The 144,179-nt window shown below is 47.2% G+C and overlaps 1 protein-coding gene across 1 annotated transcript; it reads left to right on the top strand.

Annotated features, from left to right (window-relative positions):
• Positions 1-28,330: 28,330 nt before the first annotated feature.
• Positions 28,331-130,105, top strand: LOC144178669 (uncharacterized). Its single transcript, XM_077706676.1, has 2 exons — positions 28,331-32,298; positions 126,468-130,105. Exons 1-2 carry the CDS (start codon positions 31,647-31,649, stop codon positions 126,593-126,595), a joined length of 780 nt encoding a protein of 259 aa, XP_077562802.1. The 5' UTR covers positions 28,331-31,646; the 3' UTR covers positions 126,596-130,105.
• The last annotated feature ends 14,074 nt before the right edge of the window (positions 130,106-144,179 follow it).

The raw sequence follows: 144,179 nt of genomic DNA, 5'->3' as shown, positions 1-144,179 counted from the left end.
CAAAAACGCCCGTGTGTGCGAGATTTCGGCGCACGTTAAAGATCCCCAGGTGGTCAAAATTGATCCGGAGTCCTCCACTACGACGCCCCTCATCGTCTGCGTTGCGTCGGCGCGTTAAACCCTACAATCAATCAATCAATCAATCAATCAAATTTTGTGATCAAGGAAAGATTTCATTTGTGGGCACTTTGTTTCCTTGTCAATCACTGTTATGTTACTTCATTGATTTAGAGTAACTTGATTTTTTTCGAGGTGATGAACGCGTGTCTCTATTTGATACTTCACTTTTTTCCTTGATCTATTACTTTCGCGATTTCATATCTTTACGGTGCCACGATCTCACTTAAGGGAAAAGACCAGAGCGCGCTATTTAACACGGATAGTATTTTTTGTTGTACATGGTCTACGTTGCCTTTGCAAAAAATATAAACTCTTTGTTGACGTCATGCCATCTGTGGCTGCCTCTTACTGAGATGCCCAGGTCACATCCTTCCGGCGCAAATGTGGACTACGCCGGAAAGTTTAGGCCAGCCTGTTTTGTAAGGTGGCATTGGCGACTCCTGGAAATAAACGAAAAATGCGAGCACTTTACCCGCTGGCGCTAAGGCGTGACTAATTAACGGTTCCAGTTTACGTTTATTTCTTGGAATGAATTGGTTCTAGTAAAACCGTTTTTCTTTCATGCAAAAATGCACCCGCAGAGTGTTGATTTTAACCAAACAGGACGTAATGTTAAGACGGCAATAAAAGCGGGATAGAACAAGCTGAACCGAGTTCCACCCATTCTAAAATCTGCTGAAACCGCGGAGCTGTGGATTTTCTTTACAAAGATTCCGTTTACCTTCGGCTTCTTTCTGGTGCGTAGTGGTAGAGTCGTCTTAGCGGCTAACTGTCATAGAAATTGTTTAAGAATACTTTCGATAACACAAGGGTTAGGGCCCTCTTCTGTTCCCACACCCCCTCCGTAGATGGCCATGCTTCACTGTGCAAAACAAACTGTGGGAAAACCAGCTTATAATTAAAAACAAAACATACACCGATCGTTTTTAAATGCAGAGCATGTGTATAACTCACGATGTCGCCCGTGCGTCGGCGTCCGCAGCAGCCAGCCTCCCCCTACACTATAAAAAGAAATAACAGTTACCGGCGCCTGGTTTCGATCCCACGACTCTGCGGGCGGAACGCAAGGTACATGGTGCTCTACCCACTGCGCCACAAAGCCGACACAGAATGAAAGGCTACGAACGCGCCTTATATCATTGACTCATTCAAACTACGTCAAGAAGCTGCTGATACAGCGCATTCACTACCTGTGGGCGGAACGCGAGGTATACATGGTGCTCTTCCCAGTGCGCCACAAAACCGACACAGAATCAAAGGCTACGAACGCGCCTTATATCCTTGACTCATTCAAACTACGTCGTCAGCGGCGTGCGTTGGCGACTCAGCGGCGTGCTAGCGGCGTGATAGCTGCGTGGTGTACACGTGATAGCACCAACCCCCCAAACACTAAACTTTAACGCAATACACCCACCCCCTATGCGACGCATTTACTCGAGTCCCCCTCGCGGGGAGATGGGCCCATTTTTTTTAAGTGGCTTCACCTCAAAATACAGGTGCATCGTTGCGAAGACACTTTTTGGGGGCAAGGTAGGCCTTCTATTTAAATATAGAGGCCGGAAGACTTTTTTTTATTAACAGCGGAGCTGTTGTTACTGGCCGTAGGTGCGGGGTACGTGCGCCCCGAAAGCTTCCCGCGAGGAACGTTATCGCGCAGGCATCGTGCAGCTGTCTCATTACCCACTCTGCAACGGAAAGACACGCAATAGCGGCCGCCGCAACACTCGAGAGGAGCGTGCGCATGCGCTCAGTATCGTACAGGAGAACCTCGCGCGCAACGTCTTCGCAATTCTCGGCATGGCCCGGCCGCGGGTAGTTCGCATGGCTGAGGAAGAGGCCGCGAACCGAAAGGCAGGGTGTGCTACTGAGACCAACTATGTGTCCGTCAATGCTCACCTGCACAGCTTCGCGATTCAAGTCTCGCGCATGAGTGCAAGCTTCCCTTGATTTTTTTAATGATTTTTTTTTATTTACTGGGCAGTGGTTTTTGCTTGGCGGCGAAACCTGCTCTAGAAGAAGCGTGACACGATTCCAGCACAGACTGTGGTCAGGGCCAGCGCTCGAACAGCTCCGCTGTTGAAACCTGATTTCTCACTGGTTTGTACCATCAATAACCGTTAAGGCGCAGTAAGGAAAACCGCTATGTCTGTGTAACTTAAAATTCATAAGTACTTTTTTGTGACTACTTTGACTGATCTGTAAGTCTGTCTTTAAAAAGGCCGTGAAGATAAAATACAAGCTTGGTTCATTCGAAAGATTGCCTCGTTAGAATAGCACCTACACAACTTTCAAAACCAATTCCACTAAAATAGCACTATAATGAAGAAAATAGGGAATGGGCATGTGACATTGCAGCTACATTTACGCACTGAACTCATGACATATTATGGGCAGCTCATTGCGATTGGCTCAGGCCGGCAAAATCCAGCGCGAATTAAACTCGGATTATAAGCTTGTAGAAGGAGGTAGTAGCGCTTAAATTTAGTACAAATTATTTCTATAGCAGTCAGAACGGTGGAGTAAACAATGAAGGTTATGAACGAACACGTAAACAAAGAAGCAATAGTGCGTACAGAGCGCACTATGCCGTCCGAATATGCGCAGCCTTCGAGCGCTAGAAGCTTGTCTGACACGACAGTGGACAACTGGCACTGGCATAAGCGACATCGTCAATCACGTTACCCTGCTTGTCGAGCACACCCGATCTTTCACGAACCATTAACATCAACCGTAACAAAATTAAGCCAGGCGTAAATCAGCTCTGAAGCACAGAAAGTGCGCAGAGTGGTCGTTGAGCAGTATCGTCCCGCCATTTATGGAGGCAGACAGTAAACAAGGCACGTTTCCCCGTACGCAGCAGCCTTAGTCAACATACTATAAAGGTTTTTTGGTAAATTTTCGTGAATACGTCATAGCTGATGTAACAAAGCACACTATGTAGCGACAGAAGCAAAATTTTGGCTTATAATGTTTAATTTCTCAGTGAATAAAGCATCGTCTTCTGCCGGGCAAGTCTCCTACCACCGCTATAGAACACCAAATCTTTCGAATAAAAAAACCTGTATTCCGTATTAAGAATTACATGGCGGATAATTTACTACTATAACGTTTAAAAAGTGGGGCTGGAGGACGTTGTCAGGCATTCAAATGTTGAGTTTTCTTAGTTTTGCGCTATCTTGAAAACTAAAAGTTTAATTAAAAATCTATCATCCCTATAGAAGAAATGTGGCTGAATCGCGAAGCTTTCTATGATATAAATGCAAAGTTCACATTCAAATCAGCCAGAGGTGAAATCTACAGCAACGCTGAGCTAACCGAATGTGATGTTATAATTTTGTATCTATCAGTTTGTGATTGGGTCATCTGAATGTCCTTATTTGGTTAGCTCAGCGTTGTCGTTGTTTTGGGCTTCCCGTTGGTTAAGAGCCTGCCATTCGTTCTCCTCGAGCAGCTCTATACGTCACTTCCGGTGGCTCCAGTCATCTTCGATTTTTTCTGGTCAAGCAATCTGGCTCCCCGCGGGCTGTCATACCCGCCAGAACGTTTGTGGCCTGGCGGCGGACTGGCTCCAGTCTGGACGCTAGCAGACGACACTCTAGCAGACGACAAAATGAGATTGACTAGTGCCGTGCGGCCAGTTCCAGCAATAAATTGGAGAGTTATTTCGTTTTTCCGGGTTTTAAACTTTTCAGTTGCTTTAACTGGTGCAGAACTTCCTTGCAAACGCACCATTTCACTCACTTGATGAAAACGTTTTTTCATGCAGTATGTTTTCGTTGCAACACGCAGCCCTCTTTTTTCTTCGTCCGGAAAGTTTGATAAAAGACGACAGCTTCCCCTTTCAGCTGACGCCTATTTTCGATTGAGTTCGTGTTAAACACGAAAAGTATTTTTATCTCGTAGACGAGAGCAGCGCTCAGCATGCCGGTCGGGGTCCATGTTCTTTGGCAGGGGAGCGATGGTGATGCTTGCTCGGTGTTCAAGGGAGAGGCATCTTTTTTCCTGCGATGCGTATGATGGTGGGTCCGCAGAGTAGCCAAGATCCTGCAGGATGGCCCTGCCTTGGTCGGTGCTATGGAGTCGGTGGAACTGTCCTAGGCGCTGCGCACTAAGGAGCTCCTCCAGTGTGTTGGTGACTCCGGTGGCCTCCCCTCAACTACGAACTAGTCACGCTTGAACCAGATGTACATGATATAGACGACCTAGAAACTCGATCTATTGCACGAGCCATATACGCCGCTACCACCCATGTAGTTCGTCCGCAAACACCCATCATCATCGTCACCGATTCGCAAGCCGCCTGCAGACAATTGATCAGAAATGATCTGCACCACCGCACAGCCCGCATTATCAAAGACGCGCTCGACTACAAACCGTACAAGTTCCACATTATTTGGACTCCTGGGCACGAGGGTTTGGCAGGAAATGAGCGGGCACATACGCTCGCCCGAGCAACTATTTACCGGGCACCTGACCAGCTCTCATCAACCTCAAGCGGTACACAGCCGTCCTTAAGTGATGCACAGCCGTCTTTTAGCCCGCGCGAATACCTCGAGTCTTTTCGAGCGCAGCGCAAGGTACATCCCTCCCCCCATCGTACACTCACAAGGCGGCAGTCTGTCCTCCTCCGACAGATTCAGACAAACACATTACCCACTGAACATCTCACACATCGCTTTCGAAATTTACCCGGCACCCCTACTTGCTCGTTCTGCGGAGGTTACCCAAACATATTCCACACAATATGGACCTGTGATCGACATCCAAAGTTGACCCCCATCCCGAATCCAACTCTAGCATCCTGGGAGGCAAGTCTGGCTGACCCCAGCGCTGCGACACAGCTCCTGCTGACGTCCAGAGCGGAGGAAGCCATGGCCACGGCTTCCCAAGACGGCGCCCTGGACTAAGGGTGCTCAGGAAAATAAAGTTTACTTCCTTCCTTCCTTCCTCCGAAGTTAGACAGAAACGTATGTTAAGGTGAGGTGAGTGTTTTTGCACGAACGTAGGCTGATCGCACGTGAAGTATTTGAATAAATGTTTTTGTTTGTGCGTCCGCAAACGGTGACGGCTGCTTCTAAAAAAAAAACGGCATCAGGAAAGGCATCATAACGGCTGTTTATTTGGTTAGAGGCGTACATCTGTTCAATTGGGACGTATATTTACCCAAGGAACAGCCCAGGAAAAGAACCTCAGGAATGCAACCTCAGGAAAAGATTCAAACAAAGCGGAATGGGCGGATTGTTTCAGAAAAAACAAATAATGAAGTTTTCTGAAGGACCGTGATGATTTCGCAAGTCGAAAATGAATGAATTTTCATTGACTGCAAAGGGCTGTCGAAATGAGTCTGTGTCGCTGCTTCATGTTAGCGTTCAGCTTCGGGAAGAGATCCGTTCGTATCGGGCGTACCGATGAAACCTAAACGACGAAAGCAGCGATACTTGAAGTGGGCCTTTGCAGACGACAGAAAAAAAAAAAAAAAGGTAGCTACCTTCAATGCGCGTTGCGGCTGGCCTGCCCCTGGAGTTTTTGCTTTCCGGTGTATACGAGGCGCTTGAGCTGCGTAATCATGACGCAACTTCTTCCCCGAGAGCAAGCTCCTGACAGCCAACGTCTGTAAACCGAACATGCCCATTGCCATCCCTCAACCGTATGGCGATCAACTGCATCCATCAACCACAATGGAACCAGTTATGCCTGTGAAGCCATCCAATTGTTCATGCGATTTGTGATTGATGTGCCCCTTGTGGAAACCCATTGTGTACAGTTGGCGTTCTCTGCGGTACAGTTTTTTCGATACCACCACAAGTGCGACATAGAAAGCTTTGCATTAATAAAAAGTGTTCGATTCCCGGCCGCGGTGGCCGCTTTTCTTATGGAGGCGAAAAGCAAAAACGCCCGTGTGTTCGAGATTTCGGCGCACTTTAAAGATCCCCAGGTGGTCAAAATATAATCCGGAGCCCTCCACTACGGCGCGCCTCATCGCCTTCGTTGCGTCGGCGTGTTAAACCCTACAATCAATCAATGCACTAATAAAAAACTCCCACCTCCCCTCGCGGGAACCCCTGTGTAGATGTGACGCATAGGCGGAGCGGCGAAGGGACCGCGTTTTATAGCGCGCATAACGTTGAGGGGACTGCGTAATCCGGTACCAGTCGATGCCGACGTTGGCGTACTTGTAAAGCGGCGTGGACTCTAGGTATTTGAGCCAAGCGTGGATGTTGCTTCGCCGGAGAACGGCACACCGGTTGTATGCGCAGCGCGCCCGAAGGAGAGGAAACCGCGGAAGAGAGAGTACTGCACATGCGCCGGCCCCAGCGCGTCTGCCGCGGCTATGACGCAACACAATCCAACACAATCCACTTTAATCCAATCCAATCCAATCCAATTCAAATCCAATCCAATTTAAGCCAAGCCAAGCCAAGCCAAGTCAATCCAATCCAATCGAGTCCAATCCAATGCCGCTCGCGAGAGAGTGTTCGCTATCGGAGAGCAGATGGATGAGCGGCGGAGAGCGCAGCTGGCGCGGCGAGGAGAATGGGGGAGGGGTGGAAACGCCGCCGCCGACGACGACGACAACGACGACGACGCCGGAGGGACAAGGCGAGTGAATCAGATGCTCTGCATCTAAAAAGTGTATGAGCGCTTTCAGTTCGTCGGGGAAAAAGTCGCACGCCCCGGAATCCCGGACTGAGCAACACGATTCTGGGCTAGAAGCGTGCGATTGTAGCAGACGCCACCGATGCAGCGTCATCAAATATGCGCGGTCATGGTTCGGCCGCTACTTGGCTTTGCCCGCTGCTTCGTTGATTGCGTGGTCGCACCTGCCGACCTTATCACTCTATTTATTGCTGAAGTTGTGAAGCAGATGACGTGACGAAGGAGTAAAAGCAGTCGCGCCGGGCACCCAATAGCTGCGCGCCGTTGGTGGCACTAGGGGATGCGCGGCGAAGCATAAAACATGTGGCGTTGCCGCTGCGCCGCTATTTTGAGCTTTTAGTGCGTTGTCACTGGTGGGCAACTTTGGCTAGTTTCGGTTTCCGAAATTGGGGCGATACTAGCGGTAGGGTGCTGCGGCGTGGCCCTCCTTTCTCTTTCCCTCGGCGTTTCTTTCTTTCCACAGCGTCCATGCTTCTGCGCATGCGCAACAACTCACCGGTGCCCATTTTTTTTTTTTTTTTTTGTGCTCTCGACGTGTACGGTGGCCAACATGGTGGCCAAGTTCGGGGCGTGCGCGAGCGATCCGGCGTGCGAAGGGTTGCGTGGGTTGCCTTAACGTGGCCGCGGGCTGAAAGTTTTGCTGCCTTATAAAATATATTCGAATGTATTCTAAACGTGGGGCCGTGGAGGAAAGAGAGTCACCAGTCCTGCTCAGCTCTGTGGTGCACCAACACAGGGCGAAACAGTTCGTCCAAGTTTTTCGTCTTTGACAGGCAAGCAAATTTTTGTCTTTGACAGCACATGACAGGCAAGCAAATTAACTTTGGTACAAGTTATAGTGAATTCAAGAAAAGCTGATCGACGGCACACTTCTGTTTTCAAAATACTTTACGCATGCAACGGGAAGTTAAGGGACATGTCAGTTGTCTTGGAGTGGAAACTAATTTACAGCTATATGACAGCTATTGCAGGTGGGCGAAGTTTTAATAAAAGTGAACGCGCCTTCGGGGCGCACACTCTTGCTCGTAAGGTGAATTTGTAGCGGCATTGTCGTTTTATAATAGCCTTATTCACGTTTCTTATCAATGTATTTTTTCTTTGTTTCGTACAGTATGTTTGAGGGTAGGTTAGGGTCCCAAGTCGAGGACGGTTGTAGACTTCATTGAACGTTTCGTTCGGTGACTCTCCTTAACCCCTCCAAAGTCATCACGCTGCACCTGCTAACAAAGAAGGCAAGCTCAACTGTACGCGTTTCTTGCCATTCACTGCGTACCTACTACCACGGCGATTTTGGGCGTGGAGGTGCTGTGCCCTAAACGTATATATGCGGCGAAACTGCTGCCAAGCGATGCTTCAGTGCTTCGAAAAGTGTGACTCTATACCGCGGTGTTCAATGCCAGTCGATTTGCACAAGGAGCAGTGGAAAGACAACCCGAAATGCATGCGTTGTCTGCAGCCGCAATTGCAATCGTTTCCCTGATTTTTTTTTAAAGTAGCCTTGCCGGCTTTGCTGTTCAATCTAACCTGCGGGCCCGCGCCTTGTCATCTTATCACGAGTGGGTTTACTGTTCCATAGTTTTCAAGTTATAACCATCGTGCCGCATCGGACAGGATGAGATAAAGAGGCGCTGCCCAGACACGAGCTAGAGGGTTGCTTGTGACAACCTACCCCATATCTGCAAGTAATGCGCTCGGCAGATGCGGTTTGCAATACAGGAACACTTTTTTTTCTGCGCGTCTTCTCCCCTCCTCCCAGGTAAGCAGACTGTTCACGCGCCATTTAAAAAGAGACGTGCGCGTTCGATTTGTGTTCTGCGAAAATACGACGTTGTTGCTCATTATTTTTGAACGTAGATGAAATCCAGCAATGAGTGGTCAATAGTGCCGGTATTGTGTTGCAAAAATTTTTTCTCCGGCATTTTGTTGGTGTGAACATGGTTTATCGGATGTGTATACAGGTTAATGGTCGAATCAACGCTTTCTTTCAGAGTTTTCGTAAACTGGCCAATTGTAGGCCCTGAAGCATGCCTGTGCATGCTTTTTTTTTTTGAAAATTATAGGTTCCTGATTATTGTGTCTATGAACTGATATGAATTTTTTGAACGTGTAAGGGACATTCCTGTCTCGAGGCGTGCCCAAAAAATAAGTATACATTGAGCCGAACTTTCAAGTTCTTTTCTTCTACCGGCGAGGAGTGCGCGAGCAAAAATCTGTGTAGTGACTAGTACGTTCGAAGTTCTTCTTTCGTAATCAATTATTGGGTACCTACATGTGTATGTAGCACGTTTTTTTTCTCTATTGTGCAATATGGTATGCTTAAGTTTGCATATGTTATGTTTTTGCTTAGAATACGATAGTGTGTACATGCCTTGGAATCAAAAACGTTCTCATATGAATTGTGAATAAAAGAAAAGCAAAAAAATTGGATCGTTTTAATCCACGCTGTAAAGGTGGTTGCGAAGGTGTGGGCGGCACAGAGACATTTCGTCTTCCTTGGATGGTTTCAGGTATGGCGAGAGGAATGTGCGGTGTTGTTGTGTGTGATGGTGTAAGATGCAGGTGTATTGTAGTGCGAGGCCGGAGAGGGGGTGAATCACGTACCTTGTGCATGAGCGCGCGGGCAGCGGCATGGGTTGTTCCCTTCCCTTTTCAACGAATTAAGCAGAAGAATTATGGTGAAAATGAGCGCAGCCATAACTGACTCACCAAAAAGGCTATCTGAATTTTAGTTATTTTTTGTGCAATAAGCTTTTATCGACCGAAAGTGTGTCACGCTTCTTGATTAGGGCGAACTTCATAACGACCGTACATGTGAAGTCCAAGACATGAAACCTTCTTCTAAAGGTGTCTAATACACGGCTGGAACAATTCGTTGCTTCTTCTTGGTGGCTCATAGAACGTGACCTTTATGCGACCACAAAAGGAAGGGCCCCGTGAAAATTTTACGCAGACAGCATTGTTATCACGCCATATTCGGGTCCAGCTTACCCGAGTATACTGTTGCACATACGAAAGCATGCTACATTCTTCTTAGGCTCCAGCTACGCTCATCATAAACATCACATAGGGATTACATCTTTACGCCTCTAAGAAAACGTCGTTAGCGAATGTCACATTACACAAAAAACAGCTTTATACCAGTAAAAGATTATCTCTACCTCAAGCAAGCCGACCCTTTCAACTCACGCTGGGGATAAATCTGACCGCCAGAGTGCATTGTAAAAGGGAAAAAAAAAAGAATACACTCCGTAGTGAATGGGAGGGTAATTACGCGCGAAATAAGAGCGATTAGGGGCATTAGAGCGTTTAGACGTGCACGCCGAAAGGGTAGCGAGGAGAGCCGCACTCCGTGCAGGCAGCAAAGCGTGCGGTCACATCGACTGAGAGCGTCCCGCGATGACCCGTCTCTTCTCTAATGCGCGCCTAACTTGGTTTACACGCAGCGTGCTCGTGGGGCGAAGCTTCGGGTCAACGAGTCGTTAGCGGAGCGTGGCGGAACCCAGGGTTCGTGTAGCCGGAGCCCCAAAGAAAAAACAAGGGCAAAATGGAACCCAGCAGCTCGGAAGCTGAGTGTATCTCGGTGTGCGAGGGAGAGGCTGTGAATAACGAGTTCTGTGCGGTCTCCGTCGAAAAGAGGGCGCGGTGCGACGGCTTCGCTGCTACGGCCTCGCGATCAGCACGTGCTGCCGCGGGCTTGGGGGTATTGCTTCGCGGCGCCGAGAGCGCGGAGGCCCGGTGGCATGGTTGGGCCCTGCCGCCTTGTATGTGTCGTGTGCCTTCCTAGGTGGTGCTCGTGCAGCTGAATGGAAGTGCAGGGGAGAGATAGAGAACGATCTTTAAAGGGCTCCTGCAACACTTGGCGATAAACGCTTTCAGTCTTTCCTTCGCGTCTGGAAGCACTGCGAAAGCTACAGTAATCGCCAGCACGGAGCGGCACTGCGTGATTTGCTCGTCGCACCAGATACGCTATCCGTTTCTGCTTTGTTTTTGTGGCTTAATTTTTAAAGTTGCTATCTAAAAGCGTTCATTGCTGCAACTGAAGGAAAACCGGCCAACAGCCGCTACATGGCCTTAGTGACGTAATTCGGGCTGTCAAAGGGTGCACCCCTGCACACAGGTCGAAGCAACCTTTAGTACTAAAGAGTACGTTATATTTAGGGCGTTCGTTTTCGGGTTTTACATTTTAACACGAAAGAGTTTTATGCCGGTATACACCAAGATTTCGCTGACGTCATATCCGTCACGGAAATGCCGCCAGTACACCTTTGCCGAAGCGACCCTCCAGCAGGACGTCCCTCGCTAAGCACACCCACAAGACAGCCGCCGACCCGCAAATCATGCTCAGCTTCAGATTTCGCGGCACATTTCACTTTCGTGTTTTACCGATTCCTATGACAGAGAAATCAACCAAGGTTTTTGTGGAGCGCGCAGGCTCAGCATAACGGTCTATCATTTAAGAAAACAAAAAGCGAGGGGGTAACACACTCGGCCCCTACACAGGAGATGTTGGTTCAATCCCCATGCTAACTCAAAAGCATTTTTTACCCTTTACAGCGGCGGCCGATGCCTATACCGGAGAACAACAACGCTGGCTTTCTCACAATGGGGCACTTAAGGCTTTCGCCTCAACAATGCTGGCTTTTGGATCCATGGGGACCATTGTGGCCAGCAAAGTGCACTCGCTGTAAATTATCGTAAATGTTTCCGCCATTTTCTCTTTTGTATTTCCCGCCAACGTTTCTGGAAAAAAGGAAAGAAAGAGCACATTAAGAGGCCATTGTGCGACTTCCTTATTTCTGCTGGCCACACAGATCAATCACGCCTGATTACCCCTTTCGACAATACCGCAGACACCCCAAATGTGAATGTTTGCTATAATAACCTTCTGCCTGATGGGAACAAGGCGGCGCCGGAAAAGACACACGCATGCTTTCCGATGTGCCTGGTTTAAGCTGATGAACGAAAACAAAAGAAGTTAACGATGTGGAACCACTTATATATAGAGTGTACGAAGTCCATTAAAAGGGTTACGTTAACAATTGTGTTCTTGGAACCTTTACAGCTCCCTATTACACTCATTCTTTTCTGTCGCCACAGTTACGGGAATACAATCTCTGCGGAGTGGCGCCTAATTCCTGTTTTCGGCTGCGAAAAAAGATAAAAAAATTACCCCACATTGTGAACGGCGTTGGACAATGAAGCCAAACTAGTTAGTGACACAAAACAGGACTGAGCGAGGAGCAGTCCGAACGAGTGCAAGACACAAAAGATCGTCGCTTGTAATTAGCTATTTAGCTCACTACTCAGTTAATCGCTGTAATAAAACTTGGAAGGATTATAGTTTCATTCAGGCGCAGCAGACAGGAATTCGTAACTTTTTACAATTGTACAGTTAGAGAGGACTTTATCTGAAGCAGCCCATGTCCGCGCAGCCGAATGCACAGTGAACTAAATCAACACACGTAAATGAAACTAGGCTTAATCATACCAGTTATTGTATGATTTGTTTTGAGATAAAACATGGGCTACAGCTGTTTTTTAAGGCGAAGCTCTCTATACCTCACTTATGGCGACGTTGACCCAAAACGCCCTGCAGAAAAGCCGACTTTTTCTGACGATGATGATGATGATGATAGTGGGTGAAGGGAAATATGGTTGAAGCTCGAATCTTTCTCTGGTCGAAAGACAATGCCTTCAACGTCCCAAGTCAAAGTTCGAAATCTACATCCTGACGCGCAAAAAACGCCCTGCAGGAAAGCCAACTTACACAATGGGTTTCCACAAAGACACATCAAGCGCATCAAGAAAAAAAAAGGGGGGGGGGGGTGATTCCCGTGGTCGGTCCTGGAGTAGGAAGCCGACGTCTATCCGATTGCGCCATTGAGGCATAGTCAAAGCACTTTAAATTTTGGTCTTTGAGCTCTGATCCAGGTTGCATTTAAGGAAGCTTCACGTTTTAGCCATCTTTCTTTTAAGAAAGGGGCTTTGGTACACCCTACTTTTCCCGCAGAAGCCAGTTTATTGACGGACCACGAATGTTTACGACCCCACGGTGAACTAACTAAGCACAACCAGTAAATGAATCTCGGAGTGATGATGGAGTCGCCCCTTCACCTGACTGCAGTTAATTTTTCCGCAATATCTACGTTTGTTTGAAACTACATAGCATTCGCGAGAAAGTTTTTTTGCGGCAGAACGTGCTCTTTCTACTTTTTGTATGCATAGTATACGGACACGGTTGAGCCATTTGGAGATATCGATATACAACTTCGTTCGAAAAATTTAGCTCATATTAACTATAGGGGTTTGATAAAAAAAAGAGCCGTTAGCGGCCGAAGTTCGACAGAGCAGGAGTGTTTAATATTTACTCTGTGCTAATTGCTTGTACATTTTTGCGGAACCTAGCTCTGTTAAATCAATTGAAGCAGCGGAAGCAATTTTCAATCCACTACGAAATTCAAAGATCGACCTCTTAACGTAGACATCATCTATAGGTCAGATGTAAGAAAAAAAAAAGAATTATCTCAGCCTAAATCAGTCTTCGGTGCTGGGGTAATTACTGTGGAGCCTTAACTGTTCAGAACTGGGAGAAAATTTCCTCCTGGTAGGATAATTACCTCCGTCTGGGATGCTGAACTCTTTTTGGCATTAGCACTGCTACAGCAAAAGAGAGCGTCATTCATACACGTTTAGCAGTCGGCGAGTTGAAGTTTTTACTAAAACATTTTATTCTCTGTTATACCAGATAATTTTGTTGGGTCAAATAATGCAGGACGCTCTGAGTTGTTAGTGAGTGCAGTAATTTGTTTTGATGGAACGTTGAGTCCTTTAGTTCAGGCTCTCCTTAACGAGGGCACTCATTTTCAGCGCACGCTGAATGGGAGCGACCAGAATAAGCTGTTCTTGGTGGGAAAAAAATTAGCAGTGGCTTAGCTCGGCTATGCCAGGATACAACTAGCGTGAGTTAAGGTTCAGCTGGTTATTTTAAGCTTTCCTGGTTGTCTAGGATTAGCTTGATTATCATGCTTACTGCTGCTTCAACGACACACACACGGGATACGCATTATGTGACATGTATATTTATCAAGCGGCTCCGGCGCAGCGTCACCAATCGCCCCAGAGCTAAGCTGGTTCCACAGTCGCACGCCGGTGTTGCTGCGACGCACGAGCCATCGGTTCCACACCCGGCCACCCCTTGCATGATCATCAAGTGGACCGGGCCGCCACGTGCTCCGCTTGCGCAGCACGGCTTTCCAGGAGCCACGCGAAACTGCTCAACCTCGGCCAGTGTAACTCACGCTACAAAAACCCTGTGCCAACTCAAGTGGGGCGCGCAGGTAAGTTGAGAGGGGGGGGAGGAGGAGAGGATGTGTGGCTGGACGTTGGCATAGAACATGCTGTCCATTGGGATGTCCGCCGCAGTGTGCACAAATGGGAGGATGATCGGAGGCATGTGAACATAAGAGGTGTGTGCGTGCTGGAGTCCGGAGTGTGTCGATCTGTGCTCGACGAAACAGCATTGCCTGCTCTCTCCATAAAGACGTATGAATAGGTGTATGGTCTTGTATGATATTGCTTAAGTTCGGTTTCTGGAGTTCCAGCTTCCTGGGCGAGATTGTTGAGCGAAAGCTCGCCGTAATTGCTTGCTCATATATTACTTTTATGGGAGTGATTCAAACTCAGTGAAGGTAAAGGGCGTGATGTTTAAAAGCAACCCGATCGTTTAACATGATGCGGTAGTTCAAAGGAAAAGTTCAGCGTCTGGGAGTTGTAAAAGGAGCCATGAAGACAAAGTACAAGTTTTTTTATTCGAAAGAATTGGTGTTTTATATTGCCCCCAGCGCTAGTCCGGCAGCAAACGATAGTTTATTCACTAAGAAATTAATCAATTTATGTTAAAATTTTGATTCTCCCGCCAAATCCTGTGTTTGGTGAGGTCGTTCGCGATGGCGTCAGAAAAGCAGGCATTGAAGTGAACGTGAATGCGGCACTACGCATCCAGCGAAATACAGAGCCTTGTTTACCGTCAGTCCTCCCAGATGGCGCTACCATACCGTGGATAGTATATTATCTCTATGGCGGGGATGACCTTTGCCCGCCGTTGCTCTGTTTTTGACCATATTTGCGCCTGGCTTGTTTTTATTACGGTAGAAAGTACTCGTGTTGTGAAACGTAAGGAATACTCGACAAACAGGGTCCCGCAAGACAATGTCGCTTGCCCTAATCGGCCTGTGTCGTGTCGGACAACCCGGAAGCGGCATACTGCTGTGGACCTATGACAAGCCAAGCGTGCGCAGTACCAACAGCACGCTCTGGTACCTCAATGCTTACGTGTACTTTCGTAGCTTCAATGCTTACTTCATCATTATTACTTCATTAATGTGAATATACGCATTACATTTAAGCGAAAATATCTCGCGAAGGAAGATTATAAGCCCTGCATAATTTGCATTCACTTTTGCCGGCCTCCGCCAATGGCAGAGCTGTCTGGTATGACATCATAGGTTCTGTTGCGGGAAAAGTGGTAGTGAGTCGCATGGCTATTGCCGTTTTTCTTAATTATTAAACTTATTTGAGCGAGAGAGAGAGAGAGAAAAGACCTTTATTCGGCCGAAGTTACAGGCCGAGCATGTCCACCGCCTGGGCGACCAGTCTGCGCTGTTCTTCTTCTCCTTCAGAGCCGAGCCAGTCGGTCCAGGTGGTGATGGAAAGGGATGGAGAGGGATAGGAGTCAGATAGCTGAGCCACCGGCAGTAGAATAAGCAATGAGGTAGATCAGCGTAGGCAGTGGGGCAGTTGGGACAAGAGGGGTCAGACCTATAGCGACAGAGGAAAAGGCGGGAGGGAGTGATCAGGGCATTCATTTGGATGTGCCGGATGAGTCGAGCCTCCGTTACGGTGAGTGATGGGTGAGGAGGCGGGTAGAGGCGTTTGTAAGACGGAGCTGAAGGTAGACCTCCTTGATGGTACGGCGAAGGGAGAGCCTCGCACCGTCCTCCGAGGGCCCGGGCCAGGGGATCAACGGTGCCCGGTGAAGAGTTTCGCGGGCGAGTTGATGCGCCAACTCATTGCCGTCAATCCCGGAATGTCCAGGGACCCAACGGAGGAAAACGATGGATGGCTGTAGAGCGGAGACCGCTCGTTCGACCTCCTGTTGAAGGATAGAAGATAGTGAGCGATTTTGTATCTGTATAATAGCGGCGTGAGAGTCAGAAAAGACTGTGTATTCGGGGACGGGGGGAAGAGAAGCAAAGGACTGAAGGGCATGGGCGATGGCGAGAACCTCAAGAGACATTGCTTCCGGAGGGTGAAGGTACGGTTTAAGTTAAAAATTGGCTTTTCTTTAGAGCGTCTTGCGGCACTTGTTTGTTTGCTTTCTTGTTTCTTCCACCAAATATTGCAACTTGTTGCCGCATGCCGGAAGTCACGTGTTGCAGGAGCTTTCGAGTGGAAGCTAGTGTCCCCACTTCCTGCGGGAAGTTCGGATTGACGTGCTTGTGAAGTGATCACGGCGACGCTGAGAACTCCTTCCAATATTTTATATTTCCTGTCACTTTTCTGTACTTTCCTGTACTTTGAGGCATCAGCGTTTAAAAAGATCCAACGCAGAAAAAAAAAAGAAGAGAAAATGTAGGAAAGGGGGGTGCGATTTCTTGGTGGTGCACACAGAAAATGATAACAAAAACTGAACGTTTGACATCAAATTTTTCCGAAGGGACTTCTGTTGTCACAGCGCCAGCGACGTGAGAAGACTTCGCTTCGGGGTGTGCGTCTATTTGTGTGTAGGATACGCCAGTTTTCGATCCGTCTTTCGCTACTGCTGGCTGAAAGGAAGAAAAAGAATGACTCGTAGGACAGGGTACAGCTTGTGTGTGCTAGAGACAGACATTGTTATATCGATTTGACGGCTCCAAACCAACACCAAGGGCAATAAACAGCTCCAAAACGTGTCGCTAAGTAGCCCCGAGCGAAAAGATCGACACTCTTCGGGAGAGAAAACATGGCGACAGGCGTTGGAAAAAATGAGACGAAAAAAAAAAAGTATCGCTGCTTTCTGCGCATGTTTAATCCGAGGACTTGCGATTTTTTTTTTTTGTGCGTGGCAGAAACGACCCCCATGACGAAAAGAAAAAAAAGAGGAACAGTAACGTTGTACTTACTGAAAAAGTATGCCCCCAGGCTGCGCTACAGTAAATTTAGGCATATATCAAGTGTTTGCGCGGTGGCTGCTGGGAAATATTCCGCATCAGAGCCGCATCGAATTGAAGCAATTCGAGCTCTTTTACAGCACCAATTTCGCGATAAATTTAGGAACAGCAGGAGAGCTGTATAGCACGGCCTAATTTTTGGTGACATATGTGGGTCTAAAAACAAATAAAATGATTTAGACACACCCTTATGTGTCTTAAACTAATAAAAGAAAACAATGAGTTATCAAGTAAAAGTTCAGCACGAAAGTATACGTGCTCCGTGGCACTGAAAACAAAAATCAATTTATTATGGTGAAGACCGCAGTTAGAAGAGTAAACTCGGAATGCCTTTAGTAATGAATAATTCTAAAATTTGAAGGGGAAATGCGTACACGTACTTGTTTATAACTGCTATTATATCAGTTATTCTTTGCACTTTAAAATATATGCTGCCGTATTTCTATGTTTAATAACGTATTGTATTGTGATATATAAATTGTATTTAGAGTGAGAGCTTGAATCGTCTCTAACATTCTAAAATGAGTGGCCAGGGATTTTAAACGCGTTCCTTGGGACATAAAAAACATCGCTGCATGCATTTTTGGCGCATGGTTGCGTCCTACAGGAGGCAAAAATATTTGTTTCTGTAAGCTTTCTCTTTTATCCCAGCGCTCCTTCCCTTAGCCTTTCAGCAAGCGTCTGTCACGCGATCGGGGCCGATCCTATTTTTAATAGAACTGCTGACCATCCTGCCCTATATCTTTGCCACAAAAGCTACGCTGTTGCGCCGGGTTTTGCAGAAAAAGCAAACCAGAGCTCCATCCCAAACTTGGCGGAATTATTCATCGAGAAATGAATAAAACTAGGATCTCAAAGCTTCCCTTCAAGTCTTTTTAGGGGCGAAGCCCCTTAGGGGCTGGGGCTGGGGCTGTTGGCGTCTCCTGTCGTCGTCGTAAGCGTCGTTCGTCTCATGTAGTCACGGTACTAAAACACAGGGAAACTCGCTTACGCCTCTCGCTACAACATAACGCGTCCTAAAAAAAAAATCAAAACATCCCCCTCGCGAGGGGCACGATCAAATGCAGAGCATTTCCGCGGGGGGCGTGCCTGCCAGTCTTATGGATTACGTATTGGTTGTTGTTGTTGTAATTGTTGTCTTCCAGCGTAGACATTGTCGATGAAGTCGATGGTGAAACGTGAAACGTGCCGTGAACCCCCTGCCGCGGCTATTACGCAACGTGGAGAGGCTACGACGCAACGTGGCGCGGCTATGACGCAACACAATCCAACACAATCCACTTTAATCCAACCCAATCCAAATCCAATCCAATCCAATGCCCTTCGCGAGAGAGTGTTATAGCGCCGAAATCGCGCCACCACATGAACGCGAGCCGAACGCGGCGAGAGAGGGTGTTGCGAGCGGAGAGAAGGCGAGGAGGACGCGGGGGAGAGGGCGCACGTGTGGCCGACGGTTGAATGAGTCGCGTGCGTAACCTTCCATTCTGTGTCGGCTCCGTGGAGCAGTCGGTAAAGTGCCGTGTACCTTGCGTTCCGCCCGCAGAGTCGTGGGATCGAAACCTGGCGCCGGAAGGCATTATTTCTTTATATAGTGTAGGGTGCGGACTACGTAGTGATGCGGACTACGGACGCCAACGCGGGTGACATCGTGAGTTACTAAAATGCTCTGCATTTAAAATTAAAGCCGCTCCAATCAACGTGAAAGCTGCCGGAAGGGCAGAGCAGTGATTTGCCATATTTGGCTGTAGCGCCCTTATCCGCTCACTGCTACCACCCAACGCATTTCAAATTTCCCGCCTTCGCAGTGCTCGCGCGCCCCCTGCCTGAAACTGCGCCAGCGGGAGTTCTGTTCTTTTAAATGCAGAGCATTTTAGTACCTCACGATGTCACCCGCGTTGGCGTCCGTAGTCCGCATCACTACGTAGTCCGCACCCTACACTATATAAAGAAATAATGCCTTCCGGCGCCAGGTTTCGATCCCACGACTCTGCGGGCGGAACGCAAGGTACACGGCACTTTACCGACTGCTCCACGGAGCCGACACAGAATGGAAGGTTACGCACGCGACTCATTCAACCGTCGGCCACACGTGCGCCCTCTCCCCCGCGTCCTCCTCGCCTTCTCTCCGCTCGCAACACCCTCTCTCGCCGCGTTCGGCTCGCGTTCATGTGGTGGCGCGATTTCGGCGCTATAACACTCTCTCGCGAAGGGCATTGGATTGGATTGGATTGGATTGGCTCGGCTCGGATTGGATTGGATTTGGATTGGGTTGGATTAAAGTGGATTGTGTTGGATTGTGTTGCGTCATAGCCGCGCCACGTTGCGTCGTAGCCTCTCCACGTTGCGTAATAGCCGCGGCAGGGGGTTCACGGCACGTTTCACGTTTCACCATCGACTTCATCGACAATGTCTACGCTGGAAGACAACAATTACAACAACAACAACCAATACGTAATCCATAAGACTGGCAGGCACGCCCCCCGCGGAAATGCTCTGCATTTGATCGTGCCCCTCGCGAGGGGGATGTTTTGATTTTTTTCAACGCACCGGTTACCAGCGGCATAGATCTCGAGTTTCCCACTAGCTTACTCCATGGCTAGTGATGCCTCTCCTAAGCTTTTTGTGCTTGCTTTTCCTCCTGCACGTGCCGGCGTTGCACTGACACTTTTGTTTTCGCTTACTATCGTAAAAAACGACCCAACGAGCGTTCTTAACTAAATGGATGCGTGCGCTGCCGGTTAATGACATATTTTTCCTCAAATATACCTGCAGTTTTTTTTTGCGCTGTATGTATGACAAGCGCCAGCGGTTCACGAGTTTCAAACGCTTATGACTATATAGAGACCGCTTGGCTTTCGAAGCCTCTGTGGGACGCCGGGACGACAGAACGCCATGCAGCTCGACTTGGGTCCAGCGAGCGAGCTATGACGACAAGGCGGGCCCCTAAAGTGCTCTGCACTTAAAAACACCGGAACACTCGTTTACGCCTCGCGCTAGAGAGGTTCGTGCTTCAAAGACAAGAGAGTTTTACAGCAAAGCTGTATACCTTTGCCCCCAACAGTTTCCTCTCCGTAGGCAAAAACGACAAGGCGCAAGGAATACGTTTGCACACTGCATTCTTCACCTCTTACCAGGTTTCACTTTAGGGAAGATGACCCGGGATTTTTTTTAAACTATTTTTATAGCCTGAAATGTTTTTAGGATGTAGTCAACAAGCTGGTCTAGTTGCCACATTAAGTGGCCGTGAAGAGCCCTAGCAAGATATATTACACATTGATATTAGCCAGAGAGGCTGAGCAGCCATAAAATATTACTGCTCTGCGCCCATCAGATAACCTGGAAACTCGCTCGTAAGATTATTTCTCCTTATTGCTCTGGACGTTGTTTGCCGGATTGAGTGACGTCATTCAAACCATATTGAGGCTGTTGGTCGGCTTTCTTTTAGTTGCAGCGATAAACGCAACCGACCGCCACTTTAAAAAGAATATCTCAACTGCAGCAACACACGAATAGAAAAGGCATCGTCGGCGACGAGCGAATCACGGAGTGCCGCTGTGCGCTGGCTGCGTTAATAGCGCTTAAGGTGCTTTCAGGCGCGAAGGAAAGAGTGAAACAGTTTATCGGCGGTGTTGCAGGCTACCTTAAAGTTGAACCAAGGAGCACTTTAAGGCCTCCTGCAGGGCTGACGATAGACCCTTCTCGCTTTCCTCCGGGTCTGGAAGCACTGCGAAAGCCATGGTGATCGCCTGCCTGCCCCAAAAAATTGGCTTCGTATCTGCTCGCGTCGCGGCAAATGTCGTCGAAAGACGATAATCTTCTTCTGACACGTAAATGACTGTGAATGTCGTCTCTTTCACGTCCACCTGTCACGCTCTTTCCCTCACGACTCGATTCTCCCATGATAAGCACGGTGGAGGGTTGCTCAAGTCAATTCAATTTTACCGCGTTCCACTGCTCGTGCACCATCTATTAGAACGTTTTGTGACTGGTGGATTTCTTTGAATGATTCACTAGTCCAGACTCGTTGCGAGCGCTTTTTCTATTTTTGGGTCAAGACATGGTTTTCAACGCGTTTTTGCGTTTTTGTATTTGCTATCGCCAAAAACAAACAGCCATGTATATTTAATTAAAAAAAAAACACTGCTAATTCTACTGACATATTGGTGCCTTTCCTCAGATATGCCTAATGTTTTCTTTTTCCTAGCATGAAGTGTGTTTCTAGATTCAATGGTTTGGAAAAGTTCGGCTTATATAAACTTCTCGTTCGAGAATTCATCGTAGGAAGGAAGGAAGGATAATACAGTGCATGAAAGGCAGGGAGGTTAGCCAGGTTACAGTCCGGTTGGCTACCCTACACATGGGAAGTGGGGAAGGAGGGATTTAAAGAGAGAGAAAGAGTATTGAAAAGACAGGAATAGAGCTTGAGAAGCAAGAAAAGAAAAATTAAAGATGACTACAAAAACAAAACGATAGGCTCTAATAAAGCCTAAACTGAAACGGTAAACTAACCAAATAACAAATGAACAATGGTGCACAGTGTCTCTACAATCGTTCAGACAGGCCTGTGTCCTTTAAGAACCGAAGTCCTTTTCGGATTGTGATGGGCTACGCCTGTGACACAGAACAGTTTGCGCAGTTAATGGCTGGTTGTCGAGTTTCCGGAAAGCGGTTGACAGGTGCAGTCTCTGCGTTGCAAACCGGACACAGTGACACAAAAGGTGTTCTATTGTCTCGTCCGTGGCGCACACGTCACATGCAGGGCTGTCAGTCATGCCGATAGTGAATTAGTAAGCTTTAGTGAAAGCAACTCCAATCCACAGTCGGCACAGTAGGGTGGAATCTGAACGTGGCATGTTAGTGGGTAAGTGGCGCTGCAGGTCAGGATCGAGCGAGTACAGGCGGGGGTTTGAAAACTGCGGCGTATTCCAAACGGTCAGCGTGATTTCGCGGACGATGGAGCGCAGTGACCTTGCTGCATCATGGCGCGACAACGGGATGTCGGCCAATTGGGCACTTTCATGGGCTTGATGAGCCGCTTTGTCTGCAAATTCATTCCCATAAATGCCGCAGTGGCTAGGGAGCCATTGAAAAATAATATTGTGCCCATGCCTTGTTAGAAAGTCATACGCTTGACGAATCTCGGCCACAAGCTGTTCGAATTCATCGTAACTTTTCGCCGGACGGCTGCATCGAGGGACAGACGGACCCAAATTTTCGCGTCTATGTTGCCACAGAAAGATATCGCCTTAAAAAGAAAGAAACAAAACAAACTACGTTATTTGTATTTAAGGCATAAGCATCCTTTCTCCAGACAATCTTTTCCAGAGGAAGCGTTGCCAGGGGGCTGCAGAAAGTTAGATGGGCAGGTGAGGTGAAGAAGTTTGCGGGATTAGATTGGTCGCAGTTAGCACAGGGCCGGGATAATTGCAGATCCATGGGAGAGGCCTTTGCCCTGCAGTGGGCGTTGATAGGCTGATTATGATGATGATGATGGTGAGGATGATGATCCTTTCTCCAGGAAAGATGCCTCTGTCCTTGCATCCAGAGTGGCATGGAACATGCAGCGAGCAACCTGGGATAACGTATCGCGTCATCACGCGCCGCTATCTTCCATTGATTCAAACTGCAAATTAAAAATGCCACCAGGACTCTCCAAGCGGGTATAAGGAATTCTACATCGTATGAGGTTGAATGTCACATACACGCGCAACTTCCTCCCTAAGATTAAACGAACTGCGTCGCCCCTATGCCCACACTGCGATGTGCGAGAAACCCTCCATCTTTGCGAACGTGCTCGATTTACTCGATTAGTGTCGCTTTCCATAGGCATTCAACTGAAGGACGTTTTAGGTTTGTGGGCATGTACCAAACGTGCTCTACTGGCTACCAAAGTTCTGATTCAGTACCTACAACGCACAGGTCTAGACCAGTCTCTGTAAATAACTCAAAACTCTCTGCGCATCAAGTTCTTCGACATCATCGCCATCATCTTCATCACGTCAACAACTGGCGTAGCAAGTCAGGCATTTTAGCCCGGCTAAGATCGCCAGACTTCATTAAAGATCGCTCTCTCTCTCTGTAGGCATCCTTTGGCGAGTACCCCAGCAAGATATGTCCATAAGGCAGGGAACATGACGTTCGATTCCTGCACAGTATATAGATAATTTGTGAAATTAACACCTAAAACTGCTTTAAGAGTGTAATTGCAGGTAATTAATAACTTCAAATTCAAATTCAAATTTTGCTCTCTTATCCGCCAAAGCTAAAACTGTTCTACGCTTTAGTGGAGAGCTCCGGATTAATTTAGGCCACCTGGCTACATTTAACGTACGCCGAAATCTGGACGTGTGGTTCTTTTTTTAAGAACGGCCGGCGCAATGGGGATCGAACCCTCGTCCTTAGGTTATGGAGCACAACTCCTCAGAAGGTGAGCAACCCCGGCGGGTCATTGGCAGCTTCAGAATCGACAAGAAAGGATAGAAGGGCACTTACGTCTGCTTGCACACTTTTATCACGAAAACCTCGTGGCTTCTCTGGTAATACTTGCGAAATACTTTTTTACGGTTACATTGTTCTTGCGTCTCTTTGAGCGGTTTCTTTTCGTCTCGTTTGACGTGAATCACTTTGACGGGCTGATTGGCAGCACTGCGGACTATTCCAACCCCAGAATCGGTGTTTTCCGTTTCTGCGGGACCCCCTTTTTACTCACGTGCCGTCACGTGAGTAGAAAAAGGGTCCCGTCAGGCCAAACCTTGAATACACTTTTAGCTATAGCTGAAGCCCGCTTCCAAATGACCTAATCAATGACCTCGAGCCAATTCAAAATCGCTCTGTCCGGTTCATACATTCGTTTTATTCCAATGACATTACCGTTTCATCCTTCAAAGCCAAATCTGGATTACAGCCACTTTCCCTTCGACTCTGCATAGCCACCCTTTCTCTGTTTCGCAGGCTGTTTCGTTCGCCCCACAACCATCCCCCATGCATCATCTCCCCGACGTACATTTCGCACCGCACCAGCCACCCCCTCCAGGTGTCCCGTTACCGCGCTAGAACTGCTACATTCTCCGCTTCTTTCTTTCCCCGTGCTGCGAAGGACTGGAACGAGCTCCGAAACCACGTCGTCACAATAACCTGCCCATCAACCTTCATTAAAAATGTAACCAGTCATCTCTGTCAGTGAGATCTTATGGCAATGTTCTTATACCCCCTATGTAGCAATGTTTTTATACCTTTTATACCCACCCCTTACGTAGAAAATGCGCTTTATATCCTGTATATCAACCCTTGTGTGGCAAGTGTTCTTTATACCCTGTATATCCACCCCTTATGTAACACCCACTTGTGGGGTGTTTAAGGAAATAAAATACGACGACGGCGACGATGATGGTGATGATGCCACTGTATGGCAACAGCCCCGCATGCACTAGGTAACTGTTTTTCTGTCGCTAGCAACATCATGATGTAGGGCGGTGCTAGCACACCCGGCTGCTGTTTTGGAGACCCCAAATCGATTCCCATACCAACTCCACTGTACGCAATTTTCTTCTCAAAGTAGTTGAGTTGCTTTATCAAAATTATTGCACATTCGCACTTTGGCGCAAATTGCGACATCTTTGTGAGCAATTTTACTCTTTTTAGCTGTGGCCATTTTTTGGGTGCCGTACAACAACGCCCTTTTTTCTCACAACGCGCACAAAAAAATTTCGCCTTATTACACGTGTCATGACGGGCTAGCAATGCATTTGTGTATCACAGTGAAGCGGGCTTTAAAAAAGTAACTCTGCGCATTGCATTTTATGGGTATACATGGGTATCCCATTTTTTTTATATAGGGCAGCATGTATTGCCTTGTAAGATTCCTCTCCAGCAGTGCCTTTGTATTTAACAGTGAAGCCGACTTTATAGGGATCCGGCGTATATTGTTGTAAATGTATACATGGGGCGTCCGCCTTTTGGGTTAAGGCTGTTTACATTTCTTTTGGAAATCTCTTAGCAATACGTTTGTAAATAATACTCAAGGGCTCGGTATTCAAAGGAGGTTTGTATGTAATTCCCAGAATTTTTCTGCTAATGTCTCTGTCTCCGACTTGTCCCTGACTTATTTTGTTGAGATTTTTTTAAAACCAGCTATCAAGTGCTTTTATTTCTACAGCTGAAAAAGATCCTACCTAGAGCAGTGATGCTGATTGTATGACACAAGGACAAAATAAGTCCGGACTACAAACCCCAGAAAAAAAGAAGATCGTTTTAGTGGGTTCGTAACTTATCTTATATGCGTGAAGCAGCAAAAATAAATTCAAATAAATTGTGGCCAAATAATTTAACGGCTATGGGCACTTATTAACCTGTACTTAAAGCGTTTAAGAGATTAAAAAGAAAAGTGGAAAACGCGTTTCAGGGCCCTTTTACGTTGCAAGAAAAGTAAGTAGTTCGAAGCCTTGTAATGATTTCGGAATTATGTTTCAAATACTTATAACTCCATTTCAACATAAAATGTACAATTTTCTGAACATTTTTTTCGGGATGTAACTGACGTCTGATATTATGAGTACCGTCCACGCAGAGTATATCCATTCAGTGGCTCTGCTCAGAACTATTCTTTGCACGGTCAAATGCCCTGGCCTTTCTTCGTCCTGCATTACAACCAAACTTGCAGGAGGCCTCCTAACCCTTCCAATGATGTTGCACAGTCCGCTTCTTAGCGCTGCAAAACGCTCAGGATATTTTAATTTTTCTTGCCTTTTGCGCTGAGCCCTCCTTTTAAAAAAAACACCAAAGGAACCTTTTCGTAACACGTTTAAGTTCAGGGGAAGTTCCTCATTCAATTTGCCGGATTTCGCTCGAGACTCTAAATCCAATTCCGAACCAAAAGCACCTTGGTTTAAACATGGTTTAGAAAGAAGAAACAAACCCATAATCTTACATCCAAAATAGAGTACATTAAAAACAAAGGTCACTCCGTTTCCGACTAACGCTATTTCCCCGAGAGAAAACTCGAGAGCGGAGCGCGGTTGGCCTCCGCTACATTTACGCGCACCTAAAAGCGCGAAACCCCACCCTGCGCACAGGTGGTTTAGAGCATCCGCTACCTGTTCCAGGAGCAGTTAAATGGCTCTTCCATAATGCCCCATCCGAATCCTGTGGTCGCGATTGCGTGCACGCGCATTTCGAAAGCTTTTGCAAACAAGAAGCATTCACCGGGGGCGCCCGATTTAAGGCATCGGCCTAATCGGTTCTCCGAGCCTTTCTCGCGGAGTAGCCGAGCTTCCCGGAGCGTAAATCCACCCTGGGCGCACACCTGAGCGGCGGCCACCGGGGGCTCCAGACGGGCCGGGGAGCGAGCCGGTGGAGCAACAGCGCGGCGGCGGCTCTTCTACAGTGGCAGCAGTGGCTGCGGCGGCGCTCGTCGGCGGGATCGATTCGAACGCTCGCGCGCGCTGGCCCGGCCGCGCGCACTTGCCGAACGAAGCCGCCCCCGTCCTGCACGCGCCGCCACCGCCGCCGGGGCTGCCTGCCTCTCGCGGATCGAGTCCGCGCTCACCTGCCTCCCGGAGCACCTCGGAGCCTCCTGCTGACCAGCGTCCCGCATCTATTCTACTTGTGCTCGGTGGAGTGTGCTTCGCTGGTGCGACGGCGTCGAGCACACCAATTCAGCAGCGCACTGTGTGCTCAAGAACGTCCCAAGCTGAGTGAGGCATCATCATCATCGTCATCATCAGCAGCAGCTGCCCGTTGTGTAGCAAACACTGCCTTGCACAATCTTCAGCAGCTTACTGTACCCCGCCACGTCTTCTGGAGTGTGCAGCATCCTCTCGGAGCACAGCAGTGGGAGCGCTCGCTCCCGGTGTAGAAGCTACGCCTTGCATTACCAACTTAACGCTGAGTGCCGGGCATCACCAGTTACAATCAAGACCGTGAGCTGCTTCCACCAGGGGTTGACTTTCTCGACATCTGGAATTTTGGACAGTGCACGAGTGAACGCTTGTTTCATCCGGAAGCTGCACACCGAGGAAGGACTCTGTGACGGTGGGGAAGAATAAGCTGCACGCGTGAGTGTGGCGTCTGTCAATACGCGTCTTCCACCACGGGTCCTTGAAGTGTGCTGCCGAAACGAGCCCTTCCCGTGCAGAGCAGGCCGTGCACGCAACCGTCATCACTCCGGATTACCAATATCAAACGCGTCTGGAAGATCGCTTTTACGAGAGAGAGCCTTCTTTTGACCTTGCTAACTTCGCTCAGCCTCCCTTCCAGAGACCGGATGAACTACCCCGATCTTTGTTTGGTCGTGCGTTCGTTATTGTATTTGCCAGCAGCGAGTGATTGAAAGCCCTCAAACGGTGCCGATCATAGGGTTACAGCTTGCTGCAACAGGCGGAGGAGTAAGCAATCTGCACACCAAGTTGTGGAAAGAGGCCCATTCTAACAGGTGCTCTGTAAAAGTCGCCCAAGTATTTCGAATTGTCGACAGGAGCGTGTAAATAACTGATACCGTTTCTTTTAGTATAAATTGAGCAAAAAGTAGTAATCAACTTTAACTATTAACTCTCAACGGTGCCACGCCCTCAACGAGACGTCGGCCGTTGTCAACAGCCAGTATGTGCTAGGTATGTAGTCACTTGAATCCACGAGTGCTTTCTGGGAAATTCATTAAGAACCTGTAACACGACTTACACATCTCTTTATTGACATCTTAGCTTTATTATACAAACAAGCTAAGTCTTTGATTTAGGTGAGCAAGCAGGCTATATAGCTTTTCCTTCTGAAATAAACTCATAGACAGGACGAAAATATTACGGTCGGTCATAGTTTTAAACCTCTTTCTGCCCTCTGACAGTTGTGGGCTGTCTACGTCGCCTTTAAATACTCCTTCAGGTGTCCCGCTTTTAGCACTAATTGAAGGATATTTGGCGCCTGTTCCTAAAACGTGTCAATCTATAGCACCAGCTTGTGCATTTGAACCGTGCATTGGGAACTTCACCGACCGTCACAACGAAATTATTTAGACCAGTCGAGAACACATTCTATGCAGAAATAAACTGTCCAGGAAAGAAACGAAGGGCTCCAAGGGATTAAATAGGAACCGTTACTACCGCAAACCGATTGTTCGCACATTGCACCCCTAGTCACCGTTATCGGGCGTTTCATCAATATCTCGAATGCCCAGAATAACGTAAGGGCTCCTGACGTAGCGCTACGTCCTCCAAACCTGCTTGTGGATGCAAACGACTTGTTGCTGCCCCGATTTTGTTCAAGCCTAAAGGACCCGTGCATTAGGCAGCCATTGTTGACCAAGTAACCCTCACTAGAGTAGTGGGAATCGCCAAATACCATCGATCCTGCTCGCCAAAGGTGCCGGGCCCCAAGGAAGAGACGAAAGAAGAAGAAAAAAGGTGGCAGCATCGCGTCGAACACTTCTCCGTTGCTTCGGGTACGAGCGATCGGGATGTGAAAGTCGCGTAAGCATCGTCTCGTCCAAGACACCAGTGTGTGTTGGGGAAAAGAGGGAAAGGAGGAAGGGTACATCCCTTCTCCGCAGTGCGCGCGAAGGGGCCCTCTCGACAGTGCGTAGCCGTACGTGCGTTGTTCGTGCCCAGTGCGTGCCGTGCGCAGAGTCTCTGTGTTGGTGCGCCCGTGCGTGAAGCCGCTACGTGCGCCTCCCGAGTGCTGCGCCCCACAGCCGACGACACGTTTTATCGCTCCGCGCTGTGGACCCAAAGGACGCCCAAGGCTGCCTTGCTCGCGCGCTTGGCAAGCAGAGTTATCGCTCGTCGAGAGAAGAGAAAGGTTGCCCCGCCAATTCCCAGCGCCGCAAGAGTTTGCGAACTGGAGAGCGCCGCCTCTGTTGTGCCCTGGATAAGCAAGGGCCCTTCTTTTGATCCCCCTAGTGTGATTCGAGTTCGGGATACCGTCTTTCTTCCACCGGGAGCGGTGGGAGAGAAGTCGTCTACTGGAAGAAGTCATCAAGGAGGGCTGTGCTTTCGTGGGCTGTTGGAGGTTTTGCTTGAACTGTTTTCGGATATCTGCAGCATTTAGGCGGTAAAACAAGGCAGCGGCGTTGTTTTGTAAGCCGTGCTGGGGGTTTTGAGGAGTCACAAGAAACGGTGTTTCAGTGGGTATCTGCGCATGCATGCACTAGCAGCTCACGTCTATGCTACAAACAAATAATTGTAGATTATAAACAGTACATTTAGCGTATCAGGATCTTCAAAAACAGAAAAGGCGTAATTACTTATCACGAGAAAACACTGTGTAGTCATATTGGGCAGATACGAATTTAATATTTGAACAGTTGTCCCCAATACTACTATATTTTTTTATCCAGAGACATGTAGCCCCTTCAACGTCCCCACCTAAAGTAATTGATAATAAAGTTAGAAGTCACTTTCCCAAGCATGTAGCAACTATTTGCTCTCAAACACAAAACAAGGGAAAATTGGGTTCGCAGGTTCGTATTTAAAACCTGCCCAGAATCGCTCCTGTGTTGAAAGTAATTGAAATCTCTCCACCTTTTCTGTGGGCTTGCGGCAACGTGATTTCCTAATACAAATTCGTTTTTCTAGCGTAACCACGTTTTCTTCCTTGCCCTTAGATGGGGGACTAACAAGGCTTTGACAGTGTTCGGCGTCCAAATGGAATCTGATCGAGAGAAGTGAAAAGCCTTAATGCCCTGGGAATTGAGAGAGCGCGCTCTGGGTCTTCCCAAAAACGTTTCCCCTTTAAAAGGCTTCCAGAACCGTGGCCGCCGCTTGCTGCCGACGCCTGGCGTCACGGCCAAAGTTCTGGTGGGCGCCTGAAGCCATTTAGTTCCCCGACAGACTTAAGCAGAAAGAAGCACCAAACGATCGGGATCGCGGTGAAAATCGACCGGACGGTCGTGCAATCTACTCAGAGTGGAAAAAAGGAACGTCTAGAGGCGTGCTCGAATCGAAAAGAGTTGTTGTCCCAACACCCGGAGGACTTCTTCCGACTGTAGGGAGTATTGCCGACAGCTTCAACACCTTTGTATCAATTTTAGGAGCTCGGAGGATCAAACATCGTTTCATTTTTGTACTCGCCGGGAATAATATAAGTGCGGCTGTAGGTGTGCAGAAAAATAAACTTTCCGCTCGGCGTATAAAATAAGTTGTAGTTGTAAACGAAGCTCCACTATATTTTGTGTTTTATTCCTCATAAACATCAGTTGCAGTTACAAATCACCAAAAATACCGCCTCTTTTGAGTGGTAGGAAGAACAACACCATCGCTCATGTATGTCTACTGGAGTACGAACTTCAGTCAACTTAAACTGCTTAACTTAGACTGTCAGCATTAGAAAGCAAGCACAGATGTTGTTTTATTGTTTAAGATAAGCGTAAGACACTCCTCCGCTCGAAAGAACACAGAAGTAAAGAGCGTATAGGCAGCAAGCCGAACGCCATCCGTCGGAGAGGGAACAAAATACCCCCCCCCCCCCCCCCCCAGAAAAACAAAAACAAGAAAAGGGACTCTCTCGAGAAAATCTCTCCCAGGAAAAAAACGGAGCACGAAGGAAGCAGGTACGCGTAATAAAGACGAATAACGAGCGCAAATCCTTTGTGACAGGACCGGGCGAGAACTTAAGGAAATAGAATTTTTGCCAGTTCTTGTTTTGTTGCAGCGACTGCTTGCACCTACCTTTATGCTCAAGACAAAGACGAAGTAGGAGTGATTACATTTAGCGGACTACATTTTTCCGCGTTAGGACAAGAGAGCCCTTGCGTACGCTAGGATTTGGCAGCCAAGCTTCAGTGCGTGATAGGTGACGGTTCTCCGGAACAGAGAAAACTGACGGGCGGATAAGGTAGTTCAGGGCTCCATCGGACGTGGAAAAAGGAAGGAAGCGAAACGAGGCGGCAGATTATCGCGACCAAGCATTGATTTTGAATTAAGTACTTGTCCAAGCGCGCCATCCAAGGTTCTTGATCACGGCTTGTAGGAGGCCTACATAGCAGGAGGAGAGAGATAAAAAAAGACCGAACTTCCCAAAAGCTTAGCTGAGAAAGCGCATTCATCACCAAAAATAACCTATAATGAGCGGGTAATGACCTCGTTGTCGGTAATCCCTTCCTGGCCAAAAAGAAAGATAATAAGCGTGGTCATTGGAAGAAGGCGCGCTGAAAGGAGATCTAAGAACAGCCACATCATCAACGCGGTGTCCCCTTCACGCGCTTATAGCACAAAGTACCCTCTCCGCATCAACTAGCGTTTACGAAACGGGCGTTAGTGATTGAGTCGGTAATTAGGGTTCGCGAGGTGCCGTTATCAGGGGCGGACAGGGAGGAAGATAGCAGGCTCGTTTTGTTTGTGTCCATGCCCCGAGGGTGACACTGACTCCAATCAGCCTAATCGACACGCGAGAGGGGCACAAGAGGCGGCTCGTTTAATGGCCATCGATTGAGCAGCGAACTGACTCCGATGGTGCCCAGCAAACATGTGTCTCGTTCAGCGGGCTCCAGTGCTGCCACTCTGGTCGAGTGCGCGGGGACGTGACACGCATGGGGCCTCTTCGAGCAACGACTGTCGCCACGGGTTAGAGACATCGGCCGGCGCTTTATGACATTGCCACACACCGCCCACGCCTTACTCACACTTCTCGAGCCAGCCAGAAGTGCCGGCAAAGTTTCGGGTCGTGAGGGAAGAGATGAGCTCTTCGCTCGCCAATGCTCCCGGAGATTGCCTGATCGTGGATGTCAGAATGCTTAACTCGGGCGCCAGGCCGAAAGCGGCCAAGGAGGACGAGTGCCGCATAGTGATCACCGACTGCGACGGAGCGGACGACCAGGGAAACAGGCGCGTGGCGGCCTGGCTGGGACAAGACGCCTCGTCGCCGTTGGCGATGCAGGAAGGCGAGCTGTCCCGCAGCGACAGCCAGCCGCGACGCCACCACAAGCACCACCACCGGCGTCACCACAAGCACCACCACCGGCGGTCGCAGAGTCGGTCGTCGCAGTCCGAGGAGCCATCGGCGAGTCGCTGCCAGAGCAGCCGGCTTGTGGTCGAGGAGGACTTTGCTTCGGACTGCGAGACAGTCGCCACGACGCGGTCCGAGGCGGCCTGGTCGGTGGCGGTGGTGCCCAAGGACGACCGCAAGCGGCGCAAGAAGCGCAAGCGCAAGCGCAAGCCCGAGGCGGGCGGCGGGGGCGAGGGGGAGGAGGACGACAACAGCGAGGAAGGCGCGAAGCGAGACAAGAAGGCCGAGATGATCGTGGTGACGGTGAGCGCCGTCATCCTCACCATCGCCCTGCTGCTCATCGGAATCACCCTGGCCCTGACGCCCAAGATCGACGAGATGGGTGAGTGGCCAAGCGCTGCGTCCCTGCCCTGTTTAACCTCTTCAGCTGGAGTGAATGTGCGCTCAGGGAGTGTCCCCGGTGATAGAAGAATGGGGTCACGTGATCAACCTACACGACCTGAAGGCCTGCGCTCTCGCAGGCTTCGCCTTGCCTGAAATGTACTCAAGCGCGACTTGATTGGGCGTTGCCCATGCGGTTGTGCTGTGCGCAGGAGGGTCTAAAAAAAGGCTGCTATAGTGTTTAATTACGGAATTTAAGTTTGGGCCAAACAGGGGAGGAAAGAGGGAACAGTGTATCACACCTGTGAATTACAAAATGCATCATTGCGCTGTACTGGTGGAGGAACAGGTCCGCTCCTTTTCTGCGCAGCGTGGGCTTCGCCTCCCTTACATATTTGAAAACATTCCTGAGTTAGGTGTTGTATCATTTGCGTGTACTAGCGACCTCTGCTACAGTACCGCCCTAAAGGCGATGTTGATGTGGTGTACTGCGCACTACCTGTGAAGCGACTCGATGCAGGATTTGAAAGAAAGACACACATAAAAGAAGAGAAACAAAAAAGCAAAGAGAAAGGGAAGGGTTGGGGGGCAGCTGGCAATTTGGATTAATCTAGCATACGAAATGTTTTGTTGTAACATTTTTTTAAGCGTAAATGGAACCATGCAAAAATTATGATCTTAAGTGCATTGTTTAAGTGGATCGACAATTTGTTGCGATTTTCTTGCGGGCTTTCAGTGAACGTTCAAACCACTTTGCTTAAAAAAAAAAGGGGGGGGGGGGGGGGCTAACCCGATACGTTATAGTTATTCAAAAGTAAGAAAACATGCTGCATTATTAAGGACGTCCCTGTAAAATTGTACCTTACTCTGATGGAATGGGCAATGCTTTAAGGTGAGTAAAGGCGAAAGGCGGGCGTTTCTTTCGATAAGTGTTTTTTTTATCTTTAAGTAATAAAGACTTCAAAAAGTCTTAAAAGAATAAACGTTTTCTTAGACTTTTAGTCTTTAAATAGGTCCCGCCCACTGACTCCCAAAAAGTGTAAAATAACACGTTTCTAGGGAGCCTAACGTTCTAGTATTTCAATTAATGCGAGACTCGTGAAAGAGCATGAAAGTACCATTCTTTAAGAAAACTTCAGGTGCAAATGCTTTCCATGCAGACAAATCATATAAAATTGCGCGTTCGAAACTCACACGTTTAAATGATAGCGTTTTTTTTTCTTTTGCGCATATAGAGCTTTGGCACCGTCTGCTTTTCATACAAGGTACCGGATTCAAGACAATTGCATGAAACTGGAACAAAACATCGAAGTAATGGCTCAGTTAAACGTGTCATTATCAAAGTCTTCAGGGATAGCGACACGCCTTGTTTTCGTGCAAATGTTATTTTTTGTAAAGCATGTCGAAGTTAATGCTAAGTGAGCGAGGCGGTAATCACATTTCACCGCTAAAAGTAACATAATCTGTGGTTATCATGCCTTGCATCACTTCCGGCACCACAAGTCTGTTTTCATCAGAGCTCTTTCACTCGGGTTCTCATCGCTCACAAATAAGCGCGTGCTCGGTGGTCGGGATTAGATTGTGTAGAATGAGAATTGAGCTGATCGTGTGAACTGCTTCGAGGTGAGGATGGGCGGTAGCGTTTGTTCGGCTATTGGTTGTCGACTCCGTCGTTGATGGTCGAACGGCGAAGTTGTTAATTGGCATCTAGGCCTGAACCTTCCATGGGCGTTGTCCTTGGTTTAGACAGAAATTTTGTAGCTCAAGTGTAATAAACCCAGAAGTGAATGACAAAGTTCTCTCTCTTGAAGGAATAACTTCCTCCCCTATTCAGAAGGGCGATTTGGTAAATCTGGGTCTTGGGTGAGTGAAGCTTGTAAAAAGGTACTGACCCTTCACTTTTGGGCATAAAATACTTTTATAACGCAAAATACTCATAAAACGTATAACGGACGAACTACATTTCTACCGCATAACGCATATCTAAAACTTACGCCATGTATAGACTAGAGTACTGGGATTAAATGGGAGCCAACCTCCTCGGGTCCAACTCCTTTGTTTTTCTTTGTTGGATTCAATGTTACTCTATCTTATGCCCGTGCTACACGGCAACTGTCAATTTACAATTGAACGCTCGCGTGTCAGTTGCCACCTGTGTATTTACAATAGAGCACTCGATAGACAATTGGTCAACGGCGTCCAGAAGGCCTTTGGAACAGCCGTGTAGCAGAGGTTTTGCTCACAATCGCACACGGACGCATGTATGTATGTATGTATGTATGTATGTATGTATGTATGTATGTATGTATGTATGTATGTATGTATGTATGTATGTATGTATGTATGTATGTATGTATGTATGTATGTATGTATGTATGTATGTATGTATGTATGTATGTATGTATGTATGTATGTATGTATGTATGTATGTATGTATGTATGTATGTATGTATGTATGTATGTATGTATGTATGTATGTATGTATGTATGTATGTATGTATGTATGTATGTATGTATGTATGTATGTATGTATGTATGTATGTATGTATGTATGTATGTATGTATGTATGTATGTATGTATGTATGTATGTATGTATGTATGTATGTATGTGTTAGAGCGAGAAAAAATCTCCCCGCGGCATTGGCCCCGAAAGCGCTAGGATGTTTAGAACTAATTTGAGACTAGGTGGTTTCCGAAGAGGCAGTCCATGTTTTTTGCGTACCAATTGCAGCCTTCAGTCAGTGTTCATAAGTGAGGGAGGCGCTTGCGCTAGCAATCTTCTTGCACATCTGAGTCTAAGACGCTCTATTTATTTATTATTCAAACTGTCAGCATACGTGGAGAGACATAAGTTGACATTCCGAAATTGAGCAACAAATATCGTCAAGCAAGCACAATTTCTGAGATCAGTAAAAAGAAAAAGTAACGTATGAGGGAATGCCAATAGGAAAACAAGGAAGGGTATGAGGAATACATCCTACGTGCGTGCATTCCTCCGCTCTACAAACGAAAACCGTCGGGCCACTTATTGATACGTAGTGCATTTTATATGCCCCTGGGCGTACAGCAGCTTCATGACATACCTCGAATAACACAGCTTCGTATTCTTCTACATGTCTAATATTCACAACGTCGTCGGGCAGCGGTTCTATTTGTCTGTTACAAATCATGAAACCATCTTTTCGGTAAATCAGTGAATTTATGTTCCTTGCATGCTTAGAGAACACGTGTGAAGTTTCTCACGAGAAGTATTTGCAATATTAATTTACCGGGTAGCGTATTTCCAAACCCTGCGCTGCACAGCGCACGTCGTGACACGTGTCTTCGCGTGATAGAGAACGCTAAATAAACATGCTCATAGACTACGCCCCGATCCTAAAGCGACTTAAAACATATCAAATCCCCATTCATAAAAAAATCAACAAGAAGAATGAAGTTCTACGGCAATAAAAAAAGAATTGAGGTTAGTAAAAAAAATTGCAGCAAAAAATTAGAGTAGACCCGCTGAGGCTCGAACCGAGGCCGTCAGTTGAAGTACCCAAATCTCTACCTCGAGGCCGCAGAGACCTCGTTTCAGCTCAAACGAATAGCACACGCAGTGGAGCCGCACAGGTCACGTGGGACGCTGTGCAGCCAAGCGTTTGGAAACACGGTACCGGGTACTATCTGATAATATAATTTGAGCCTGTTGATATTTAATCTGTGGTTGACAGTCATGATTCCTACCCAGTGTCGAAGCTCTTATATGGACCGCACTCGACAACAAGAGTTAAAGACAAAGCTTAGAGCCATATTCCGGATTCGTTCGCGTAGTTTTGTGTTACTTCATGCGGATGGAAGCCACACAAGACTTCTGGGATCAACTAGGGGCTTTACGATCAGTTTGTGAGCAAAAAGATTTACTTGTTTTATTTCGCATTTTTATTTAGCATTTCGAAATTAGGTAGAGGAGAGAGAAGAGTACAAATGCACAGGTAGTCAGGCAGTTGATGACACTGTACAAGTCTAAAGGTAGGCATGGAGTCCGGTCTCGTGTAAACCGGTCGGGCAGCGACCTGCAGTAGTGGTCTTCGTGCACCCACCGGTTGAAGCCCCCCGGTTTATCCAGCCGAAGACCAACCGCTCTTAGCACACTGTACCGAGCTGTTCTGGTTCCTGTACACGTCCGCAAGAGATGATTGACATCCGCTTCAGCCGCCGGAGCCGGACACTTGGGACATGTTCGTGGGTCTTCTGGTGCGGGTCCCCAAGTCCAGGTGACTGAATGTGTGAGGGCCACCCCAGCCCGAAGCCTCCTGAGAGAAACTTCCTCCACCCGGGAAAGATTAAGGGGGAGGGAGCAGACACACGAGGGAATTAGGGCACGTGTGTCTCTTCTCAGGAGAGATTTCATAGCTAAAAGGCTAAAAGACTCCTCTGGCAGATCAGAGGAGTCTTTTTCACTTGCTTCAGGCGCTTCACAGCACTGAGCGATTCTGTTTATTTATGCGCCTCTTTGATGTTATGGAGTGCACTTGCAGCTTTGGTTGCGCCATAGACAGCCTGGAGCTTCAGTAGCAGCAGGTCTGGTGTGTCGGTGGAATAACAGCGGGAGCCTTTCAGTTCTGATGGTGTGGAACTGACGAAAGCAGTCCGTCCTCCGTACGGGAGAAGGGCTGCGTCTGTGTACAATACACAGTAACCTTCAGGAACTGCGGTATCTGAGGTTGGCGCTGGCTGTTCACGGCGACAAAATTTCGTTGTCTTATTGGTTATTATTTCTCTATAGCGACATGGTGGGAGGTCGTCTATGGTTGAAGTCACGGGAAGCTCCTTACAGAAATGGGAATGGAGCGCTCATACCATAGGTACATAAAAACGCTTGAGCTTTCTTGCTTCTTCACGCTGATTTCCAAGCAACGTGATAGTAGTGAGCTGGGCATGCTCTTGTAAGATAGGAATCGGAGTGAGACGAGGAAGTGCGGGATGGCGCACATGGCCTCTCTGTTGGTAGCCTCAAGCCTCGCCCATTGTTGTGCTGTCAGTCTTTGAAACTGTGTCTGGTAGAGTAAGCGCGGCTGCATGACAGCGCTTACAAGTCGCCGAGCCACCTCCGTGCGGGCTCCTCCACTCTGAGTTGCAATCCGGCGGATCAATTGCAAGGTCGTCGAGGAGTCTTTCCGTGCCTTTCGGAGCCAATGGATACCCGAACCCGACTGGTGGATCTGAAGTCCGAGCACCCGCAGCTCTTCCTTGGCTAGTATTGCGGCTGAACCAATCTTAAGTTGACAGTTAGCCCTGGAGGCTAAGTTTCTCCGCGCGTTATTAGCCACTTGTACATAGCCAGACTTCTCATCTGAAATTTACAGGCCGGCTGATTGCGCAAAGGCATGGAAAACATCCAAGGCTTGCTGCAGATGACGACACTGCAAGGCGAGGTCTCGGTCTGTAGACCACAGCGTGACATCGTCCGCGTAGATGAGAAATATCACACAAGGGATGTCTTGTAGCTTCCATGCCACTGGTGCAAATGCGATGTTGAACAGTAGAGGCGCTAGCACGGAACCTTGGGGTACCCCTCGGTTCGATTCGAACAGGCCAACAGGCTTTCTGTCCACACGTATTGAAAATGTCCTTGAGCACATGAAGGAGTGTACCACTTTGGTGACATGAAGTGGAACCCCCCAAAACTCCATATTTTAAGTGCGAATGCACTTCTTAAGCGAGCCTGAAGCGTCCGCCGCCGTCCGCATTCCGCCGCCGTCCGCATAGCAACAGCTGCGGGTGCGCGCGCTCCTCGTCTTCCTTGGCAACGGGGGGAGATGGGCGCGCGCTGCCTGGCCGCTGACATGGCACATAACCACGAGGGGGATTGGCCAGGAATCTCCTCGTCTTCCTTGGCAACGGGGGGAGATGGGCGCGCGCTGCCAGGCCGCTGACATGGCACATACCCACGTGGGGGATTGGCCAAAGGAGTACCGACACGCAATTTCAAAGCTGAGATCCGCTCTAGCAATCAAGTACAACGACAACACAATAGGTGTCTGTGCATGGCACATACCCACGTGGGGGATTGGCCAGGAATCGGGCGTGAGAAGGGCTAATGCACCCGCTTAGAGGAGTACTGACACGAAATTTCAAAGCTGAGATCCGCTCTAGCAATCAAGTACAACGACAACACAAATAGGTGTCTGTGAATAAATGCATCTTTCTTTCTTTGTAGTTGTGTGTGTGTGTGTGTGTGTGATCTCTCTCTCGCGAACATTACAGTTGTGTGCGTGTGTGTAATCTCTCGACTACTCATTAAGATCACGATATCCACCGTAATCGCGCAATCAACAACCGTGCATTCGCACTTACACACTCTCCCCCTCTGGGAAGTGCGAGGGAATTTTCTGAGTATTGTTTTGCGTTCCACGTTGTCATAAGCCTTGGCGATGTCGGTAGCCACCACAGATCGCAGAAGATGCGTGCGGGGTGAAACAAGCAAAATATCGTCAGCAAGAGCAGACAGGCCGTGCTCGCTACCCTGGTGCTGGCTGAATCCGATCTGAGTGGGATGATATTTTATATTGTGCTCCAGCAACCATAGTAATCGAGTGGCCACAATTCGTTCAAATATCTTGCATATTGTAGGTGTCAAGGAAATCGGTCGAAGTGCACTAATACCCGTGGGAGGATTTCCCGGCTTGGGGATTGGCACTACCACTGAGTGTTTCCACTCGGGTGGAATGACACCTTTAGCCCATACATCATTCAACGAGTAGAGTAGTGCTTCCAAGGCCTCCCCCTCCAAGTTCTGAATAGCTCATACGGGATTTCACCATACCCTGCAGAAGAGTGCGCCTTAGATTCGTCAATGGCCGCAATAAGCTCGGCCATCGTAAATGGGTCGGTTATTCCTGAGACGGCCGATACATCAACACAGGGAGGGGCCGCCGGAGGTTCTCGGTAGTTTGGAAGGAAACTCACAGCCGCTCTGTCCGCAAACTCCTCTGGGCTGATGTTGAGAGCCAGGCGAATTCTAGCTGATGGGCCAATCACGCTGCCACCCCGCTCCATGGCGTGGAAGGTTCGCCATAAGGCATTGTTTCCAGTACCAGAGCCAAGACCAGCGCACCAGTCGTGCGACCGGTGTCATGACAACTGCTTCTCGTAGCGTCGAGCTTGTGCTGCGATACGGTTTGCCGTGGCACGAGCGTAGAGTTTCATCGGTTGGCGATTAGCATGGAGCTCTGCTCGGCGGCGCTCTGCCCAGGGTTTAAGGAGGTGCATATCGGGCATCGGCTGATCCTCGTTCATTTTTGTATGTATAGTGCAGCCTGTGAGGACGGACTGCAGCGTAGAAATGGGGTTCTCCGCAGTTAGCGAAAAAAGCTCGTTCATCAGAGCGGACTTTGTCCCAGTGAACAATTCTGACCTGCGACGAAGTTTTTGCAACTTTTTCGCGTGCAGGACAACCAAAATTGGTGAATGGTCGCTTGCCCATGCATCTGGCTCCGGATTCCAGGAAGGGTTCCCTGGGCCAAACCACCACGTAAGTTCATGTGCATGAGACAGAGTTGAAGGGATGGTAGGTACGGTAGAGTTAAGCAAGAAAAAGCTCATGTCCGTGAAGGTGTCATGAACCTGTACTCCTCTGTTCGTATCCAGACAAAGTGTAAGAAGACTTACTTCTTCCATCGCCTCGTTCAGTTTTCTTCAATGCATTGACAGTTTCTTTCTAGCTTTGTCACAAATGCATCACTAAATTACGTTTATTCCGGAAACCATTATACCTAAAAACACAACTTCCCCAAATAAAGCGCTATAGATTTGGTAGGATAATTGACAAAGGACGGCGGAGATTTGGCGCCAATTTGATGGAAATTCTAACACCATTGGAAGAGGTGAGTGGAGAATACAAAGTACATTGTTTCATGCTGAGGAAATCAAAAATTCATTTGCTAGCGGTTACTCGCGGGACGTGATGCGTGCATTGGCTCAATCACGTGAAGAGTGATTGCCATGATTGTTAAATTGACTCTTGCTATATATCCAGTGTGTATACGCATGGCTAGCCATTTTTTTCTTCGAACACCTATAAAATACTGCACTTATAAAACAGCTCTAAGTGCGTCGGCATTCACCACAAAAGGAAAGGTAATTTCTAAGCGGCTACTGAAGGAATTCGTTGCAGGGTAAGTCTAACAAAGTACGCATACTTACAAAATATTTGTCACACCAAACTGAGAAATAGTATGTTTTACAGCAGCTGTGGTGCAACAATATTTACAGTTGTTGCCTGCAGCCGTAAGGGCAACTATAATTTTAACAAAAGCATGGCCTCGACGACTACGGCGCTGCTCTTGCGTACGTGGCCTTTCAGGCGCGAAAGCATTTAGGGTGCGCATTTGGAATGCGCATGGGCATCATTCTGGATGCGCATTTTGGGTGCACAAACAAGATGGATCACTTGACGCGTTTCCCTCAAACTAGCGCAGGCATACTTCTTTTTAATCTGACCAATGCAGCGATTGTAACAAAAGATATAAACAATAAATCCATGCTCTCCCCCCATGTAGCATTTGTGTTTTGTAGTAAAGGGACCATATAACATTTTTGATAAACGCTTTCGCTCTTTCTTTCGCGCGTGGAAGCACTGTGAAAGCTACATTTATCGCCAGGATGGAGCAGCACTGCGTGATTTGCTCGTCGCACCAGATACGCCTTCCGTTTCTGATTTGTTTTTGTGGATTTATTTTTAAAATTGACATCGAAAAGTGTTCATTGCTGCAACTGAAGGAAAACCGGCCAACAGCCGCTACATGGCCTTAGTGACGTAATTCGAGCTGTCAAAGAACGTCAAGACCGGGAAAGAGAAAAAAATCTTTTCAGTGACTTTCCATGTTATCTGATGGACACAGAGCAGTAATTTTTGGCTGAGGTATTTCGCGACCCCTAATCAACGTACTGGGTGTGTTGGGTGACTACTTTCTACAAGCATTTTGGATTTCAAAAAAAGTTGAAAAAAGTGTTGCAGTGTCCCTTTAACTATGTCCAACATATATTTTTCGTGCTCAAAATGTGTTGGCACATATAAACTTTATCACCAACGATAGTAGTACTATTACAATTTCGCAGAATTATATGTATAGTTCTTTTTCGAAAGCAGTGTTTTCAGCTTTTTTTTGCAACTATAGGATCCACATTTGTAATGAGCTTCCAATAAAGGATGCCACAAAGACGTGGCCAAGAAACTTGTACGCCTCCGCCAAGGCTTTTTTTCGCATACTTAGGCATTATATTGGCGGAAAATCTCATCGGAGGCATTACGAAATATTTTTTCGTTTATAAACATCGCATACATGCACTAGAAATGCTTGGACACGATGTTATTTAATCCGCAAGTCTTAATTCTAGAATATCAAGCTATGATATTGCGCAGGTGACACGAATGTCAGACAAACGGTCGGACTCTACGAAGGGGTACTCATAGTCACTTCACCGAATTTTGCTGGCCAAGACAAAAAAAAGAAAAAGGTTTACGGTTGCGACTGCAGCTATTCGCCAGGCAATTTCGTGGATGCATGCGGTGGGTAGTACAAGGGAAGAATAAAACGTCAAAAAAATCTGATTTTGTGAAGCCAGGCAAGCGCTTTTTAGTAAGAAAGTTTGATGAAGTCTTTTAGGTGTTTGCAGACAGTTCAGTGGGTATATTAAAAATTTCATAAAAAGGGATACTGACTGAGATGGGCTTTTGCGTTCAAAAGCTATTATAGAAAATGTTTATGCACTACACATAAATTCTTGGCCAGTGCCCTGCCAAGGTAAGGTGGTATTTTCCTGAACAGCACCACCGTATTTTGGCTTGAAAATTTCTGATTGCATGTCCTTACCTAGGACATGCAGGTTTTTCTAATATATATTACAGAGAAATTGGGCACTAGTGTCCAGGGGAATCGTCCTTCAACGATCGTGGCACATACTCTATACCGCTGTTCCTTTCTTCCTTGGCATGGCTCGCGAACAAGTTCAAAGGTTCCTTGTGGCTTATGAAAACCGTAATGTTGTTACAAAGAAAGCTTAAATTTGTTTCCTGATAATAAAGTTGTTTTTCTAATAACTGACTTGTCCAAAGAGATTTTATTGTTTCATGCCACACAAAAAAGAGGGAAAAAATTGGCGCAGCATGCACTAATGGTGCAAGGCTGGACTCAACAGCGCAGCTTGTGATCACCTAGCTTTTAGTACGCGACTTGGCAAAGTTGCTGGTAGGTTTTGGGAGGTTATGCTGTAACCGGCAAGTCCGGATGGTTTTGTTCGCAGGCTTTCGCATCTCTTCCAAAGCGGAGCGCGTTTGCACGCGCTAGAACAGGCAGCAACCAGCTTCGCAGACTCGGCGTATGTAGCCCAAGCTTTTCTGTGCTTCCCACTTGAGGCGCGAACGCACGTGAATTGGCGAGGAGCAGAGCACGCGAGAGATCATGCCATTGACACTGGGCAGAGTGTTCTGGACGGCGCTGAGCGCTCCTCAGGAGGCACACGCCCATGTGCGCTCGGTATTTTTCTTGGCATTTTTTACGAGCTCCACACGTGACGCAAGCCCACGCGCAAGCTGGGCTGAGTTTTCTGGTAAGGCCCCACGACGAGAATAAAAGCTTAATCAGCTCTGCTGTTATTATATTAGCTTTGTTTCTTTGTCACGTTCCGCATTAAGTCAAGTTTAAAGCCATGCTAAATAAGAATAGAGCACTCCCTGCCGATTTTCTCCATAGTGAGCTGTTATGGCGACACCCATGACGGCATGCGACAAAAGCGACGAATTCCCCTCTAGTATATATTAGTACAGAACTATATGTGGAATCGACGGTCACTTCGACTATAACTATGATGATTGTTCGTGAGTACGAATTACGCCGGCTTTCACCGAAAAAAGGCGCTTACGGCTGCCATTGTAAAAACGAGAACGCCACTTGCCTGGAAAGTGAAGTGTTAGCTTTCACACAACCGGCAGAGTCATTTTACGCAGCTCAGGAACCTCCTTGAAATGCAAGCAGCATAACACTTTTATTTGGTTCCTGCGTGTCCGTTTTTGAGAAGTTCGTCCGCATGAATCGAAAAATATAGTGGACTGTTGTTGCGCAAGCAGAAAGAGAACGGTTGGTAACATTTGGTACGCTACCCGATATTTTGCTTCACTCAGATCTTTCGAAACTGCCGCGCTTTTGTCATTCAGGGTGAGAAAAACACTACCCTCCGTGACGGCACGCCCGTCGTGATGTAACTGAAGATAAAATGTCAGCGTTACACTGCCGCCGCACCTCAGGCGCCGAGCTAAAAAATCCTGGCTGCGTGAAACAGTAGCCAAAGTAGTTTTCAAGATACAAAATGCAGCTTTCGGTCCTATAAAATGCGGAGTGCGATTTAGAATATCAGAGAAATCAGAGAACGAGCATGTGATGGAGGTACATGTACGCATTCAACATACGGTACGACAGGTTTCAGGTTGTTCTAGACAGCATGGTTTTAAGAAAACCGTTGAAAAGAGGGGAATGCACCATTTGGTTTTTGTTCACGCGACAAGTAAAAAATCCCGGAAAGTTAGGCACGTAGTTGGAGCGACTAATAACAAAAAGAAAGTAATTTTTAATTCTTGTATTTATTGCGCACGTTTGCGGGTATACTTGATTTTTTTTTTTCCTTTTTCTGTGAGCTTGTTTCTCGGTTCGTTGATTTGTGAATCTCCACATCTTTTATGAGTCATAACAAGTACTACAAAAGAAGGCATAATTTCATCATGCACATAAAGCGAAACACTTACTAACCGCAGACGAAAGTGTAAGCTGAGACCAACAGTACATTACAAGAGTGCGACGAAAAGTCCATGCAAAGCACAATATGCAAATAGTTGCAAAGTATGATGCAAACAGAAAAACTGGCCAACTACCTCTACGGAGAAATAAACTCCATCCGACAAAACAAATCACAATATATACTATAAAGTTATATGGCGGAGAATAGCAGCGAGATACTACTCTGCAAGTGTGTGAAGGAAACAAATGAAGGAAGGTGTTGAAAATATCGCATTTTCAGAACCGAACGTCCCCAAGTGGACGTTACCCATTGGGGCGTCCCCAAATCCCGTAGCCGCAACTTGTCAGCAAGATCCCCGTCTGCTGCGACGGCCTTTACCATACAGACTCAGGTGGATTGGCCAGTGACGGCAACAGCAGCTGTCAGAACCTCATGACTGATAGAACAATTCCCATGTGGGTGCGGTTGGGGCATCGTGAAGGAGGAGTCCCAGTAGGGAGCAGACGCGCCGGAGGTGGTTAGTGCGACTCCACTTCTTCGTCTTTCCCGTCTTTATTCACTTGCTCTTTCTCGTTTGCTGCAAGCGCTGAGAGCCTGGCTGGCATTACCTTGGAAAACAGGTCCGTGGAATTCAACCTGAAGAGGCTGTCAGCTTGAATGTTGGCCTCGTCTTCTTTAGCACTTGCCTCCAAGCCCAGCATGCCCACTGAAGGGCATAGGCCAGTGACGATGACAGCAGCTGCCAAAACAGCTCGTGCTATTCACCAATTTCCATTTGGGGGGCGACGTAATAATACCCACGTATACACACGTAGCCGCTCAAGGGGATATCCCAATAACGACGTTAACTGTAGTGAGAATCTTGACACCGGACCGATTCCGAATTGCCAAATCCCCTGCGACGTTAATGCACCAAACCACAGTTCTCCCATTTCCACTCTGAGGGATCGGCCAGGGACGATGTGAGAATAACCGTCATATGCGCATTGCCGATTTACCGGTCCCCTGGGAACTCTCAGCGCCGGCAACACACTCGCCCACACATGTTTCTACAGCTCAACAAGAAGCCAGGTTCATGCATTGTGACAAGATGACAGAAAGCTTAAGTGTCCACCTAACTTGGTTTGCGCTTTATCAATAGTCACGCTGTTTGGTTTTCAGATTTCATTGCAGACGACCGAAGCATATTCTAGAATGGAATGACAGACAGTTGAGTACAGTTTCAGGAAAGACCTAGAAATACGGGACGCGGTAGACATGCTGCGAAGTGCTCCCAAGTGCCGAAGACCTCGTCTTTAAAGAGCCCACTAACAACAGTGGTCGTCGAAATCAGAGGCAAGCTAAAATCTTCAGCTGAGTACTAAAAAAGAAAGCAGTCAGTTTTACGCGTCTCTGTCTTCGTTTTCGTCGCGTTTAGTATCAGTTTATTCTCATTGGACCAGCTGCAAAACGCATGGACGAATCTTTGCTGATGCCTGCCATCGCTGAGGCAGTAAACTTCCGCAAAGATATTGGTGTCATAAGCGGAAGTAAAGAAAAACAATGGCATATAGCGGAAGAAACATTACAAACAGAAAAAGAAAACAGGAGGCGAACGAGAACTGTCCCGTGCGGCACGCCATTTGTAGCACAGTACCGATAGGGCGGCTGGCCGTTAACATTTACGTAGCAGCTTTACTCACACATGGAATCTACTAAAAGGTCTAGTAAGAAATTGTTTACGTCCAGAAAGGGCAGTTTCTCAATTATTAATGGGTGATGGACGACACCAAAAGCCTTGCTTAGGTCCAAGTACACAGTGTGGAGCAGTCCCCGACAATGTACTGCTTCATACGGTCGCTGAATAAACTAGTTTACGAGTTATGGACGGCCTGGCATAAAACCAAGCTGTTCGAACGTAAGCATGCCTTCAGCACAAGAAGTCAAAAGACCGCCTAAAATAGCCTCAAAAAGCATTGACGCTTTACAAAGAAGCGAAATAGACCCTAGTTACTAGCAATATTGTTAGCGCTAGTTATAAACACAAAGCGCGGGCGCCTGAGAATGCTTAAAATTGAATTGAACATAATTGTTTGGGAGCTTGAGGGCTTTCTAAGCGTCGCCAAAACTAATTCCAGAACATTGAATAAAAGGGACGTAGAAGAGGAGTTGTAGAAGTCAACTGTAGAAATCGACTGAAGTTGGCGCACTTTCTGCAATTGGGATGACTGCTCGAAAAAAACAGGGGTGTAGCCAAGACTGTTGCACGCTTCCTGTTATTGAAAAAAATTATGATTGTTCGTTTTTCTTTTATTTGTGGTGTTTCTTTCTCTTACTTGGGTTGTTTTTGTTTACCGTGTACGCTGCTTAAAACTTGAACTTGTCATATTGTACGTCACTTTGGAAAAAAAAAGGTGGGGGGGGGGGGGGGAGCTAGTATAGCTGTTGGTACAGCTTTTTTTCCTTGCCTCCTCATCTCGAAGGATGGAAAAAATAAAGGAATTATTTACTTAAGACTTCTGATATACGCCGTTTAACTGCTGCACAAAGGCATTACCAGCTTTTCCAGTAAGGTTGCAATTGTAGACTAAAGGCTTCGCAATTTCAGCCGCTTCGCCGGCAAATGGCGAGAGAACGTTGTGTGGGAAGCTTCTCGGGAAGCGCATAGCACTGTCTTCCACCGTGGTTTTTCAGTGCAACAAAGCGCGAGCGTACAACTCTTTGCACAGGGCTCAGTAGTACTTGAACTCTTGTCTTCCAGCTTTGGTCTGTGAGCTGCGAGTTGGTCTATGAGCACGGCCTTTATAAATTACCTCCACGACCATGTACTATGCGATTCTTGCCAGGTTCTGAGCACTACTGTGTACCAGTGACATTTAAATTCTCCATTAACAAACGGTTGGAAAGCTTACAGCTACGGCTAATCAAGTGTTCACGATCATACATTGGGATATATTTCTTTTAAAGTTTTCAAGCAAAAGAAAATGGCATGCTGGGCTCAAATGTTACAAAGCGAAGCTTGTGTAAATAAATATTGATAATGCACTCTGAAACGGGATATAAACAAGTCTAGTCACGGGCGGACGCTGCTTTCAGTTGCTTTCAAAGCCCTTTCACTTTTTCAAGTGATAAAAGAGCGCCATTAAAAAAAAAAGCCCCATTTGACTTGCATTAACCCAACTTGCATTTCTAAGATCTAGACAAGAAGGCGGCCATTATTTCTGCATTCGTTATAATTTCAGCCTTCTTCGTATGGCACAAACAGGATCTTTTCATATTACAGAAGAGAAGGCGAATGATATTGAAAAGAGTCATTTTTAGTCAAATTGCAACGTTCCATCGACATCGACACTCATTCGTGATGCAAAAGGCCCACTTTAGGAGTGATTAAGTTTAAGTAAGCTTCCTTTTCCCGCCCTCAGTACGCACAAAGCTAATTTAATTTGCAATTGTAATGCAATGGGCCTACAAGGGCCACTTCCCCTTTTCATCAGCAATTCAAAGCGAACTGGCTTTCCCAGCATGAAATCATCTTTGCCCTCTCATGTATGACCGTACTCTTTGAACAACAACAACAACAAAAAAGTATGGGGAGAGAGAAATCTAGAAGGCAAAGATGAATAATGTCTCACCTGCTTCTGACAGGCGGACAATACAATTCCTGAATTTAAATTGCATCCCCTTCTCTGCTTTTGTTGTCGTGTCTGAAAGTCCTTTTCGAAGGTGCTGAAATCAGCTGAAGACGTCTCGGCCTTGCATATCGCTGACTTTTAAACTCTCCGTGCAGGCGGAAGCCTGGGCTATTTTTTATGCGAACGATGTTACCTGTTTCATCTCATTATTTTTTAGACGTTTTTAAGTCTAAGTATTGGATATGACTTCAAAGGGTATAAGTTTGACAGGGCTCATTGCTTAAATAATTTTATTGAAATACAGTAAAAGAAAGCCCTGAATATTTTGAAGTTTTATTGTTGCGGAAAAATTAAAAAAGAGAAAAGCAGAGGCCAGACAATGGACAATGGCACCCAACATATCTGATATATCTATATATATATATATATATATATATATATATATATATATATATATATATATATATATATATATATATATATATATATATATATATATATATATATATATATATATTGTAAGAGGCCTTCAAGGAGACGTCGTTCACTGATAGAGCGGAGAAGACAGACGCCGCTTATTTGGCGAACGCGCAGCCAAGCAGCACTAGACTCAGGAATGATAATGATCATGTACAGGTGACGAAGATGAAGCATTACTGAAAAGGATGACAGGTGATGATGATTACACATAAGATTGAAATCAGCGAAATATTGTGCCGCGGACAACTACAGTGCTTACAATATATATATTTATATATACGTAAATACATACATACATACGTACATACATACATACATACATACATACATACATACATACATACATACATACATACATACATACATACATACATACATACATACATACATACATACATACATACATACATACAAACATACATACATACATACATACATACATGTTAATGCGGAATCAGTTGTCTGCTTTCTGAGGGCTTTGAGGATGTTTACAGGTACCTTGTGTCATGTTAGGCAATGTGAATTAATTGCGCCGAAACGTCTTTTGACAGTACTTAGGGAGGGAACCACTAAGATATAGTTTATACGTTCGTTGAAATGGTGAGTTGAGCATATTGGAAAAGAGGATGAAGGCGGTATTGTGAAAAAAGAAAAAAAAAACCTAGCGCTAAGTTCGACTTTTTCACAGTTCAACTAGACCACCGTAGTACGTTAGTATGAAGTCGTGTGTTAGCCGGCGGAGTCATGTTTCATAGTTTAGAAAACTCAGATCCTGAAATTAACTAAGGTATCAGCTTGGGCGTGTTGGTATAGTATTCTCGGAACAGCGCTAAGGGACGAGGACGAGGCGTAGACTGGACACAGCGCAGCCGTGTCCCGTCGCTGCGCTGTGTCCCGCCTACGCCTCACCCTCGTCCCTTTGCGCTGTTCCATGAAGTCAGATTCTGATGTTTCGACAAAGAAACGATAATTCACTTTAAGTGACCTCCGTTGTCGCAAGAGACCTTTCTCCTATATTTGAGAGGACTTGGTGCGTTAACGTAGGTAAATCAAGCGACAACGAGTAGATCATCTATTTATATTTCAGAAGTTACACAAAAAAAGTGGCCAAGCCCTAGCTCTCACCAGGCATGATCAGCACATCACGACAGCCACGAACTTCTCAAACAGGCTGCCGTAATTACCTCATTGGTCGCGTCTCAACTCAAGCATTCTAAATTTTCCGACGGCTACCTTTACGTTCCTCGCCGACATCGTATGGTGACACACCCTTAATAGCGAGGCAACGCAGCGTCACATGCCGCGGCCCGAGATCACGCACACCGGGCAGTTGACCCCCAGACCCATGACCCGTTATCTTTTCCCTCATCCCCACCCACTGCTTTTTTCCTCCCCTATACAGACATTCTCATCCCCTACCGACTATCCCGTCGAAAAATCCCGCCACCACATTTATAACTCTGCCGTCACGAAGCTATCACTCCGAAAACTGCAGGCCAACACATAAAATCACAACACATTTCTTCACGCCATGTTTTCCACACACACATACAGCTGTATGTCAGCTATGCTCACAATTAGGCACACTCTTCCATGTAACAGTTGCATGCCCACACTCTCCCACTTCACCCACAACAGCGTCTAAAGCTGCTGACCAGCTCGGCCCTAGCCGTGCAGCGTATGCTGGTGGCTCATCTCGCCAGCAAGCACCAATGTATCCTGGACTGAGGACACCTCACACCGGTCACGCTTGCCGTCGAGCTTGCTGTCTGATAAAGTTTATTCTCTCGCGGAAGTATGCATCATTTGTTCCTTTTTTATTGCGCCATTTTGCCACAGGGCATCACCGAAATAGAAAGATACTAATCTTTCCAGTTCGCTGTTATCACATATCGACCTGTTTTTTGAGGTGTAACTACGTGAACTTGAACCACGCTCTGAGCCGCCATATTTTTGTAGCATCCGCCATTCACCATCCACAGTACCACCCCCCAAGACGTAACGGAGGTGCCTTAACTCCGTGTCCGCATTCAGCGCACAGCGGGAGAAGAAGCAAAAGAAGCCGCTCCCACACGACCTGATCCCGCGCATCCATTATGAACGGGCCTTGACATCGAGCGGCCAGTCAGTTTCGTGCCGGGCGCAGTTTCACCCGCAGCAGCGTTCGGCCAGCAGCAGCCCACGCACGGTCAGGAGCAGCGTGCAAGTGGCCCGCTCTCCTCTTCCAAATCGATTCCGCTCCACAGTCGGCGGCGTCGTCGAGGCAAAAATTGTTCTTTGGTCGCGCTCGCACCGCGACATAAATAACGCGTCTAGTCTCCGCTCTCCCTTCGCGTCAGCGACCACGCGTCCGAGAGAAAGGGAGCCGCCGTTTCAACAGGCCGCCCCGATCCGCATCCCTTGCCAGCCTCTTCCGTATTCTCAATTGAGGCTACCATCGTCATCTCTCCCTGTGCGCTTGCTGTCCTTTTCCGCGGCTCTCCTCTCCTCCTTTATCTCATCCTGCCCTGATGACGCTCGAAGCTGCCCAGGACTCGGCACTGGCTCAAATGGCCCATGAAATCGTACCTAAACGATCGCTGTCCTCCGACTGCGGGGGCCGGGAAGCGAGGAGGGATGTGTGCGCTGCGGTGCGCGCAACGTACGCTCGGTCGGCATCAGAAGCCCCGCCGCTGCTGCCGTCATAGCTCACCACTTGCCTCTTTCAGCTGGGCCGTATCAGCGCCGAGCGACACATTGAATCGCTCTGCAGAAGCAGCCCTTTCTTCGTCCTGTTTGGATGAGCTTTTTTTGTGGGCCGATATTCATGAAAGAGCGCGTCTCATCGGCGTTGCGACGGGCTTTTTCCTGCTTAAGCCGAGCCTCTGTATCAATTTCGTATAGGGCGGTGTTGTTGGCTTATTAAGTAAAGACATTCGTCGCAATGCTGCTTGCTGTGTGTGCGCGGTTAATGATTAAGAAGTATTGGCGTACCATATTGCTTCATTGTGTTTGCCGCACAGCTGCGAAACTGTGTTGTTGCACGCAATAAATGTGTTCGTGCAGTGTGTTTGGTGCGCGTCTTCGCTATTCCTTACGTAGCGCTTCCATCCTGCAAATGTTACCGCTCCTATTTGCTTTAATTCCGCAGGGTGCTACGAATACGTTTTTACGAGGCTTTCCAAAAGGTAGCCAAGTACTCTGGCAGAAATCTAGCCATGGAAATTCCGCTCGCTCAATGATCTCAGGAAAACCGTCCCTCTGGAGCGTTGCCCCAGGAAGTGCAGGGCATTTTTAGTTGCACTGTACGCAGGCACAGTCACAAGTTTTGTTTAAATTACGCTGTTGAGCGTATGATAGTTGATGACATTTGTAATTTTACAGGTGAGTGCAGCATAGGGGCTACGGTGTTTCTGTTGTGTTTCGGTGTTTCATATGTACTCAGTCTGTATTATATTCATATGCCCACTTTCCTGGTGCTCGGACATGTAATAAATAAATAAATAAATAAATAAATAAATAAATAAATAAATAAATAAATAAATAAATGAATAAATAAATAAATAAATAAATAAATAAATAAATAAATAAATAAATAAATAAATAAATAAATAAATAAATAAATAAATAAATAAATAATGTAGTCGCCTTCGTCACACCAGTCTGAAGCAGGGTGCACTTTCGCCGTTAAAGGAAGTTCGCTTGAACATTCGGGGTAATGTTCGCGGCAAACCATATTTTCTGCAACAGGAGTAACGTACGGCCGGTTTCTGCTGAATCTATTCGCGCCAATTTTCGCCGGGCGATTGTAAATCCCTTTATGTGGCGTGCATACTTTCACGTATGCTGAAGCAAACACGTTTAATGGCGCTTGCCGATGCAGAAGGTTGCGCACGCAATTGCGCTGATGCACGCCATTGCTGACTCGGGTCTCCTCTGTTGTCTAAACTAAGCGGTTCCCCTGAACGTCGCTGTTGGCAGAGGTTACCTGCCTCTTAATTCCACCACGCCACGTGAGCAGTAATCTGATTAGTCTTGTGTTTACTCGACCGTTCTGGAAAGAGTGTCTTTTTGCATAGTCAGTATTTGCGCAAATACGAGTATTAACCGGCTTTTTCCTTAGCTGTGGTTGGTAACCACACCTGGTGCTGTAAGTAAGAGAAGAAGAAAAAAAAGAAAGGAAAGGCCGGGAGGTCAACCAGGTGTAGAGCCCGGTTTGCTACCCTGCGCTGGGGGAATGGGGCTCAGGGAATAAAAAGGGGGGGGGGGAGGGAGAAGAGGAAGAGATAGGAGTGGGAAAGCGCGCACTCTAGTCCCGTTTCGGGCACTATAGTCTTTCACGCAAGTTCGTTTCACTCAGGAAACGTAAAAGGGCTTTCGTCGCCTTCTGCGAGGTCGATGGTAAAGACCGATGACTTAGAATAGTTTCCACCGTAAATGCTCGATTGTCCAATCGGCTCAGCGCGGTGGCAAGCACGCTCCTCTCCGACGAGTATTCGGGGCAGCGACACAGCACATGTTCTGTAGTCTCTTCCGCCCCGCAGGCGTCACAGTGGGCGCTGCTGGCCATCCCGATGAGGAAGGAGTAGGCTTTCGTGAAGGTCACTCCCAACCACAGTCTACAAAGTAAAGTTGACTGGGGTCGAGACAGCCCATACGGAATACGGCGCTGAAGAAGGGGATCCTGAATATACAGACGGGGATTCGAAAAGTCCGGTGTGTTTCATTGCTGTATGGTAATCTTGTGTGCAAGGGAGCGCAGCGTCCTGGCGGCATCGGTCCTTGAAAGCGGCAGTAGAATGGTATGGTCGCGCTCATGGCCTGTACGGGCAGCTTCATCCGCCAGCACGTTACCGATGACTCCGCAGTGACCTGGAAGCCACTGGAAAATTACCGTAAAAACCCGCGTATAATACGAACTCGCGTATAATACGAGGTGTAATTCGGGGACAGCAAAATCAGAAAAAAAGTTTTCATCCGCATATAATGCGAGGTAAAGAGCACAGAAAATATTTATTTGCACTGAAGTTACCTTTCGATCATTGTCAGTTTTCGCTGGCACTGTCTCCCGACGTCCGTTCAGTCATCGTCGGGTTCGCTGCCGCTGTCTCCTCAAGTCGTCTTGTCGGAAATGTCTTCCCACAGAAAGTGGTCCTCGGTGCCATAAAGGGCGTTCGAGATGCCGCATTTCTTAAAAGAGCGACTGACGAGCTCCTCTGGGATGCTGGCCTCCGCGATCCAGCCACAAAGCACTGCTGGCGAAGCCCGCGTCAGCCATCCGTTAGCTGTCACTTACGAGTCTCCTGACCTCATCCACTCTTGGTGCCGGACCTGATGCAGTCTTTCAAAGGCTTGTTGGTGCAAACGTCTAGCGGTTGCAGCTGGGATGTCATTCCTCCTGGATGACAATGAGTTCGGTGCGGGGTTCGCGCAACAACTTCTTCACGGAATCGGGCAGGTGGCAGCGACAGGCGTCCAAAACGAGCACTGACAGGAACCCCCACCAGTGCTCCAGGCCGCCGACGCCACACAGACCTTATCCAGTCAAGCACCAGTTGCTTTCTCCATCCGCGAATGCTGCCTTCGGTGACGCCGAACTGCCGTCCTGCGGCGCAATTCCTGATGGTCTCGGCACATAAAATAACGTTTCTTTTAATTGCAGCCGAATACTGCCTTCATGCACCCGCCATTGTGATAGACTTGCGGTGAACGTGCCGATCCGTGGTCAAAACAATGAAAATGGTGCCGGCTGAGAAAAGCAGCAGCCAGCTAACGCCACCGCAAGATGGCGCACCCTCGGCTGAAACCGAAACCGAAAGTGCAAATTTTCGGCTGAAAACTTTGGGATCCACATATAATACGAGGCACAAATTTTACATAGTAAAATTTGAAAAAAAACCTCGTATTATACGCGGGTTTTTACGGTACGTCATGGCCGGCTGTGATGGCTTGATAGAATTTTTCTCTTATCTCTGTCACCAGTTGGTGTAGGGGGCCGCAGCGCAGGGCTGCGCGTAAGCTCTGTAAGGCAGCCTTGGAATCCGAAAAGATCGCCCAATTTTGAGGAGTAGCTCCGATGATATGATCAAGAGCCTCACGAATGGCTGCAAGTTCTGTAGCTGTCGAGCTCGTGGTATGGCCAATACGGAATCGAGTTGTTGCAAAATCTGCTGGCACAAACACTGCGCCTGCCGAACTGGATGACGTTACTGAGCCATCTGTGTACACATGTTTCCGGTCGTTGTACCGTTCATGCAGTAACAGCAGCGTAAGCTGTTGAAGGGCCAGTGATGACAAGTCGGCTTTTTTTCGAATTCCCGGAACACTGAGACGAATCTCAGGTTGTGCCAGGCACCACAACGGAAAGGTCGGTGTTGCCGCAGGGGCGTACCTTGAAGGGATTTCAGCCCTGTGCGTTGTGATAATGGCTGAAAAAGTAGATCGTGCTCTAATTTGAGGAAGCTGCACCAGATGGTGAGAAGGCAGCCTCGTGAGGAGCCTGATGTACAGGCGTAGTGTTTCAGTAGCCACGTACGTTTCTATTGGGTGTTCCTGTGCGATGCAAATGGTGCCCATTGTTGATGCACAACGCGGCAAACCAAGACACGTGCGCAGAGCCTGCGCTTGGACGCTCTGTATTACCCGCAGGTTAGTGGTACAAGTGTTGGAAATTGCTGGCAAGCAAGGCGCCTAAAAAAAGTGCGGAGTACAGTTGCAGCATTCCTCTTACCGATGTTCCCCACGTCTTTCCAGCAAGAAATCTGAATATCTGGGCAATGGTGGTAAGTTTCTTCTTAAGGAAAGACACATGTGCGCTCCAGGAAATGTCCCTGTCGATGATGACGCCAAGAAATTCGTGATGCCTGGAGTAGGGAACCAACCTCCCATTGATCTTTATGGAATATCAAAACATGGGCTTGCGGGTAAATGCAACCAGCGCGCACTTGTCACCCGAGATACTCAGACCTTGTTGCCGCAGGTAAGATCGCGTTACATTGGCCGCCTTTTGAAGTCGTGCCCGTAGCTGTGGTCGGTTGACCCCCGAAGCCCAGAGGCAAATGTCGTCGGCATAAATGGAGACGCAGACATTCTTGGGGAGAGCGTGCACAAGTCTGACGATCGCTAGGTTGAAAAGCGTTGGACTTAGCACCGCACCGTGAGGAACACCACGTTGAACAAAGTGCTGTGATGTCGGGCCATCCTCCGTCATGACATAAAAAGATCTTCCGGACAAGAAGCTTTCTATCCATCGGTAAAGTCGCCCACCAAGTCCGAAGTGCTCCAGGGCGTCTAGAATAGCCTCATGAACGATGTTGCCATAGGCGCCCTTAACGTCAAGGAAGAGGGCTGCTGAAATGCGTTTGCGACTTTTTTCTTGCTGTGCAAACGTTACCAAGTCCACCACGCAGTCTATGGAGGAACGCCCGCGCCGAAAACCAGCCATAACTTCAGGGTATATATTGTTATGTTCGAGGTACCACTGCCGCCGCGTGAGTATCATTCTTTCCATGAGCTTGCATAGGCAGCTGGCCAGGGCAATTGGACGGTATGATGGAAGGTCGAGCGGAGATTTGGTAGGCTTGAGTAAGGGCTCTGGCATCCTGCCGGCGTAGCTCATCCCCAGGTCCCGATGAAATCTCCTACTCCACACTATGCCACCTCGGTCCTCAAGCACGTCCAACGCTTTTGGACATCTTTAACAAGGCGTGGATGGATGGAATCGTTCCACCGGAGTGCTGTAAGAAGAGTAATGTGCTTCTGTCTAGACAGCCACGTTGTTTAGTAGGCTTTTTTTTCAAATTGATTGCCAGCCGAGTGTCTCGACAGAATCGTAGTTACCCGTCAAGCCAGATTTTCTGGCGTAGGTTGTGACCTCACAAGTCTTCTTAAGCAAGCAGCATCAAATGGTTTAACATAATTAATTAGCTCAGCATTGCTTTTGAGGTATCTAGGCTTCCTTTTAATATCAGGCTAAATTACTTGATTTCATTACTTCGACCTTGACAGGGCTGGAAATATCGCTAGAAATCTCGCTGCACTAAACAGACCACGCGGGAGCTGAGCTTTACGGGCTGGTAATAACATTTTTATTTGGTACACTAGGATACCTTAAATTTATCATTTCACTAATCTAGCGAGTGACACCAGTAAGCTGGCACGCATACCCTCTGGCGTAAATAGAAGGAAGTCCGATAGGTCACACGTGCCCGTGAACTTTCTTTTCTTTGAGGAGTCCAATGAATGTTCAGGAGACTGGAGTTCTTGAAACCACAGCAGCCAGAATTAAAAGATGTCGAGTTTGGTGTAACCGAAACGGTTCACATATGAGCAGGCGCTCAGTGGAATAAATTTAAGCAATTTAGCGCTGACCAACCAAACGTGACTCCGCACAATGCACCCCTGATTACCGGGTTGTTTGCGCAGCGGTTTCTCGCATAATGACCTGAATTGCGTGAAAACTTTGCGGAAAGGTCATACACTGAAAGAAAGTTTCCGGCATCTTAAAACAGTTCTCCTTCCAAACAAGGACGAAAGTTTGAATGTGTAATTTTGGCAGCACGTCTCTGAAATCTTATCGGAAAACCAGGCGGGGAACAAGAAATAAAACGCGCTCAGTCACTGTGTTGCGCCCTCTACCGATTCTTGTTTACTCTGCATCAGAATTTCAAGAAAGAGAAAGCTTGTGTCGTGAGCCGGAAGAAGTTTTCTTGGGTACACCGATTGCCGCTTCCGGTTAATGCTCGAGAATTAATTAGCAAGATGGTATGAAAGTGTGCGACGTTAACGAGAAAATATTTAAGAGTTATTTTTACAATAAAACTCCACATTTAATTACTGTTGGAAGGACGTCGGGAGTTTTTGATTTCACAATCAAACAGGTCGTAATAAATGAGCTACGTTTGTTCTATGTTTTCCAGACTGATAGAACAGGGCTTAGGGACAAATAGTCGAAGTTAAACCATTTTCTATGTGGGCAATGCCAGCTTCTTCACAAGAAAAAGGAGAAATCTTGGTTTAATTGCGCGAGAAAAATTCTGAAAACATTGCCACAGAAAATAGTTGCAGACGTTCCAGCGGAAGTCTAGAAGGTATACGTTTATGAACACTATGCTTTTGGATGCTGTGTGTTGGGGATGAGCGCAAGGGACTAAAACTTTTACAAAACGTTTTGAGTGTTTCCAGCTAAAACTTTTCATCTTGCGCTCAGGATGATGCAGGCAGAGAAGAAACTGAAATAAAAACCCGCCACTGTTTGAATGATTGATAATTTATCAAATATAACATTTTTTATGTTAAGAAAATAAACTTTGAAGTTACGGATCGACAAAAGAGTAAGTGACCTGCACACAGGCCCACTGCTGTACCCGTACGTTTTTTTTTTTGTTTGTTTCACGCCTTTTTTGCTCGCTTTGTATTATGGAAAATTGGGTGATTTTAAATGTACGGAAATTTAACGGTACGAGACATTTCGCGAGAACGACAAGCCGCATGGCTGCAGCTCAAAATCACGTAGTTTAGTAGCCGCGGATATGGCCCGAAGTCCTCAATTCGGGAACAACTCGGGCTGCGAAATTACTTTAAGGTTTTGCGGTGAATGGGTTTCCCGTATTGAGAAGCTATCTGTAAAGAAACAACTGGAAACTAAACTTCTCGTCCCAGCGTACTTACTGCCCGGCAACGCTTATGTTGCTCAGAAAAACCCTGGTGTCCCAAATATTCGTGCGCAACGCTTGAAAATGTAGTCTACAGGCATATGTGTACGCTATTGTCAAAGTTTTGTATTCGAACGCTGCATGTGCTTTACAAAAAAAAAAAAAAAAAGGCTATACGGCCAGATAGAAAGAAATGCACCGCCCAGAAGCTAGAAGCTTCCGCTCACCGTCGGCGCGAGAACAGTACATAAAATTTTACTTTTACTTTTTTCTTATTGATTGTTTTTAAGGATAACGATCTAAGTAAGGTAGAAAATATAGGGCCGTATCTGAAAGGGTCTATTTTCAGGAGCCTTTCCTATAGTACGTTGTTTCTGCTTTTGAGGGCGTGGTATGGTATAGATGTGCTTAGTGGAGTTTAGAGATATGTACTTACATTATTTTCCGGAGTTACAGATTTTCCGATTTAAAGCATAGGCTGCATCGAGCTAGTTAGGGGTGTTCGGTTGTTTCGGCGAAAATCAGGATTGAGCTCTCTAGGCTTTACGACAAAATCTAAAAAGGAAGCTATCACGGATATATATTGTGGAAAACGTCCAGGGAGGCAAGGGAGGAGGCCGTCGTCGATAGAAAAAGCAAATATATTTACACTATGTACAGGGAACCGTCTTTCACGCAGAAATGGTGGTGGTGGTGGTGCCAAAAGAGATGGCTCATACCCACTCAGGGGGATTGGCCAGGAAAGGGGCGCTCACAGAGAGAAATTACAAGGTAATTAAAGAAAGACATTTAAGGAGGTAAATAAAATATGAGGGAAATATATACAGAAAAAAAAAAACTGCTCAAACATGAGACGTAGCAACAGGAAGTGTTGAAACCAACATAAAATAAAATAAAAAAATAAAGGAAAGAAAACATGAAAAGTACGTAGAGAAATAAAACAAGAAGGGAAGCTGGCGAAGGAGAGGCAGTGGGCGGGAAGGCACTGATAGTAGCGATCATACACGCAGGGATCTTTTTGAGGGAAGCCCGGCATGGCCTGGGGCTAGCACGGGAGACGGCCAGATTCCGAAATGAACAAGTGCACGGCGGAGCAAAGATCTGCGCGGCTAAAACCCAGTGCCTTCGCCCCGAACGATACGATCAGAGGAACAGACAGTGGGAAGGCCAATTTGTTAAAGCTGTTTTCCAAGTATCTTTTTCGTATGGAGGAGTACCGTCGGCAGGAGAGGAAAAAATGTTCAGCTGTTTCTAATTCGTTACAAAATGCACAGAGTGGTGAAGGGGCCAGATTGCAGCGATACAAGTAATAATTTAAGTTTGGGACACCACACCGAAAGCTGGTGAGGGTAACTTCACAAGCTCGTGACTCGTCGCCTGGTTGTCTTCATCTTCTTCGTCTATGCGTCTGTTGAGCCACGTGCCAGCGTTGTCTTCGTCGCCTTCGAAAGTTCCAACATATATGATTCCAACAAACTCATGTTTTTAGGCTGAAGCTCCTATGTGCCCGCTCCTACGCTAAGGAGCGTCGAGCCGAAGGAACGAGGAGGACGAGGAGTACAGGGGAGGTGGAAAGAGAGTGAACGCGCGGTGCAGCGAAGAGAGATTGTGGTAGCGAAATGAGCGCGAGGATGAAAGCATCAGCAGGAAAGCGGAGGGGAAAAGAATGGCGACTCAAGCACTGGTTCGTGCGTTAACCGGCGGCGGCGTCGGCGTCATCGGTAGGCTATGCGGCGAACGCGCCTTCCGATACCGTTATTGGACTCTCAGCGCTGCAGGAGCGGAAGACTCTTTGCGGCGGTGAAGTCATTGCGCAAGAGGGCTCTGTAACTGCACACACACGCTTGCCTCTCTCCAGTTCTTTACCTCAATACATCAACGCAAAATAACATAAAATTTACAAAGGTACGCTCACATTTAGGAATGTGAGCGTACCTTTATTGTAGTCGTCGGTGAGGTCTTTTTAAACCTATAGCAACGCTACGATCTGAAGGTGGCATTCTGAAGGAAAAAACAGTCCGCCAAAAGCAGCTGTGTTCCAACGCGGCGTGTTTTATGGCCGTGCTCAATTACTCTTCTCTAGGATTCAGCCGCTCCGGAATAACTCGGGCAAAGTGCTATGTTTTGACGTACGTATTACGAAACCTCGACGCACATGGCCATGGAAGCGTCTGGAACCAATTTCTTACGTCCTGCAAGACGGATTTCATCGGCTTTGCACGCGCTGTCACATTCTTCTCGGCGACAGTTCAGAATGCAACAGCAGCGAAGGCATGTTGGTTATTTTTCTTAATTTGTTTTTTTTTTAATGGTCAGCATGCCGGAGCTCTCGTAGATTAGGGCTTACACACGTCACTTCATATTTTAAACATTTCGTCTGGGTTGCAGGCCGCATTGAAATGTCACTTGGCAGGCACGATACCATGTTTTTGTATTTGATGCGCAGCCGTGCGTACTCACTAATGATGCGGGAACTAAAGAGCATCCAGTTTTTTGTGGCTTATTATGTTTTTTTATGAGCAGAAGTAAACATATCACTGCAGAGAAGCCAGCTCGTTAGGAAAACGGTGCAAGCTTTTCCCCCAAATTCGCTCTTTAAATAGGTCATGGCCCTTACTAACAGAACACTAACCATTTACTTGTCCCAGTACAGTCAAACCCGTTTGTAGCGAACTGCAATATGCACCGCGATTAGTTCGATATATCCAATAGTTCGATATAGCCGAACCCGCCTATAACGAGCTTATTGTTACGAGTTCGCAATCCGCGGGAGCCCCCCGCTCCCTCCCCAACTCCGCCATCCGCGTATGCAGAAACGAACACAGTACAGTAGCCATTACCATACCAAAATAATCCATTTATTGCAAGAATCAAAGCTACTTTCCGCCTTAACTGCCCACGTGGCAAAAAAAAAAACGGTGATTTTTGTTTTCACTTTCGTTTTGGCGGCTTCAACTAGCATAGCGTTCTCTACACGAAACATTGTTTGCACCAGTTCGAGTCCGCGTCCTCGAAAATCAAAGAAGCATTGGTGGAGCACATCGACTGCCGAAAGCGCTTCATTATAAGCGTCGGACGGATTTCACTCGCGACATCATCGGGAATGTTGTCGAGCTCTTCCCACAGTTCACCGATGCTGCTGTCTTGGTCCGGACTCGCTGACTGGGCGGGTTCCGTCGCGACTCCCGCTCATTGGAAACAGTTACGGAAAGTATTGGGCGTCACGTCGCTCCGTGCGAGGCGCAATGTCTCAGTCACGGCTCTTGCTCCGTGGTCGCGGCCAATCCACATCTCAATCGCCGCTCCGAGATCATGCATTTCGGCGGCCATTCTAGGCGCCCAGAGTTCGATATATCGGATGTGAACTTCGTTATAAGGAATATGTTTCCCATGTATTTCCGTAACTGAATTATTTTTGTTCGATATATAGCATGATTCGCTCTATCCGGGTTCGTTATAGCCGGGTTTGACTGCATAGACTAGGTACTTAGTTGCTTTTACTAACTGGTCATGCATGACCTAGTAAAAAGCTGCGCGTGACAACGTGGATCTGCTGAGCGCGCAGCACGCCATAGACACAATTAATGCGCACATATCACACGTATACAACCAACGAGATGCACGAGGAGCGCGAGTATAACTCAGTTAACTTTAGATCTTCTCTACTTGCTTTTATAGCCAGCAGCGGAAAGTCCTCTGATAGAGTCGGTGGACTTGTCGCAAAAGTCAAATATTTTAGCGATGATATTAGAAATATGCATTTTGATGTGAGCATATACAAGTCAGCATATGGATTTGCAAAAGCTTTTTAATTGTGATTCGGAGTGGTAAAAGGGCTGTAGTTATTATGGTAAATAATTCATAGAATTTTGTACTAGCAATGAATGTTAGTATCTAACAATCAGCACCTACAAAGCGTTACTGCTGCCCCCAACCACGAGAGAGAAATCCTGCGCAGAATAGGTATGGGGTGGGGAACATTCGGCAAGCACCCCCAAATAATGAAAAGTAAGCTACTCCTATCACTCAAAAGAGAAATATGCAACGAATGCATACTACTACAGCCGGTGATGGCATACGGAGCTGAAACTTGGCCCCTTACTAACCAACTGGAAAACAAACTTAGGTCGTCTCAAAGGGTCATGGAACGAAGAATGGTAGGTGTAACACTCAGGGACAAGAAACGAGCTTTTGCCGGATCAGGGAACAAACTTCAGTAGATTATATGTCATAGCTCAAATAAGAAAGGGAAATCTACTTGGGCTGGCCATGTAGTGAAAAGAGGTGGCGACCGGTGGAGCACCAGGGTAACAGAGTGGATACCAAGGGACGGGCCTAGAAGGGAAAGGCCAATAACACGATGAAGAGATGAAACAAAAAAAAAATTTGTGGGCAAAGAGTGGACTCGAGCTTCGTAGGACAGGAGTGGTTGGAGGTCAATGGGAGAGGCCTTCGCCCTTCAGTGGACCTGAGTAGGCTGTTACTGATGATGACATTCTGTTCGTGGTTCTCCCCTACGGTGGAGTTTCGTCAGGTTTGCACTTCGGGGTTTAATAGGAAGAAATAGTGAATGTTTTCTGGCATTTTTAAGAGTACTATTGTGGATTGGAAAGCAAATCCGATTAACTGACGGAAGTATCACGTATTCATGGATATGTGAAGAAACCCGTAACCCTTTTTGATAACCTTTATGGGTGAAATCCCCCCTCCCAAGATAAATTCCACTTTTTGAACCTGCGTGGCACCGAAAAAAGGCAGCCCTCAAATGTCAAGTCTTCAGACACAGAGTTTTGGGTTGGGTAAGGATCCGACGATACCAGATAGTAATTTCAGCATTGGTAAATTACAGTGCTTAAAATAATGAACGGCGTTTTTATACCGTTGCATGAGTAAACTACAGAGGCAGAAGAGACAAGTCGATAAGTTTTACACTCATAGGTTTATATCGGGCTTATTGACTGAACTTTGTTAGGAAAGAAATGCCGAAAACTTTTGAGAATAATTTTTTCTTTTAATTTATGACAGCAAGCAACTGACGGCGAAAAGGGCGTTAGTAACTTTCAGGGCGTACGGCATACTGAGGGATTTCTGAGAGCGTGTTTGAGCCAGCTGTTGTTACTTCGACCTTTTTGGGAATAAGTTATCAAAATCATGTACCTTATTTTTAAACATAAATATCACAATTTCATGAAAAAAAAAACAATGAGACAACTTTATGGAACGAAGAAATATAATGCATTTGTGAAAACTCGTTTGAGCAGATGTTTATGTTATCTCGTGAGGAGGGCAATTTTTAAATACCGCAGTTTTGTTTTGTCGTAACATTTACGTACACGTAAAAAATTTAGGACACCTAAGCACTCCTTATGAATGAAAAGCATTAGTGTTAAATTGTTGAACGGATATGCCGGTATTGTGTGCACGCCGTGTTTCATAGCAGGTGTTGATCCGATTGCCCTGAGTCGCCCTACAGACACGCTATTACCATAGGCGTGCTTTGCTACTCACTTATGTGATACTTCTGTAATTACCGTGCTCAAACTCCTCCTGCAGTACCGTGTACACGTCTCTAACCCTTGTTTTCAAGTCGAAAACCATACCCCTTTTCTAGGTTCAGCTCTTTTCCAGCGAAGATGTGTACGCCTAACCCTCAGTTATCGTGCCTGTGTGGAACGATAACTCTCGGAGTTGGTTGGGAGACGGGGGGAGGGGGGACTTCATAAAAAATTTGTGGCTGATTCCTCTGTCATAGGAATCAGTAAAACACGTAAGTGAAATGTGCAGTGAAGTCTACAGCTGAGCATGATTTGTGGGTCGGCGGCTGTCTTGTGGGTGTGCTTGGCGAGCGAAGTCCTTCTGCCGGGTCGCTTCTGCAAAGGTGTACTGGCGTCATTTCCATGACGGATATGACGTCAGTGGAATCTTGGTGTATCCCGGCATAAAACACTTTCGTGTTAAATAGAAAACCATAAAACAACAGCCCTAAGTATAACGTACTCTTTAGTACTAAAGGTTGCTTCCCCGCAAGAAGACCCTGTGTGTAGGGGTGCAACCTTTACAGGCCGGTTGCTTTGTTATATTGGCGCCACTTCCGTGACGGATATGATGTCAGCGAAATCTTTGTGTATCCGGAAATAAAACACTTTCGTATTAAAAAGTTCTCTGGACGTCCCTGTTAGGTTCTTTATTGCCTCTGCGAAATAATATTCTCAACACAGCGCTTTTATTTAGAAATGAAGGCGACATTACGGGCTTTATAAGCTGGCTTTCCCACATTGTGTATTGCGCAATGAAGCATGGTCATCTATACGGTGGGAGTACGGTTCATCGCCTCCTGTCTCCTGAACGCACTCCCCTTTATAATGTTGTATACCCTGAGGGTGGAATGAATAAACAAACAAACAAATAAATAAACAAACAAACAAACAAACAAACAAACAAACAAACAAATAAATAAATAAATAAATAAATAAATAAATAAATAAATAAATAAATAAATAAATAAATAAATAAATAAATAAATAAATTGAAGGTAGCGAACCCGCAATATAGCTGAACCCCAGCAGCAAATCCAACCACACGGAATCAATGAATCGGGTTGGACCAGGCATTCCGCGCTTGTCTCGCATTCCGGAGTTTCTTTATATGATGCGGTAACCAAATGGAGCGAAGGCGACAAGCGATGCGGAAAACGTAACTCAATGGGTACAACACAGAGATAGCGTGGGCGACAGCGACATGCAAAAAAAAAAAAAATTATACACTGCCGCCACTGTCCTCCGTCGTCGTCGGTCGTCACCACAGTTCACTGTGTCGTCGCTGCCGCTCGCTTGTCGGCTGCTTCTGGCCCGCAAAAACCGAGCAGGGACCCCGGCGTCTTGTGTTTAAATCAATACCGCTTGCCGCTGTCGCCCACACTATCCGTTCGCTGTACCCACTGATTTACGATTTTGGCGTCGCTCGCAGCACTTTTGCCAGCATTTTTTTTTTTTTTTACAAAAAACTCAATTTGCGTAGCCACAAAGTCGTTGCCGGCCATGCCAGGCTGAACTTCCAGCCGAACTACACAGTCTGGCGGCACCTATGCAGACATGGAGCGCTTTAGCAGAATCACGTGGACACTAGCGCCAGATTCCACTCTAGGTAAGCCAGTGAGAGACTCTATGATACAACTGAAGGATTTTGAAGGATTTATTGAACATTTTTCGGTACATACACATTGCACGTAGTTATTAGTACAGAAGGAGGTCCCAAAGTAAAACTGTCGGGGGGACCTCCTGTTAATAAATGCGAAAATGTTGTTAAAAAATATGTAGGCAGTCGAGGTACGGGTCAGTTTAGCACGCTCATTAGATATGCAAACACTATAGAAAAAAGTCTGCAATTATATCTCAGAAAGAAAACAAAAATGGTTTGAGTACTATAAACAGGGGAAGCACAAAAAGTATTATTCAGAAAAAAAGAAAAAAAAAGAAAAAAAAAGTTAGCAAGCATGGTCTTAAATTACTGTACAATGAAGAAGCAATATTTTGTACAAGTACTAAAATTTCGCAGTTAGGTGCGGATCAGTGTAACACGCCAATAAAGTATGGGAGCACTTGAACAAGAAATTATACAATATTAGCTCTGGAAAAACAGGATTAACTACTATACGAGACTTTATTATTCGGGAAGAGTGTTAAGCAAAAACGATCTTAAACTACTGTTGAATGAACGCATAGAATAACACAATTTAATTGTTATTGGTAATGAATTCCATAGTTGAATGGCTGCGAAAATGGCTGTTTGTTTGCCGTAGTTAGTGTAGACCTTAGGCAGCAGTAGGTTAAGGCCTTGTGCAAATCTTGTGGGGTTGGTGTTTGTTAGGTGGGAATCTAAGAAGCTACTAATAATTATCCCATGTGTGCGAGCCCGAAAGATGATAGCACCCAGTTTTAGTTGAAAAGCAAGTTTTAGCGGTGGAATCTTCAGACTGGTGTAGATGGGAAGCGCCGATGCGTTGTAAGAACTGCCCTTCTTGTGTACGTGAAAATATTATCCGACGACAATATTATTTTCTTAAGAGCTAGCTGCGATAACTACATCAAAGTGCAGGGGAAAAACTAGAGGTGATCCGGGAACAACAACAACAACAACAAAAAAAAAGGGCGCAGGTGGCACTAGTGGTGGAAGGCTGGAGGAACAACCGGGCTGGTGGTGGTGGTGAAAAACATTTATTAAGACTATATACAAGTGAGAGATAGGGGCGGCCTTAAGGGCCGACCCTGTACAAACTCTAGGAGGAGTCCCTAGTCCGGGACCCCTCTGGCTTCCGCGGCGGCGCGCGCCCTGGCCACGAGGGCTCGTTGGCCCTCCAAGGTCGAGCAGCCGAGCAGGGCAGCCTCCCAGCTCTCACGGGTAGGGGGGGGAGGGGACGTGATTGGGGGGACCGCCGGGTTGGATGGGCATGCCCACACCATGTGAAAAGTATCCGCAAATGGATGATCACAGTGTGGGCATTCCCCGGAGAAGGCCGCATTGAAGTGCTTTAGTATCGCCGGGCACAATACCGTGTTAGTGTACAGCTGGCGGCGCCCCTCCCTCCGTCGGAGACCCGGCTGTTGCATCATCATCATCATCAACTTCCCACTAGGTCCACTGCAGGACGAAGGCATCTCACATCGACCTTTAAGCACTCCTGTCCTGCGCCGCTCGAGTCTATTCTCCGCCTCCGTCATCACCTCACATTTATTTGCGAAATTGGCGCTGAAAGTTCTTCATGACTTGTAGGCTCGGGTTGTTTCGTCCGCACGCTTTCTTATTTCGTCCCTCCATCGAGTAATTGGCCTTCCTCTTTTTCTAGACTTGTCTCTTGGGCTGCATTCCAATTCGCTGACAGCTTGGTAGACAGCCTACGAAGATGTCTAACTAGACGTCTAAAGGAAGAAAATTGGAACGGCGCCGCGGTCCCGAATGCAACACCAGCGCAGACGACAGCCTCGTAGCAGACATGTTGAAAAACGCGAGCCGCGGGTTTCGTAACTAATATTATCGTTGTTATTACAAATATTACGTGATTTAAAAATTAAACAAAGCCATTTTCGCCACTAGTAAACTATAATAAACATTTCAATAAAAGAACAAGTGCTTTTGGTTCAGCATTATTACGCAAAAAGGTGGCGCTGGCGTCGCTTAGTTGTTTAGACAGGAAGGTAGTCTGCATCGTTGTTGAGTTCGATGCTGTCTCTTTGAAGCAGTCTTCGTTGACTGCTTCGTTCGAATTGGAACGGGGCTTAACATGGCGGACTGTCCACGAAGAGGGCAACGAAGCCGTCTAAAGGGTAAATTGGAACGCATCCTTGGTGTTCACTCTGTCACCCCGGTAGTCCACCGATTCTCATCTCGCCTAGTTACGTTCCCAGCCAACGTACGTTTATTTTTCTTTATTTAAACTATGATATCTCGTACGCAAGTTTGCTCGCTGATCCAGGACGCTCGTTTCCTGTCTGTAAGTGTTACTCCCGTCATTATTAGTTCCATGGCCCTTTTCAGCCGACCTAAAGTTTGCTTTCAAGTTGTTTAGTAAGGCGCCAAGTGTCCGCTACATACGTCATCACCTCACATTTATTTGCGAAATTGCCGCTGAAAGTTCTCCATGACTTGTAGGCTCGGGTTGTTTCGTCTGCACGCTTTCCCACCGCTCCCAAAGCGGGCCGCGTTATGCAAGCGCTAGAACCCGCGGCCAAGTCCAAAGACAACACCCGGGCTACGAAGCCAAATGAAATGCTGGGCTGTGGCCCTCCTGTCGCTACCGACGACGACGACGAGGGCGGGAGCACCTAATGTGGCGTAAGCCCACACGCAAGCCCGGACGACCCCGGGCGGTCGCTACGAGGCATGCGCTCACGTGCACTCCTTTTTTAATGTGTAGAATTCTTTGCCGGGTCCCCCCACATCCACGACCATGTTCTCCTGCATTTCCACAAAAATGCATATTTTGCTGAAGTTCCGCCTAAAATCGTTATAATAGCGTAAACGAAGATGATTCATCACAAAATATTTTAAAAATAAAAAAATAAGAAAAACGCACAGAAATAGCGATAAGTGGCGAACCGTGTAAACCGCTGTATTTCCACAAAAATACAGATTTGGTTGAAGTTCCACCTGTAATCGTTATAATAGCGTAAATGTAGATAATTGGTCGAACAGAATGTTGACCCCCCCCCCCAAAAAAAAAAAAATAATAAATAGAAAAATAGCGAAAAGTGGTGGACCGTGTAACGCCCCGTATTGCCACAAAAATGCGGATTTGGCGGAAGTTCCACCTGTAGTCGTTATGATAGCGTAAATGGAGATAATTTTTAAAAACAGAATTTTTAAAAACAAAAAAAAATTTCCTGAAAAAAGTCACACTCTAGGCAATTGGCATAAGAATAGTACGGGTTAGTGGACAACTCTGAATTTCCGCAGATCGTTTTTTTTTTTTTTTTGCTAAAGTCATTGGGCGAAGGTTGTGACCGGCGCCTCGCGCCGTGGATGCTGGGCGGTCCCCTCGAGGCTTGCGCTCACGTGGGCTCTCTGGGTTTTCTGTATGCTCCGGACGGATTTGTGCCGGCATTTACAGCTCTGCTGTTAAAAACTAAAATGAAACATCAGCTACCGTACAGCAAAGAAGTGCCACCGTTGCCACGCAATGTTTGCCCCGAATTTGTGTGATATGGAGCGAAAAGTTTCGCAAGTTGGTATTGCAACAACTTATGCATATTGCCTTGCGCAAAGGGAACGACCACTCAGAAAAACAATGGGAATGGGACAAGTCGATATAGAAAGAATAATAAACAACAAAACATACAACCGTAAAATCCGAAGCATAATAAACCGATTTTATAGTTCTACGTTTTATTGGGTTATACTCAGTTTATGTCTAGCGCTTGTCGCGGCCACATTATTTCTCGATATTGTCGTTTGCCTTGCGCTAGGAAATATGCATAAGTTAACACGAATTTGTGGTCTTGTGACCTTCAAATACACCTTGAGTGCTGCACACAGCACATCAAAAAGGGCTAAAACAAATGTCAGCAAACTACATTTCTTCCTTCCATCTGAATTTCTTCCCCTCGTCTGGATTTCTTCTAATGGCAAACTATTCCTTCCCTGAGTCAAGCTGAATTTCCCTAACCTGCAGCGAACCCTCCCACAGAAACGGTTTTCTACATTGCTTCTATCAAAATACTCCTGCCGCTTCAAGGAATCGAAGATGCTACTTCGGACACCGCGACAAATGTCAAGGCCGTGGCGTGCAATACCATGCGTTCGTACGCATGCCCGGCTTCATCTAGTGGCTTCTCTTAACCTTTAAAAAAACATCCCTTTGAGGGTCGAGAGAGCGAAGCGTGCCCTTTGATTTCACGGTGGAGATTACGCTATCTCTTCCGTTTCCACCCTTGAGGCTTTAGTACGAACAACAGTTGTTCTAGCCGCTTCATGTTAGCATTTATCGTTAACCCCCAGAGACAAACACAAAGGATGGGACGAGACCAAAATCTGTAAACATAATCCGTACTTTCGCGTGCGTTCTTTGGTTCCGCTCCTATTTTCACCTGCATTTTCATCGATAGCTGCAACGCATGCCCAAAGAACGAAAAACGGGTAAACACCTCCGGTCTTTGAGTACCTAAGAGAAAAAAAAAAAATGTCATTACACCCGCCGGAGGAGCATGGCGGCTGCAATACAAACAATAAAGCAGAATTTTTCTTTTTTCTTCTGCCCACGGTGCGTTCTACGGGGTGCATTAACGCCCCCGCGAGCACCAAAACTGTTCCTCAGGCGCCCTGGGCATTCATTCCGTCAAGCCGACCATGCATGGAGGCGCAAGTATACGCGGTCAGATAAAAGGTGCCTCAAAATGGGCTCCAAGAATGAGCTATGCCTTAGGGGACTGGTATTCAAGCCTTGCACGGCGAACCACCAATAAAGTCAGCTAAAAGTGAAGAAAATAAAATCCTCCCTCTCCGCTCGTTTCCTCGCACGCTGTTATTCTAAGGCTCGCGCGTTCAACGCATATTCATTTTGTTTTTTGTGCTGCTAGAGAAAAAAACAAAATAGCTGTCAACATGCCTGACATTGCAAGCGGTTAGTAGTACATCCTTGGCCCCTCTTTTGTACAGAATCTGAATAAAAGCCTTCGCAGACAGTGCCTTTAGTGGGAGGCTGGCGTGGTCGCATCCCGGACCAGTTCCCGCGAGACTGCGCGCCACTGCCTCGCCTAGGGACCACGGCGGGAATTATGCATCCGTGGCGCGAACAGCGGTTCTCTGGCCGCTCGTTCCAGGCGTTACCCGCATGCTAGGAGCGTCGCGTTGTTTATATAAAAGTCAGTTGCGGCTCAACTCCGTTCTGGTACGCCTCGAATAAAAACTTGAAGCTGAGCATAATAAGGCGCAAATATGTCCTTGGCGGACAGAACTCATAACTTTTTTGACGGGCCTACGGGTGAATAATAGAAACCTCAACGAACGTTTTTATAGGAACTACTTGAACAAAAGTGCTTCTCTTTGTTTCTGCATAACGTAACGACACATGGACCTTATACTGTTTGCCCTAGAGAGTACCAACACCGTATTCACGGCGTCCTACAAATATCTTAAAACAGAGCGAAGTTCTGTTGTATTAAGAGGCCATTTTTTTCTTAAACTTGCAAAGTATTAGTGCACTAGTAAGTTAGCATAGAAAGATAATTGCATTTCGTCAGAAAATCCCGAAAGTACCTCCAAGTTCTTACATATGACGATGACGTCATGTGTCGCATTGAACTATTAATCTTCACTTGGGTAGCAACGTACTTGCCTGGTTACGTTCTTCCTAACTATCCATTCACAATTATTTGTTGTTGATAACTTCGATTCCCTTATATCGGCGGTTTGCTCGGATTTCCCCCAAAGCTCTGTACTGGGGCCCTTACTTTTTTTATTTACATTAATGACTTACCGACTAATAATCCCTCCGCCTTTTTGCTGATGATCGTATAATTTATCGGGAAACGACCTTTACATCTGACATTAACACTCCTCAGTCCGATATTAATCAAGAGTTATGGAGTGGTGCAAGTTGTGCAAGATGAATCCTTATATTAATAAATGTAAATGCATGCGCGTTCCTCGAAATAAGTCTAAATTTCTAACTGCTTTTCTACAACCTCTCCCTCGTAACTTCCTCGTGTCATAAATACCTCGCTGTGCACTTAAGATCTGTTGGGAAAACATCTCTTTGATTATGTAGTTTATAATAAGCCCAGCCGTATGTTAGGCTGCCTCCGGGGCATTTTTTATATGGCTCTAAGTTCCGTGAAGCTGCTTCTTTACAAATGTCTATTTCCCTCAGAATTACAGCATGCCGCTTCCGTATGGCATCTCGTTCAAGAATCGCTCATTGTAGAAATAGCAGCAGCCGAAAATTAGGCGCCACACTTCATTCTTTTCGACTATCACCGCACATCAAGTGTTACAGCCATGAAATCAGGCCTTTCTTTGCCCGTGCTCGAGCACAGGACGAAATTATTTAGGCTGCGTCTTTTCCACAAAATATACATTTAGGTTGCGTCTTTTCCACAAATGTGAAAGCTGTCGGAAGTGCAGAGCAGTGATTCGCCATAATGGGTGTTGCCGCCGTTATCCACTCACTGCTACCACCCATCACGCTGTTCACCGCCGTGTCTCACTCCTCTCTTGATGAATATTCAATTCGAATTTCCCGCCTTCGAAGTGCTCACGCGCCCCTGCCTGAAACTGCGCCAGCGGAAGCTCTGTTATTTTTGTGCTTGCTTTTCGTATGCTGGAGCTGTTCTGCGTAGTTTAGAACGCGTAATTTTTTTCTTGCTCGGCTGGAGTCGTCGTTGGTCATTTCGAACACGCCAATTTTTTCTTAAGCGGCGGCTTCTTTCGCTTACTACAGTAAAATTTCGATACAACAAATTGCAAGAGATCGCTAAAAATAGTTCGTTATTTTTAGTAACTGGTATAGTGAAAAAATTAAAAATGCGCGGTAAAAATTGTGAACGTAACAACAGAATCCACCTACCTTTACTGGGAACACGTGCACAATCGCGTTAGCCGCTAACGCGGGTCTGGATGCACGTTTATTTGAAGAAATAGGTGATATTTGCCTGACGTGTGCCACTCAACTGCTGCAAGACGAACGATTCGAAGCTGTCCACGTTCTTGTGCACGGCCTCGGTGGCATTGGTGCACCTACTAAGAAAAGTGTGCATTTTTGCTACGCACTGCAAAACATCGGCGTTACGAACAAGTTCGCACCCTCGGTGCACCTCGGTGATCTTTTTCCGATCCTTCAAAATTGTTGCAACCGTTGAGTGTGCCATTCCCCACTCCTTCGAGATGCCGATTTGTTTCTTCCCAGCGTCCACTTTACGAAGAATGTCCACTTTTTCTTGCAAAGAAAACTGCCTCCATTTCTTTTTCGTGCTGCTCCGGAGCTCAGCGCGCACGTAGAAACAAAAAAGCCGTAAGAGTAGCTAGCCGACGCAGTTGCGTAGCTGGATGACGGAACAAAGGCGGCGACAGAGGGCTAGCACGGCGACGAGACCCCCCAAGCGCAGGCGCTGGCGATAAAGCTAACGCGCACTTAGCATGCTGATGATGATAGTTGTACATGCCCACCATTAGTCATCGTTACCACCAACACGAGTAATTTCGTACACTCGGAATTCGTTATTCTGAAGTGTTGTTTTATATGAGGATGACAAAATTGAATACGTTATTCTGAAATAATCGCTGTTCTGAAATTCGTAGTAGTGAAGTATTTGCAGCCACCAAATATCACTGGTTATATTAACATGCCGACATAAAATGCCGTGTGTGTCTTTTACAAACACGGATACGGCTGCAATTATTTGAACGGCTATAAAGTATGGACTTTACGCGTGCTCAGCAGAATTGCCGAGCAATTTGTCATGGCGTCGTTTTCTTCGATGGCTCTCTGTCTCCCACATATGCTTTTCCAAAGGCTGTGCCGCAACCTACACGCTGTGCAAATCTATCGAATCTAAATGAGGTAATGATAGAAAAAACTACGAAGCCAAAGTAATTGACTTTTCGAAAGGCGCTGAAAACATCACTTGAAAAACATCTGAGCGGAGGCAACTTCGGCGAGCGAATAGTTGGACGGGCGCTTAGCTGTGAAATCCCCCTAATTAAAGACATCTAAGAAGTGGATAAACTTCCGGAAGCAGAAATCTTCGAGGAGCGAGTAGTTGGACGTGCACTTACCTACGAAATTCCCCAAGGGAAAGGCTGCAAGAGGGCTGTCGTGTTTCCTGACATTTGCTTTCTCGCTCTGATCAGTGAATGTGCCCCAAAATAGCCTACGAAGAGGGCCTCGCTCCGCCACGAATACGTCGGACGTATTAGCGCCAGGATTCAGGCGCCACAGCTGACGCCAGAAACGGGCCTGTGGGGAACGACTGGTGCACGCGCACAGGTGCAATTAAGAGTGCTGCCCTCGACCGTCGAGCATTTCTTAGGTATACCTAAAAATGCTCGAGGATCGAGGCCTCTCAGCGGTGGTAAGGAAGACAAGGGCCCACTGCGTAGAGCGAATACACGCAGAAGGTAAACATTGCCGCATTTTAACATTCGATACAATGATCAATAACCTCGGGACAACACAGCGCTTTGAGATAGGTGACGAGGCAGTGGCAGTGGTAAGAGAATATATCTACTTAGGCCAAGTTGTGACCCCGGATCCCAACAATGAGGCAGAGATAATTAGAAGGATAAGAATGGGGTGGAGTGCATACGGCAGACATTCTCAGATAATGAATAGCAGACTACCATTGTCGCTGAAGAAGAAAGTGTATGACAGCTGCATCTTACCGGTACTCACCTACGGGGCAGAAACTTGGAGGCTCCCTAAGAGGGTTCAACTTAAATTGAGGATGACTTAGCGGGCAATGGAGCGGAAAAGGATAGGTGTAACATTAAGGGACAAGAAGAGAGCAGAGTGTGCTAGGGAACAAACGCGTGTTAAGGACATATTAGTAGAAATTAAGAAGAAGAAATGGACGTGGGCGGGGCACGTAATGCGAAGGAAAGATAACCGCTGGTCATTAAGGGTAACAGAGTGGATCCCTAGAGAAGGCAAGCGTTGCAGGGGGCGGCAGAAAGTTAGATGGGCAGATGAGATCAAGGAGTTTGCGGGTATAAATTGGTCTCAGTTAGCACAGGACCGGGTAATTGGAGATTAATGGGAGAGGCCTTTGCCATGCAGTGGGCGTAGATAAGCTGGTGATGATGATGATGACACTGCTGCACTCCTGAACAAACACAAAAAAATTCCGGAGTCAAAAAGCAGTATATTTTCTCTCTTGAAGGCACTTGACCCCGGTGTGTACAGCAGTAGTCGGCACACAACAGCGCGGGATAAAACGCTCTGTAAAATAAGCGCAGAGGAAACAGTCTATGAGCAAGCGTTGGTATTTTCGCCCTTCCTCTTCGTAAGTGCATGCCAATGTAGAATTCAGTGATTGCTTTAACGGACGTTAAACGCCTACAACCCAGACACCGTGACTGCTCGACAATATAAAAACAGACAAAGGAGAGGGAGGAGTTAGCCGCACTGTTTTCTCTTTTCGCTTCCTATCAGTTGGCGTACCACGTAGAAGAAAGGCCATGTTTGAACGGGAAAGTGAACGGGAAAGATAAAGTAAGGCACGGGGTAATCTCTTCACGAAGAAACCTTTATAACAATTGTCTTTCTTGGGTAATGCAAATGTGTACAATTCCAACCGTCCGTCCCTGTGTGTGTGTGTGTGTGCGCGCGTGTGTGTGTGTGCGTGTGTGTGTGTGCGTGCGTGTTTCTGCGTGCGCATGCGTGTTTGTGTGTGTGTGTATTTTGTGTGTGTATTGTGTGTGTGCGTTCGTGTCTGTGTGTATTGTGTGTATGTGTGTGTGTCTCGTGAATACGCCAGAGATTGTCGGGGTTGGCCCGCTCGCTAGTCGTTCACTGACGCACTGAAAATTGATTGGGAACTGGTTTGCTAACAGTAGTGACCGATCACTGAACCACCCTTGGGTTACGCCCGAGTCACTGCTAAGTAACCCGTGATTCACAATCATGGGTCACTGCACTGACTCACGGGGGCAGTGCAGTGAAAGTAGAAAAGGAAAAGATATATGGGATGGGAAGAGCAGAAGAGAGTGAGGAGAAAGGGGGGGCGAAATGAGGAGGAGGAACGAAGAGGGAGGTGTATTGCGTGGCAGGGGCGGGAGAAGCTCTTTCCAAGCATTTGGAGCTAAGCACATCTTGCAGCGAAAAAGTTTCTGCCGAGAGGTTATAAGTGGGCAAACAGGAATTCCGAAGGACTAAAAGCTGACATTGTATCGCATTGAAAAACACACAGGCGGTTTCTAAATATTGATGTTTATAGCGAAAATATGCACGCCCAGAAGAAAGTCGAGGCAAGGCATCGAATACGGTGAACGCGAGTTTCCAAGCGCCATCATAACCTCCCCTCGTACGCCGGCTTCCGTTGTTTGCGTCCAAGAGGCGCGCGTGATTGCTGTTCGGACCGATCGGCACGACCACATCGTCGCTGCCGCGAAAGCGTCGCCATAATGAAAAGGAAGAAAAACGAGCTAAGGAACCCCGCCGGGCGCTGATTTTGTTTTCCCTCATAAGGGCGCCGTTAAAGATGCGGTCTGTAGTCACGTCCTCGAGCTTGAAGCGAGCGCCGAGGGTTGTGGGCCTGGCAGCAACGGCACGCGCAGATGCAGCGGGGGGCAGCGATGAAACAAATGGGCAGTTGTAACGGCAGTTCGTGACGCCATTAGCCACTCGCGCTGCCGCGAACTCGCACAAGGATCCTCCAGCAGCTGCTCACCGGGCTCTGCGTATCGATTTTCATATTAAGAGCGCTCCCCCTTCGTCCACCTTCTCCCTCCTCTACCCTTCCTTCCATCGCCATGCTTATTCGTGCCTTACTTAAGGCTGTTCCGCTTCGTGATTCTTGCTTCCTGCTCAAAAACCTCGGCGAGATTTCTTCCCTTAAAGTCGTTGACGCTGTCATGAATAATCAGAGACGCCTGTTCCAGGCGCGCGCACACCTTGCGGAATTTGCGAGGTGGCTGCGGGTAGCCAAGCGTGACATTTACAGTTGTACTTCCAGATTTTTTTCTTTGTTTTCCGAGCTTTAATGCGTTGGAATCCTATTCTGTTTCCGCATCACCGATCCCCCCTGTTTTTGTTCCTCCCTCTGTAACTATCTTAGCACGCTGAATTACACAAAACGTGGTGGCTTTGCGGTTTGAGTTCGATTTTGAAACTTTCTAAAGTAGTAGCATATGCACACCTACAAGAGGTGCCGCATTTCCTTTTTTGCTCTTCTTTTTTATATTTGGTTCGCTATTTTCAACTTTGTTGCCTTTTTGGTTTGCTTGAAGCACACCGTTTTTCCTCAAGGCTTTTTCCTTTGTGAAAGCGGTTGCTACCTAGGAACATTGTTCTTTCGGACAGAAAATCCTTGCAGGGCATGCTGGATGTGCGGGTGGGCTTATTCAGCGATCAAGCAGTCAGCAACTAAACCGTATAGTATGCCCGGTCGCAAGGTAAAAGGAGAAATGACCGTGGTGACAGCTAGCGACATTTGCATAACATTTCTGCAGGCGACAGTAAGTTAATTTTTGTGTTACTCGAAATCACATGTCCCGTCTATTATGATAATACTTTGACCTAATTATCTAAGTATTTTGACTTTGTTATCAAGCTACAGTGATTATTTAAGCCGTTTATGCCGTCCACAACGCAGCAGGTGTTATGACAGCTGTGATAAAGGCCCCTCAGGTTGGAGTGTGCCGCAAATAGTTCTTGAAATATGTGACGCCTCTAGTTATTTTGTTGCTCTAAGACAGACAGCAATTTTCTGAGATAATTTCAGTGAGAATTGCCTTGCTGTCTTGTGCAGTATTAACATCAAGGTGTTACTAGGCCCATTTTCGGGGTTGCTTTGTGCTCGCCAGCCGTGCCCGGTTGTGCAGCCCATCACACCAAAACGTAAATAACGACAATGGCTGAAGTTACGTCGTCTAACTACCAGAAACTGCAACAAAACCCACAGGAAACCGGCATATGCGCGGTAGCAGGCGAGAGCTCTACAACACTAATGTTACACGCTGTCACTCTTTCTTTCGCGTATGAAAGCATTGCGAAGCCATAGCAAACAACAACACGGAGATGAACTGCCTGATTGGCTCGTCGCAGAAAAACTATGCTTTGTGCTATGCTTTGCTTTGTGGATTTTTAAAGCGCAGCATTCTTTTCCGAGTACCCCCTCCTTCACCCAGGTCCGTGTAACGCCATGCATTCCCACAAAAATGCAGATATCGCGGAAGTTCCAGCTGTAATCGCTATAATGGCGTAAGTGGAGATAACTGGTCGCACGTAACCATGAAAAACTAAAAAAATAAGAAAAATATGAAAAAGTTACGGGAAACTAACGCCTGGCATTTCCACAATAATGATTTTTTCGCTAAAGTTCCATCTGTAGTCATTATAATAGCGTAAATGAAGATAATCTGTCGAACGAAATTTTGAAAAAACTAAGATAATAAAAAAATATTAAGCACTTACGGAAAATGGCAAACCGTATAACGCCCTGCCTTTCCACAATAATGTAGATTTCGCGAATGTCCTAATTCCAATCGTTGTAATAGCGTAAATGGAGATAATTGGTAGGAGAGGATTTAAAAAAAAAACAATTTGGCTGTAAAAAACTCACACTCAATACAACCGGCATAAGAATGCTACGCATTAGTAGATAATTCTCCGAATTTCTGCAGAACTTTTTTTCTAACGTGGTATCAAACGCGTGTATCGATGCGTCAGAAAGGAAGCGGCCAATAGTCGCTACACTGCCTAAATGACGTAAATCGAGCGTTCGCAAAAATTCGGGAAAGAAAGAAAAATGTTTTCAGGAGCTTTCCAAGTTATCTCGCTATCTGATAGGCATAGAGCAGTAATTTTTTCTGAGGTACGTTGTGATCCTCTATTCTAAGCAGTGGATGTGTTCGCTGAGTACGTTCTGCAAATATTTAAGCTTTAGAAAAAAAATTTGAAAAAAGTGTTGCAACGTCTCTTTAACCGGTGCGCACGCCCGGCTCCGGCTTCATTAAATGAAAACCGCAGCGTTTATCCCTTGATTGATTGTGGGGTTTAACGCGCCGACGCAACGCAGGCGATGAGGCGCGCCGTAGTGGAGGGCTCCGGATTAATTTTGACCACCTGGGGATCTTTAACGTGCGCCGAAATCTCGTACACACGGGCGTTTTTGCTTTTCGCCTCCATCAGAAAAGCGGCCGCCGAGGCCGGGAATCGAACCCGCGACCTCGTGCTCAGCAGCGCAACGCCTTAGCCACTGAGCCACCGCGGCGGGTAGCGTTTATCCCTTGCCTCTCGCACACCATTGTATCCGCGCTCAGCGCCGTAACCAGACGTCTCAGTGGTCACGTTTGCTTGCTTTATCAGCGGCATCGGCTGCCTGCTGCTCCTTCTGTTGTGCACCGGTATCGACGTTTCGTCCCCGGCACTCGCACTTTTAAACAAAGCATTCTACGTATCACTGATGGCGTATTTCGTGTCAAACAAGCACTACGCGAAAGCCAAAAAACGCTTCCAGTTGTTGGAATAGAACCTGGGTTTCTCACGTTATGACGCCGGCGTCTACATCTAGCTGCGCCATTGCGACATGGCCGAATCAGTTTGGTTTTGGAGAGGGGTGGATGGGCGTCTAAAATTAGACCGAAGAATCATTCACCCCTCCGTCTAACGACGACGACGGTAGAATGCGGAGCTCTAATCTGCGAAGTTGAATCGGATGAACATTTCTTCCTTTCTTGCCGCCGATTTTTAATCATCGAAGAAGGTTGCTGGAAACTCCCCTGCGTCGTCTTGGACTGCCATTGACTCTTCCAGTGCTTTTGTCTTTCGGGGGCACAAAGCTAGGCCACTGCCATGGGGATGTTTGTCACGCCATTTATTCGTTCATTTCGGAGACGGTCGTACGTCTGCCGTGCTAAAATTATTCCGACCAGGCTGACTTTTATTTTGCTTTATCGTTCCTGTTTCTTTTTTCCCTTTCTCTTTTGAATCTACATACTAAATCCTTTCTTCGGCTCTACTATTGCCTCATGTAATTCTTTTTCATTAGAAAAAAACCCTTCTTGGCCGTGCCCCTGAGTGGGTATGTCTCATTTTTATGGGTCATCATCCTCATAATCATCACAATCATCATCATAATATTAATAATCATCATTATAATCAGAATCATCACATCGCTGATGGTCAAAATCGAAGCCGCTGTGATCAAAAGTCCAAATCGTCTGCGAGTCAAGTCCGAACTCGGACGGCAACGATGGAATCCGTCACAAGAAAGCTTCGCGTCCAAGCACCGTCGTCGTTAGACGACGATGCTTGTTTTGTTTTTGTTTGTTTTGTTTTGTTTTGTTGAATGATTTGTTTGCTCTTTTGCCGCCCTGCACTGGCTGCAAACTCGATTCAACATCGCGTACGAGCATTCACGAGGGTCGCGGGACGCGGTGAGACGGCACGCGGTAAGCACGTCGGCAGAGGCAGGTGGCGGGCCGCGCTTGGACTTGACGTCTCCCTGGCAACGTCGGCAGCGTTGCTATGGCAGTGCTTCCTACGAGCTCTCTCCACTATCCATTTCTGTGCTTTTCTGCCACTCGCTCTGCTGACGGATCAACGCTAAAATTTTGCCGCATGCCTCATTTATTGCTCGCGCAGTAATAAAACGCTATTATTGCTCACTCAGTAGTAAAACACATAAGTGCGCGCGCCTCTAGTTTCAACCTGAGGTATAGAAACACGGCACTATGCCCATACTTGGACACTGCCTCGCAGGCAGTTCACTATATGCCGAAAGTAGGCCTAATGGGCCTAGCGTGAATCTGAGGAATAGAAACGCATCGTTTGATGGCAGCGGCGCCCTTGTCACCCCTCCGGAAGAAGCCCACGCTCACGTCAGCAGGCGTAAGCCCAAAATGACGTCACAGACACGTGCGTAGCCAGCCGGCGAGCATTGCGAAGTATTTCAACTAAGCAATTATCTTAACGGTTTCCTAATAACAATTTTAGCCACACAAGCGTGCATGTAATTTGCAACTTTCTTAAGCGAGAGCTTACTTGGGAATTTAGGGAGTCGTTTCAGTGAGCACCTTTTACTGCAAAGCAGTATATGTCTAACCCCCCCATTTTCATTCGGGTGTCATCGATTTACTCGGCGCCGCTCCGGGGCTCCTTTCATCACCGCTGACACCTCTTTCACTGCAATTTTCCCCCTGGCCTCCACCGATGCGCCTTTGGCAAGTTGCGCAGTCGGCAGCTAACGGCGGTGCAGTTATCAGATAATTGCGAAAAAATAAACAGAAGCACGGATGGGCGTAAAAAATGCACTGACGATTACTACACTCCCTAATATGAAATTTGTGCGCAGCGCGAGCTGCAGTCTTCTCTGTCACGGCGCATTTATGCTGCGTGTCAGGAAGTGTTCGCGTGATCAGCGAACGTACGGTGAAGTGCGATTAGCCCCGCCCAAGGGAGCAGCGAGCATGTTGTTGCATATCGTGTTAGAACTTCCCGCGCTAACGTCACGTGGTTTGGATTAGCGGAGAATGGAACAGCGTCTGCGGAAAGTGTCAGAGGGAGGGCGTTCCTTGGTGGTGACGCATGAGACATGTGTGAGGGAAAGGCAGTGATACAGATTACGCCGAGCCGCACGTGTCGTACTCCACTTCACCCTTCGCTAGACGCTCGTCTCCGTTTTCTTTCTGTCGTCGCTGCTGCGTTCGCTCGCTCGGTTACGCCGACATAAGCAGATGCCGCTCCCGCGAAGCCCAGGTAAATGCTGCCATAGGGCTGCCCCTTAAAATGACCGAAACCCGCTGTCGCCGTTACCACTCAAATTCACTTATCTAAGTAGCTGCGAATCCCTCCCGGTCGAAGAGAAACTTCCCCAGTTGGAACGCCGGCTTGAGCCCATATTTCTTTTTCAGCTTGGATGGCCTTCCGAGTGACATTTTCGCCGGTGTCTTTCACACCTAAGTATGCGCCATCAGCGGTTGCCGGTTTATGCGTGCACGGTGTGCGGGTAGAAAAAGGGGGGCGTGCGCCCACAGCTAGGCTTCATGTCGCTACCGATGAAATGCCAGTTGTGCTGGTATTTAGATGTCGAAATTACATGGCTCATTGCGGTTAGTCGACTGTCCTATCTTACTTACCTGCGATACTTTTGTGGTGCAGGTCTGGAGTCCCTTCTCCATCTCACAATCTGTCCTATCTTACTGCCGGCCTGCACGTGGCCCCCCCTACCGGCGGACTGGGCTGTGTCGGTCGGTTTCGGCTGTCCCGCTTTGGTCCGTTGCAATGGCAGGAGTCAGTGGTGTGCCAGGCCCACTGTATTGGGTATTCAACGCCCATGGGAGCTTAAGCAACTCCCAGGCACTCTGAGGGCAAGTGCCTTCCAAGAACACCGATGCGTGATGCGGACGCAGGCCCGGACAGCCTGGGTGGCTACCGAGGTTGGTGCTTGGGATGGTAATTCGAACAAAATTTGCGGTCGCAAATTTCTGTGGATCGACTATGATTCTCTTTGGCCGGGGGCGGTAACGCGCCCCTGTAATCCAGTGTGGTGGAGGCCGGGGGGTCAATGTTGCGAAGTGCAACTGCACCAAGCGGTACAATTTGTGTTATAGTGGCGCACGGTTGCTGAAGCAATGTGAGCGCTAATATGGGGACGGGGGAGTGGCGAGCCCCTGTAACCGCAGCTAGGAAGGGGCCTATAAACACGAACCGATCTGCTCGCCGAGGGAGGTGACGAGCCCTTGTAACCCAAGTCATAGGGGTACATGCGGTACAGTTCGTTTTATCGTGCCATGCTGAAGCATGGATACACACAATGAGGCCGGGGGTGTAGCGAACCTCTGTAACCGGAGCATGGAAGGGGCCTTTAATGCGAACTGGTCTGCTGACCGAGGGAACTTGATGAGCCCTTGTAACCTTCAGTCTTGGGGGCGAGTGTGCAGAGCCACAGGGAGTTCCTCAAAGGATCCCTTGTATCCCGAAAGATGGTATTTGTGGAGCAGCTATGACTCTCTTGGCTAGGGGAAGTAGCGAGCCCCTGTAATCCAGTGTGGGAGGAGGCCAAAGGCTGTGGGTGGTAATGCGCCCCTGTAATCCAGCGTGAGAGGAAGCCAGCGGGTCAATGTTGCAACGTAATCACTGCGCTCAAGCGGTACAGTTCGTACGTAGTGTTGGCGTACCATTGCTGAAGCAATGGGTAGACCACTACCGAGCCGGGGGCGTGCACACCCCTGTAACCATAGCTTGGGGCTCGTTCTGTTGAACTTGCGAACTGGTCTGCAGGCCGGGGGTTGTGACAAACCCTTGTAACCTAATGTCATAGGGGCCAGAGCGTGGAAGTACGGTAATTCCACGAGACCTCCTCGAGGAATCGGGGAGGCCGCACAATCCCTGCCTAGGGAGCGTGCAAAACGGCCGCCACTGCGGAGGTTCCTGGTACAACTGGAATCAGGTCCTACGCGGAGGTCGGGCGGTCGGGTGTCAACCCGGCACTTGGTGATGCGATTGAAGCAGGAAAGCGGATCGAGATCGATCAACTATGACTTTCTTTGGCTGGGGGACGATGCGAACCCCTGTAATCCAGCGCGGGAGGAGGCCGGGGAGTCAAGTTGCGAAAGTAGCAAGTGCCGCAAGCGTACAGTCGTTGTATTGGGAATACCGATTAAATTCGGGAAACCATTACGGGCCGGGGGACTGGCGACCCTTGTAACCGCAAGCTTTGGCGGGGCCAGCAACCTGATCGCTATAAGTCGGGGGGAGTGACATACCCCTGTAACCAAATGTCATGGGGGCCAGATGTTGTACAGTCCGTATGAGGCCGGGGGGGGGGGGGGGGGTCGCGCCCCCCTGTAACCTTGCTGTGAGGGGCCTATAGATTGATCTTCTCTGGCTGCCACGGGACGTGCTACCACGAGCTACTGGGTGTTCCGCACGGGGAAAACGAGGAAAGGTGAGGTTAGTACACCGACCGGGGAAACTCTCCTGGCTTAGTAACGGCTAGTAGGCCCGGACCGATCTCCTCTGCCGAGCCGCTACACCACGGCAATGCCAAAAGACTCTTGTTCCATTGAGCGAAAGAGTAGGCACAGAGGAGGACATAAGAAAAGGGCTCGCAGACCCAGTGGGGCCCTTGCGAACGTGGTTGGCTTGCCAACATGGATTTCAGTTCACGTTCGCATACAAACTTCCGGTGTCCGGAGACCATGGAAAGCAGGTGTGGCAAGTACCCGTGTATAGTGGAAAGCTTCACTGGTGATTCATGAGTACCTTGTGCGGGGCAGTTGATCGAGGACGTTAGTACGCATCGGCCGCAGAGCTGGGGGTCGGGGGGGGGTCCCGGCCGTCGCCACTAAATAGGGTACTTCCTGTCTCCGACAGTTGGGGCCCAGTTATCGGACCCTATGGGTGAGCGGTAACCCATGGCAGGGACCGCATATTTGGCAATTGGCACTGTCTGATGCCCTCGCTGAGCAATCAGTCTTGGAAGAGAGTCAGACAAAAGGATTGGAGCAAAATTGCTTCCCTCATTCCCACCCTTTTTCCCATAACCCATTCCGATGTCCAAGTTCCCGTTCCCAGCAACCCACCCTATCCGGCTTTTTCCTAGGGGGGACAAGAGGGGTCCCCCCGGGCTCGTCCCCCTGGCGGTGGGTCGCAAGAAAGTCTTTCCCGTTAATTTCTCTCTACTTCGTGTGGACAAAATTCTCTTTGCCGGTTGACCCTATTTTTGTACTGTTGCTATTGGGTATAACCGGTTGTACTTCGTGTGGTACCGGGGAGCTATTGAAAGCTCCATTTACTCGATGTCCTTCTCAATCGAGTGGGTCCATGCCGTTCGTTTCGAGGAAGAAGAGCAAGAACCGAAGCGTTGGCCCGAACAGCAGCGCGAATGGGTCCAAAAAACAAAGGAAACCGGCTGGCACCGCCGTTGCCGCCGCAAGTTCGGCCCGTGGAGTAGCGGTGAATCCCTACCGGATGAACAGCAAATTACCCGCTTGGAATGCCGGCGGGAGCCAATATCGCTTCTTCAGAGGGCTTTCATGGGATATTTTTGAAGGCGTCTGTCACTTCTAAGCACGTGCACATCACCGCTTGCCGGTTTCGGCGTGCGCAGGTTTGTAGGGGAGAATAGTGCGAGAGAGGAGGGGAGGCGTGGACACGCAGCTATATGTTTCATGCCCGTACTGATGGATGGCATGTCCGTTGTGCTGGTGCGAGGTTTAAACGCGGACGTTAAACAGCTCAATGGAACCTGTCCGGAGTCCATAGTGGTAGAGCGGATTGGGTTTGTGTTAGGCTATCTTCAGATTACCCACGCAAAACCCGTATCGTGATCTATGGACGTAAGAAAATGCCATGTCACGCAGTTTGGTTGGCTGGTACGTGAAATGACGTCATTCTTTAAAGTTATTACGACAGTTGCGGCAACAGTATGAACGCGGCTTTGCACAAACAGTAAGATGCTTACGACGCGGGAGGGACAGAGGCAGTTCCCTGTTTAGCTGCGAGAACAAAGCTTGGATCCATCAGAAATTCATTAAGCTAATTGGCTAGGAAATATGCTCCATCGCAAATTACTATAATCGTGTTTTGTTTCGCGCACTCCGTGGACTGCGTCCAGCTTTGCAGGTCATCCTTCTTCTCAGAGTGGAAGGGCACTAATTTTTTACGAGCAGTTACACTTTGTGCGGGTCACAAACTTCAGCAGCAAAATTTAAGAAGACCATATCTCGAGCGTGCAATGCCGCAGTACTCTTCGTGGAATTCGTAGTAGACCCGGAGGCCCTGTACACGCCGTAGAAACGTGTCGCCTCTAAATGGCACCTTAGTATTCGTTGATATGCCCTTCGTCATGCTGACACGATTTCACACCCTGGTCACCAAGGTGACTGCATGTGGATGGAGACACGGTCGCACCAGACTCAATCAGTCAATAAATAATTTCTTTCGCTGCTGAGCACGAGGTCGCGGGTTCGATTCCCGGCCGCGGCGGCCGCTTTTCTGATGGAGGCAAAAAGCAAAAACGCCCGTGTGTCCGAGATTTCGGCGCACGTTAAAGATCCCCAGGTGGTCAGAATTAATCCGGAGCCCTCCACTACGGCGCGCCTCATCGCCTGCGTTGCGTCGGCGCGTTAAACCCTACAATCAATAAATCAATAAATAATTTCACGGTACCGTAAAATTACGGTACCGAACTTCATGATTAAATCAACAAACTTTTCCAAGAAATAAATTCGCCTTTTTTGCAGGAGAAAATCTGCTGTAGAAGCTTGACTTGGTGAAAGAAGCTACATTCACACTTTTTTTGGGGGGGGATGGGGGGAGGGGAGGGTGCTCCAAACCAACCAACCTGTTCCAAAACCAACTTTACGACCTATTTACGGTGTTATAAATAAATCTCTCCGTGAGCCATATTGCTATTAAAGATAATAATGCGGCCAAGGGCATGCATCGCACGTTTTTTTTTTGTTGTTCCAGTAGAATATAGCTTATATTGGTGATTTTGTGTGCGTGATTGCGTACGGAAAAATTCCAAGCACCGGGTCATTTCGGAAAGAAAACTGCTCTCTAGCGCCCTTCCCCTATCCATTTGGAAAATTGGAATTGAATAAAACAGAAACACCAAACCTCCGAAGCACGTGTACACAGTTGCTAAATAACTGACAGGAGATTCTTTCTCGTAAATAAAATGCACTCCCGCGATGCGTGCGGCATGCCGATAGCACCGAGGGTGCGCCAATGTTTTTCAGACTAGACGAAGAGAAAATACATTTTGCTGTAGTGCTTTACATAGTGAACAAAGGCATAAGACGATCGGAGAAGGCGAGCTCAGTACATGATGTAGCCTGCTTTCAGTCAACGAAGTGAAAAATACACAAAAAATATTGAAGTTGAAAAACTGTACAGGCACAGTGAGTGCAAACAACGCAAAAAAGGCGCAACCAGGTAGTCGCCATACAAGCGGGAAGGAAAACAATGTAGCCCAATGGGTCGCCAGATATGTAAAAAGTTCGACAGGATTCGGGCCTGAGTTGAAGATTAAACTGCCCGTCGTAAATCATACGCCGCCAGGCGGGCGCGTGAAACAGACTCGTCCAAGAGCACGCCGCGTTTCGGACACGGCTCCGGCACCTTCATTTCTTCTCCGGGAAAGAAACCGCGAAAAGGGCAGGGATCAAAGTGTGAAGATTAATGGCTGTTGTTTCTAAGTAACTTCGCAACGGGTGGCGCGCCTGCAATGGTTACGTTTTACTTGGCCCTGTTCGTACGGCAAGCGATTCGTCCCAGCTTACTCTTTTCGTGTTTTCACTTTGTAATGCGGTAGTTCTAGGAAATCGTCTGCCGCAGCACGCCGGAGATATTGCACCCCAAAAAACATGTCCAGTAGGGGCACGAAATGCAACACGCTTCAGTTTTGATATCAACATTTTTTTCCACAATCATGGAATAGTACCTACATGGATATATTGTTGAATTTTCTTCAACCATCTGAGTGTTATAAGTCTGCAGCGTTTACTTCGCAATAATGAGAAAGTGTATATATATATATATATATATATATATATATATATATATATATATATATATATATATATATATATATATATATATATATATATATATATATATATATATATATATATATATATATATATATATATATATATATATATATATATATATATATATACATATCAAGGTTGCAGTCGTCATTGCCAGTGCTATTCGGCTTTTTTCGAAATATTTAATAGGGCCGAATGACGTGTGCTTGTCACGTTTCTTTGATACATTGATAAATAAGCGAAAATATAAGTCGAGAAAAAATCCGCCGTTTTGTCCGGGAGCGGGACACGAACCCACATCTCCGCATAACCGGTGCGGTGCGTTCGCCATTACGCATATATATATATATATATATATATATATATATATATATATATATATATATATATATATATTTGGTTCAGTTCCGATTCAACAAAATCACGTACCGAACCGGTTCCCGAACCGGTTCGGGAGCTTGAACCGGTTCGCGAACCAGTTCGATGAGTTGAATTATCAATGAAATTAGAAAAAAAAACCTTTAGTAGTTTAAAACGACAGTCAAATCAAAACACAAACAAAAATTCAAAATGCTGCTGTTCCCCAAGGGCAGTGGTGCAATCGCAAAGCAAAGTTTAAACAATTATGAGATATTAGAAAAACCGATGAAGTGGCGACTATTTACCCCCTAGTTTCTCGCCCAGACTTTATGTTGTCCTTGCGACTATTCATAAAGCCACCGCCTAAAGATATGACGGTGGCATATATTTTTTGCCCTTTCCTTTTTTTGTTGAAATCGCAATCGTCACTATGGAATAGCCCATCACGCTAACCTTGAAGCCTTAAATTTAGGCCTGCGTACCGGCGCGTTCAAATACCAGCGCTTAATACCAATGGCGCGCATTTTTTATATTTGTAACAATACAGAAAAATCATACAACAGGCACATAAATACTGCCAATGAATTAGATTTTTTGGTCACCCTGAGTGGTTTGTTAGCTGTCACCTTATCGAATGTGTTAGCCACACTTTTGTTAAAAGTAAGCTTTCGTTAACGCTCAGTCACTACATTATTGCTCTGACCACTGCAATTTCTTTTTCGATAGCTATACCGGATGTGTGCATTACAATCAGTATGTCATCGTACCGCATGACCCCCGGCCATCGTTCCGTGTGCTACATTGCGTAATCTTATGACAGATTATGCTGTTACAAAAGGAAAGGGAAATTTGACGCGTAGAGCATTAGATGTGACTTTTTTGGGTAGACGCACTTTAATTCGTCACAGCAGTACTCCCCTCAGGAACGAGTAGCAGTAGAAGTAATGTAGCGAGTTGGGCAGTCAGTACAAGTGCACCTTCGAAAAAAAAAAAGCAGATCTGAAAGAGGCAAAGCTGCAGAACAAGCAGAAGAGATGACCGCTGGGCGATTGGGACAGTGTGAGGAAGATGACGTGTGCATTTCTGCACGTGTCATCTGCTTTATTACTGTTTCTGCTTTCAAGACAAGGTCGAGGGCTGCAGTTTATTGCCAAGGGATTAAGTGCGCACCTTAACGGTTTTCCCTGACATATATGTAAAAAACGAAACTTGTACACTGTACTGTCCTCAATAACTGACCACAGAACTTACTTCCTTCGCATTGATGACACGTTTGGTTGTGAAAGGCGGGGCAAAGAAATGTATAGAGCAATGTCCACGTTTTGATGCTGTTTTTACTTATTTGGTTTTACTTACTTTTTGCGTGATGTTTTAAAACGACGGGATCCGCCTTTTCCTTTTTGTTGTTTTCCATGTAAACACATTAAAAAAACTGGCGCATTTGAGGCCCCGTTCTATAACTCTGCTCCGAGGCGCAGCTTATGTTCCAGGCCGGTAGACTTATTTTAAGCAGCTGGTAATAATAAACGTGGATTAAAATCTCGATACACGGACGTTCTCGATTTCCATTTACTTCAGAAAAACGGTCATGGGGAAGGGAGATCGAGGCTAGTTGTGGTCAGCAGCAAACGGTTTAGCCACTGAGCACCTCTTGCGGTCACACTTTTCAAGTAGTAACAATTTGCATGGGTCGAACCTTTTAAACAATTTATGAAATGCAAAAAGTCTGCACACATCCGGTGCAGGCTTTCGCAGTTGCGCAGTGGAGCACTCCTGCCTCCTGATTGCTCTAATAAAGTCGCAGCTAGGGAAGGGCAAAGTCGTTTTATATCCCCTGCAAGCTGCCGAGAATGACATTTCGTTTGGTCAGCTTGCGCTACGCTGGAGCTTCCAGTAGCAACAGACCATCGCTACATTTGTGGTCATTCATTACGCCTGTTGTTACATAGAGCGTAATAATGTTCAATTGTCTGAAGGGGAAAGTGCGGGAGCGGGTACGAAGTTGATGGTACGGGAAACAAAAAAAAAAAGGCCTGATTGCATTGACTGTGGAATATCAACAACGGAGGGTCGAACCGTTTCGGCATGAACAGATAACCGTTATACCGTTATTTGTTTTTTCGGTTCCGTTCCGGTTCAGGTTCAGTTCGGTTCCTATATATATATATATATATATATATATATATATATATATATATATATATATATATATATATATATATATATATATATATATATATATATATAGGCAGTAAAAGAAACTTCTCGAGGAGCCAGAAGAAATAGCTGAGAAACCAGTGGTTTACTGACGTTTCGAATGGAGCACCAGTCTTCATGGTGACACACTCTTATCTACAAAGCCCAGCAATATTCAACTTCATCCATTAAAAAAAAAGACAGGGTATGGAGCTGTTCAAAAACACTTTTCATACGAATTACACGAATAAATGAATGGTGCAGGGAACGTCTCGACACACGAACAACAAATACAGAATGGAAGCCGCCGGTGACACATCCATTCCTGAAAACACCAATTACCGGTGGCGTGGGGAATGTCAGGGCAGTTTACAAGTTCACAGAAGTCACAGAAGAGCGCACGTGCCAGAAACGCAACCAATTACTTAGCCAGGTAGGAAGTAACTAGGTGTGTCCTGCGTGGAAGCAACTATTGAATCGGTCGTCAGTAAGGGTCAACAAGTTTCCGTGTATATGATAAAAGCATGTCACAGCATGATGGAGGCATGCAAAGGAGTGAGTAATGATTGACTGTCCAAGAAGCGGAGGGGGGGGGGAACCGCGCAACATCGAAGAAAATGGTGAGTGACCGCGCGGACGGCGCGTTTGCGATAACAAATTTAACCCCCAGAAGGGGGCTGCCAATATATATATATATATATATATATATATATATATATATATATATATATATATATATATATATATATATATATATATATATCTATTGTTACGTGGTGGCAGGACAAAGGACATGAACCATGAGATGGGAGAACGATGTATTTTCACTATTTACAAGATGTCCGCCATGAGGCAGAACCAGCGCTGGCTGCGCGCCTGCCTACCTTCTTCTTCCTCGTTGATCGCATCCTCGCCGTCGTCTTGTAACATAACCCCGCCGTCGAAGACCGTCCCGGTCGAGGCCTTTGTAGGTGAGGGAGTGTAGTTAGTATACGATCGATGAAATGATAATACACAGTGAAGACGTCGTTGCCACCACGGATGATGATGAATAGCTGGGTGAACACTGGCCCCGGAACAGCCATGCCCGTCGGCGTCCTTGAGAAGACGCAAAGCCCCCCTACAAAAAAAAAAAAAAGAAACGTTCTCGCATTCTCATGTCATAAGTGCATGCTTAGGGATGCTCTACAAAACGAACGTACTTACGACATCTCCCTGCATTGGTCGCTTATGCTCGCGTATGTGGTTTTGCCTCTTTCGTTGTTTGTAGGCTCGCCAGCGTTCGACATCGGTTGGCTTCGTCCGTGCCAAAGCGAAACCGCTACGTGCTTTGCCAATACCTGGTCAACGTTAGCAGCCGGCTGTTGCGTGCAAAATGACTTAGACTGGGAAACAAACAAGGAAATATCAACGACAATAAGAAACAAACAAAACAGCTCATTATACTGGCGCAGGCTGCGTCTTTCGTAACGGGGAAGAGCAGACGCCATTTGCTCCATCAGCTCATCTCATCAGCGTCAAAAGGTAGCGCTTGTACTCAGCTTAAATGTGTTTCAAGAAGGTTCACTCTGGTGAAGATACTCTCCGATTAACGTTGTTCTTTGCGTGCGTGCTGTGCAATATAATATATAGGATTGATTCCCCGTACATTTACGTTTTTTGGCGTAATGTGGCATCAATTACAACCAGTTATTCGCTCTCACGGACACCCTCTACTCGTAGCTCAGTCGATGGGGTATCCCGCTCGCACGCACTTGGCCCCCGGTTGGAATGTGAACAAGCGCGGCTTCGTTTTACTACTTGTGCTTTTTAAACTGAATTTCTTCGTCCCTCGAACGTGAAAATAAAATAGGTAATATTAAATAAAAGAATAATGTAATATATTACAATAAAAACATGAATATAAACACAGTCCTCATAAAAAAAAATTGGCCGCGTATCTGCTCCTTTCGTTGCAAAAGACTATCGTCGTTCGTCGACATTTGCCAAGTAAGTGCCTCCCTTCGCTTTACCGCTCACCTTTCATGCTGTTCCTCTCAAGTCGCGCTCTTTCCAAGGTAAACACGCTGGATGTTTGTTCAAGTCAATTTACACGTACTGCGTCCCACTGCTCCAGGTCGGGTGCTTCGATTCCAGCGCTGGCGTACGGGGGAGACGCGTGAATCGAGGCCCCCTACTTCAACGTTTATAGAACCACGTTGCCCCAATCCACGTGCGTTCCAAGCGGAACATGGAACCTATCTAGTAGAACCTTTTGTAACTGTTGCCGTTTGATTTCTTAAAATGCTGCCAGAAGCTATAGCGGCGCGGGCGACAGGAGGCGACGGAATGAATTCTTTTTTTTTTGTAGCGGATGTAGTATTTCATTTGCTATCGCAAAAATCAAGAATCCATGAATATTTTATAAAAGAACACTGCAAATATCACTTCTGTATTGATTTTATGCCTCCAATTTTCGTAATTTTTTGTTCTTGTTCAACTATTTTGACAAGTATAAGCATTGCCGCCGGACTTAAACGTTGAGATTTATACCCCTGTCAAACGTGCGTATTTAAGTGCACTTCCACAGAGTACACTCGGCTGAAATGTCCATCTGGAGCAGCTAAATGGCCAACACGAATGACACTTTACTAGGAACGCACTTTAAGCTGAGTGTATTCCCCAAACACACTTTACCGGGGCCAGCTCGCGGAGCGAGTAATCTCGTGAGCAGACGTCCTGAAAATAGGCAAAATAACATAAAACGGTGAGCGTTTAGATGCTAATAAGTAATATTAAAAGTTAGATGTAGATATATTGTTGATTTACGTTTACAAAAAGAGAAGCAGCCACAAAAAACAAGAAAATAAACTCTTTCTCAACGACGTGCCAGCGCCACCTGGTCGGGTTTTGCTCCATGGCGGCCGTTCTCTGCGGCGTTCTCCTATGTGGTTTCTTGTGGCCCTGTGATTGTGTTCCCGCTTCATCCTTCTCTGTTATATTCCACGCTTTCAGGTAATTTTCTACAAACGATAATGCTGCTGCTATTCGCTGCGCGGTGAATAACAGTGAAGATATCAGCGCCGGTGTTGAGTCGCCACCCCGGCTCCGTTTTTTGGGGTCTTGTGCGAGGCGCCGATTGCGATTGTGAACAATGCAAATACAACGAAATGTTTGCATGGTTTCTCACGTGATAAAGGGGAAATTTGTAAGCAATTTCGCGGAATATTTATGCCGGCTACTGTCACTGATATCACTGCAAAGGGCGCTTTATTTCGTCGTTTAGCAGCGCGCAGCCAAAGTATTATTCGCAGAGCCCGTGTACTCTCTGCGTAAGTGCACTTAAATAGGCATGTTTGACAGGTGTATTAGCTGTTTTGTAATAAATTCTCTTTTTACATACAGAAAGACAGGCAGACAGGCATACAGACAGACCAAAATTTTCGCGCGCGAAGTAGCCCAAGAAAGACTATCGTCTTTAAAAGCGTTGGGCTTCTGATAGTGTCCGAAAATAGTCAAGTGTGGTGCGGCATGAGCTAGACTGATGTAAAGTAAATCATCCGAGGTAACCAAGTCAGCCGGGAAAACCTATTTATGTAGGCCATTAATGCAAACCTGACGAGGTGCTTTACTTTGGTGCTGACCTGTTAGCGATAAAAGTTGCAGCCTAATTAATGAACGGACAGAAATTCAAGGTATGCATCCAACTAAGGCAGCCTATAAATGCACGCTTTCGTAATTCCTGTGTAAAGAACTTTCAACAGTGCAGTTTCCCTTTCTTTTCTTAACAGCTTAACGCCTCCGCTGCACGCTTAGGATGAAATCACCATTACGCTACGGAATGTACATTTTTAAACTTTGCAGCTAATTCAATAAAATAAAAATAATAAAAACAAACCTGCGAACTGCTATTATAAAATCACGCTTCTAACCCTCTACGAAGAATGTTGATCCACGATGTCGTAACATTGCGAAAACACCGTAGAGACGACATCATAGGGGTGCATTTCGCAACGCCCGATAAATAAATTAATACAAAGGGGCCTTTCCAATAGTGCTGCTCGAAGCAGAGTACTGTTTTGAAATTCGGAAGCCCTGAGTGAACGCTCTGGCGTCTCTACCTCGAAACTGCGCAAGAAAAGCCCCGTGTGCGCGTTTTAGAGTTTTAATCTAGTCGGCGATACAAGGCCTTCACGGCACCAGACTATCGACCCGTAAATTGCTTCGCTATCAAGCGGGGTTTTCTAGCGCAGCTTCAGATAATGAACCATTTACCCGGTCCGCTGGTTTCGTTTAACACGGTGGCCCAACGCAGCTCTCAGGAGTAAAGAGCGTAATTTTGTTGACCAGCTTGGTCTTATGAAAGATGCTTGCGATAAAAAAAGGTATAGCGTCCTTGCTGCGGCATTCAAAATGTTTGATATAAACGCACGTTCCTTTTCGGGAATCTTTGGGTAGCATTTTAAGTTATTCTGATCACTTTGTGAGTGGATGAGTCAGCGAATAAACTTTGTTTCGACATGACGGAGGCTTCGCACAAGGTCGTGGAACTCGGTGCTTTGTTTCCCGTTTTTACAATCAAAACAGGTTCTAAACGCGCAAGCGGCCAACAAATAATCCTGAAGCCCCTTGTAAGGCCTGAGCAGCCAGACTAGCTTGATTGTTTGTGCGCCTAAAATAGGCCAAAGTGAGTCATTTGAATCAAATTCGTGAAGTAACCATCACCCATTGGCAGTCACCCAGGTATTCTTGCGAGCAATGTTTTAAAAGGAAGGTGCAAAACTAGAAGCAGTCACCCATTCGAAATGCATACACTTCCTTAGTTTTCTGACGAACTCTCCCTAGACATTAGGTCCCCACCGATTTATAGCATTGTATCCGAGAATAGTCTTGAAGTCCAAACGGGAGAATAAAGATTCAAGGGCACCCAATTTAATGTGAAAGCAATATTTCCCGCGTATGGAAACATTTTCGCTTTCTTCAGTTGTAAATAAATGCGTGTAGGCTAGCACGTGCATCCCGTAGGGAAAAAACTTGCAAATCGGCCGTATTATTCAGTCATGCTCTAAAAATGCTAATTAAAAGAGTTAAAAAAAGACAGTAATATAGATAAGGAAGCGAACCAAAAAACGCACAGTTTGCGAACGCTCTGGCTGTTTTGTGGTAAGGCATAGATGTTTCACTAGAATGAACACATAGAAAAGGAAGGGAAGACATCGATATCTGTCCAAAAAAGCGCTTACGGCGGCAACTTGATGGTGCTGTAAGACTCGGTCCGTCTCAAGGAAGCGAATCAAGCGAAAAATATTTTTCTTTGTATTTTCACCTTTTGCTGGTGAACAAAGCGTCCCTGGCGGTTGTGCTTGGGTCCCAGGTGTACACTACAATGTTATCTCCGCGAGGTTTCGGTACAAAGGGGACGAGGGTAGGGCAAGCACACACTCAAACCCACAAGAGAAAGAAAGGTCGCGGGGGAAAAAAGTGTCTTTTACAAAGTGTAGTCGCAACCCCGGGCATAAGAAATAAAACCGCAAAATCCTGAAAAACAACGCACCGTGATCAAAAGGACCCACAGGCAGCTGGGGAACTTTAATCTTTAAAAGGAATTTCCTATCGCCCGTCCCACTTATACAGCCCCACTAGAAAGTTGACGCTGTGTTTTCGGCTAAAAATGTATAAAATGCCAGGCAGATGGATGGAATAAGTCATGGTGGCTTCCCGTGACATAAAATTTTGTATAGCTTGTTTTGTTGCAATAATGAGATTTCTGGAATTTCGCGCCCGAAGGTAAGGTTTTTTTCTTGCTCCACCTTGCGGGCTTGATAACTAAAAATTGGTCAAAAAAAAAAAAAAAAAACGACGCGGTCCAAGCACCCTGCGCTGCATAGGTGAAGTTTCCAAAAAAGCCAGGACTCTCCTTTGGTTGCTGACTGTTGCTAACGGAAATATATTTATTCCTTATCAATGATAAAGTTGACCCAATATTAAGCAACACAGACAAATTTAAATCGATCTTTCAATGTTGTTCTAAGGTCGCCTTTGGAACCGCGTCATTCATGTATTTTTTTTTTTTTTTCAAATTCGGCGTGTACGCGTGACGAAACTACTACTGGGTTGCGAGACGCGCCGTAGTGGAGAGCTCTGGATTAATATTGACCACCTCCATATCTTAAGTGCGCCGAAATCTCGACACATGGGCGTTTCCGTTTTTCGCCTCCATCTGGATAAAGACCGGTGCGAGCGGGATCGAATGTGCGACCTTGGGCTCAGCAGCACAACGCCTTAGTCAGTGATCTACAGCTGGTGGAGTCTCCAGCTGCGTAATTTGTTTTGATAACTTTCACATGAACGCCAACTCCGTTGTGTGCATTTCATACAGTGTGAACCCATAACGTGGTACGCTCATTATATAATGGTGTTTTCCCATGTTTTCATCACCGTCGCTGTGGTCTGCTAGCCCCTACATATAACTTTGTTTTTGTACCCAAGCATTTGGGGCATTTATTCGGTAAATATCGCACTTTCTTCAATTATCGATTCATGCTCATCCCCGCTGCTTGAACTGACCGAGACTTGTATGACACGGCATAGCTGGTAATATTGTTGTATGATTCAAATTTTAAATAAATAAATAAATAAATAAACAAGGTAAGCAGGTTCTAAAGCAAGTTTGAAATTTGTTCCAGAAACCCAGCGCGTAATACTCAACGCCGTGCAGGAAGTTCTTATTTATATGGTCTAGAAGTTGTTTTATTTTCTCAGCGGCCTTTTATAAGCCGTAGGAGAGAGGAGAGAACTCTGGTCTTGTAGTATATTTTTTTGAATTGGGGGAACATTAAAGCAAAGCCACGAACGCGGTGAAAGCCTGCGTTAGATGAGCCATGGCGAAACTCGTAAAAGGGTGTCGGCGCACACTGCATGCAATGAACTGTTTTGTTCTAAAATGTAAAAAAGCGCACTGAGGTAGGTAGTTGCTGTTATCCGACAAGGTAACGCAATTTACCAAGCTATTGTTTTAGGCAAATACAAAAACAGCTGTGTCCGGAAACTGTGCCACGGCGAACGAAAAACAACACCGCGCCCGGTTGCCGCACTACCGCGGGCGAGCAACGTAAAATGCGGCGTTTGTTGCTTTGAAAGGCGATTCATGGTCGAGTGGTTTACTGCCGGGTTCGCAATCAGTGCTCCCAGCTTCAACTACAACGCGGTCGAAATTTATCGACGTGAACAGTGATAGCAAAGAAAGCTTGAATCACAGGCTCTTGCTTGTACGTTTATTCTTTCGTGCGCAAGATAACCTCGTATACATCCTGCGACTTCTTTTCCCCAGCGAAGAATTTTTACAGGGTTCTTTCAGCCCCCGTTCGTCAGGCCTGCGAAGTTTTTGGGGCTGTACGTCGTTTTCCTCCAGTAATGATCGATTCGCAAGAACACCGTTTCTTATTTCGGGGTTCGTGTTCTTTTTATGTTCATAATGTCGGGCAAACCCAATGTATGCGTCGCTTCTGCAAGCAAATCTTGCGCATTTCTAACACAACGCTTGGTACACAGCTGATACCTGGACCCAAGGTCCATATTCGGCGTCCAATAAACATGGTCGATATTAGTTAATAATTTATTATGATATTTTACGCGCCGGCGCTACACAGCCGATGAAGCGCTCTGTAGGCAGTCAAGGGCTCCGGATTAATTTTGACCACCTCGGGATCTTTAACGTGCACTGAAATCTCCGACACACGGGCGTTCTCGCTTTTCGCCTCCATCAGAAAAGCGGTGGTGTGTATTACCATGCAAGCTGAAAACGCTCGGTAAGCCTTTAAGTTACAGAACCTAAAATTGAGTTTTACGAAACGGTACAAAGTTAAAAATTCGAAGAAGGTCGCTCGAGCGGTTTTTCAGGAAATGCGAAGCCTATATTGCCCCTGCAAGATGAATACAGTAAAAACCGGTGAATTTGAACCTCAAGGGGACGCCATCTCAGTTCGAATTAATGAAAGTTTGAACGAATGAAAGTGAAAATTAACATCAATAAATCGCAATTTTGAAGCTGTAGGGACTGTCAGCACTTTGATGTTTGAAAAAGACCATGATTGCGCCTGCCTTTCGTCCGTGAAGGCGACGGTCAGTACTTTTTTCTCTGACGCAGGAATATAACAAAAACCGACCTGTTCGCCTTCTGGAAAACTTAAGAAGAGAGGGGCGCCATTCCATCCCGCCATGGCTCCTAAGCGACGATCGCACTAGCTTCGCCCTCTTCCTCCATGTCTTCCTTGGAAGTGACAGGTTGTGCGCTTCGGACCTGTGATATGATGACCTTATTTGACAGCGCACCCCACACACCACTGTACTTGCTTCCTCACCGACCGAGTTCGCAAAGAATGAGTCGTCCGAAACGCCCGCCATGTGGGATTTAGATTAGTTTCACCCTATCTTGCTTCATCCGTGCTACGAAGCCACGTGTGTGGGAACCGGGGGCACAATTCTCTAAATAAGGGCCGTCGTTTCGAAACGACGGGGTAGCGCCATGCAAATGCTTGTGTTCTGGGGTTCCGACGCCGCTTTGAGCTGTTTCGGGACGTGAGAATCCCTGCAGAGAAGCACTGTGGCAAGGGCGCACAGCGACACCCATGGCACTGTCCCCTGTCGTTTCGCTTGACACTTCGCGCCCTTGACGCGGTGCCTTTCTGCAGGGATTCTCACGTCCCGAAACAGCTCAAAGCGGCGTCCCAACCCCAGAACACATGCATTTGCATGGCGCTACCCCGTCTTTTCGAAACGAGGGCCCTTTTTTAGAGAATTGGGCCCCGGGTGCACTTTTCTGGCCGTGTACCGGGCGCCTGCGTGGTTGCACGTACTTAGAACTATCAGTACCAACCTTTTCATAGACTTTTATAGACTTTCACAGACATTTATGAAGGCTTGGTCGGATCAAATTAGACAGGTCGAATTATCCAAACATTAGCATTACTGAAGTTAGAATTAGCGAACTTTTACTGTAGCACCCGCGTGAGAAATTGTCTGCTTGTTTTGGTAACGAGTGGCAGTTTGTGTGTCCACGGTTCCTGCGCCCAGAGCTTTGTCCGGGGATGTAGAGTATGTCGGGGGGATCGCCATGACAGGAAGCAGCGTTTTCAAACTGCTCCTCAAAGCATTTATGACGTTGTGGGATAACTGTTCTTTGCATGATTATAGAATACTTCTGGGGGTACGTCGTGATTCAATTTATTCTGCAGAAGCTGCCTTAGAATGAGAAATAAGAATAATAAAGGTCCTAAGACGCGTCTACAGCATTGCAAATGAGCTACGCGGTTCAGGGCGTCTCTGCGAAGAATAGCTTTTGAACGTGCGTCGGAAAGCGTGCGGAGCTTCGCTGCAAACTTCGCAACCCCTTTTATTTGGCGATTTCAAATTCCCGCCATCCTACTGCGATGTGCTTTTCCGGCATTTATAGTGCGCAGAAGTTTAATAGAGAGCTTTTTTTTATGTACTTATAGGGACAAGCGCCGTCCCTGCGCGTCTGTGCTCGACGTCGGCGAGTTCCGTCGATGCTGGCACTCGTATTAGCAACCATGCATCACGCTTACAAGCTGCCATATTTAATCTTTTTAAAGCGAAGCTACATGGCTAGGAGAAAGGAAAATCCGGCGCTCCCTTGTACGCAGAAAACTCCTCCAGTGTAACCTCGTGCTCATGCTCGCATGCTACAAAAATAAAATAAACAGGCTGGAGAGGAGTTACAAGTAACGGGAGAGAGATTGGATGGGTTTATAGATAACGTAGCTGCACTCTAGAGTCTACCGGCACTGGTAAATGGGAACGGTGCATTGGAGGGAGCGGAAAATGGCTCTGTCACAGCAAATCGCGCGCCCAGCGAGCTACTGCGCGAAGCACAGCTCTAGCGATAACTGCGGGCAGGGACGGGGTCGGTGCGGTAGGAGTAGCGGTAATGTGGCAGTGGAAAACCCCTGCCGCGCGTTACAGTTTTGCCGGTTAACCATCTGTGTGGAGTGCATGGGCGCATATTTTAGAGCGCAGCACTTAAGCGCCCGCTCCTATGGTTTCACGTTGTCTGTCGCCGTCGGCCTCGTCGTGTACCGCGCGAGCGAAGAGGACACCGAAGACAGAGAGAACAGGAGAGCGGAGGAAGAGAGGATGGCGAAAGTGTGAGGGGAAGAGCGGTATGGTGAGGGGGACGTTCGAGACGTGTTCCGCGGCGGCGATACGCTACGAGGTAACGCCAGAGCAGCCCCCACGATCCTGCGTTGGCTGATGACGCGATCACTTCCCGAGACAAAAAATTGGCCGCGTATCTGTTCCTTTCGTTGCAAATGTCGTCAAAAGACGATAGTATTTGTAGAAATTCGCCAAGGAAATGCCCCCTTTGCTTTCCCGCTCACCTTTCATGCTATTCCTGTACCGTCGCGCTCATCCCAAGGTAAACACACTAAAGGTTTGCGCAAGGCGATTTGAATTTACCGCGTTCCACTGCTACAGACCCGGTTCCTCGATGCCAGCGCCGCAGTACGGCGCAGACGCGCGTGAATGGAGGTGGCCGACTACAAGGTTTATAGAACCGTGTCGCCGTGCTCCACGTGCGTTCCAGGCAGAACGTGGAATCTAGCTAGTGGAACCCTTCGTTGCTCTTGCCGCGTGATTTTTCATATGCCGCCAGGAGGCGGCCGTTTTCTGCAGTAGATGTAGATTATCATTTTTTTATCGAAAAACCAAGCATCCATGAATTTTTTATAAAGGAAAACTGTAGATATCCCTTGTGTACTAATTTCCTGTCTTATATTTGCTTAATGTCTTGTTCTTGTTCAACAAAGTTGACAAGTATGAACATATAAACCAGGCTTAGACGTTTACATTTGGCTGTGAGTATTGTGGGATTTTATTGGGGTAAAAGTAGGTTAGTTACTTTTCCCTGCAATACCAAAACTGGCGACGAGAGAGACTATAATCCGTCTTCGTCTTCTCGTTTCGCCCAGCTAGCAAGCTATCTCCCACCGCGCGGCTGCGCGCTGTACCGTGCCAGCCACGGCGGCCGTGGCTCGACGGAACAAAGGAAGCGACAAGTGTTTTCGCTCATTGACATTTATTACTGAATAATAAACGTACAAAGATCATGCAGGCTAGCTGATTGACGGCGAGGATCTAGTTCCTCGCCCGGGCAATTGAAGGGAATCGAGAGGTTCGACTCACCGCGACAACAGTCATCTCCGGGGCGCCTCAGCGCGCTCGCGTTTGCCTCGCTGGGACGCCGATGGCAGCCATCCGTCGCCCTCCTTTTTGCCCGATCCTCAAAGGAAGGAGGTCGCTAGGCACGTCCTCTAGCCTCGCTTCCCGAGCTCCAACCTTCTACTGCTTGCAACCGGCGCGCTCTCGCCGGCCACAAGGCACTCCTTCGGCGAGGAGGTAGATCCCCCTCGCCGACGTCTCGCCAAGCAAGTTCTCGCGAGGAGCAAGCAGTGCGGCGAAGCCGAACGAAAGGCAACAAGCTAAGGTCGCGTTCCCACAGTATATAAGACTATTGCACAATATCAATTTTACTTTGGCCGGGTGGTTGAATCGAGTTAGAGACAGACAGACGGACAGACAGACATACATACAGACATACAGACAGACCAAAATTTCTGGGTTTAAGTAGCCCAAGAAAGACTATCGTCTTTAAAATAGTACTGCCCGAGCAGATGCTGAGAGCCGCCGACGCCAGCACCCAGAGGCTTGCATCACCGATGCGGCATCTATCAGCCGTCTCCGACAAGACTAAGCAGCTGGCGCTGCGCTGAAATTTCACATTAGGGAATATCGTAATCGACAGCCAAATGTTTTTTCTTTTAATGTCTGAGCCGACTATTTGTCACAATATAAAGTAACTGCTTGTCTAAATACGTGTTATCCGGCTTGAGTGCATCAATCCTTTTCATGTGCTGTACCGGGGTGGCCTGCGCAAGCAGGATGGTCATCTCATTGAACTGTGCACACCGCTGCTTTTCATGACCACGAACTTTACTGCGCTTTTCTAGTATTGTTTTGGATTAGTGGAGAAAAAATCTGCAGAAATTCAGAGAATTATCTACTAATGCATAGCCTCATTATGCCGCTTGTCTTGAGTTTGAGTTCTTTACAGCCAAATTTCCTGGTTTTTCTACATGCTGTCCGACCAACTATCTCCTTTACGTTATTATAATAACGATTGCAGGTGTAACTTGTGCCAAATAATAATTTTCAATATGAAAGGCGTTACATGTGCACGGTTCGCCATTTTACGTTTTTTTAAATATTTTTTTGTTTCTTTTTTTGTTTTAAAAAAGTCTGTTCGACCAATTATGTACATTTACGCTACTATAACGATCATAGGTGGAACTTCCACGAAATCTGCATTATTGTGGAAATGCAGAGCGTTGCACCGTTCTACATTTTCGTATTTCTTTATATATTTTTCAAAATTCTGATCGAACAATTATCTCCATTTACGCTATTATAACGATTACCGGTGGAACTTCCGTGATATCTGCATTTTTGTGGCAATGCAGGATCTTGCACGGTTCGCCATTTTCCGTATTTTGTTATTTTTCAAAATTTTGTTCGACCAATTATCTCCACTTATGCTATTATAAGGATTACAGGTGGAACTTCCATGAAATCTGAATTATTGCGGAAATGCAGGGCGTTACACGATTTGCCATTGCCCGTACGATTTTTATGTACGTTTTGTTATTTTTTAGTTTTTGAAAATTAAGTTCGGCAAATTATCTCCATTTACGCTATTATAACGATTACAGAGGAAACTTTCGTAATATCTGCATTTTTGGGGAAATGCAGGGCGTCACATGGTCTTGGCTGTGTGGGTACTCAGCTACGCATTAAAAACTCGCAGCTGTTAAGCCAGCGAAGAGAATACGGAAGGTTGCAATCACAAACCACCAGACAACGTGGTGCGGCATCAGGCATGGGGCACAGGGCATCGGGCTCTGAGCTACGGACGAGATACGGACAATTCGTCGGAACACAATTCGTAACATAGCATTTTTGAGTAGCACAATTTGTAGCAGGACGATTGGTTGCGTAAAGCATTTCGTAATAGGGCTATATTCGTCGCTAGTACATCCAGTTGGTCAGAAAAAAATAATTTTTTTCCGGCCTCAAGCACAACAGACTATTCGAAGAAAGAGAAAACAAACGTGTATGAGTAAAATATGAAGTTTCGACGCCTCCTAAATAATAACCAATCCACCCTTAAAGAGACCCTTAAACACTGCTTTGAACTTTTTTTCGAAATCTCAAATTCTTGCAGAACGAAGTCAATCAACACATCCAGAGCTCAGATTAGGAGAGAGATAGATTAGGAGGAGAAATAACCATTTAATTGAGCAGTCAATGTTGTTGGGTTGACCGCCAGGTGAGGGACCTCCTTAGTCCAGGGAGCCCTGGGTCTTGGCAGCCTGTCTCGCCCGGTCTACCACATGTTGTTGGTAATCCGGGTTGGAGGTGGTCAACCGATCCTCCCACTGCTCAAACGAGAGATTTGGGTTTGGGGCAAGGGATGGTGTGTGGCGGCACTCCCATACCATGTGGTAGAGCGTGCACGGCTCCAAGCAGAATTTACAAGTGTATGTGTACAATGTCGGATGCAATGAGTGTAGTAATGTACCACGTGGAAATGTGTTAGTTTGTGTCTGTCTGTAGATGACCGCGTCTTCGCGAGACAAGTTGAGGTGTGGAGGCGGAAAGGTTCTTCGTCCCAAGCGGTAGTGGGCCAGGATGTCACTGTACCTTCTGGGGATTATTTCTCTCGTTGTGCTTATGGAAGGACTGGCTGACATCCCACAAGGAGACGCCCGGTGAGAATGAGCTCGAGCTGTGGCATGAGCCACCTCATTCCCTTCCAGTGATGAATGAGCCGGTCTCCATATGATGAAAATCTCGGGTAAATCAGGGTGGGCCGATAAAATTTTTGCTGCTGTTGATGAAATGCGTCCAATTTCAAAGTTTCGACACGCCGTCTGGGAGTCTGATAGGATGGTGACATGTTATTTGCCAGTGGTAGCTGCAAGAGCAATGGCTGCTTCTTCTGCGGTGTCGATGTCCTTGGTAGGTATAGAAGCTGAAGCTAGCTCCAGTCCCTGATTATTGACTATGCTGATGGCGTGGGCTGATCGACTGGTGTATAGTGATGAGTCTGCGTACCTAACGTCAGGCCGTTTCCCGTATGCAGTTCGAAGAGCTTGAACTCTGGCCTTGCGTCGGGCTTTGTTGTGGATCGGATGCATATTTCTTGGTACCGGGGTGACAGTGATGTTCTCTCTAACATGTAGAGGAATCCGTTGTTTAGCGTTATTTTCTTTCGGGACTTCGTAACTCAGTTTTTGTAGGGTGTGTCTTCCCGTCTTGGTGAGTTTTAGGCGTTCCAATTGGCTAGTTTTGTGGGCTTCAGCCAATTCCTCCCAAGTCTTGTGCAGGCCTAATTGCAATAATTTGCCTGTAGAGGCAGTGAGGGGTAAACCGAGAGAAAACTTGCAGGCTTTTCGGATCAAGATATTGAGTTTTTCTTTTTCGTTATTTTTCAGGGCTAGATATGGCGTTCCATACGTAATTCTGCTCGTTATTAATGCTTGCACCATTTTAATGGTGTCCTGTTCTTTGAGGCCATGTCGGCGATTTGTGATACGGCGTATGAGATGTAGAACTTGATGAATTGTAGTTTGCAGTTTATGGAGCGTTGCCAAGCCCGCTCCGTCTTGCTGTAGCGTAAGTCCTAGCAGGCGGAGAGTTTTGACCTGTGGGATTGGAGCGTTGTTGATTCGAAGTTCGATATCAGGAATTGGCGCCGGGAAGTCGACCTCTGGTTCGCTTTTTAAGGAGCAGTAATTCGGATTTATCTAGAGAGCAGTACAGGCCACGCCGGCGAAGGTACTGTTCAGTTGTTTGAATCGCTTCTTGCAAGGCGTCTTGCTGTGTGCCGGCAGAGCCCGTGTATGTCCATATTGTAATATCATCAGCGTAGATACCGTGACTGATGCCTGGGATATTATCCAATTGGGCTGCAAGGTCTTTCATTGCCAAATCGAAAGAGAGAATTCTTTAAAGAGACCAGCAAGTGCCTCAGCCAAGAATTACTGCTAGCTACCCACCACGGTGGCTCAGTGGCTAAGAGCGTTGTGCTGCTGAGCACGAGGACGCGGGTTCGATTCCCGGCCGCAGCGGCCGCTTTTCTGATGGAGCCGAAAACCAAAAATGCTCGCGTGTACGACATTTCTGCGCACGTTAAAGATCTCCAGGTGGACAAAATGGTCAAAATTAATCCGGAGTCCTCCACTGCGGCGCGCCTCATCGCCTGCGTGGCGTCGGCGCGTTCGCCCCTACAATGAATCAAATAAAAAAATTACTGCTATATGCCGATCAGATAACTTAGAAACTTGCTCAAAAGATTTTTCTCTCTTTCCCTGTATTGGCATTCTTCAACCGCTTGAGTTACGTTATTACAGCTGTGTAGTGGCCATTGGTCGGCCTTCCTTCAAGGGACCCGGCAACATGTTTTTTAACACATTAGTCGATGCGATATTTGTCATTTCGACGAACTGCCCTATTACAATAGGCTCTATGCGATGAATTGCCCTACTACACGGTGCCCTACAACGAATTGCTTCCGCATCGGACAAGCGAAAGCGCGTGCAAGTACGTTTGTGGTAGACATGTTGCACACGCGAGCGGTCTGGAATGCGCCAACTGCACTGCGACAAAGAAGTCTGTTTTGGGGTGGCGACGAGGACATAACGAGACACGTATGATGCGATGAAAGCTGTATCGGATCCAGGGCTGGCGCCGCCTCCCCTGCACCGCTCCGCCGCACTCGCGACTTAATCCAGGGGTCAAATCCTACTGGGGGCCGGAAACCTTACGGTGAGGCTGATTTCTCGCGGGGTCTCGTATGATTGGCTGTGAGCGCGAAAACGTCCCCCCAAAAAGACCCGAACAGCAGATAACGCGAGACCCCACGAGAAATCAACTCCGCCGAAAGTTTTCCGGCCCCCAGTAGGATTTGCCTCAAGGTATACGCCCTCCCTTCCGCATCCTTAAAAACGTCAATCTGGCTCCGACTCTGAACGAGACATGCTCTGAGGTTCCTAGGGCCTTGTTAACAGCGAGGAACTGTATTAAATAGCCGCTGTTGTTTACAAAGCGTCGAAGCAACATTTCGGGTGGTCTTTTTTTCTTGGCAAATTTGGTACACCCTCGACTTCTTCGGCAACCTTTGTGATCCGAATGAAAGGTACTACTTTCGAGTGACGCTAGGACAGAATACGTCGTAACAAATAAAGGACAAAAAAGGGGGCAAGGGGCACACGTGTGGAGGAAATACTGTGGTTGATTCCTCTGTCATAGGAATCGGTAAACACTAAAGTGAAATATGCAGCGAAATCTGCAGCTGAGCATGATTTGCGCGTCGGCGGTTGTCTTGTGGGTGTGCTTGGCGAGACACGTCCTGCTGGTGGGTCGCTTTTCTAAAGGTGCACTGGCGCCACTTCCGTGACGGATGTTACGTCAGTGAAATCTGGGTGGGTCCTGACATAAAACACCATCATCATCATCATCATCATCATCACCACCAGCCTATCTACGCCCACTGCAGGGCAAAGGCCTCTCCCATTATTCTCCAATTACCTCGGTCCTGTGCCAGCCGTGACCAATTTATCCCCGCAAACTTCTTGATCTCATCTGCCCATCTAACTTTCTGCCGCCCCCTGCAACGCTTGCCTTCTCTAGGGATCCACTATGTTACCCTTAATGACCAGCGGCTATCTTGCCTTCGCATTACATGCCCTGCCCACGTCCATTTCTTTTTCTTAATTTCTACTAATATGTCCTTAACACATGTTTGTTCCCTGACCCACTCCACTCTCTTCTTGTCCCTTAATGTTACACCTATCATCTTAAGTTTCATTGCCCGCTTAGTCGCTCTCAATTTAAGTTGAAGCCTCTTAGTCAGCCCCAAGTTTCTCCCCCGTAGGTGAGTACCGGCAAGATGCAGCTGTCATACACTTTCTTCTTCAGCAACAATGGTAGGCTGCTATTCATTATCTGAAATGTCTGCCATATCCCCCCCCCCCCCCATTCTGATCCTTCTAATAATCTTTGCCTCATGGTTGGGATCTGGGGTCACTACTTGGCCTAAGTAGATATATTCGCTTACCACTTCCACTGCCTCGCCACCTATCTCAAACCGCTGTGCTGTCCCGAGGTTATTGATCATTACTTTAGTTTTCTGCATATTAATTTTCAGGCCCATGGTTCTGCTCTGTTTGCCCAGTGTGGAAAGCATGCTTTGCAATTCGTCCCCCGAGTTACTTAGCAAGGCAACGTCATCAGCAAATCTGAGGTTACTGAGGTATTCTCCATTAACCCTTACTCCCACCTGTTCCCAATCCAACGTTCTCAATACTTCTTGTAAACATGCTGTGAATAACATTGGAGAAACTGTGTCTCCTTGTCTGACACCCTTCCTTATAGGTATTTTACTGCTCTCCCTATAGAGGATGATGGTAGCTGTGGACCCATTGTAAATATTCTCTAGTATTCTTACATAATGCTCATCTACCCCCTGGTTCCGTAATGCCTGAATGACTGCTAGGGTTTCGACCGAGTCAAATGCTTTCTCATAATCTATGAAGGCTATATATAGGGGTTCAGTATACTCAGCGCACTTCTCTATCACCTGATTGATCGTGTGAATATGGTCCATTGTTGAATAACCTTTACGGAACCCTGCTTGTTCTTTAGGTTGACTGAAATCTAAGGTTGCAGAAATTCGGTTAGCGATTACCTTGGTAAGTACCTTGTAGACGACTGACAGTAAGCTGATCGGCCTGTAATTTTTCAAATGCTTCATGTCGCCTTTCTTATGGATTAGGATGATGTTCGCGTTCTTCCAAGATTCCGGTACCATTGCTGTCATTAGGCATTGCGTATACAGGTTTGCCAGTTTTTCAAGTACAATTTCTCCGCCATCCTTCAAGAGGTCTGCTGTTGTCTGATCCTCACCAGGTGCTTTGCCCCCTTTCATTTCTTTCAAAGCCTTCCTTACTTCTTCGGTCGTTACTGGTGGGATGTCTATCTCCTCTGAACTACTGTCTCGTTCGGCATTATCCTGGATGTCCCGGCTACTGTACAGATCCCTATAGAACTCCTCGGCCACTGTGACTATTTCGTCCCTATTTGTGATGACATTGCCTTGCTTATCCTTAAGTGCATACATCTGATTTTTCTCCAGGCCAAGACGTCTCTTCATGCTTTCAGGCTACCTCCGTTCTTTACAGCGTATTCGACCCTCTCCATATTATACTTCCGTATGTCAGCTGTCTTACATAAAACACATTCGCGTTAAAATATAAAACTCCTAAACGACCAACCCTAAGTATAACGTACTTTTTACAATAAAGTTTGCTTCCCCGCAAGAACGCCCTCTTTGCAGGGGTGCACTCTTTACAGGCCGCTTGCTTCGTTGTACTGGCGTCATTTCCCTGACGGATATGACGTCAGTGAAATCTTGGAATATCCCGGAATAAAAAACTTTCGTGTTAAAAAGAAAATAAGACTTGATTCCGCGGTATAACAGCTATCTAATTTATAAATGAACGCGGGCATTCGCTGCTCGCGTCATTATCGGTCCTGCTTATCTTGCCGATAAGCTGATAACCTACAGCCTTTCCAGCTGCCCCTTACGCTAAGGGCCAGTTGCCATGAGGGAAAAGAGGTTCGGGCAAAGAAAATGTAACGAGAGTTGTAGATAACCAGAAAGGCCCGCAGCGGACTGCACACGTTGACGGAAAACGATACACGGGGGCGGCGAAGGTGGCTCAGCAGAAAGCAGCTCACGCGCCAGGCTAGCGCGACGGTAACACGGAGACCCGCAGCCGTTCCAGCGCTGTTCGGTGCCACCAAGCGTGATCGATGCCAATTAGAGACAGGGCGGGTCACACCGTGCGGCTGGCCAGCTCGTGTGATGTTCGCCGGGCGAAACTGCCGATGACCGTGTTTCGCTGACTCCGACTTTCGCCCCCTGGGGAATTGGCGCTGAACGGGGAGCACGCTGTGCGGCGGAAAAACAAAATCATGGAAAGGAAGGAAACAGAGGGAGAAAAAAAGGTAAAAAAAAAACGCTAATGGTTAACTGTACCTGGAGCAAAGTAGGAAACCCGTCGGCAGCTGATGCTCCCGTGGTACAGACGTATTTGGTCAGCGTTGCACTTCGCGTGATCACGTTCTTTGTGGTCTGAGCAAGTTTGATGTCACGGAATGCTTCTGGGTTTGTGTTCTAAAAATGTGGTAACGCGACGAGAGTTAACGAGTTTTAAGCACTAAAGAAATTCTGATAAAAATTAATAAATCCCGGGCCATCTCCACCAACGTGAAACCTGGTGAGGGGTGAAGCATGCAGTGTATGAGTGTATTCTTGGCGCCTTGGCGCTTTTGTTAACGGATATGATACCGATAGGGGGTAGAGGTGTACAGCGTTGCTGTAAAAGTCTGTTGTCTTTGAGGCACGAAGCGTTCTACGCAGAGCCATAAACGAGTGTCTCGGAGTTTTTTTAGCACGCGTTACGTTCCAGCGCAAGGCGTAAACGAGTTTCCGGTGTTTTCTGCGTGAAACGACGATTATGACGACGACAGAAGACGCCAACAGCCCCAGCCGCCAAGGGACTTCGACCCTTAGGGGCTAGGTTCTGCTAGGATAGTGCTAGGGTTCTGTTGGCACGTGCATCTTTTGCGAGCGTGTGTTTTTTATCCCTTTAATACATTTTAGTTACTCTACTGTGCCGGACTCGCGTTGTCAGGCTTGCTCGCTTATTGTCTGGCTGCCGTCCTACTTTCCTTTTTCGCACAGGAAGCATTTCTGCGGCGCTAGTTGAAGAGCATAATGAAATGAACGGAATTAAAGGGATTTGCGCCGACGCTTATACTAAGATACCAGACGGAAACACTCCGTACTTCCAGAAGGAACAAAATGAAGGAACCTTCCACTAACGCCTAAGACTTGAACGTAGCGAAGCTGTGCGCCACCTTCACGATCATCACGACAGTTTAAGTGCTGGATTGCACCGATTTGCTTTTTCTTGGCTGCCGCAACGGCCTTTACTTCATCAGTGTTACTATAAGTGTGAGGTTCCTTCATATTTTTTCTTTTTGGAAGTGATAATCATTGGACATCACCTTGGAGGGGCGTACGCTTGATGCGTCTTTCTCGTTCCGAGCAAGTGTTTCCACGAATACGGCGAACGCTAAAGTTTTTTTTTTCTTCAATCCTGGTCGATCTCCCTAAGCGGTTGTACTTGGCTTGAGAAACGTGCGCCGGGAACGCTGGGTGGTCGCGGCAGGGCACGCACACCCGAGCGTTACGAATTTTCTTGGTTTTTTTTCTTTAACTGCGGGGCGATCACCGCGAGGTACGCGGTCCCGTGCGCTCGGCATTTTCTTGCTATTTTTAGATTCGGACACGCAAAATAACGATTGTCTGAACAGCTTGGCTGTTAAAACGGCAAGGAGTGAAATGGTCGCTAACACAATTGTACAATAAAGCGAGAGATGGCTTCTCGCTACTCTGTTAATCGTTTTGAAACCACACACGCACACACACGTGTAGGCACACAGCAAAATAAGCAATTTTTCACACCGTCATGTTTGGTTTTTACGTTTTTGTTCTACTCATGTAGCTGACATACTCGTTATGTGTGTAAGGGCCCAGCGAGTGTTTTACGGCTTCCTTTTGGGAGTTTTGTGATAAATGGCTTGTAAGGGAGGTAAAATTTGAATGGTTAAATGGACTACCTGGTCGGGGGGCGGCAATGTCCAGCTTTTGCCCGAGCCCAGCAAAAAGGAGGTGGATGAGGTGGAAGAGGTAGAGGTCAGCCTGATTAGGAGAAGTCAGCCTGGCCACGAGCTTGGCTTGCTACTCTGTATGAACGAGAGAGGGGCAAAAATGAGCCAAAGAAGCAAAGACACAAAAACGCATACACACACTAACAAACGCAAATAAACACACAAAAACTTACAGACGCAGGAACTCACACACAGCACACGCACAGGCAAACGTTTACAAAGTTTTGTTCAGGTTGGAGTCATGGAGAAATGACACCAAGGCACTTGTAGTGAGTGCGTTTCACCACGGCAGTTGAGTGTCATGGCCCGATGAGGTCGCTAAGTTTCAGTAGTGCATCGGCACACAGTCCAAAAGTTGTCCTCATGGTTAGCCCTGGAGCATCAAAACGCGGACACACATGCAGCACATGTTTTCCACAAAAAGCCTGCATTGTTGAAAAATTTGAACATAAAGTAAGTGTTCGAAATAAATTGAGGGTCCGCCTGCGAATCAAATGACGCCGGACATTTGACAAAAGGGTTTGGGAGAAAATTTGACACATCTTGAATTTTATTTACGTAGTGGCATTTCGTCTGCCAGCTTCAGCTAGACCCAGTAGTAAATATAAATTGTTTCTTCAATGCCTGTCTTACAGGTTAGATGCCCCTCAAGTGAGCTGTCAGCTTCTAGACTCTAGTTTCAGTGCTTCCTTTAGCATTGGCGCGTAATGACGCCGTCATTTCAAAGAAGGGCAATCATCTACGATAAGGGAAGTGGAAGTAAACAAAGATGCTGGGACGCACATGTACTTTAACAGGGAATATGAAAAGCGACAAAAATGAAACTGACCGTAAGCAAGAGAAGTGCGGCTTTCGGGACACCGACTGGAGCAGCTGATTATCTCGATGGGCCGGGCAGCTATAGAACGGAGTGCTTTTCGTTGTCCACGTCTCCAGCCGGCGTCGGGTGGAAGCGGCCCGATAAGCAAGCGCTCTATGACCGTTGGTTGCAGAGGAAACGCAGGCTTCAGGTGCTAAACGCGACGCCACACGTCGAACAAAGCGTCGAGAAAAAAAAGCGAATGCCTGGATGAAAGTCGGCGGAAAGATAGCTTTCAGCACACGACCGAGAAGCACACCAAATGAAGTCTACGAAGTAACTGAAAAACAAACAAACGTAAAAACGTGGGAAAATCTAAAGCAAGCACACACTGATGGAAAGATGAACATTTAGACTATTTCGAGAACACAGCTTACACACCTTCTGGAGTACCAGGCGTACAAAAAAAAGAAATGACGGCGCAAGTGGGTGACAGTGATGCGAAGCATACTTCGCCTTCTTTGGACGTTTCCCGCGGTGTGCAGTGCAAATAAAAGCAAGTTGCACCCGACTAAAACGAACAAAGACGACGCCTCGAGCGCGCCGTTGGTGCAGGCCATCAAACATTCAGTGCCTGAAACTGTCCGCTGAATGTATACAACGCCCTCTCTTGGAAGCAAGGACCGACACCTCTTTCGAGCGGAGATTTATGAGTGGGATTTCCGGAAGATATTTCTTGCTGTCATTTGTGACGCGCAAACGCATGCAAAGCCCGTCAGAGGGCACGGCGAGTGTTTAGGCATTTTTCTCTCGAGCTAAAGTAAAAAGAAAATTCCCAGCACAATAGACACTTTAGGAAAGTCAGCGCCACCTAGTGACGGAAAAACGAACTACTCTCATCTGTCATTACTTGATTCACTCGCTGGCATGCCCCCGTTGCGCGTCTCAGCGTTCGGTAACTTTAATTAGTTAGTGTTAGTCCTCTCTGGCCCCTCCCGTAGCTTGCAAGCGCGAGCCATCGTCGTTTGACCCCGTGCGTGATCCCGGCACACTATTGTGTGCCGTTCTGCAGCCAGCGAGCTGAAAAAAATTAAAGTTGTTCCACTCAATGTGAAAGCTGATGGAAGTGCTGAGCAGTGACCCGCCATAATGGGCTGTAGTGACGTTATCCGCTCCCTGCTACCACCCAATGCAATTCAAATTTCCCGCCCCCGGCTTGAAACTGCGCCAGCGGGAATTCTGTTCTTTTTGCGCTTGCTTTTCCTCCAGCACGAGCCGGCGTTGCACTGCCACTTTTTTTCTCTTACTATCGTACCAACCAACCCAACGAGCGTTCCTAACTAAATTAACGCGAGCGCTGGCGGTTAATTAAGTATATTTTGCCTCAAACGTACCTGAAGTTTCCTTTGCGCTAAACAACGGGGAGATGTATGACGAGCGCCAGCGGTTCACGAGTTTCAAACGCTTATGACTATATAAACCGCTTGGCTTTCAAAGCCTCTGTGGGACGCCGCGACGACAGCCGCTACGACGGAACGCCGTGCAGCTCTACTTGGGTCCAGCGAGCGAGCCGCGACGACCAGGCGAGCGGTTAAAGTGCTCTGCACTTAAAATCGCAGGAAAACAACAAAAGATGTACACGCGTGACGCTGGGATGTGGTGTTTCAAAGCTATTGCATGCACGGCAAACATGCAGATCGTCTGTGCTCAAGAGAAACTACCGCGTCAAAAAGAAACGGGAGTGGGCTGTTTAATCCTTTAACAAACTCAAATGGGCGTGAAAGACAGAACTCCAGTTTGGTTCATTAAAGAGACCTCTTTGTCCCGATGACAATGAAAGCCATATTATTGCAAACTTCGAAGAAATAATTCAGATCATTAAAGAATACAACGGAACCAAAGTTACTACCCAGTCACTCCCCGGCCATTTCTCCTCGACGTCACGGAATCTTGTTTGTGCGATCTGCGGCTGCCCACCTAAGTCACCTCCAGTAACATGACTTGGCAGTTGTAATGGGATGGGCCTCTAGCTGAGTTTGACGGTGTCACTTGAATGAAAACGTGCAGTTAACACACAGCCAATACAGTTTTTATTGCGAGCCCATTAAACGTCCCTTCGCGTATTTTACGTCGCAATACGTCAAAATCTGAAGGATTTTAAAATAAATCTTCCGTATTTCCGTTTTAAAGAGAGGCAGAGAGAGAGAGATAACTTTAATAATGCAGAGAAGTCAGCGTAGCAGCGAGCCGTGCTCGCTATTTTGAATGGGAATGATGAAGGATGGAGGTGGGGAACAACGCGTGAGCCCACAAGAATGCGCACAAACACTAACAACCACAGGACCAGAAACACAAAGAGGTTCACAAACGCGTACATCACACACGCACACGAGAGTATGTTTGGATGAAAATTTCACTGGGTCTGGTCCAAATCGCAGCCACGAGGGAAGGACACCAAGGTTGGAATGTAGCTGAGTGAGTTGCCAAAGGCTAGCTCTTCCAAACTTAACATAGCTGCATTTTGTCTTAATGACCCTTCTTATGCCCTGCGCTTCGATTGCTCGCACTCACGTGCACTCACACGCTCACACAGACGCACACACACGCACAAACACGCACACACACGCACACACATGCACATACACGCACACACGCACACCCACGTGCACACACGTGCACACACGCACACAGACGCACACATGCGCGCACGCGCGCGCGCACACATATATGCATGAGAGAGAAAGAGAGAGAGAGTTTGCGCACGTGACTTGACTAAACAGCTTAGGTTCCCTGTCTTCACGCAGAGACTCTGAATACGACCGACATTGGGTTAGACCATCAAGAAAACAGGCCACGTTTCTCGTGTATAAGAAAGAGGTCTTTTTTTCGTTATACATTTATTTCTTAATGAACGGCTCGCAGGACAAGGACCATCCGATTTAAGAGCCCGACTGGACTCTAAAATCGAACTAACTGGGACATTCACTTTTCATAGCACGTTACTAGCTTCCCTTCATCTATTTAGTACAAGGCGTGGGTTGGCGGCGTAGTACATCTGGCACAAATATATTTGACTCAAACATACCCAAATAAAATCGACTACGGAGGGGCGTAAATTAAGGTAACGAGGGTAATCACGGATTCGGGCAAGAACATTATATCTAATATGTATGAAGACGCGGGACGATATTTTGCTTCACTCTTAACTCACGCACCAATGTGTATCGGGGGTGTAGAAGCGAAATGGTCTCTCAGTGTGTTTTGTAAAGAGTGAGATTGGTATGCCACTCCAAATTACGCTCTTCGTGGCAGTGGAAAAAGCGGGTCATGACGATGACGATGATGGCGATGAAGATTTTACAATAGCGTGCTTACGAACACAGGTGCATACGAATGAATAGACAAGTTTGTGCTTTGCGCTGCGCAAGTTTGATACTCCATGGTAAGAAACAAAAGGTGGGCATGGATGCGTGCGCTTGTTTCGCTGAAATTGACGTCAGAAGACGATAGGTGCATAAGCCCTCGCTCTCTCTCCCCCTCCACTATTGCTCCTCCTACAAAGAGTGCGACGGAGGTATTTCCTCGAAGAGCTTGCGGAGCTGGCTGAACACGAACCAAGTGTTTTTATTAGAGTTTTAAAACTAGTTTTTGGGGTAGCAAATCCGTTTTCAATGGCGTGGTTGTTAGTGTTATTTGCACGTGGTTGTGGTGATTATAGGGGTTGTATTTGTTTCTATGTGAACGCGCGCACCCAAGCACTCATGCACACACGCACGCACGCACGTATGAACGAACACACACACACACACACACACACACACACACACACACACACACACACACACACACACACACACACACACACACACACACACACACACACACACACACACGCACACGCACACGCACACACACACACACACACACGCACACGCTGCCGCACGCACACACACACACACATGGACACGCAAACACACTAACAGGGGAGGAAAAATTACAATGAGAAATATATATGATAACTATTTTTAAATAATGAAAGTAAAATCAAAGACAAAAATTTAAGAAAAAAATTCCCCCGCATTTCCCCGAGGGGGAGAATGTGCAAGTGCGAATGCACGGTTGTCGGCCCGCTTGCGGCGCTTGCGCTCGGCCCCCGCAGCCCACCGCCTCGCCGCCTTCTCTTCCATCTCTTCCATCGGGTTTGTAGTATCACGTGTACACCACGCAGTTATCAAGCCGCTATAACGCCGTTGAGTCGCCAACGCACGCCGCTGACGACGTAGTTTGAATGCGTTAAAGATATAAGGCGCGTCACTAACACTGATATCACCGTCGCGTCCGTGGCTTGGTCGGTAGAGCGTCGCGCTGCGGCCGCAAAGTCCTCGGATCGAAGCCTGGCGCCGGATGCTGTTTCTTTTTTAAATATAGAGGAGCACTGTGGACGCCGCCGCCGCCGCCGCCGCCGCCGGCGGTGGATGGTTTGGGGTCGCTTATAAAGTGCATTCGCACTTAAAAATCACACTGGTGTAATTATACCGGCGCCATCCAGCGATTATCCATTAAGAATGTACCCCTACTTCATAGAAAATAACATAGGTGTTTCTGTATCATTTTAATGGGTTGGACAGTGTTTTGGACGATTAAAGCTACACTTCAACACAATCGCGACGAAGGGGAGGCCGATTTAAACTCTGCCATATTCTTGGGCCATGGGCCAATAGGGAATAGAGTACCTTGAGAACTAAAGCTCTTCTGCTCCGCTTCCTACGGGACCGTGAACTGGAAAAAGCTCTTAAGATCGTAAACACTGCAAGGGTGTCAAGAAATGTACTCTTTCGCGCTGTGGTGTTCATCCACTTCTTTTTCTTGGGTTGGTCTTCGTCCCGTTCTTTGCGCCGTTTACATTGTAGGTACTTTTACTCGGAGTTTACGTTAACGATTTCCTTTTAAAATTCAGTTTCTGTCCGAACATTCCTAGCAGTATTTTCTTGTATCCTGTTTTCAACGTTTGTTGCTTTCCTTCTCGCTGCCGTACGAGCAACGTCCAACATCCACCGCTCATCATTGTAGTCATCTCGAATCTGGCGTAGCCAGCCCTGTCATTAGCAAGGCTGACCTCGCCAGTTCACATTAAAGAGCTCTCTCTCTCTCTCTCTCTCTCTCTCTCTCTCTCTCTCTCTCTCTCTCTCTCTCTCTCTCTCTCTCTCTCTCTCTCTCTCTCTCTCTCTTTCTCTCTCTGTTGTTCAGCTTTAATATGCACTCGACTGACGTGTTTACGCAGCCGACAGTAAAATTTGGGCTAATAACGATGTTGAACATGCGATTTGACTCAAAAGTTCGGTCTGGGCTGTGGCATCACGCATTCAAGAATGATGCTTATCTTTGCGATGTGGTACAGCGGCGATCACATTTTTAAAGCGAACGCTGCACTACGCCTTCTATCGTGAGGTCGTTCATTGCGTCGCAATGACTCCGAGCCGCTGGAGCGCAAGTGTGTCAGCTGTGACTTCACGCCACGGGATCCGCTGTGGAGAGAGAAAGAGAGAATAAACTTTATTAAGAGCGTCGTAATGCGGAGTGGGGCCCTCAGTCCAGGACTCCATTGGAGACCCCTGCCGCCACGGCCCTTTTCACCAGCCTAAGCTGGGAATCCAGAGCGGAGCTGTACAGCTCCTTCTCCCACTGCTCACGGGAAGGGTGCGCGATTCTTTGAACCTTGTGGTTTGCCGAACATTCACATACCATGTGGTACAGGGTGCCTGGCGCAGTTAACGTAAAAATTTCCACAGCGGGAAGTACTGCTTTGGATGAAGCAAGCGGAGTTTGGTCGGATGTGGAAAGGTATTTGTTTGGAGGAGCTGGAGGCAGTGCTCCTGCCCTTTGGTTAGAGATTCATGAGCGGGGGGATAGATCATTCTTTGGCACTTATAGCACCCCGTTATCTCTTGATATGTAACCAAAGGACACGCCGTCTTCTACAAAGACCATCGTGTCGCCTGGCGGGATAGATCTCGGGCGATGTCGTGTGCGGTCGTGTTGCCCTGGAGGGTTGAGTGGGCTGGTGTCCAAACGATCTCCACTTTTCTTTCGGGTGGCTTTTGCAGCAGGATGTCCAGAGCCGTCTTGGAACTTATACCATGATTGGAAGTTTCGGCAAGCCTGTTGCGAGTCCGTAATAACGGTACCCGCATTTGTCTGGGAAATGGCCGGAGCAATGGCCGCTTCCTCCGCCTGCGTGGCGGTTGTGAAGGGTAAGGCGATGCTAGTGAGGTGTTTTACCGTTGAAGTAACCACCGCGGTCATGGCTCCCCTTCTGGCAGAGTCGGCAGCGTCGGTGTAAACCGTGCGGTCTCGGTCCCTGTGTCGTTTGTCGAGAGTGCGCGTTCTTGATTCTCTTCTCCCTGCGTGGTCAGTAGGGTCCATAAGAATAAACATTGACGTTGCCCCTATACTCCGCTATGGAGAGGAGTCGGAACTTTGCTCGCACGGAGGCTCGCCGCTGCGGTGCCACGTGGATAGGAGACGGTTTAACGGCTGCTTCGCCGGTGTTTGGCCGCTCGGCATCTCCGTGGATGGCACGCCGACTGAGCCGTCTCTGTGTGCGCCTGAGCGTAAGCGACAGGCTGAATCCAATTGTCCAGTAGATATAGACCGTTCCATCGGGCGAGGGGGAAACGTACTCTCGGACTCAGCGGCCGCGGCGCGCGGACCGCCTTTCCCCCTCTCTGGAGTGTGCGCGCCGATGACGGTGGGCCTGGCGCGGCTGTCCCTTTGCCTTGACTACGCTTTGTAGGCATCGCGCGTGCGGGTTTACCACTAATTTATGCATTATTTTAATGAAATGTTGCTAATAAATGAGCCAGACTAGCATCTTGTGAGTTGCGCACTTAATAGAACACAAGATTTTTCGCAATTTCGTTCTTCTGAGCTCTTTCTGTACACTCCTACCTTGGAGTAGTCGCAGAAAATTCTTCTACCTTTTTTCTAAACTAAAATAGGTAACTGAAACTTGTCTGTGCCGGAGATGGTATTAGTTCCATCTCCACTGCTCCTGAGGTCACATTGCGGCATACCCGGCTCCAAACGCGGGCTGGCGTTGGCGATTTTCACAGTGACTACTAGTACCTCCCTAGGTTGTCCCTTTCCCCAGCCAATCTGAGAGAAAGGGGGAGGGGTCTGCTGAAGGGGATTCCACCTCTATTCTTCCCCCATCTCCGACTCGGGCAAAATAAAGTTGTTCACTCGCTCACTTCAGCCAAGAGTTCAGTCTGTTACCCAAATATGATGTCTCTTTGTCGGCAACATCAAACCTAGATAAAAGCAACGCAAAAGCGAAAGCTTGTCTGGTTGCCCAACGGCGGACTCTTAATAATAAGTTGCCCAACGGCGGACGCTCTCCAGGAGCTGTGTTGTTAATTTTATTTATGTTGTACTTTAGTACTGCATAGCAGCTTGAAATTCTAGAGAGAGGAAGATTTGTTTATAGTAGGTGACAGTGGTGGCTGATGGTGAGTTAGGTGTTGATATATCGATAATATTTAATACAAACTATGTAATATGCCAAATACATAGTCCACCGAAAACTACCTGTAATAAACACTGCAGGGATATGAAGCCAGAAGTACGTTACACTGACGTCGACACGTGCTTCTGCTTGTTGCCCATGGGGGCCGGGCATATCACGGTTAGATCGTTTTAATAAACATCAGTTTTTGCAGTAAAGTGATAAAAATACCCGCTTCATGCGATCCCGGGCACAGATACGCAAACAAAAAAAATTTGCCGCGCTTTCGAGGCGCTTTTTCAAAGAAAGTGCTGCGAGTTGTGCCGCGCCTCCGCCAGATGGCGCCACGGGTCCCGCGACCGAGAGAAGACGCAGTGAAACATCCCCCTCGCGAGGGGCACGATCAAATGGAGAGCATTTCCGGGGGCGCACGAAGTTAAGTAGTTTGCGTTACGTTAATGTTGTAGCACTTGTGGCAACTGCTGACGAGAGAGCGCTCGTCAGCAGTAATTTGAATGAGTCAACGATATAAGGCGCGTTCGTAGCGTCCCATTCTGTGTCGGCTTTGTGGCGCAGTGGGTAGAGCACCATGTACATTGCGTTCCGCCCGCAGGGTCGAGGGATCGAAACCGGGCGCCGGTTAGCATTTTTTTTTATATAGTAAGGAGGGGTGCTGTGGGGAGAACGGACGTCAACGCGGGTGACATCGTGAGTTACTGAAATGCTCTGAATTTAAAAATTGTGACGAAGTATTGCAAACAAATGTTCGACATGGCATCGTTTGCCCACTGCGGACCACGCTACCTCGAGGCGAATTTCAGCTCCATCGCGGCCCAAACAGCCGCCAATTTAAGCCAGATCGCCTAAACTGGTCCTATCCAACAACTTTCCAATTCAAGGTATATTACGGAAAAGAACGTACAACGCGCTACAACGAAAAATTCACCGAGCCGCCGCTGGCGCCCATGCGCCGCGGAGCAAACGCCCAAGCCAGCGAATCGGCCAGCTACGAGATGGAGCTGCGCACGCAAGATGGCGGCGCCCTCATTGAATGGTCTATAGCTAGGTGGCCGACTGGGAAACCTAGAGCACAGGAAAAGTTGGCAGCGGAAACATCGCAGCAAAAGGAGGCAAATTAGCACGTTATTGAAAAGCTTTCCGTCTTTCCTGGTGTTAACTAGGTTTACAAGTGTTAAATCTAACCCCTTTCATAATCACGTTCGTGTCATCCACTGAATTTACTTTCTTAGCATCATGAATTGACTCTCGAGTTCATTGTGAGCAAGCTGAACAGAAGGATTGCCTTAGTGTGTACAAATTGAGGCTATGGGCGGCTGAGCAATAAGGTAGACTTTAACAATAGAAAAAGAACATCACAATAGAAATCTTGGTGCCCGAAAAATATTCTGCTGTGAGCATTAAAGCACAGAATTTAAAAAAAAACATATATTTCTCTGGACATGCTGCGCGATGGTTTTAAACTCGGACCGTTCATCGTACGCTGAATATTTTAGAATTATTACCTGTACGAAGCGATGGTTCAAGGGTAGAAGCTCGTTTGTGAGACTAAATGTTTAAGTATTGCAAAAAAAAAGCAGCTAGGAAGAATCAGTAAAAAAAAAAAAGAATGCTTCCGCCTCGCAACTTAGCTCGAAAGGGAAATAAATGTGATCAGTAAAAGCTTATAAAACTAAAGGTAAAACTGTTAGGGTTGCCAGCATGCTGCGGGTACTCTATTTCCGGCTTGCTACTTTCGGCCTGCGTCGGCTCTTCCTTATTCCCCTGAGCGTTATTTATTCACATTATGGCTCCTAGGTGCCGGAAGGGCCACTCGGGAATTCGGATGCTGACAAAACAAGCTCACTCCTCGAGGAGAAATAGAAGAGCGCTCGAAAAAGTACACGCTGGGCATACAACGCGCCATAAATATCTAGAGGTCTAGCCCTTTCGACGAAAAATAAAAGAAAGGCGCAATCGAGCAGAATCAACACTCCCTCCGTAATCCTGTCTCGACCAATGGGAACGGCCGCTTCAGTCGTATAATGACGCGCTTCGCCAGACAAAAATAGATGGCTTTGTGTAGGTCACCATGGTCCCCTAGGTTGGCCGTGAGATATCCTTCTTGACAAGTAACGTCACACGTGCTTGTTTTCTTTTCATTGGAAGGTTTGGCTGTCGCGAAGAAAAACTTGTTTCTCCGAGCTGTGAACAAATTCTCCCTCTATCGCCACGCAATGAACAGGGAGATATCTGAGCAGTATGCTCTTGCTTCTACCCCGACGGCACTGTTGATGCAATAAAAATGTCCATGTTCTCGCCAGTCGTAATCTTATTGTTTATTCAATTGTTTATCTTATTACTCGTCTGATTATTTTTTTTATTTTGTTGTCTAATCTGCATTCGGATGGTAGCGCTCGAGCACGGGCAGCGCTGTTGTGTTATTTATGCACAGTAGCAGACGACACGCTTTGAACTATCCCGCGTACAGACCACACAGCGACTATATTGGGTGTCGCATAGCAACGCGTTTTCTTGGTCGCACGGTATTCTTTCTCTTTTGTTTATTTTCTCTTACCCTCCCTCCCCATTCCTTTCCCCCAACGTGACCAGTGGTCATCCTTTTCTATTAAAGGTTGTCTCTCTCTCTCTCTCTCTCTCTTTCTCTTTATGAGCTTGATTACAGAACAATGTGGCCTAGCGACGCCCTTGATTGCTATCTGGCGAGCCACGCGAATCTTCAAGCTCAGAGCTTATTCGCTCATACGTAAAAAGAAACCGTAACAAACCATCAAACGAACGGCCCTTTCTGCGCAAAAAACTGTGTCAGATATTGGGGATAAAGATAAAGAAAAGAAAAAAAAAATGGGCCAAGCTTGCACGAAGTCGCGTCAGGCTTGAACTATAGCGAAGATGGAGGATTTCTTGCTAGGTAAGCACTGAAGGACATACCGCAACGCATTGCATTGGATTTTAATTTTTTTTTTTTTACAAGTTCCGTCGTCGATTTTCACTGTGGTAGTTGTAGTCACCGTCGTATTCATCTATATCGTCTTCTTCTTCGCGCACGACTGGCGGGCCCCGATCATTTTGTCCGCAGGCTTTCACATTTCTGCCAAAGTGGAACGCGTCAGAACGCGCTAGAACCGCCGGCTACCGGATTCGCGAAGTAGGCGTATGTTGCGCGACCTGTTTTGTGTTCCCCTCTTTAGCCCCGGGCGCACGTGAACGGTTTTCCTGGTATTTTGTGCGGGCACCACGTGCAAGCCTGGACGACACCTCACGCTCCTCGCAAAACGCGTGCTCACGGGCACGGTAAATGGCGGGTGCAACTATGACGTAGTTTTTTGATGACGCCTTACACCGCGCACATTACGGCCAGCAACAACAGCTTCGCTGTTAAAAATTTATTCGTCCCACAATGTCGTGAGGGGGTCAGAACACGCACACACACACACACACAAAAGAAATAAACTCTCCTCCACTGCCGCAACTACGTTCGGGTGGTTTCGATCGCACTGACCAGATAAACTCCGCAGGGTTTTTTGGAACGAAAGCACCATAAAGGCAATGCAATTATGAATATTTCGCACTGTATGACAATTCTATAATAGAAAGTTTCGACCCAAGATTTCAGTACGGTAATTTATGATTTACCCCTGGCGTTAAATACAACATGCAAATAGTACGCCCGTCTCCTGCATTTAAAAGGCATCAGGAGGAGAACTGGATAAGTCTTGAGGATAATCAAAACGATGTAATCGATATGTTTCGCCGCAAGAATTTTTTTATTTCTTGGTTTTAAGGAGCAAACATTGTATAATTGTATTTGGCTGACATGCACTGTAATCATTTTTCCCACTCTGGCCTGCACTATTGCTTAAACAAAAAATAACAAAATACATCACTACTAATATTTTCTTAAACGTGAATTCTGGAGTTGAGTGCAGGGCCATCTAATAATTATTTCCGGGTTTTTCTGTTTGTACTGTTTCGGATATACGAGTGAACTTCTTGCGACAGAAGAGAGTGAAATTGTGAACATTCCCAGCCTTTAAGCTCTTCAATATTCCTCATATTTATACCCCCGAATTTTCGTGTCGATTCGCGGCTCTTTTTTGGCGTGGTTTCATCTCAGGTTCCGGCTGGAAGAGAAAATGTTCCGTCCTGCGTACCGCAGTGTGCTCTGATATGTAAAGGGGGAAAAAAAATCCCGTGCCATCTCCACTAACGCGAAACCTGGGGAGGGGCGAAGCATGCAGTGTATAAGTGTATTCTTAGTGCCTTGGCGTTTTTGCCCACGGAGATGAAACCTTTTGAGGAAACAGGTATACAGCTTTGCTGTAAAAGACTTGTGTCTTTGAAGCACGAAGCGTTCTAGCGCGTAAACGAGTGTCCCGGTGTTCTTTTTTTTATTATTGCAGAGCACTTTATGGGCTCGCCTTGGTGTTGTGGCTCACTAACGGTGGATGACAAGCGACTGCCGGAATCAGGCGGTGCAGTGAGATAACGGACTCAAGTAGAGACTGGTGTATACTGTCGTCAGGGGGTCCCGCTGAGGCTTCGAAAACCACGTGGTTTAAATAGTCCTAACCGTTCGAACCTCGTGAACCACTGGCGCTTGTCGTACATCTCCCCGTTGTTTAGCGCAAAGAAAACTGCAGGTACATTTCAGACAAGATCTGTGTATATAACCGGCAGTCCCCGCGCTCATTAAGTTAGGAACGCTTGTTGGGTTGGTTTTTATGATAGTAAGCGAGAAAAAGCGGCCGCGGAAGAAAAAAAATGGCGCTTTCGAAATGCCGTACAAAGACTCCAGCCGCGCAAAAGAAGTTACGCGTTCGAAATGACGAAAAACAGCTCCAGCATACGAAATTAAAGCAAGCGCAAAAGGAACAGAACTCCCTCTGGCGCAGTTTCAGGCAGGGGGCGCGCGAGCACTGCGAAGGCGGGAAATTTCAATTGCATATTCATCAAGAGAGGAGTGAGACAGGAAGGTGAAGAGCGCGATGGGTGGTAGCAGAGAGTGGATAACGGCGCCAACACCCATTATGGCGAATCACTGCTCTGCACTTCCGACAGCTTTCGCATTGAGTGGAACGGCTTGAATTTTTTTTTTTTTTAGTACGCGTCTCGTTCTAGCCCGGTGTTTTAGTAGCGCGACTACATCAGACGACACTTACGACGACGACGTGAGACGCCAACATCCCGAGCTCCTAAGGGGCTGCCCCTAAAAAAAGAGAAGGAGCCAGTCCTATAGATGTTCGTGTTCACTCCAATTCAAAGAGAACGGGACCGTAAAGCGACGCCAGTCGCTCTTGGTGCGAGAATGTACCACTTACAAATCATAAAAGAGTAAATCGCCGGAAGTAAGGAGGGAAAAGGGGCAAAGCGGGAACAGTTGCGCGAGCTTCAGCCTTTTCCCCGCGACTGCCGTGGGGCCTTCCTATCAGTTAACCTGAGAGCGGGGAAGCGCAGAAAAGCATGCTGTTGCCGCTCGTTCACTCACAGCGGTAATTTGCTTAGGAAGTATCTGTATTTACCTCACGTCCCACTCCGCTGGAGGAGGCCGCGCGAAAACAGCCGGCGTGCCTCTCGGGGCTCCCGAGACGGTTTTCCTGCTTTTGTCATGTCTCGGTCTAGTCGGTGGTAAAGAACGCAACGTACTTGATTTGTGCTCTGCGTTTGCTAATCGCGTTGGCCTTTTGTGGAGCGACGGCGAAGCGAGTGTTTGCAAGTGCACTTATTGGTTTACCTCGGCTAAGGTTCATTTTCTTTCGAGAAACTGCAACTTGCAACAACAATAGCTGTTGTTGCAAGTTTCCGCGAATGTCGTGCGGTGGCGATACTGGTCATTGCGTTTTGCCTTGTCCGTGCGTTTTGTTAGAAAAGCGGCTTGCAGAAGCGGCATATTCGTTTGCTCTGTGAGGTGCTCTATGGACATAAACTAACTTGTCTTCTTTTTTTTCTCGCGAATGAACTCCAACAGACGCGGTCCACGCACTTTAGCTAGAATTCGGCAAGTGTTTTTAAACAAAGGAAGCAATTAATCAAATTTCGTGCTATGCTATCTTTTTTGTATCAGGATTAACGGCACTCAGTAGATTTGTATATTTTACAAGCGCAACAAATACAATTAATGAGTACATGCACTGTGATAAACTGGGAGTCGTATCCGCTTCGTACTCAGTGGCTCTGAGCTCCCATTTCTTCATAGTTGGGAATTGCATTTTGAGCATAAAGACAACGGCCAGCACAGACACACGTGATTCCGTTCAAAAATTCTAATTTCTACATTAGGTCGTCTTTGAAACTCGTACCGTTAAGTCCCGGGTGGTTCGCTTTTCACAATGATGTAATGAATAAAGCCGTTATCCACGCGTTTCATGAGTAAGTCTTCCGCATTCCCGCACGGTAGGTCTTAACGACGTTTTAGAGAAGCTAAAGATGTATTGAACACCAAAACGGAATACACGCGCTGTGGATCGACAGGAAAACTAAAACTGAGAGGGATGCGTGCAGTGGCTGAGCTCAAACATTACTAGCACTTGGCGTATGAGTTGGGATATTATAGTAGGAGGGTGTTCAACAACTTCGATCACTTAGATTTGATTTAGCTAAGCTGGTCAACTTTACTAGAGAAGCGTGGTATACAAACTGCGATGAAAAGAAAGGTCACATCGGTTAAAATCTAAAGAACACGATATTTTTGGCTGCTTCTACTTCATCAAATGACTTGCAATTAATTTATAGAATGTTAACTATTACGCCTAAAAGCCATTATAGTCGTGAAGCGTTTTATTCGGTCATTTGAAGTAGAAGTGTAGACGTGGTTCATGAGAATGCACTGTGATTGAACGAAAAGCTGCAGTGTTAACTATCACGCCTAAAAGCCATTATAGTCGTGAAGCGTTTTATTCGGTCATTTGAAGTAGAAGTGTAGACGTGGTTCATGAGAATGCACTGTGATTGAACGAAAAGCTGCAGGGATGTTTATGCTGTGAAATAGAGGTGCAGTTTTGTAACGCATTGGGAATGTTACCGCAGAAACACTGAGTGAGATTTTGTGCCACGCTGAATGCATTTATGGTAGCCCTTTCGTAGAGTCCATGTTTTGGACACGCTGGTCTCAGTGAGATGCTGCGCTTGAAGTGTTCGTCCGTTTGTGGAGAAAATTACTGCCCTTACCGGCCTGTTGTATGAATGGTTGGTTTGGTATAGTCGGGAACTGTCAAATATCATTCCAGCAACCTGTTGACAGTTTGCATCTCAAAACAAAATAAAATGCGATGAGTCATCCTGCCACACAGCAATGTTGAAACTCGCAGAGGACCCTTCACTCTTCATTCTTCAGGACCCTTCACTCTTCACTCTTCACTCTTCAGCGGACTCTTCATTTTACAGCAAGGAGGGTTGATATTTTAAAGACGATAGTCTTTCTTGGGCTACTTGAACGGGAAAATTTTGGTCTGTCTGTCACTCGATTTAGCCAGCGGGCCACAGGGAAACGCAGTCTGCGCAATAGTCTTGTATACTCACAGCGAAATCTAAACGTCTAAGTCCGGTTTATACCTTCATACTTGTCAACATTGTTGAGCAAGAACAGGACATTACGCAAATATAACCAGAAAATCAATACGTAAGGGGTGTTTGCAGCGCTCCTATATTAAAAATTTCTCTATGCTAGGTTTCTGCGATAGCAAATGAAATACTACATCAGCCGCAAAAAGCCGCCGCCTGCTGTTGCGCGCGCTGCTGGTGGCATTTAAGAAATCAAACGGCAACAGCAACGAAAGGTTCCACTAGATAAGATCCGCGTTCTGTTTGGAACGCTCGTGGAGTACGGCAACGGGGTTCTATAAACGTTAAAGTAGGGTGAGTTGATTCACGCGCGTCTCCGCCGTACGGCAGCGCTGTGATCGCGGCACCCGACTAGGAGCAGTAAAACGCGGTAAATTTAAATTGACTTGAGCAAGCCTCTAGCGTGCGTGAGCAAACCTCTAGCGTGAGGAAGGAGACGGGAGAGGAACAGCATGAGAGGTGAGCGGGAAACAGAAGGGAGGCATTCACTTGGCAGGGGCGCCAGTCGACTATCGTCTTTCGTCGACATTTGTAACGAAAGGAGCAGATACACGGCCATTTTTAACTTAGCCGAAAAAATCACACACATAAAATGATGATATTGAGTGGTGAGCCAAGGTATTGCTGAATTAACTCTGCTTTTTGCTTCTTTTCTTCCCTCGTCGCAGTGCGCAAGGAGAACGAGGTGATGTTCCGTATCCCGACGCCTCCGCCGGTGGTGCTGTCTTCCACAGCGTCTACGGCCACAGCGTTGCAGGACAACGCCACTGCGGCCACCATCACGGCCGTGGGCTGAGAAGCACAGATACTTTTTTTTGCTTGGAACGTTACCTCTGTACGGCGGAGGGCAGGCTCGGGAGAGCCGCTTTCCTTGGCCGAACACGCCTTGGCGCCGTCCAGGATTCACGCTCAGTGCCAATGGATGCGGATGGTGCTGGGGTCGGAGAGATCGGAGGGAGAAAGCGTATCTTGCATCGAAGCCAAACCTCAGTCACACAGCTTTCTTCATTTGTCGCGTTCATCACTGGCAGAGCGAAGAAGAGATGCTGTGACGCGAACCGGACGAGGTTGTATTGTACGGACAGAGCATAGGAACACTGTCCAGAATGCACGGTGCTACACGAATGTTTGCCTCAGCATCTTTAGCCTTACGAAGCACGTGCAGTACATGCTTGTCACGTTCTGGAACAAGGCAGCGGCGTTTTTCGAAATGCTCATTAGAACATGACGAGAGAGCATCTTCTATGCGAGCACAGCGGGCATGTACTGGGCTGAGGAGAGTGCTAGGGTCAACGGGCCGAATACTAGTGTCACGCATTAGTCCTTTTGCTGCGGCTTTGCTGCAGAACTGAATGTGTTCTTTTCTTCCGCAGTGAAGAGCGGAGCTATGCATGCGAAATTTCATTCCTGTGGGCCCGCATAGTGTTAGGCTAGAATGGTCGCGAAATAAGTAAATAGGTTTACCTGCAAGACACTTATCTGGAACGTGCAGAGAAGCCGGGCTATGATCAATAAAAAGAGCAGATATCTCGGCTAAAAGGTCGTGCTCCACCGACATAGCACAGAAGCGCTTCTTTGTTGCTTTTTAGCCCGATGTTCTAGGAACAGTGTCGTTATCAGGTTTAAGAAATGCTGACCTCGTTTGGGCTCGTTGAGATGGTGAAAGTGTAAATGTTCAGCCAACTGTTCATTATCAGGATAAGGTACATTATCAGCCCGCGGTAAACACGACCGTTGTCAGTCGAAACTGTTACTGAAGTGTTCCCCTTCCCTTCCGTTGTACATATAATGTAGCAAGCTGTTTGTCATGTTCTACCCGTAAGTGATAGTTATGGTGTACAAAGTGTTAAGCATATCATGAAGGAAGGAACAATCGTTGCTTCATTTTTTTGTGATAACGACTACTGTTCACTCGTAACCGACGATTCAATGTCCCGTTGGCAGGCTGTTGTTGGTATTGACAATAAGCATGTACATGTTGAAGTCTTGTGGGGTCAATCGTAGCTCTAGTTATAGATCGCAAGGGGTCGCATTACAACCCATTTGGGTTTTGCGGCAATACGAACCACATCGCATTCAGGGGCAGTAAAGTTAAAAGACTGTCGAACTAGGTTCGCGCTCAATTATCTTCATGAATTTAAGTACATCCTTCCCATCCGTGGCAAAGAACCCTTCTTTAGCAGAACGAATTTATTTGAAATAGGGGTTTTTAATTAAGTCAGCCAAAATGTATTCTTCCAATACGTACCGTTACAAAATATCTATGCCGTTAAAAAAGAACGTTAAAGAAATACTTCGCGGGCACTAGGTAATGAAATGCAAATGGAATTAGAATTAAATAATGTAATAATGAAATAAATACCAAAATATATATTGAATTAAAAAAAATAAAGAACTTAATGTCAAATTGTTGATTAAAGCTGCCAAAGTTGATCTGCTTATCCTCATTCCCCATCTTTCTCATTTACGACTTCTTAAATGTCCTTATGGCCGCAGGCGAAGCGATGATCTTTCTCTGACGTGGGAAATATTAAGTTTCACCTTTTTGAGGGAGGCCGACAACAAAATCACGTGAGCTCAACCTGAAATTTTCCTGAACATCTCTATACAATGTGAGGTTTATGTGAGACTGAGGGAGGGGGCAACCTGCTGACTTTTGACCTCAACCACAGCCGACAAGTTCGAGGATACGTGAGGCCAAGCTATGCTGAATTTGTAGCTGAGGTTAAAGGGGCGTCTAAGATTAGCACATCTAGCTTCCCCAAGGGCACAGGATTTGTGTCCTTCTTAGAGCTTTATTGCCACGAAAAAATAATCGAGCGTATCTGAAAAAACAAATCTCTCTAAATCTGTTCCCTAAGGCTCTACACCTTCATTTTTTATTCATTTATATACCTACATTGGTCTCATCGAGAGTTAATCTTTACTTGCAATATTTTGTATCATTCACATTAGACATACACGTCGCATTTCCAAACGTAATTTAACATTCTTTAGTCCCGCTATTTATCACTTCGGCCCTTAATTAGCCAAAGAAAAAAAAGCAAAAAAAAATGCTAGGCTAAGCACTCCTTTTGAACCTTCAGAAGTCGCAAGAAAAAAGTTTTGCCCAGAATTTAGCGATAGATTAAGCAGATTGCTGCTTTTTGTCCCTGGTAAATGTTAGCACCTAACTGTGAGTAGGGAAAGTGTCCGTCTCGCATGCATGAAAAGCATTAGAGGTGTAAAGAAAGCATTTCGCCAACTTAAGCATAGCCAGACCCACGGAGTTATTTGCTTGGAGTTGCAGTAAGGTCAACTTTGAAGAGAGAGTTCGACCGAATAGAGGTTGAAGGGGGTCTCTAGAGATCCGCAGTTTTTGGGGTGAGCTTGCCTAGGTGGATTTAGACCTCAATGCTGAGGTTGAGTTTGAGGTGGGCTCGAGGAAACTGGTTTGCTTGAGGGGCAGTGAGAGCCAGTCAGGTTTTTGCGCGCCTCTGGTGGCTGTCATGGTGTGACGCGTTAACTTCGTAACAGAAAAAGGTCATTTAATTATTACAGACATTTAGGAACGTGAAGAACAATCAAACTTGGGCAGCCTGCGATTGTCGAGTTACAATCAAACAAAACACTGCAAGGTTTTGACAATTGTAATGTCACCTGCTCTGAATAATGACGTTGCTCAACAGCGCTTCCAGTTCAGCACATTTTCAAAACAGGTGTTCAGGTCTTGCTTTTCGTAATCTCTTAACAAGTAGAGAAAATGAATCGTGCATTTGCTTCAGTTAAACGATTTGAAGTGCACATTTCAAGACCCAAACCTAGTTTTCGTCCAATTGTTTTTTGTTATATATGTAATTACTTAATTGTTGAGCACAACTTGCAAATCGGTATCCTTTATTCTGAAAAGAGGGATGATAATCTGGGAGTTGTAAGTTTGAAATTCTGTTTCTTAGCATTTGCTACTTTATGCGGACCTCACCCCTGTGGTAGACTGCCTGTGCTGAATCCTGTATTTCAGAGGGCCCTAAAATATCATCACATAAGTTTGCGTTGGCTCTCTTATTGCTGGTGTTCAGCTGATTTCAGCCTATGGTCTCGTAAACATTCCCTTAAAAATGCTCAGACTTGTATAATGTGTTTCAGCCACGTCACGCTGAATCTGGTAAATAGCAAAACGTTGAAGACGACCACCGGGACTGGTCACGTGAGGAGCTACTATCTTTTTAGCTTGGACTTCGGTGGTTGTTGTTAATCATTCTTGTTTTTTTCTACGTCGTAAATGCTGGTTTGTGAACAACAAGCAATAAACCAGACGTGTGAGTCCTGTCTGTGTGTCAATACGTGCGAAGAATGTGCGGCGTACTTGGAGCAAAAACGCCGCAAAGAAGCAGCGAACTGGGCTTAGCGCCATTCGCTTGCGACATGCGGAGGGAATTTAGGACCTTGATTAGCTTACTAAAAAGAAAAAAGAAACACCGAAACATGATCAGTGTTTTGTGTCTCCATACGGAATTTAAAAAGACGCAGAATTGAAGGATAGTAAATTCATGGACGCAAAATTCAAGGACAACTTCAAGGATGGCTGCTGCCAGGAGGGGAGTCACTTCGTGTAAAGATACTTACCGGGAATGACTACTATCTTATTGGATAAGACAAGTGCGCCTGTTGTGACTGATATCAGCTTATTTCCACAAGCTTCAACTTACGTCCAGGCATCCTTGGAGAAAGCGGACGGAGATGCTTGGACGGCTACAAGGTGGCGAAATGGAAGAACGACCGCAGTTTCCAAGCCATTCAACGGTGCGACGCTGTCACTAGCAGCAACCGACCATTAAGGCGATGGGAGCTCATGACAGTTTCTTTCTTCCAGTTCTTGACATTCTCCTGCTTATAACCTAGGTTTTCTCAAGGGGACACCTTTCATGAATACTACAACCTGGTAGAGGCTTCATAAATGTAAAGACAAATTAGCGCTCACGGAGCATTGCGCAGATTTAAGGCACTACAGAAGTATACATAAACAAAAATACAGCGTAATTTTGATCTCAGTGGACCTGTTTTGTGCACCTATTGTTCAGGGGAGCGATTTTCATGGGAGATCGACAATATTAACTATCATCGGGGAGTGCAGAGCCGCTGTCATGCCTTTAACACGTGTTGGGGATACAGACACAGGATGTTTTTTACAGCTCTGTAATCGCTGTGAGCGCGAAATAATGCGTAGTTGATAAAACGCCTGTGACCTGCCTTTCTCATTTTCCATAAGTTGAGGTAAGCGCTTAAGCCAAAATCATTATATGAAGTATCAGCTAGCCAGGATTGACACTTTCATTCAGCCCATTCAATCCTAGTGATCCAGAATGACACGTTCATCCTCCGACGGGCCGTTTACCCTGGCTATAGTGTCCTCCACAACAGAGCGCGTTGCGCAGCCGTTACGTTTGTCTCTTTGCGTACAGAGCTGGTGATGATGATGAGGTGAGACGAACTACTTTTACATCGAACGAATTAGGTGAGACTACTAAGGTTCTGACCCCTGTCTACATTTTGTAGCACTTCTTTCCCCCCACATTTCAACTAGATCGCGGGAGTTTTCGATTGTGACTGGTAGGATCCATTCCAGAATAAACCACTTTCACGGCATCGACCAAAGAACCGAGAAATCCACAGCTGGTATCGCGGCTCCATATTTCTCGTTCGTAAGTACTGCAAATGAGTTTTATTCGCTAAAAGAGCGTGTCATAAACCATCCCTACATATCGGAGCATGGATTCTTGGATAAGACCATGGGAGGATTCATACAAGGTACGTACGATTGCCATACCTTTTTGTGTAAGAAGGTGAAGTCTAGTTTGCTATCTGAATGAGCTATTATGATATTGGAACTCTTATAAAGCTAGGGTAGGGAGACAGGGACTACGGAATGGGAGGCGGGAGGGGGAGTGCTTGATGGTGCTCAAGCTGCTCCTGTTGTCAAAACGAAAACGGGTCTCAGCCGTGCCCCCCCACTTCCTCCCTGTTCTCAGAAAGAGAGAGAGAGAGAGAGAGAGAGAGAGAGAGAGAGAGAGAGAGAGAGAGAGAGAGAGAGAGAGAGAGTGAGAGACAGAGAAAGAGAGAGAGAGAAACGTTTATTTTGACTTTCTGAAATGGGAGTGGTTCCCTAGTCCGGGAATCCATGCGGTGAGCAGACAGCCTTCGCTCTGGATGCCAGGAGTTGCTGTACATCCAGATGGCCGCTGGTCACCAGGTTCTCCCACAGCTCAGGGGTGGGAAGAGGGGATTGAAGAGGTGGAAGTGTGGGATTGCGCCCACACTGTATTATAATATGAGGTAGAGTTCAGGGTTGTGAAGAAAATTGGCATTCAGGACAAATAGGGAAGTCGAGTCTCGGAAACAACAACAGCAGCAACAACAACAGCAGCAGCAGCAGCAGCAGCAGCAGCAGCAGCCACAGCACCACCACCACCACCACCAACAACAACAACAACAACAACAACAACAACAAAAATACTGACTGGGGTTGCCAGAGCGCGAGGCTCAGTAGGACTGAGTTATTTTGCTGTGACAGTTATTTTAACAGCGGAGCTGTTGCACATGCCTTCAATTTCAGGAGGAAGAACTCCAGCGCTGTCGTAAAGCGCCACTGCGCATGTAATGCTTTGCATCATGGAACACGACGACATCGATTCAGATGGCGATGATGACTACTAGCACAGTGCAAAGCAACGACAAAACCTGTAAATAAACAATTTCAAACTTGTACTAAATGCGTGAGGATGTGTCCTTGAGTGCTCACGTATAAAGCAATCCTTCAGCTTCGCTATGGTTCAAGCCTTGCGCGACTGAGTACAAGATTCGGCAGTTGAGCTAGTAGGTTTACAATGCTGATGATGACCTTGTATCCACCCCTTGCGGCGAAGGAGACGACGACCTCTTCGATGTATATGACGACGATTACTAGCACCGCAACTGTGCAAACAAACAATGATACCGAAACTTAACTATGTGTCCGGCAATGCTCACCTGCAACAGCTCCGCCAGTCAAGTCTTGCGTGTGAGTAGTAACTTCACTAGATTTTTTCCCCATTCTCTTCTCTCTGTTTTTGTCATTTCACTAGCACATTACTATCACTCGAGGTTTGTTGTTTCCGCGATGGAGAGGCTATGATTTCCTCCCAATAACTTTATTCATGATGTCGACTGAATCACGCTTGAAGGCGCTTGCAAGTACATTTCGACTGGCCCGCAGAAGGTAAGATTGCTCTTCCACAGCGAAAAAAATAATAACCTTGATTCTTACGTCAAGTAGGAGGTTTGAACGAGCTAAAAGGCTTTTAGCTGAAGGAATTCTGGCATGTAATTTAAAGCTGAAATAACTACTTAAAAGTCTTTCTTGGTTTATGGAGATACCTTCCAGCAAGTTTAAGCAAACCATTCAGTATAACATATTCTATATCCATTTTAATCTTCGCACGCACGAGAAAGCTTAGAACGCATAACGTTTCGGCATCGGCATCAGCCTGACGCAATGGCTCGGTTCGCCCGGGCTCATCCGCCATCGGCGTGTGGATCCCATCAGCCCGGTGCACTATCGAAAGAAAACATAGCCATGAAACATCCTCGACTGCTACCGAGCTGGCAGCTGTGAGGGCTGCACTTCATTACATCAGCGGCCATCATGCCCAGCAATGGGTAATATTCCTCGACTCGCGCAGTGCCTTACAAGCGCTCCGAAAGCTTAACAACAACCGCAGTCAGCTTGTATGTGAAATTGCCGAAATTCACACAATGGCAGTGCGCGAAGGCCATGAAATCACTCTTCAGTGGGTACCTGGTCACTCGGACATACAAGGCAACATTAGATCCGACGCAGCCGCCAGCGCAGGCCACTTGCTGAGCAACACAACCCAGCTTCCTTTCTCCCGAGAGGACAGCAACGCCCTTATCCTCGCAAGTGGATGGGCTGCACAAAGATCGGAGTGGCAGGACCCTCACCGCAGGTATCTGCCACTGCACGCTATTGACCCGCATTGTGACTTCCGATTTCCACGCGGCCTCAACAGGCGGTGTGAAGGAGTTCTGCACCGACTGCGCCTGAATGTGGCGTTTACTCGGAGTTTTAAGTTTAACATTGGTTGGGAAGATTCCCCCCTGTGCCGGACTTGCGGTGTGCGCGAGACTGTAAATCACTTGCTCTGCGTCTGCCCTCGATACGCTGCTGCGCGAAAAACTGCAGCGAGCTCCCTCTCTCGTGTACGTCATGGAGGCAGCCTCGAACTTTTTCATTTTCTTGGGCCTTGGGCCAATAGTGCTGACAGTACCTTAGGTACAAAAGTACTGCTCCAGTTCCTACGAGAGACTGAACTGGACAAATCTCTCTAGATCAGAGACAGAGCAAGTGTGTCACGATATCTTCTCTTTCGCACTGTGGCGTTCATCTATTTATTTTTCTTGGGTTGGTGTTGTTACTTTTTTTCCCGTCGTTTACTTTTCATTTTGTTTGAGCGTTTCCATTAACGATTTTCTTTTCAATTGTATTTTTTTTGTCCGGACTCTGTTAGCAGCAATCTCTTGTTTTTCTTGTCCTTTTTTTTCATTTTTTTTTTCATTTTCAGGTCTGCCTGCCAATAGGCGCGCTTTCTCGCCGCTTCCCGTTCTCTGACGTTTTGGAGATCCTCTTCGCGCCGCAGCCGTGCCGCTTCGCGTACGGCAGGGTCCTCGCGCCGTTGCCGTGACGCTTGGGCCTCTCGTTCTCGAACGCTGGGATCTTGGCGGCGTCGTCGCGCAGCCAGATGACACGCTTCGGCCTCCCGCTCTCGTACGGCAGGATCTTGGCGGCGGCGTCGCGCAGCTTCACGGAGCGCTTCTGCCTCGCGGGCTCGCACATCTGCAGCCTTATCCATCGGGCGACTCCGAGCACGCGCCAACAGCGAACGGATTTTATTACAACGCTCCCCGCCATCTAGTAAACAATCCAAGAACTAAACTAGAGGTAGCCACGCCATCTAGTAAACAATCAAAGAACTAAACTAGAGGTGGCTACATACATACGTCGAGGATGGACAGACCCACGCCCTAAGGAGCTTCGCCCCTAAAAAATGTGCATGCATTGAAGTTGCGGTTACGCAGAATATTATGCCAAGCTTCAAAGTAGCTCGTTTTGTATCCTTGTGGTATGTAAACTTTTGGCAATGAACACCTGCGTGTACGAGTACGAAGTTACTGCTCCAGGCACGGTTATAAATAAAGCCTAAAAGAAGACAAAACTCCGTTTTCAAATTTAAGTAAAAAAAAGAAGAGTGCTTCACTTGTTGCCTTGGTCACAAGACTGCAGAGGGAAGTTGTCCAATACCCGCCGCGGTGGCTCAGTGGCTAAGGCGTTGCGCTGCTGAGCACAGGTTCGATTCCCAGCCGCGGCGGCCGCTTTTCTGATGGAGGCGAAAACAAAAACGCCCGTGTGTACAAGATTTCGGCGCACGTAAAGATCCCCTGCAGGTGGTCAAAATTAATCCGGAGCCCTCCACTACGGCGTGCCTCATCGCCTGCGTTGCGTCGGCGCGTTAAACCCTACAATCAATCGAAGTTGTCCAGTGCAATACAGGCAACAGCTAACCTTCTTTGCATTGAAAGCTATCTCCCTCCGTTTGGTCCGCAAACTGGGCTATGTACTCTTCACAGAGGAGCTGAAAATGATGTTTTATGGAAAGAAAAAGGCTGAAAAAGGCACTCCAATTTCGAAGCAAGGCATCCCAGAAGCCCCGTGTTCAAAACGACACGAAATGCTACAACCATAGCGACTTTTCATGAATGATGTCTATGTTGCAATCTCGGAAGCCGTTTTCTCAAAACGGTTTTTTTTTCCACGTACGTCGTTTGTTCCAGTGATTGCTTCGTGACCGCTAGGTGTATTTTGATTCCGTTCTTTGCGTTACATTCCTTGATGAACAGCTGTGGTCTCGACACTCTGGGTTTTTCAGGTTTACTTTTTGTGAATTTTTTATTCAAGTAGTCATTCATGGTCTATATGCCTTTTGTACATTCACCTCTGAAAAACTGAGAACTAAATAAATTGTGTTTTAATAAAAAAATCTTACTGTCACTACCTCGTCTATTCATTTGGGAACACAAAGTACTTCGAACAAGTTTTCTATAATGTTTTATGGGCCGCTGAAGCTGGATACAAGGTGAACAGAAAGAAAATTTTATAAATAAAAAAAGTTTCCAAAATATTACTTTGAAATGTTTATAGTGCTATCACACAAGTATTTCTGGTTGCTGTGCCAATTGTGATCAAAATACACAAAGAAATAAAAAAGTTGATTTTGAAAGACACATCCCCATTTAATTATTCGATATTCGATTCGATATTCGAAGCTAGATATTCGTATTCAATTCGTATTCGAAAAATTTTGTATTCGCACTCCCGTAATATTTGAACAATCCACATGCGGCTCCCGCGTCTACGGTGCCGAAGTGAGAGGCAGCCAAGAGACACAGGCAACCGACGCAAACCTCCAAGGGGATTTATTCTCAAAACCATTCTATCAGGATTTAGTGCTCCCGTCTGCTACGTCGTCGACGGGTCCCGCGTTGCTTGAACTGCCGGATTAGTTCGAGTCCGGCGCTGCCATTGGACGATGGTTGGTCCAGGCTAGAAGAAAAGAGCCGGGTTGCTGCGTTCCGCCCACGGTGACGTCCCGGAGCCAGTGTCATCTCCCAGCCGTCATCGCCGAGTTCTCTCTCGCGTCTCGACCGTTTCCTATTCTCTCCGCTCAAGTTTACTGAATAAACTTTTTGAAGGAAGACGAGGGAAGGGGGAAGGGGAGATAAAGATGAGAGGAACGCCGAAAACCCTTTGTCCAGGGCTCCAGTATGCCTGTCTTCACACGGCTCATTAGGTCATTTTGGATCGGTACATCAGGGCTGGCGAGGGCGGCCTCCCATGACTCCTGTAAAGTCAGTGGCTGGCCCTTTTCATGTTAGGCACCTGTCCAGAGGTGTGCGCAGGCCTAGTGTCACTAAATAAGTTTGCAGAGTATCGGCACTTTATTCTCCTATTGTTCCGTGCCGCCGCCATGAGCATTGGTCAGTTTGCATCACGTGACATTTGTTTGCAGTGCGGCGGTTGATGGGTGCCGCCATTTTGTTTATGCGTTTTTCTCGGTGAACTCAGGTAGGCTTAGCTTGTCCTCCCTGCTCTGTAACTGCGCGCGACTGACGGCGTTCCGAACGAGAATCAAAGAAAACGCGTGTGGCAGTATTTCAGCAGCAGAAATGTGTCCGGAGATGCAATTTTGCTCCATATTCGGTAGTGCTGTTAAAGGGATACGAAAGGAGGAATGAAATTTTTTTTTACCGAAAGGTCGTACTGAAAGATTCGTAGCTCTCTTGCCTTTTGTTCTTCGAGCAACGATGCGTTATTTGCTGAGAAATAAGTAAATAAAGCTGGCGTTCCTCTCACCCGCTTCCCTTTTCTTTTTTCTGGACGTAGCCATTGCGTCACAAAATAGGAGCGAAGCTCCGGTGCGGGATAGGCGTAAACGCTGTCATCGGTCGCTCTTACGTCTCCAAGCCAAGGTCGACTACGGCAAAGTTTCTCTGGCCAAGAATACTGGTTTGGACTTCCATGATTTTCCACCAACGGAATGAGAAACGCGTTCAAATGCTCGAGCGGCTGTGTGCCGTCCTACTCCGGCGTCCCAGACCCAATCTAGCCGGCGAAGCCGCTTTTGAAGCAACAAGCGCCGTTTCGAATACCAAGCGCTGAGTTCCGGGCTCCCGGCTAGCGCCATTCAGGAGGGCGCCTTCAATTCACCTCGCCTGGCGATCACAGCCATCTAATATTACCGCCTCTCGCGCGGCGCGAGCCAGCCTAGCGTGAAATAAACAGTCTTCACGGCAGCTGTGTAGTCGTCGTTGCAAGCGCTCCCCCTGGCTCAAATATAACAAGGGCAGAGCGACGCACGCATTACGGATTATCAACGGCGGCTCGAGGCGAACGGAAGAGCCCAAGGGTGGGACGGTTAGCTAGACACTCGCAGTAAGTTCATTTAATGGGCGATTACGTTCGATCTGCGCGCGCTTTACGGATAGCAACATTTTACATAAAGTATCCCTCCTCCTCCTACTCCTCCGCGCGCGTTGAACGGGAGATCAGAAGGTTAGGCGCATCATGTTCATTTGCCGCTTCCAATGAAAGGGGTTTCGTTGCTTCCTGCCGGGTTATTATTGCTTGGAGAAGCTCGGGCGCTCACCGTCGCAGGTTATTGAATCTGCTAATTGCACACCAATGTTTTCTAAAATCAAACTGAAAACACGATGGCTGATTGAAAAGTGAAGGATGCAGCCTTCTTCGCCGTGTATTTATTAAAAGGTGTAGTCCGTGTTTTTTAGATGCGATGAGCTCACCTTTGATTTACGTCTATTTCACGCGCTTAGCTAGTGAAGTGCTGTTTATTTTAGGAGAACGTCTATTGATGCTTTTCCAATGACTTCTCGCCATTCACCACTTTTGCGACGTCGCAAACCGTATGTAGTCAAAAGCGTGCTGGTTGTCGTCCGCTCTTTTCACGTTTCTACCGCTTTGGGCCTTGTTAAACAACTGCTGGTTGCGAGAATGGTGTGGTTAGAATCTCGGCACCGTAATCCGTCGATACAGGACAACTTGTTTCCACCCTTTAGTGTCCCTTTAACAAACAACCCGGTCGAAGTTCGCGGCGGGGTCGTAGGAGCGGCAATCCCGCAACACTGATAAACACCAAAACGGTCGCCGTTGCTGACTTGCATGCCTCACTGGCTGTACTCTGATACGTTGTTTATACTCGGGGACAACTTTCTGTTGCAATGGAGAGAAAGCTAAAGCTACGGGGGGGGAGAGAGATACTGCTTTGTGCTGGTGCTACTGCGCCAAAGTAGTTCCAGACTGGTTTCGGTTTCACTCTCGGCGCGACAGAAACGCTTGTGCTACAGTCCATTCCTTCGCACAAGCTCTGTGGTTGAGCGGTGAACCACAATCGTCGAACAGGCAGGCATATCGGCGTCTCCTTTCCCCCGCTTAATCTGTTTGTAAACTCTAGCAAACACTCTGACAGGAGAACTCGGACCGACCGTGGACAAAACCATCCACCTCTCTACCGTCCAGACGTGACTTTTGTCAGCCCTGCAGTTTTGAGGGCATGCAGTTATTTGTAAGTTCTTCTGGAGCTGAAAACTGGGCACCATCATCGACATGTGAAGCGTGCTTAAATAGCGAAATTGCAGCACGCACACGCGCTTGCGCACACGCTCGCTTACGCCGGCAAACTGTCTAACCGAATAAATTGCGTAAACGACGGAGTCCCGGTTGCATTAGTCTTAATTGGGCGTACACGTCGCAAACCACTTGCTTCGTTTGTTTTGACAGCTTTTGCTTCTCAAGCTTCTCAAAAATCCTGAGCGGAGAATGTAGTGGCGAGCTACCTGAGGGAAAGAAAGGAGCCGTCGACGAGGACGCCATTCTATTTTCGGAAGAGAACCTATGCGATGCTAGTGCCAAGGGACGCAACCAAAGCACCCGAAAATCTAAAATAATGCTGTCTGTTTCACATATTCTGGCTCGTAATTCAGTGTCATTATCAATCCAAGGCTAAAAATGGGAGCTATATATTTTGAAATTGCTTATGTTACAGCCAGCCTTTTTTTTTTTTGTTGTTGAACTACTTCCAGTGTCGTAGCTAAACGGCGTGGTTTGGCTCTGTAGCCTTGACTGCATTGCCACAGAAAGTTGTCCCCGAGTGTAATGACATTAGGCAGACCCACGAGGCGTGGAAGAGGGTGGCGGTCTCTCCATATATCCTGCAGTCTTCTGCGTAGTCGGGCGCCGAAGCGGTGGTGCCATCTTTCGGGGTCAAACCGAACCATCGCTATGGAAAAACGCCTTGCTCGACACTCTTTTCACAAAACATACGTTTCAGCGGGAATATTCAAATTTTGTCTTAAATTGTTGAATTTCTCAGTGTATAAAGCATCGCTTGTTGCCCAACATACACTGGGGGAACTATATTAATATTTTGAATAAAACGAACTTGTATTTTGTCTTCATGGCTCCTTTAAACCAACAAATTTAGGATCTTATCTGCGGCACTAACGAAGTGGCACATATCGGACACTAGCGATTACTTATTTAAAAAGTAAAAAAAAAAGCATGTAAATAAATTCTCATGCGTGAGTGCGCGTGCGCTAAAGTGGCTAAAGCAATGGTATTAACGCAGCAGTCTAATGGCTGCACAAACACTGGGTTTACTTTTTCTAAGTCCTCGTACTGCGTAACCAGGGAAGAAGGTACTGCGCCATTACATATTCAACATAGATACTCAAATACTTTAACCGGAACGCTGCTGCCCATTTCCCTGCCCTCAGTAATAAGTTTTCACACACTCTCTCTCTCCCTCACCACATTGCATTATTAATTCAAGCCCGGGCTTCCACCTGTGTTCTTTCTAAAAAATCTCAGAGGATACAATGTTTGGCTGGCTGAATAATCATTTTGCATGATTGAGCGGCAACCGTTATTTTTGCCCTCGCGTTGTTTCGATCAGAACAAACTTCCATAATGTGTTAGGCTTGACGACTAGCGCCGCCTAGTGCATCGGTGGCGAAGGAGAGAAAATCGAAGCCTTCACTCTTGGCCGCTAGACAGTGGTGTGAGTCCAGGTCGGGGATGGGCGGTTTTTATCGGTAGCATTCAAAAGCCGAAAAAAAGCGCTCTCATTCGGCCCCCGAAAAGTTAGGACACATAACTTGCTTGCATGCAATTACGAACATTTGATGTGTTGAGAGCTTGTGCGCACTCCGGATATTCTACACCCCACCCGTGAGTTGCGTTTCTTCCTCGATAATGCGATGTGCGGGTTTCAATTCGGCGGGATCAACGTTCTTACGCTCGGCGTAAATGGTCGTCGCCTCTTTGACCGGCTTGACAGGAATGCATCTTAATATGCACCGCATTTAAGATTAGCGTATCGCTCCCGTTCCCTAACGTCACGCTCTTCTGCACCCGTTTTTATGGCCTCATTCCCCGTCCCTGCATTGCCCTTCCCACCTTCCTGGCCACCTTACCTCTCCTTTCTTCCCTCTCTTTCGACCTTCCCTCTCCCACGCTTCCACTTCCCCTTCAATATCTTCCCATCACGCTCAATGCCTCTCATCTTCTCGTTCTCGCATTACACTTTCCTTCGTTTCACTCTCCTTTTCCTGATTCTCTCATACTTCTCCTCTCCCTCCCGTCCTACTCCTGCTTTCTGCTGTACATTTTGCCTTGAAACCACGCAAGGGCGCTTCTCGGGTTTGCAGCGCCAGCCAGCTCGTACTGCTGGTGAAATTACCCTTGAGTGCGGGGGCCGGTTCCGAGCTGTACATGTTGCAAATAGTAGAGGAAGAAGATGTCGCTCCTGTCTGTAGGGCACCAGTATCATCATCATTGTAACTCCGTCATCGCCATTAAAGCATTCCATCAGGGGTCCCACGGCTTCGTTCCCTGGTAGCTAGACCGCAACTGGGTGGTCGATCCGCAACATTTGGTGCCGAAACTGAAGGGTAACCACCGGCTCCCAACGACGTGGACAATGAGCGACGGCGACCACGAGTTTTTTTCTGGAAACGGTCGCCAACGCAACTTCGTCCTCCTCGGAACCGCACCCAGGGAGACAACGCGCGGACATGACTGCCAGCCGAGCAAGTAAGCCGGGAACTTTCCCTCCACAATGCACCGGCTGAAAGCGGAACGCGGTGCCAGACGAACCCAAGCGTCAAAGACATTGAATGAGGCGACAGCCCTCATCGAGAGCGGCTGCTCTGACCGAATAGCGCTCCGAAAGGGGATCGACAAGCTGATGGCCAGCCGCGAGGAGCTTCGCAAGATCGACGCCCAGGTGGAGGACGCGATTCCTGTCGAGGAGCCGGAAAGGGATTACGAGTCGGCGGCGCATTACAACGACCAACCGCTCGTGGCTCTGACTCGCCTTACGTACCGGCTCGAGGAACTCAACGTCAGCAGCATGGTTCAGGCGGCCACCTCGGCTGGGATCAACACGCCACAGACCCCAACGACAGTTCCATGCCAGATCTCTGGACCTCGTCTCCCAACGCTTACCATGAAGCCTTTTTATGTGTAAATGGACGTCGTTCTGGGAACAGTTTAACGGCGCAGCCCGCACGAACCCGACTCTCAGCACAGTCGACAAGTTCCACTACCTCCGCAGCTACCTGGAAGGTGAAGCTGCAGCTGCCATTGCCGGACTTCCAACGACGGAGGCGTGCTACGAGAGTGCCGTTCAGCTTCTTAAGGAGAGGTTCGGGGACAAGAGCCGGATCATACAGCGGCATTTCCGGTTGCTCCGCGAGCTGCAGCACATGACATCTCCATCGGAAACGAAAGAGCTGCGCAGACTTTATGACTGTGTCCAGCTGCCTCAACGTTCTGGACGTCCCAACGAGCAGCTTCTCGGCGCTGCTATACGACATGCTGCTGGAGGTTTGGCCGGAAGAGATCATCGTGGCGTTTCAAAGACACGTCCGCCTCCAGGAGAAAGCACCTCCAGGAGAAAGCAATGTACTCCAGTTGGACTTCTACCGTATCGAGTGACCCCATCCAACGTAACGTCCATTTCATCTCGGTACTGCACGCCTCGCAAGGTGCAACGCCTAAACGAAAGGAGCGCTTGTTTTGCAAATCGGCAAGGCACATTACCGAGGCATGAGAAGCTTCTCTGAGCATCCCTGAAAAGAAAAAGCAGCTGGCACAAGCTATGCGGTGCTATCGATGCACAGGGATGGGTCACCGATCAAAGGAATGCCGTCGAAAGATAATGCGTACGACATGCATGCGACGTCATGCAACTTTTATGGGCGACCCAGACTAGGCATGCAAATTGAAGACCGACGAGGCGCACACTGACCCCGCCTACAAAGTCCCGGTGCACACGCAGGACACCAAGTGGGCATCTACTGCACTCACTAGCTGCCAGCCGGACGAAGGAGTGCACCTCCAGACATTGAGGTCATGGGTTATCGGTCCTAAAGGTAGACGTTACATACGAGGCATTTTGGACGGTGGCAGTCTGCGAACGTTCATTAAGGAAGACCTCGTGGCGATATTGCGACGAAAAGTCGTGGGAGAGACGAGCCTAGCCTTCAATACCTTTGCATCGTCAGTCACTTCTCAATTGGGGAGAAGAAGAATCGTTGAGGTTCGACAGCACAGCCAGTTTGACGACGTAGAGCATGTAGTCCACGCAGTTACAGTACCCACGAAATTCCCGAACGTCCCAAATACAGGGAAGGACAGCGATTTCGCGATACATTTAACAAAGTTAGGCTACCGACTTGCGGACGAACAAACTGTTCCCCAAGAAAGTTTGGACCGAGACATCGACCTGCTCATAGGAGCCGACCAACTGTGGACAATAGAGGCAGGAGAAGTTATTAGAAGGGAGCAACAGGAAGGACTAGTCGCGATAAAGACTTCGCCTGGGTTGACGCTGCAAGGCCCTGTGAGCAAACGGAGTCCTGCGCTTCAGAGAACGATGGGAGTGACTTGCGTGCTGAGTGCCCAAGTATCACTAAACGATGTATCAAGACTGGGCTCTGCACAGCATCCATGGGGTTGACAGAGCAGCACTGCTACCTTATCGCCTGACGTTGCATCCATCGCCAAGTGCACCACAGAAAGTGCGACAGGAAAGGCCCTAGACGGACTCAAGAGAGATCCGCCCTTTAAAAAGTCTACTTGGTCACCGACAACAGTTCAGGCTCTGCAGGTCACAGACATATATGAAGGCAGAAGCCTACGAATGGTTATCGTGTAGACAGCAATCAGACGCATTCTATGCCAAAGACTGGAGCTGAACGATACAGCAGCGCGGACATACTTGAATGCCTTCAGGCACCGTCAGCGCAGCAGACAGTGTGTGAATGATAATAATCTGAACACGTCCGAAGCAACGCGGTTTACAACCTGGATGCACCGGAAGAAACCAAATAAGGGAAGCAACGCTGGAAGGAAAAAAAAATATCTAGGTTCGACTGGCCTGAACGTTTGCGTTTTACCAGGAACTGTAGTGCTATGTTTTCGCCAGCAGCCCTGTGTCAGATATTATTGTTTTTCATATCTGTCTTGTGGCCGGAAGTATGTTGAAAATAGTAAAGGAAGAAGAAGTATCATCATCATTGCAAGTCGGTCATCGCCATTAAAGCATTCCATCAGGGGTCCCACGGCTTCGTTCCTTTGTAGCTAGACCGCAACGAGGTGGTCGATCCGCAACAGTACATTCAGTCTGCGGAATAAGAGTGGCAGGCGTTCCATTAGACCTTACCGAAGCGTGCGGTGGCATGCTCGAGACCTTCAGTCCGCTGCTGGTCCA

This window comes from Haemaphysalis longicornis, unplaced genomic scaffold (genome assembly GCF_048455015.1).
Source record: "Haemaphysalis longicornis isolate Haplotype H1 unplaced genomic scaffold, Haemaphysalis longicornis Haplotype H1 scaffold_4, whole genome shotgun sequence".
NCBI classification, from domain to species: domain Eukaryota; kingdom Metazoa; phylum Arthropoda; class Arachnida; order Ixodida; family Ixodidae; genus Haemaphysalis; species Haemaphysalis longicornis.
The sequence above is the reverse complement of the archived record's forward strand: the minus strand, read 5'-3'. Positions and strand labels throughout refer to the sequence as shown.

Excerpts from the sequence above, each read along its gene's own strand:
- LOC144178669 (XM_077706676.1), top strand. The coding sequence starts at position 31,647 with ATGAGCTCTTCGCTCGCCAATGCTCCCGGAGATTGCCTGATCGTGGAT. Across the intron at positions 32,299-126,467 it reads GCCCAAGATCGACGAGATGG|TGCGCAAGGAGAACGAGGTG; the intron begins GTGAGTGGCCAA and ends CCCTCGTCGCAG.